Consider the following 144,179-nt stretch of genomic DNA (forward strand, 5'->3'; position numbering starts at 1 on the left):
GTAGGACAGATTACTAGATCAGGTCTATTTGTGTAGTTTCCTATCTCTGTCAAGGCCTGACACCAAATGTTGCAGAGGAAGTCATGCAATAGATAGTAGTATAATCTTCCAAATAAATCAGTGTTTCGAATTCTTAGAGTTTTGAGACTACATTTACCCTTCAATAACTTAGTTTAACACCTCATTCAAAATTACTGTTGTTAATTATAAGCCTTTCATATTCTTGGTGCATACATAAACAATCAATGCCTTCTTAACCTTCATTATACCTAGTTTAGGAAATGCAGGTGTTCTCAGGATGGTTAGTTCTTATATATTTATGTCTTGTTCTTAGAATGCTGCTTAATTGATTTAAAAAATATATATTTCCTCTTTGGCTCATATACCCTTTTTGTACTAATTTGCTTTAAAAATAAGCCAGATAAATGGTTTGTTTTTAGATTGTCACAATGTACCAGAAAGCAAAATGTCATCATGCTGTTGAAAACTAAATAGCTCATCTTCAACCTTGTAGTAAACAGTTTAACCACTGTGAAAACTGAACTACTGCTCTTTAAAATTGTTCAGTTGTTACTTCTTAAATACATTTCTTTTGTTTTCCTAAGTAATTCACTGCTTTTATTTCTTGAGATGAATAATATATAGATGAACTGGCCATGATTCAATAGAGCTCTGTAGCTTGTCATGCATTCTTGAGCTGCAAAGTGAATTTTAAAGATGACTATGCGACCTCAAAAGCTGGCAGTTGGACTGCCCAGTTGCTGGCTTCTCTCAAACCAGCTGGATTCAGGCCTGGGAGCTCTCAATATCATGAAAGGCTCTGTCAAAGAAAGCAAATGTTGGATTAACTTTGGTGCAGTATACATCCAGTGGGTGTGAACATGGAAGTCTTCTCATGCAGGTCACGGAGACTAACATTTATCTGCCTGACAGGGCACATTTCTCATTTTCACCCAGTAGCAGGAAAGAAAACCACAAACCCAGCAATTGTATTGGAATCTATGTCAGGTCATGGTGAAATCAGTCCAGTGCTGCCCTGACAAATTGGGGAGGAAGGGATCAGGAAGAGTGAGCATCCTGGGTGGCCCTCCCCTGACACCAGGGACTGCCTCTGCTCCACATCTCTGCTATGGGATTCTTGATCCTAACATGTAGTTTCCACAAGGCTCCTAAATGATTATGAGCCACTTCCAGTACAAACTCATGAGTTCAAGATCAACCAATAAATTACAGAACCTGCTCCCCTCCTTCCTCACTCCCTTCAGGATTTTGAATGCCACTATTTCACGGGCCAAGGCTTTTGTTGATGATATATTCCCAACCAGTGCTTCCTTGTTAGTGAATAGGCGATCCAGCTGTAAGTTGACCCATCAATACTTGTATCAAAAATTATCCCTGACTCGATCCGGAAATCTCCCAGGTTGCTTGCCTAACTCTGTCTTGGCCTTCCTATAGGTGCCAGGGAGATAGATGTAAGTCTCCTGGTGGACCCAGAGTTTGTGATCCAGAGACTTCCTCGAGTTGTTTAAAGGGGGTTTCTGCTACCAGAAACTGTGCCTCTTCTGGAACTGGCGACCTGGATGTCTGGGTAAAAGTAAACTCAGGTTACTGATCTGTATGTTGGAGAGACGGGGAGGTGCTCAGGACCACCTGCAGCTGGAGGTGATGCAACAGAGTATGACAGGCTGAAGGTGGATGGGAAACAGGAAGGTTCCCCGCTTGGGCAGCAAAGCGCTACCTGGGAGTGGTTAAAGGATGTCTCTGCTGCGTTGAAATAGTTGTTCTCCACAGTGATTACCTAGTGGAAAATGAAAGTAGAAGGTCTGACCAGAGTCACTACACTTCAGCTTGCTTGCCTGTTCACTATGGAGGGGGACCCTGGTTGTGGGAGCTCCAACTGTGCAGCTTTTGCATAATTCCTTAGGAGCTTCTCTTCCCCTTTCCTGTTCAGTGGGATTGCTTGCACATGCTAGCCTGAGAGACTGCATGACTGTGAGAACCTATTGCCAGTATTTTTTATTTTTTAGATTTCTTTGGATTATGGGTAGTCTGTTAAAACTAGAGCACAGCAGCTAATTAAGCGTAGCATTTCAACAGTCCTTCAAGCAAAAATAGTTTTCTGTGATGTGTTTGGCTGTGTATGTCAAACTCTTCAGGTTTTCCTTTTATTTAGAATTTCATCATGTTGCACTATATATAACTCTTGTAGGCATTACAAGGTAGCATGTTTTGCATTGCTGTAGTATGCCAGGCAGCTCTCTAAACAGCAACAGGTCTCCTATTTACGACCTTTACTCTAATGTAACTGGGTTTTCTGGCAATAAAGAAGCCTACGAAGGATGAAAAACTCTCAACCAGTGGAGCAGAAAGAGGAGGGAAAGTAAAACTCCAGACTTGAATTCTGACAGGAACATTTCCCATAGCTGTAGGGAAGCTCTTTTGCAGCACTGGAAGCCCAGGGTTTTCCCAAAACCGCCTGCTTGGTGTGCGTGCTTGTGCAGAGGAGGTGTGATGGTATAGCTGGGGGCAGGTCCGACAGATGGCAGAGGCAGGAGAGGTAGATGGAAAATAAACATCTTGGCAGAGCTAGGCAGGAGTCATAGCATGTAGTAATCTCTGCGGTTTTACATTTGACAGGCTTTTAGGAATTATAATCTCACATGTAGTGTTAGCTTGTTAAAGGCCACCAGATTGGGCAGAGGTTGAAGTTGGATACGTTACATTTTCTGCCAGGACTTCAGGCCTGTAAGAGCTTAGTACATAAATCACGTTTATCCCCGGGAAGCTGTTTGATTGCTCTGGGTAATGGGGTTTGTGAATTCCTGATTTATTCCCAGCAGCGCGGAGCAGAGTGCTGCAAACTAGTTAGATCAGGATAGACTCAGACATGCTTCCTGTCTCCTCCTCACCTCTTCTTTTTCACTGACAAACAACTGCTGGGTTTTCACTTCTGCTGCTTTTTTCTGTGCCTGTGTAGCACAGTCCCCACCCCAAAACCACACCCAAACCACTAAACATTGTGGTGCGTTGTGAAACTCCTTTTTCGTAGTGAGTGCTGCCAAAAATTTGTTTAATGGTAATGGTAAAGCAGCGTGCAATGAGTTGGAAGCTGGAGTTTTAAATATGTGATGACCTTGACGACCAGAGCTGGTTGGATTATGTAATGAATAAGGATCGTTTCAGAGCTCTGACAAGATGTAGTGGTGTGCCTGTGAAGTTCTGTGAGCTTTGGAAGTGAGTTTTGGAAACTGTGTTTCAGCGCCATGTGAATATTTGTCCTGAAAGGCCAGGTTTACATTCCCTGGTTACACTGGCAAATTCTTTCTAGCGAGCTGGGGGAAGTGTTCAGGGGAATCCTGCCAGCTCTCCTTATGGTCTGGAATAGCTCAGATGATAAGCCTCTGCATGTCCTTTGGAAGCAGCTGTTGACTAAAAGAAACGTGGATTACATGTTTAGACGAAACAGGGAGTGCTTGGATCCCCACTACTTAAGTCTGACCCAGGAAATTCCCAGTGTTTTGTACACCCCGGAATCAAAGCGGATAGTTGTGGTGGCGAGCAGTGAACTGATGCTGTGACTCTAGCCAAAGGGACTTGGCTCAGGTTAGGTTGCCAGTGAAGGAGTGGAGCGGCTCAGAAATGAGATGATGTGGGTAGAAAGTGAGGAAATTTCTATTTTGGGCTCTTCCACACCTCCTGTTAGGTACTGGTGAGGTTACTTGGCTGTAGTGAGCACCGGAGAGAGTGGAGGTCTGAGAATGCTTTAAGTAATCACAAGAGATGTTTTACAGAGGGTTGTAAGTAAGTTGGCAGCACTGTTGAGACCAAATGGCACAAGTTTACTTCTGCATTCTTTCTGATGAGGTGCTAGAGGGAATAAGGTATACAGCAGTGTTTGCTACTGAGAAAGAAAAAAAAAAATCACTTTCCTGTGATTGTGTTCTTGTTGTCTAGGCCAAGAGATAATTAACAGGTTTTAATGATATTTAATCACCTGTGGATATAGGAGAGTGAGGTTCAACACACTTTAACTATCTAAAAATTACATTTTTCTGTTAGTTTCCCCCACTAGAAGTAATGAACAGGCAGAGGTACTTGCAGATACTGACAGCTCTATTCTGCCTTAGATACCTGTGTTAGGGCAGGGTAAATGTCCTTCTGTTGACTGAGGAGAGTCCAGATGACCAGCAGAAAATAGGTGGTAACTGTGTGGTGGCTGGGCTTCCTGAGCACCTGAGGCACACACATAGACTGTTACATGAGTGCAAAATGGAGCTTTGACCTTCACAAATCAATTAATACAACACAGAGCTGTCACTCAGATGCTGAGAATGGAAGTAGGAGAGTAGCAAAAAGAAATCCTGTGGTCCAGCCGCAGGCAGCTTCTGCCTTATCATACCAGAGCCCCAGTTCTGCAGTATACCCTGATGATCACCAATAAACTTGATTTTGTTTATTGCTGGGCCTACAGGAGAGTAAGCTGTGAAGACAAACAGAGTACATTTACCTCTTGTTCGTGGGACAGGTGTTTGGAGATGACTAGTGAAAGCATCACAGCTATAAGAACAGACTGATTTCAAATCAGAGCTGGTGAGGTCCCCTCTGATTTCACTACATCTGTAAAACAGGAAATAGCCAAAATTCAAATATGATGGAGTTAAAGTTGAGTGCAAAATGTTTACCACTTGACTTTTTTTTCTGTGTCTTCACTAGAAGAAAAAATACTTAAAAAGACTTGGCATTGGAGTTTCTAGTAAAAAAAGGTTCCAACTTGGATATGTCTTTTCCTTTATTTTAATCCACTTAGTGCATTTAACAAAGCATTTGCATCAGTGAAACTGATTTTATAGCACCAGGTACTCAGGCAAGGTTTAAAACACATTAGCAAAACTTCAAAAATGAGGCTTTTAACTGCAAACAGGGGAATTGCAAGTTCAAGGTGTATATTTATCAAGTTTCAGTTAAATGGCTGTGGTTTAATCTGTGGTAATTTTACCATTCATTTTCATCTGTTGGAAGCCATCTGTCAGCACATAGAAGGATCACTGAACTCAGTTCAGAAATATCTCTGGATACTTGGCCAGCTGATTGTCAGCTGTTTACAAAAGTGACGTTGATGGTTGCAGTCCAGTGTCGGTGCTTGGCGGTGCATTAAATCATGGCTTTCATCCAAAATAGGACTATTAGAACTTAACTGGTGTATAATTCTGGGTGTACAGAAGCAACAAAGAGTACAGTTTTGTCAGTGTCCATTTCAAGGAAGCTAAAGCAAGGCATTATTTGGCATTTATTGGATTTTTTTTTTTCCCCCCCCTCTCAGTCAGTAGGAAATGTGATACATATGACTGGAATCTTAATCATAACCCACCCCCTTTAAGAAATTTGTCTCATTGGCTAATTTCGTCCAGATTAAACAGAATAACAGAAGTCTTAGAGGTAGTGAGTTCCTAGCAGTTTCATGAAAAACTGGGTGAAAGAGAGAGATCAAACCCAAGGTTTCCTGTTTTGTTTGGCAGATCAGCTCGTCCTGCTGGCTGGCAGGGCATCCGATGGATGCTTCCCAACCAGACAAGACCTGTTCCTTTGCCATCTCCCAAACAACTGATAGATGTGAGATGTGGGAAGCCGTTCCTGAGAAGTGAGAGGAACAAATTTCTCTTCAAAACAGGGCTTCCCTTCGGTCTGTCCCTTCAGATCTATTCATGTGTCTTTGATGGGTTAAAACTTTTTTCCAAATGTACAGCTTCATAGGCCTTTGAAAATATGTTTCTCTTTCGTACCTTTTCATGTGATACTTTTACATATTCTTGTCTCTGTCATATATATAGGCAATGGCTGACTGGCTACCTACACTTTTTGCATCAAAAAACACTCGGAATGACCATGCAGGAGCATTCCTTTCCTCTTCATTTCTGTGGTTTCAATTTTTAGGCATTTCAAGATGCTTAAATCTGTGTAATGGTGGAATTTTTTTCTTTTTTTTTCTGTCCAGTTCACCCTCTAGAAAGGGGCATGACTTTAACTATCAAATTAGTGAAGAACTCCCTATGGACTTTTTTGGATTGGAGCGTGGGGGCACTTTTTTGTGAGGAGCATTATGTAATACTTACAGGACTTTTATCTGGGTTGCAGAAGCAGGTGGAGAAGTCACTGTAGTGTAATAGTTGACTGCTTAGATCTAGGTGGTATGTATCATCACTCTAGATAGTGCAAGCTCAAATGCAAGATTAGAGCTGCTCGATTTATTTTTAGTGAATCTCCTTCTCCTGAAAGAATACGGCCATCCTGTGCCCTTGTTGAAGCCATTTTGCTGAAAGCAACGAGGGAAGTGGCAAGAACAACTCATTTCCCTCCTCTGCAGCAACACCATCGTGTAGTATAACTTCCTGTCTTAGCTGATGGTTCTGCTGTTTTTTGCAAGACATTCATTGATTTCACCTCGTGTCTGTGAAAGCTGCTCTCCTCCTGGAGGTTTGTAAGATAAAAAAAAAAAAAGAATAGTACATGAAGCAATTAATCTCTTTCCCTTCCCCGCTCCCCTTTGCCTCTGAATTCTCTCTGACAAAACTGCCTGTTCATGCAGTTGTGCCAGCTCATCTTTCTGACAGCCCACTGTGAGGGCTGTGTGAGCAGAGAAGAAAGACCATCAGATGAGGCTGCTGGCAGATAGGATCCTTCTGTGAGATGCTGTAGACAGGCAGAGGACCTACAGTCCATCCCTTGCAGCTCGTGCTAACTGCAAAAGCCTCCATAGGCTTTCTAGAGTCTGGAGCAGCAGGTCTGGCTTCATGGATTGGAATTGAGCTACCAAACATAGATGTCTCTGTCTCAGGTGGTCACTTTATGGTCATTAGAGAGGAAATAGGTGTCTACTTTGAGATGAATCCCACCCTAAAGGATGCTTTGTCTGCTACAGAGAAGCCTTGGAAGTGTTTGCATTTCAAATACTATAAATGAAGTGAGATGAACCCTGTGTCTTCTCTGGGATGGGCCCTCAGACATAGTTGTTGTCTATGGGGGCTGGTGGTGGTGTCATTAGCAAAGCAGAGGAGCAGTCTGGTGCAGTGCCAGTGAATTCCAGCACTGTGTGAGGTCACTTCTCTTGAGCTGCTGGCTGCTGTCCAGAAACCATCATTTGAGCTCATGCTCAGATTCATCACTTCTCAAAGGGATGTGGCTGTTCGTGGCAGTTCCTAGGTGAGATGTTGAGTCACTGCTGCTGTCTGTCCTGGATGTGGTTGGGAACAATACAGACAACTCAGAGACATCCTGTATTTCCATAGATTTTACTGCATGAGTAATGAAGTTCTATTTTTGCTATTGCAAGTCACAACTTGTGGTGGCTTCCTTATAATATACCTCTTTATACATCTGATATGAGAGTCTTAGAAAAACTTCATCTGCCCAAATACTAGAATTTAAACTCTGTAATTCATACATTGTAGTTCATACATTATAATTTGCGTTTCAAAGCTTATAAGCAGGCTTTGTGCATAGGAGTTTGAAGCAAGTTTGTGTGAATCAAAATAATGTTTTCTCTGAAAAGAGGCAAACAGTTCTGTCTTTCAATAGCTTTCCAGATCAAATCTGCTCCATTTTTAAAGAAAATAATTTGCAGGAGGAAAGGTAAACTTAAGACTTGTCAGATGTTCAGGTAGACTTCTATTCACTGAGGTGTATCCTGGTTTCTTCTAGTTCACAGACATTGTTCAATAACAAAGATAGTCCCTGGCAAATTTTGGCCTCATCTGTACTTCTACAATCTAAACGTTGCACTACTCAGTCCTCCTTTGCACTTGCAATAATAATGAAGGTATGGAATATAATGGTGTGATGATATTAGAAGAGTAATGTCTCTTTACAGTGATAGAAAAGTGTATCCTTTCAATTACTTTTCTTAAAATGCAGAGTTTTGATGAAAGAGGGAATGCATAATCAACTGAAGCGACTGCATATCTTTATCACGCGATCTGAAATTTGAATTTAGATTCACAGGAGAAGCTGATAGAGGTTAGATAATCCAAAGTCATTTGCAGATTCAAAGACTGAGCTAAGCCACAGTTAAATTTTATGAGAAGAGAATTTAGGCAAGTTTACAAGGTGCACCGTGTAATACTGTTGCTACTGCTGTCTTCTGCAAGTGGATAAAAGACTTTAGATCCTCGAAATTTTAAGCACTAATCTGTCTTTGTTTGGAAGGAGAGTAGAGGAAAAAGAACCACACATTTCCCATGATATTATGAACACTTCTGGGAAAAAAAAGATATCACTTGTACATTTCAACAAAAAAAGGAAAAAAAGACTTGGATAAAATCAGTCAGAGATTTGGATGATGTGCTGCAATGCCTGACAGCTCAGATTTTGCCTCCTGCAGGACAGCAGGGTTTGTTAGCACAGGGCCAGGGAAGCAAGGATAGGGTAACCCAACACAGAGGATGGAAAAAGAGTTTTTTGTGTTTCTTTTGCAGTCTGGGAAACAGAACTGTGATCTATACTGTGTGGGAGGCACCAGATTTTTTGTTCAGTGCTTTTAAAATAGGCAGTGAAAACCCAAATATTCTCACGTTAAATAAAAACAGGTAGTGAAAACAATATTCTCAGGTTAAATAAAATACTTTTTCTCCTTTTTGGGCACCTCAAAAAAGCCTGGAAGAAAGTTCTAAAAGGAAAGATACTGATGATGCAGAAAAGATAGAAATGCTTGATTTCATAATTCTCCTCTCCCACAACTATTAATTTGGTAATTTGTAACAAATTATCTTTAATTTATAGTTTAATTTCTTACTTAAAAAATAGCATACAGCTCTACTGCTAAGATAATGAATGTGGTTTTCATGAACTCCCTTATTCTGAGAAATGTCTGTGGTCTCTTCAATCTCTTTCCGTTCATGCAGGTTGCAGTGCCAGGAAGTTGGGTATGTGATTTGCTTCTGTCTGCAACCTTTTTATTGTCCTGATATCTTTCCTCTCTTGAGGAAGATAGGGGAAATATTACATGGTCTGTGTAGAGTCCAGACACCAGAAATTGCTGCAGGGGGCATTGAAATAGGCGGAAAGTTTCATATCAAGAAAAAATACAGTAATAAATGTGAGGGGGAAAACGGTCATGACTTTAGTCTTCATAAAATCTTATCATATTACAGAAAGCTTGCCTGGGAAGTAAACCAGATTATCTCTTTGTTCTACTCTGTGGTATCCATTTTTCATATTTCTTTTTCATTGCATTTAGACCTATTCTTCAAGCTTAGGTAACTGGGGTATTTTCAAAAATGAACCTGTGCAGAGCAATGTATTCTTGATTTAGATGTTGTTTTTGGCAAAGGTCTTAATTTTAGTTAGAGCTTAAGCTACTACTGCTGTCCCAAAAAAAACAATTTTATATGCTTTTCTGAATATCAAAAACATTTTTATTGGCCATTCTCTTACTCGTTTGGTACGTGTCCATGGTGTTCTTAGGAGGGCAGTTCTGAGATCATCTTCCTGAATAGTTGTGCTGAGGGTAATTTTAAATTTCATCTCAGGTGGGGTGGAGTCTGCTGTAGAGAGGAATGGTGCCAAAATACTTGTCAAGGCTGAAGCCAGCTTTGATTTTGTTGGGAAGGAGAAAAGACCATGTGGCTCTGTGTTAGGTGACTTGGAGTTCATTCAGTGTGTCCCTTGGCATCTGGTGACGGCAGAACGGCGACAGCCTTTTCCCTTATTCTCCCTAATGAATTTATATCATGTTTACCCACAGCTTTGATACAGAGGCAGTTGGGTGTTTGGAGCAAGAGTTTGCTGTGTGTGATATCTGCCCTGATAAAATAAGAACATTACATTCCACTTTTTTTCCTTACGCCTGCTGTCTTCTGCCCTGCCTAAGGTGGAAGCTAGTATGCCTTGGATAGTAAGGTACTTTAAACACCATGAAAACCTCAAAGCCTCAAGCTAACCCCCAGTTACAAGTATTTCCAATAGGGATGTTAGCTCAGTGTCCCTAAGCATGCAGATGCTGGGAAATAGGTGTTGGTTTAGTTTGGGGACTCCACGAGGTTCTTGGTAGGTCCTCCTGCCTCTACTGGGGGATACATGAATGGAAGCCCTTCAGCAATTGCACTGAAATGGAGCTGTGCAAATCTTCCCTAGTGAACCCAAGCGACCACCCTGGATTTCAGCTGTGCCACAAATCCCTGGTTGTGAGTGAAGACATGATGGTTTTGGCTTGACACCAGCTGAAACTCCGAAGGCAGATTAATTTTTTTTCTCTGAGCCTTCAGATTCATTTGATCTCAAAGCAAAACATGTGAAGTTGAGGTGAATGTGAACTGCAATGTAAAGAAAAGGAGGTTTATGTCAGCCCAAATACTGTGGGGTTGTGCTTCAGATCCAGGTTTTGTTTTGGACAAAGGTTAATGTGATATCAGCTAAATCCAGGCAGCTGAGCAGAGTCTGACTAAAGCAATTCATTTGACAAATTGTTTTTGTCTCAAACTTGAACCTGAACCTCAGTCATTATTTTATTACTGCTGTTAAAGCCATGCTACCCTTATTTAGTGGGAGGACTGCTGACACTTGCTGGGACCTGCAAGAGCAGCATCAGGCTGTAGCTGCTCCTGCCCTCTCCCCATCCCATGTGCACCGGATCATCCTTCTTGGGGAACTGTTCTGCAGACTTGTTTGGAGTCCTGTTCAGATCAGGCTTAAGCCTTCAGTCCTCCTTCACAGAATCATTGAATCATTAAATTTGGAAAAGACCTCCACAAAAGTCCAACCTGCAACGAAATACCACTGTGCCCACTAAACCATATTGTGAAGTGCCATGTCTTCTTGTTTTTTGAACACTTCTGGGGATGGTGACTCCACCACTCCACCAGTTCCCTGGGGAAGCTTCATGAAGCTGCCTTGCTGTTGTTGCTGCTTGACAAGTGGCTCTCCCTGTCAGTCTGAGCTTCTCCTCATTGGTGTGGTACCTCTCCCTTGCATGGGTTGAGAAGGAAAACATTGAGAGGAATAATTTTGCTCACCCTCCCTTGCACAGTGCTGGTGGCACTTAGCACAGCAAAGGCAGCTGGAGAAGTGGTGGGTGTGCTGGGGAGGCAGGACACCTCTGCAGAAGAGATACATAAAGGGCTGTAACTTCCTGGCTGACCACCTGTGCTATGGAATTGCCCATTTCTGTTTTTAGGTATTATATTTGCTGTCATTTGGGATGTTTGAAGGAGGTACTCTAAGTCATTATTGACTGAGACCTTGGTCAAACCAGGGTGAGATTAAGCATTGCCTAGCTGCAAACTGAAATCAAACTGAGAAGTTCATAAGCTTAAGATGAAGAACAAGTAGTTTGGGATTTTTATATAAGCTCTCTCACTGACTATCTATGAATTTAGCAAGGAGGTCTAGCTTCCTCTCTGTTTTAAGGCAGAGAAGGGTGCACCCATATTAGCCCTTTCATTAGAGGTGGGCTTGGAGGCAAAACCTAGTTGTCCCCAGATTTCACTGCATCCCAGTAATGCACTCCATTGCTACAGCCACTCACCAGATCTTTATGGAATCAGACCAGAGTTAGCCTGGAGTAAAACCCATGAAAATAAGGTATTGTGGCTGTAGGATCTTTGGTACCACTGTGCCTCTGTCAGTGTGCAGTGTCTGCTGGTGTAACCCCTGATTCAAAGAAATCCTTAAACAATAAATATAAAGCACACTTTTATTATGGCCTGGGAAATGCAGGGGGGTTCCCCCCCCGTGCATGTCCACTGAGAAAAGAAACACAACAGCTTTCTATACAGTGAGTTTGAAAAATTATCTATCATATACACTCTTCATGAAGTCTGCCTTATCTAAATAGACATTTGGTTGCCTAACTCCTATTCTTATTATTATAGTTACATAAAGTTTTATCATTTCAAACAGCTTAGGTTCCCCCCACTCCTCTTCTGTCTCCCTTGCAATGCTGTGCTAAAAGTCTTTCCTGCTTTCCCTGACAGTCCCTTTTGTTTACGTAAGCTAGCTTTGTCTTAATTGCCCACAATTTGGGCAGCAACCTTCTTTCAAGCAGTTACAATTTTACAAAGTCACACTAACATAGCTAAATTTTTATTTTGTTTTGTCTCGTCTTTATTTCACCCCAACCAGTTACACTGTGGGGGCACGGCTGGGACAGGTCTCAAAACTGCTGCTCAGCTCCCTCCTCTTGCACAGGTTGCTGCTTGAGTTGGTGTGCAGAGCCACTTCAGTGCTGATGCTGCCTTGTACTTAATGACCTGCTTGGTGCCCAGTTCCAGCTGAAATCCGAGAGGCCTGAAGTGAGATTGTCAGAGTAACTCTTCTCCCTCTTCTCTCACTAGTAGGGATTTGTCCCTCAAGTGCTCTCAGACCTGAGGGCCTCCAGTGCCTTTTCAATACCAATATTCTTTAAGTCCTCTCATACCCAGGTCTGCGCTGAATTGGAGATAACTGAGACAAAAGCATGTTGTTTGTGTCCTGCTAGTGGAGAAATGTTTGCAATGAATTGAGATTCTTGGCTAAAAGCTGCTGCAATTTTGCAAATTCTGTCATAACGTTTCAGTTGTGCATTTTAATCAAGCTCAGCAAATCAGTTCAGTCTCCCTGACCCTGCAAAGTATCCTGCTCTAGGTTTGCCTTTGAATCCATTCTGTTTTTTAATGAACATTTTCCTATGAAGCTTTTCTTGCTTTGTAATTTTGGGATTTAGATCAGAAACAGAGACTGAATAATGTGAGACTTTTAATAATTATTCTTTTCTGGCAGAAAGCACATATGAGTGCCCAAGATGCATACTTGAGCTAGTGACTTGCCTATCTGTGGACCTTCCAGGATACGCCTACTGCTTTTCATAATAGGTTTATTAATGAAGGATTCAGTGGGAACTGAAATAATGCTTTTTTGGGAACAGGAAAGAGTAGGTATATATATGTAGTCTAATAGGGAGGGAGTTGTAAGAACTATTCCTTATCAGTTTAGCCTGGCTAAGGAAAGATTCGTTAATATAAAACACTCCCTGGATAATTTTATGCTAAATTATCTGGGATTTTTTGTTCTGCTTCTTGCAGATTTCCAGAGAAGATGTGAGTTGTAGGATTTCACTTGGAAATTCTAATTTTGGAAAGTACTGGAAAATTGCAATGAGGTCCCCCCTGAGTCCTGTGTTCTCCAGGGAGAAGAGACCTGACTTCTTAAGTCCTTCCTCATAGGGCAGATTTTCAAGCCCTTTGATCATTGTGGTGACCCTCTTTTGGACTCTCTCCAGTCTGTCTGCATCTTCCTTGATCTTCTAGGACCTTGGGATCTAGAACTAGCCACAGTATTGTCCTAGACATCATTAATTTGGAATTGACTTACACGCCTGAGCATAGTGATTTATATCTTTCTTGAAATATTTATGCAGATGGAGGAGTTCACTTTTGAGCCATTTCCTCTTTTGCTAAGATTATCACAAATCTACTCTACAGTTTTCCAGTTCTCATCAGATTTTCAGTTGGAAGTATGTCTGAAAAGTAATGCACAGTTGCAGAAAGCTATGAACTTAAGGGGAAAATAATGTTAGGGGTTTTTTTCAAGTATTAGTTTTTAGAAATGAAAAGTAGCTGTAAAACTTTTAAAAATGCTAAAAAAATTTAAATTTCCGTCAGTGACTTCACAGTTTTGAATAAAATCTCTTTCTCAGAGGAGAACAACTACATCAAGCATTCTAGTAGTCACTAATAATTGATGTTTTTTGGCTTATGCAACCACTGGAAATTGTGCCAGTCTCTTTAGGATTCCCTTTAGAATATATGAAAAATGTATATAATAACATGAAAATATCCTCTAATGGCATAGTTCTGCAATGCGTGTTTTAAATACATCTATTACATATAAAAACCAGTATGAGTGTCAACCTTTCTGCTGCCATGCAGGCTATAGAAAGATGGGATATTCTGGACCTTTAGTCCTTTTCATCATTCTGTATTTTAGGATATTAATTGCTGGGTTTGCTGTGATATAGAACTTTTGCTCAATATAACCTTCAACCAGCTCACCAGCTCTCAAATTTCTACTCAAGCCGAATAGTAAGTATTTTTGGGAAATGAATGTGTAAGAGGATATGCAGTTTCAGCAAGGAAACTAAGAGGTATAATATTCAGTCTCTCTCTATATATATCTATCATACTGGGATGACTCAAGTTGGACTCGAGTTAGAAGGCAGGCTCTAATACTGCTGGGAATATACACAAGGACATTCAGTAACTGGAGAGGGATGCCAAATTTTTCCATCCATAAGTTATGTAACTATGGGGTTTTAGGAAACCTGCTCTTCATGAATAAGGTTTGGTACTGAATTTTGATATATCTTAGATTTAATTTTCAAAGGAGCTTCACTGATTTCTGTATGTGTTGGAGACCAGTTTTTTATCCATCAAAATGTGTTGTACAGGATGGAGTTTCTTTTGCTGAATCTGGGTTTTATTTCTGTGCCCCCCTGACTGGAAACTTAAATTTTTTAGTATCTATTTCTAAGATTTTCTGAATAAAAAACAGCTTTTCTAGCCTTTCTGTAAGGAAAAAAGAGTCACCCCTGGTTCATCTGCTGGCTGGGAAGGTTGGCTTTTGGAGCATCTGAGAGTGGCAGGATCTCAGATGTGAGGGGTGGTCGTTAACGAAGGCGTGCCAAGGCTCTAATTAATACTACACTTTCTCTTTTGGTTGCCTTCTCTAGGAAGCTGCTGGAAGAATGCTGTGACCCCGGGCAGCTCTTTGCCATGACAAAGCTGAACTCCCCGATGGGAAAGAACCTCTGGTTCGACGGGGAATTTTTATATTCTGTCACAATCGACAATGCAACTTACTCTCTCTTCCCACAGGTTAGTAACTGTTTTTATTGCCACTTTAAGTATTAATATACTAAATGGTAGCATGGTACAAAGGAGCATGAATAGGCTAAAGGCTTGTCAAGAAATTGAGTCTTCATTTCTTGGTACAAAACAATTTTTTTTTTTTTTTTTACTTCCATGTTCTGAAAATTTTGTTGCTATGCATATTAATATTTCCTTGGCTGCTTTTTGGGTGTGCAGATGTACACAAGGGCTGGTGAAATTGGGTCACCCATCTTGATTCTTAAAATGCTGAAATTCGGTCTATTTTAAGTAGGTGATTTCTGCATTTCAGTCAGGGATCACACTCACTGTGAGCCTGATCTCTCACCTAGGATTGCTTCAGTTGAGATCTGTACAGATCACATGCGACAGTACTTTGTGTGAAGGTGTTACAAGTTAATGAAGTTTGTTGGTGACAATCAATGTGAGCCCAACAACAGAAGCCAACAACTTGACTTTGTTGATTCTTGCTGTTTTTGAATGTTAGAAGTGATTATTGTTGTTCAGCAAAGGTGTTTTGGGTTAAGTACAGGGTTTTTGAGTGATGGCAGTTTGCGGTACTGATCTAAGCTGCTTCTTGTTTATTTAATTAATATATGAACTGATGTTAAATAACGAGGTTGTTATATTGAATTTTGTATGTGGAAGGAGAGATGTTTTATGTGGCTACACGCTTAAAGAAAGCCAAATGTCTGGATGTATTAATTGATTTACATGTTGCTTTAATTTCTCAAACTGAAGGCATATGAATTTGTTAAGCCTCCCAGTAGATGTTGAATCATTCACACTGGGCTTTTTGTTTGTTGCTCTTTCAGTTAAACATTTAGCAGAGTTCTTACTTGTTAACCTCATCCCGCCAATAAAGCATGAAAAAGTTGGTTTGGTTTGGTTTGGTTTTTTTTTAAAGTAGTTTCCAAGATCTCAAAAACAGTTATGACTTTCAATGAGTTTCTTTTAATGGAGAAGTGTGAGGGGAAACTGTTGTGCAGGGCAGAGGAGATAGGAACAGCCACTTCCTATGTTGAGACATCATCCTGAGGAGCAGTTTTACAGCTGTGTCTTGTTCAGGCTGCCAGTCTCCTGTCTTGTCACTTGTGCCTGTTGCCATGATCCAGACAATGGACCTTGGCTTCCCTCAGGCTGCTCCCAGCTGCTGTGTCCCTGCAAGCTCAGCAAACAAGTAGATGCTGAAACCTGCATGGCAAGTGGGGTTTTTTTCCTGCAGTACAGCTGGAAAGGGGCTGCCCACCTTGAGTGAATTTCTGGAGACTGGCAAAAAGTTTATGATGTGTTGCAGAGCAGTGGCTCTAAGTCTTTTTCTGTGATTATGAGTGTGATTTGTTGCTACAATATTGCATCATTTATTGGAGAGAACAGAAACCCTTGGCAGAGCTGTGTACTTTGTACCACACAAAGGTACTGGCAACAGCTGCTCAAAATGTGTAAGTCCTTTCCAGGGTTTCACAAAAACCCCACCTGGGCTGGCACAGAGAGGTCACTGTTCTGTGATGAATTTGGGATTTTAGATTTGATTTTCTTTGTATTAAAACCTAGCATTCTGCTTGGCTGCAGAGGTGTTTTACCTCCTCTCAGAGAAAAGAGCTGAGTGCTGGATGGACTCCTTTAGAGAGGTCATTGCTGGTTAGGGAGAAATCATGGTCTGGAACTCGAGTGGTTCCTGGGCTCCCAAGCCCCATCTTCAAGGTTTATCAGTTGGCTGGATCAAGAGTAAGGATCTGGGAAGTCCTGGAAAGATAAACTCCTGAGGGACAAGGTGAGGGGTGGAGTTGGGACTTCAGTGTCCCTTAGGCTTGCCAAGCGCTCCATGAAGAGGATGGGTAGATGCTGCTGCTGGTGGTGGAAAAGGTGAATTTTTCTGATGTTCCAACTGTGGAACAATGCTAGAAAGCAGCTCTGGGAGTGGTGCCAGAAATGCTGCCCCTTTAATGAATCGATGGGCAGTTCGTTCCTGACAAATGCTACTCACTACTACTCCTTCTTTCCTTGCAAGTACCACTGCCTCTAATTTGATGTGTTATTCCTAAGTATTTTGCCCAGAGGAATTTCGTAGGCCTTTATCAGATGAAATCCCGGTAGGCTTAAAAGCTTAGGAAGATTTATTTGCGGTAAATTTTTAAGTGAAGTATTTCTCTACTTCTCTCTTTGTTTCAAGAAAAATACTCACCTAAATTTTTCAGGCTCCCTCTTTGAAGAATGGTGTCTATTAGCTTGCTAGCGACTGGCAGGCGAGTTTTGTGAAGATGAATATTCCTTTCAAAAGTATCCAGAAGCTTAAAACCTCTCATAAAATATGGTTAATACTCTGAAATGCCCAGGGGATGTAACAGGAATGTAAAGGGCCGCAGCTATGTTGATATAACCAAAAAAATATTTCCTCTGGAATAAATAAAACTGGCTCCATCCACATCAATCTGCTGGGCTTAAGCAATTTTGTGCTTGCAGAAGATTTCTCAGTCCCGAACCAGTTACTAACTTATACAATAATGTAACTCAAAACCGAATAGGAAACTTGCCATATTTCATGGCATAGAGTGAGCTGGCTAATGCATCAATGGAGCCTTTTACAGGAATAAATAAGTATGTCAGGACTTAATATGTAAAATGTCTCTTACTCTTGAATGGCAACAATACAAAATAGAATATTTTTTTCTTCTGAGCAATCTATATTTAAAGTTCTTACAACTGGGCCAACATTTTCTGATAGAGTGCTTTTCCAGTAAAAATACTGTTTCATGAAAATATAAATTTAATATCAGTTCATTGGTTTTTCAGTTTTTCTTTGAAGTGAAAAGGTTAAAAGGTTTTGGTGGTATTATATTATTTCATTGTACCATTTTTTTAATGTAATATTTCAACTGTTAGATTTCTTTTTTTTAATCAAGTCCTTTGCTAGCCTTTTATTCCTCAGACCTTGCATGATTATATTATTCCCCTTTTTATTTTTTCAAGTTTTTGAGAGGCCAAGGGAGAAAACTGCAAAAGAAAAAAGCTTTTATGTGGAAATAGTCATTCAGTGTTTCATTTCAGTTCATGAGAACAAAATTTGAAGTTGCAGAGTTCTGTGTGAACCCGTAATTCCAGTTGCTGGAAGTAGCTCCTCTTAGTCTACCCCTCTCTGTGTTGTTTCCCCCCGATATCAAGAATTAAATTTTTTTTGAAGCAGAAATGAAATGTTACACAGACTGCACCATCTTTTCCATCCTGGAGAGAAACTGCTAATGGCTCATTGTCAATACCTAAAGGTCAGGAGAAGGTGCAGCTCAGGATGTGGCTCATCAGAGAAGACAGACTAGCATGCAGTGAGGGTGCCCACCTACAGCCCATATCCCAGGAATAGGCTAAGCTGAGTTGCCTGGAGCTGTTGGATAATGGAGTGTCACTTCAATTAAAATCAGATATTTTTTGACAGCAGCTTTGTTATGTTACTTGCTGTGATCTACAGCATTATTTCCCACTCTTAGGAGACAAGAAGCATAGAGTCTGCATATCACTGTAGGCGTAGTTTAATCTTAACAGCGAAAGGTTATTCCTACGACCTACCTTCCACTCCTCTAAACCTTTTAATTCAGACTTAGAGTTTCAATATCAGCCAGTAATTTTGGTATGTGTCTGGAGGCACTGAGAGTTCAGAGATGTAGGTAACCCCACTACAGTCTTGGCTGGATAAATGTCTGAGTAGCCAGGCTGCCATGTCTCATGTTGGCCACTAAAGGTCATGGGAACACACTGATGTAATTCCTCTCCATTGTGGACCAACTATTATACAGAACAGAGAACTGTGTGTTGGGGAGTGTCCCTGATGGGACAGAGACATACACCCTCCTTGCTCTCCAATCTGGAAGTTTAGCCATGCAGCTCTGGTCCTGTTGTGTTGCATTGAGGCACAACAGAAAGCATTACTAGCATTTTCCACCCTTTGCCATCTGACTAGAATGGAAGAAACCAGGCTTCCATATATTCCTCCAGTAATTTTTAGATACTATGAGTAAGTGTGATGTAACCACAGGAGTAGCTGGGATGTAACTCAAAACCATGTGAGAGAAACGTGAGCTAACACTCATCTGCTTTTGAGTTACAGAATAGAACAAGCCCCAGTTTCAAATGTTTTTTTTTGGGATATTTTTTCAGTCTTTCCTGTCTTTTTCTTCCTCAGAGTTTCAAAAGCAAATTTCAGACTATCTTTAGCATTAGAGGGGAAAAACCCCTCACCCTAGTATTTAGTTGTTAATGCAAATAATTGATTTTTGTTACTTGTTGACTAAAGCCTATAGAAAGGAAAAACTGAGGTGAATTTTTGAGGTCTTTCCCCATCCCCCAAAGGGTTAAAAAATAGTTAAATCAAATGTAACTTTTCACTCTGCCATGCAGAGTATTGGTTTGGAGGGTAGAGAAGTTGAATACATTTCAAAAGATATTTCAAATGTTATACTTCAGCTTTTAATTTGGCAAATTGAAAAATATTCAGTTGTATTGAAGCAGTTACACTTGTTTGGTACCAATAAATTATGTCAAATTACTAAAGTGTGGTTCCACAGCTGATCAAATCCCTTCTAAAGTTTCACCTGCAGTATGCTGTCAGCTAGAAGAGGGGCTGCTTGCATTGAGCTTCTCATGAATAGTCATCAGAAATGGTGTTGGAGAAATCCAAAGGAAAAAACTGCAGGCCACAAACAAGTCTGGGAAAGGTGACATCAGTTTCTGGATACCTTGTGATCAAGAAAAAGGTGATATTTTTCAAATTGCATATATAATATAGATATTTATTTGAAGTTCAAATTCTTATTCTTAATATAAAGGCAGGTGAAAAGTTAGTTGCTCTGATTGCAGCTGTAAGATGGAGACATTCTCTGACGTTTTCTGTGTTTCCTGAATGGTGTATTGGGTAACAGTGAATTATTTTATGATCATGCTGTGAGATTTGTGGTTTTCACTCAGAGTGCCTGTTAGATTTTGGGAACTTGTTTAGTTTTTCTTGGTTGTTCACAACGATCTTCATTTGGGCAGAGATTGTAGTGTCCCCCTCTGATGGAGCTACTGGTGCTGTTTCAAAGTGAATTCCCTGCTCTTAGAATTATAGCCCACAGCTAGTAGAATAATTTGTAATTATTTCAGGGAAATAATTCAGATTTGGAAAGGGAGTTTGGTGTAGAGTCTGCAGGCTTGATCCCTTACTGCATGTTGAAAATGACAGGAAAAACATTCTCATCCTGAGGAAGAAAAATGACTGTTTGGTTCCAGCAAAAGGTGAGGCCTAGGAGCAACCCATTCTGGGAAGGGTTAGGTGGGAGCACAGCTGCTCTGCAGGTGCACAGGTGCTCTGCAGGGTGGAATGTGAAGCTATAGCTGTGTGAAGAACATGAACTCCTTTAAGAGGACCATGTTACCTTGCTTTACCAACGCTCTGTGTTGTTGGACTGATTTTAGACGCAGGTGATCCAGAACTTGTGTGTAAAATGAGAAGCCACCTGAAGCGAAGTGGACTAGGATTTGATGGACTGTGGTGCTGCCAGGAATTATTGCCTTTGGTGTTGACTTTGGAAGAACTCTGTTAATTTTTTGTTAGCAATCTAACTTATGGAAGTCCTCTGCTCTCAGTAATGCTCTCTATCTAGTAACTGCTTGGAGAAATACATTGAAATATTGGCTGTCATATGTGTCCTGGTATTTTTTTTTATGTCTTAGATAGGGACATGAAGTGCCTGTAGACTTAACAGTTATTGAGCATCTTTTTTATCTATTTTTGTTAATTCTACTGTCTAAATTGTAGCTCTCTGACTGCGTTTGAGTTGTATTTAATCAGGATTTGGGGGAATTTTTTGGTGCTGTCCCATGTCTTCCTTTTTTTATTTCCTTTATTTCCCCCCATCCCCCCATGCATACTATAATGCAAACTCTGTTCTTGATTGGGGCTACATTTATTCATTCAAACTGAAACTGTAATTAATAAACATTAATACAAATAATAATTAATAAACAGGAATTATTGCAAACATGAAAAATGTGCTGTATACTATAAGGTGAAGAGATAGTTAAATCTTGTGAAGTAACACCTGTGTGTTAGAAAAGCAACTAATAAGAGATCTTCTTTTTAATTATTTAAGCAATTGTATCATATAGTGTCTTTTGTAAACTGGGAGATGAAATACTGTCTGTAGAGACCTAACAAACTATGCTCTTTTGGGGCTTGAATCTTCCCTTCAGTCCTAGATAATCTCTAGCCATTGGCATGGGGGTGATTGAAATAAAAAAATGTGGCTTAATATTTACTTAAGTGAAACCCCAACCCTCACTTTGATTCCATGCTGACTAATTCCAAATTGTGTAATTGGACCATTTTGTGCAGCCTGTTAGTAAACTGGAATAGGGCATCATCTGTTCTAGCTGGTCAGTTAAACAAAAGCCATAGTCCATCTGAAACTGCTCCATAGAGATGAGATGCAAACATGCCTGATGGTGAAAATCAAAATTATGCTAAAAAACCTGAGATGGAATGTGTATGGTTTGAAGTAATTAACTAGAGGACGAGCAACATGCCCTTGTTGAAGTAGTTGAGACAGACTAAGGAGCTGCTTTCTGTCCCTGTTGATCATCACTGGATGTGGTCTCTCTGGGCTTGTTGAAATTTCTTCAGCCAAGCTGCCAGGCCAGGCTGTCTTGGGTGAGCCTAATTTTTCTGGAGTTTATCTGCAATAATGCACATGCCAAATTGGCTTTATGTCAGTCGGTGCAAATACAGAAATAGATGCTGACCTTTCCAAATGTAAGGGAGAGAAAGGGAAGGACTAGATCTGGCTGCAAAGTGTCAGTTTGGCCCGCAGGCAGGCAAAGAGGAGCGGCTGCCCTAACTCAACCTTTCTATTTCAAATCTAAACTGACTGAGCACCCATCACTCTTTTTCCTAGGTAATACAAGAGCTGATCCAGTGCCTTTGCCAGACAAACCCTTATGCCTTGGTGCACTCAGAACCCCCCCTCACAGATCAATCCCACCTCTGTTTGGGGCTTTGGGGATAGGAGATTGTGGAAGAGCAATTGTGGTCCGGCTTCTGCCACGTTATGGATATGGAGCTGTACAAAAAGAAGTGTGAAATCCTGTGGGATTGTTGTGGAGCCACCTGAGACAGAAGGAATGTGGGGTGTTTTCAAGGGGATAATTCAACCATGAGGGTGTTGCAGCTTGCACTGATTTTATATTTGGAAAGCGCTTTCAAAGATCTTATTTGATTCCTGTTGGTACTTGGGGCTGTACAGTTACTGACAGGTAAAATGGAAGGCTGTGCACCGAGCAGCTGCTGGCTGTGAAGTGGCCATGGCAGGGCTGGAGGCAGGGAAAAGGCTGAGCAATGTGGCAGTGGTGCTGTCCCAGGGAGGGAGGGAAGGGGCACTGTGGAAGGGCAGAGGCACGAAGGATCTCATGACACAGTGGATGCTTGCACACATTTCTACTCATTAGCTGCACAACTGAAATGTTCTGCCTCGAGTAACATTCTTACAGTACCTAGAAGTCAGAGCTACAGATGTTGTGCTGTGGGATTGTAAAGTACAGAGCAAAAAGGCTTGAACTCAAAGAAGTGGACAGCGCAGCAAAGAGGGACAGAGAGGCTCTACTTCTGCCCTGGGAATTTTATGGGCTTTTTAGTCAACGTTCCTCTGCTTATGGGGACATAAAATTGCTGCTTTAGAAGCAAGAACTGTTGTAAGCAAAAGGATAATTAAAGGAAGTGGTCACAGATGAGAAGCTACAGGAACAGCAGATTTCTGGTGGCTACAAGTAACTACAGGGCATAGGAGCTGCCTGGCTGAGGGTATAAAAGTAGAAATAAGAGTGGGATCTAGTCCACCCAAAGTCAACACAAGTTTGTTTGGTTTATTTTGTTGTAGTTTTATGTAACTGATAAGATGCTAAAAGGAGATTGTTTCTCCATGCAGGGGTTTTTCTGGTAGAGAACTAATTTCTATACCTTTTACCTACTTCTACTTCTACCTACAGGTGCAATGATACCTTTGCTTCTTGAGTAAACTTTATCCTTTATATCCTGGCTACTTGTTGGCCTTTCATATTATCTATGAATTCTATTATTAAAATTCATCTTGTTGAGTTTAAAGACTCTTTACTGTACTTGTGACTATATATTTGAATCATTCAATGATCACAGTGCATTACATTAATTTTCTGTATGCAGTAGTTAGCTTATTTGGTGACATACTTCTTAAAATAGACTTAATACCCATACTGGTTTCTTTGAGGCATAGATTTAGTTGCATTTCATGCCTGGCTCTTACCACGTGGCAGAAGACTGAGTAGGAATTGATGGAATATTACGTTCTTCTGTTTTTCATACAGTTGTTTGTTTTCTTGATATGGCTCATGTAAATTTTACTGGAGTGAGACAGGATATTCAGTTATGTTCAGAAGGTATTTTTCATGTGCAGCAAAGATATAGCCCCACTTTCTCCCACGTGTTCCTAAATATAGGTGGAAGTGTGCCTTAGTGAAGTCTGCAGGCTTGGAGAAAGTCAGGGAAGGTTATGCCACTGCAGAAGCTATTAAGAAGGGGTAGCACAGTTACAAATCTTGTAGGAGGATTAAATAGTGGCTTTCAATAGATCCTTTATGTCTTCTTGCTTAGGGGGGAGTATAAGCCCAGTTTTATATTTAATGAGAACTCTGAAGTATTACGGTTCAGGAATTAACTTACGTAGCCAGGCATGGTTTATTTAGAGCCCTTATAACCTGATAAGGCATGGAAGGGAAGGTCTGTGGTTCTCTTCTGGAATAACTTCTATCATCTGAATCATTCCCACGAGGCAGGCATTGGCTTCCAAATGACATTTTGGACATTGGAAAAATAACACAGTAGTGTTTTTCGTCCATCACGAGGCACCAGACAAATCCTGTGATACTGGATGTGCAGGTCGCTCAGATCAAGAATCTATGCTGTTTTTTCCTTCTTGATCTACAGAGCTTATGCTTTCTTAGGGTCTTTAAGGAGAAATTTGACAATAAAATCTGTGGTGCAGATTGTCTACTGGCCAGTCACTACCAATCTGAGGTGACTTCAGTGTGTGGCAGCTAAAGGGTTAGTCTGTAGTGTCAGGCAAAGGCAAGATAACTGAAAATAGTGGCATCTTTACAGCTGAAATGAGCCAAAAATACAACATTTAATGGGCTTGTGAACTTGGACTTGTGTAATATAACTGTAAAGCCCAAATGCAGAAAGAAACAGATCTTTCCAGTGCAGAGATGGTGTCTTTTTTCTTACCTTCTTCATCTATAATTTCCTTTTTAAAGACTGTTTCAGACACTTATGCGAACTGTCGGCATTTGGGTTTGGGGACAGTTGGTGGGGCTGGGGACATTTGGCAGTGCTGGTGGCTTAGGCTCATTGGCTTTAGTCCAGTCCATCAATCCCAGAAGACTGCTGCTTAAATTTGCAGGATATTTTTGTGTAGGGTACAATATTGCCAGCACAATTCTGCACACTTATCTAAGTGAGCCCTTGATCTATAAGTTGGAAGTCAGTTATAAAAACCTGTGAGCAGGGTGAGGATGGAAGTTTTAAGGTTTCTGCATGCCAGTTTGGTGGCTGCAGTAGAGCTGTCTTAATATTCCCTCATGGAAGCACAGGCTCCAATGGCTGTATTTTTCTCAGTGTAGAATTTACTGGTCTAATGGTCTCCAATTTTAGAACGTCTGGATGAAGGACACTGGATCCGGATGATCATTTGTTCAGGAGGGAATTACCCACATTTTATAACATGTATTAGCTCTGTGTGCCCCAAAATGTTTTTTAGGAGCTCCCAAGTCATGCAGATGCATCTGGGTGCCTTCATTCTCCAGGTTGCTTAAAGCCCCATCCAACCTGACCTAGAGCACTTACAAATATGGGGCATCCACAGCTTCTCTGGGCATCCCCTTCCAGGGTCTACCACTCTTACAGTAAAAAATTTCTTTCTAACATCTAATCTAAATCTACTCTCTTTCTGGTTTTATCAGACATATTTGTCTAATAATTTTTTACAGCTTCCAGTAATGGAAATTCCATGGCCCACTGGGCAGGCCAGTCTAATACATTGCTGCCCTTATGCATAAGATATATTTCCTGACATCTAACTTGAAATTCCCCCTTGGCTATAATTTAAGAGATGTTTTCTTCTTATCTTTTCCACATATGACTGCTATCAAGTCTTCCCACAGTCTTTTTCTCTAGGCTAAACAACCACAAGTCTTTTAATAATATAGTTTTTTCTAGACATCTGAATATTTTTGTTTTTCTAATGCTCTGCAAAGAAGATATGTGACAATTGACTATGTGGTGCCCTCTGAAATGTATTTTCAGACTTCCCTTTTGGAGATGGCATCAATGCCATATCCTTTAGAAGGCAGAGCTTAATGTTGCCTTTCGGCGTGAACAAGCTGGTATTTAGAGTTGCTCATTATTTCTGTAGCCAGGAGATCACTGGATGTTGCTTATTAATGAGGCAAACTTAGTGTCCCAACAGATGTGCTTGTCTTTTCTCCCTGATCATGTGCACTGAGGACTGAACAGGGAACAAAGCTCAGGGATCTCCTTCCCGGAGTGAGACCTCTGTGTGCCACATTCACAGCTCTGATAATCTGCTTCAGCTAATCTTGCCCATCTTTCTGCCTCAGTAAACTGAATGTACTTCATGTAGCTGGAGACAGACAGATGGACAGTGGTGAGCTCTCTCTCTCTCTCCAGGGTGCACAGTGGAGATTGCACAGAGCTGCTGTTGTACATCTTTATTTCTCAGTGTACAGAGCCAAGCTGAGTTAGCCCTGCCTGCAGGGCATGAGGTAATACCGAGCAACCCTTGCTCTCTGTTGATGATTTTTAACAGGATGGTGACTGTGATTTGAACGGATAATGTGTAGTGCATTCTGGATTGTAGGCTGCCTGACATATTTATAGGCTAATTCATTAATAGGCATTCCTTCATCCAGACCATCTCCAGCCTTTTCCTTAACCTAAGACGTCCTGTGTTGTCCTGCTTCCCTTCCCTTGCAGCAGGGCTTGTATGCACAGTGTAGCTTGTTATTCAGGAGCAATGCTGCAAATTTCAGTGTTGGGACTAGGCTCAATAGGAGACAATTTAGGTAAAAGGAGACAATAAATGCAAAGGCTACACAGATCAATTCTGTGATCCAGTATTATACCAGAAAAAATGGGAAAGCCAAAGATGAATAATCCTTGTTTATGAGTATGATGCTCTTTATAACAATTCCCTCAAGCACTTTACAGTAATTCAAATTCAATGTATGGTGTTACTGCACAGCTAAGTCTATGCCTAGAAATCTCAGGAGACAATTAAAATGAGGGCTTCTGCATGGGGAGTTTGTGGAGAAGAAATACTGCAAAACCCCTTTTCCCCGCTCAATAAACAGACAGAGATGCTGAACCATTATTCCTTTTGCTTCACAGACAAAAAACTGGAAGAGACCTAGAGAGCCCTTGCAGTGTTTGGGGCAGTAGAGAGGAGCTCTTCTCCACCCTGTGGCATTGAGCAAGGCCTTGGAAAACTGGGACTATGTCATTTAAGTTCACCAGCACTGCTTTCCTGGCTCTGGTCTTGGCGGACATTGTGCAGTTCCAATTCCCCAGTTTAGGATCTGTCTTCCAAGGGATACCCAGGGCTGGCATCTCCTCATCCTAGCCTGGCTGTGGCTGTGGTTGGCACAGTGGTTGCATTCATCTTTTCACAGTGGCCACTAAGCAGGAAAATGTGGATGCACTGAAAGAATCTGTGGTGGGGAAATGACAACAAACTCTGTGGTAAAATAGGTGAAATGAAACCTGGTTACACTCACGTCAGTGGCAGTGTTCCAGTTGACTTGAGCATGGTCAGGATTTAGCCAACACTACCCTCTTGCTGAGTGTAGTTCTGCCAGGGACTCATAATTTTGGTATTGTGACTTCAAGGGTAACAAAGAATTTTTTTTTTTTTTCAGTTTCTCAGCCTGTATTAGCCGTTGTTTTCATGTGCTGAATGAGTTATCTTCTTCATCTAGTTTGACTGAGAAATACTTAATTGTACCCCTTAAGACAGACTCTGAGTGAAAAGACAAGGCAAATTTGAAACAGCCACTCAGACGGGATGACCCAATGGAAGAAGCGTGGAGGGGTGTGTGTGCTGGTTTCCAGATGTGGTAATAGGAACTCTTATTTTCTGCAACTTTTTCTTGAGAGAGGATCAGATCCAATCAACTTCAGGTATGAATTTACCCCAAATTGTCTACAGGGTGCCTGGATAGTCCCTGTGTTTTGTGAATTTCAAATTGAATGTCTGGTCACTTGAGAACAGACCATCTGAGGGATGAAGAAGTTGTAGAGAAAACCTATTTAGTGATAATTGGCAGTGGTGTCTTCTCTTTAGAGTTTGATATCTGCTACCATGGAGCACTTGTAAGGCTGAATACTCTTCTGAAACCTGCTGTTAGGAGAAGCCTGCAAAATAAATAACTTCTTCAGCGTAGATCAGAAACTTGCTTTTTGTAATTTCAAAGGGTCTCCATTCCTCCGAGATGAAAAGTGTAGATGCAGAGTTAGAAAGTGTTCGGGCTGGTTCTGTTCCAGTGTAAATTAGATTCTTCCTGCTTGCTTCATTATTAGCATTTTGATCCTGCAAGGAGCATAGCTGGGGAACTACTCATTCACAGTAATTAGCTATGCAAGGTATAATATCTGGTTTTATTCTTTTAAATATAAGGTTTCAACCCTTCTTTCCATTTTTCCTGCACTCTGAAGTTTGATATGGCAATTACCTCCGTGCAATATTACTCTTCCTAACCATGTAAACTTGATTTTCACACTGATTTGGTTTGTAAAATGTGTGTTAATAACTATGTCCCTGCTATCCTTTTCCTTTCCTTTCCCCTACTTGTGAGTATTGCTGGGTCTGTGCTTTGGGTACCGTTGCACTTCATTCTCTTTACCAGCTTTAGTTGAGGGTAATATTTGCCTTGGGTGAGGTGAAAGGTCAGCTTGACCTGGCAGGGACCTTAATGGGATAGATGTTACCCACTGTGGTTTGGTGATTCCAGCAGAGTGCTGGGGGGAGCTGGAGCAAAGGGGATCTGGTGTAACAGGCTGTCTGTGAGTACCTCTATCAAGTCACTTAACTTGAAGGTATTTACAGAAATGTGCACTTGCAAAAATATCACAATTTTTACTTAGCAGAGCTGCTTCTTCCATATCCCCAAGGTTTATCTCCCCACTGAAGGATGCAAGTTTCCATTCCTTCAGAGCACCTTCAGCTACAGAAAAGCAAGCTGGATTGTGTGTTGCCTTGCTCCTGACTAGCATCACCAGCTTAATTAGATTTTTATGATACATTTGTCACAAGTTAATATTTTACATGACTCTGTTATCCTTCCTTCTCCATGGAGCTGGCAATATACAAGGCAAAATCAAACCTGTACAAAATCAAAACAGATTTGCTAAGAGAGCTGACAGAGGTCTTGATTTCAGAAGTTACATGTTCTCATAGTAGGCACTTTTTCTTTAAATCTGTAAGAGCAAAACTCTGGTTTGTGAGTTGGGACAGGATCTTTCTGTGCCTAAGCTGAAATTTGAACTCAGTGTCTGACTGAGGAGAAAATGTAAAACCACAGTAAATAGACCATTTGTTGATAGCAACAGGTATTTTGATAATACAGAAGAACTGTGAACTAGCACGTACACTAAAGGTGTATTTGTGATTAATCCTGTTATGGTTAAGAGGGTGAGAGGAAATCAGTGTTTTTTCAAAACTGACTCATTACTGTGTACTTCTGTGTTGGCTCTTGTCAAAGATATCTGCTACCCACAGCATCCCTTTGGATCAGTATCCCCTTCTCTGGTGGAAAATGATGACAGCTCCCCGGCCTGCTGCTTCAGTTCTTTATCCTGCTTTTCCCACTGCATTTTTGTCTCTGAGATCTCCCCCGTGTAGTCCCCAGACCTCCCCACCTACTGCTGCTATTCTTCAGTCTTTGTTAGCGTCTCTTTCTAGTTGGCCTTTTAATCACAGTTAGGGGATCAGTTGACTCCCCCATTAATACTTTCTTGGCTGCTGTCATGTTCATGTTGTGTGGTGTTCACACAGCTTAGCACAGACCTTAGAGACAGAGAGTCATTACAGCGACACAGGCGAGCACAGGTCTCGTTTTGCACCTGCTTCACAGCAGTGTAACGCCTCTGGCTTCTCTGCTTTATCCCGCTGTGGGGATTTGAATCCTGCATAAAGATGAGACAACCCCCTTCCACGTAAGTGCTACTCCATTAGGCTGATGCTGGGGTAATTTGCACACCTGGAGTGAAATTCAAAGTGGTCTGGAAATGAATCACAAGTTTTCGTGGTCAATTTTTGAACTGTAAGATGATTTGCTCGTGATCGGTGTCAGGTAGGAGGTGCAGTTGCTTTGCTGCTGTGTATTCATTTGTTGTCTAGATGGCTTTTTTCCTCCCTGTAGTAATACTGTGTACTAATGTTTTGCTGCTATTCTGATAGCTTTATTGTGGCTTTGAAGGTATAAGAACACAGATAAAACAAGCTTTGTCAGGAGAGGTAATATTTTTTATTAAAGCAAGGTAAGCTTGGCTCTTGCAGCATGCTCCTTTCCTGCTGATCCCACAAGACAAGTTTCACTGTTCTCTGTTGTGTGGATGGGGAAGCAAGGAGTCACCTAAGGTGATTAGCAGAACCTAAGTTTGCTGATGACACAAAGCTGGGGGCAGGGGCTGATACCCTTCAGAAGAAACTCGTCAGGCTGGAGAGATGGGCTGAGAAGAACTGTCTGAAGTTCAACAAAGGCAAGTGCAGGGTCCTGCACCTGGAGAGGCATAACCCCGGGCACCAGCAAAGGCTAGGGTCTGACCTGCTGGGAAGCAGCTCTGCAGGAAAGGATCTGGGGGTCCTGGTGGACAACCAGCTGTCCATGAACCAGCGTTGTGTCCTTGTGGCCAAAAAGGCCGAGGAGATCCTGGGGTGCATTAGGAAGAGCATTGCCAACAGGTCAAGGGAGGTGATCCTGCCGCTCTGCTCAGTCCTGGTGAGGCCACATCTGGAGTGCTGCCTCCAGTTCTGAGCTTCTCAGTACAAGAGAGACATGGAGCTCCTGGAACAGGTCCAGCAGAGGGTGATGAAGATGATTAAGGGACTGGAGCATCTCTCTTACAAGGAGAGGCTGAGGGAGTTGGGCCTGTTCAGCCTTGAGAAGAGGCGAGTGAGGAGGGACCTCATTAATATCTATCAGTATCTGAAAGGAGAGTGTCAGAGGATGGACCAGGCTCTGCTCAGTGGTGCCAAGCAATGGGACAAGAGGAAAAGGGCAGAAACTGATGTGCAGGAAGTTCCACCTGAACATGAGGAAGCACTTCTTTGCTGTGCAGGTGACCAGGCACTGGAACAGACTGCCCAGAGAGGTTCTGGAGTCTCCTCACTGGAGATATTGCAGAACTGTCTGGACACAATCCTGTGCTTTAGGATGGCCCTGCTTGAGCAGGGAGATGGGACCAGATGACCCACTGTGTTCCCTTCCAACCTTGCCCAGCCTGCTATTCTGTAATGTAGAGCAGAACTCCAGTGCAAATAACATATAATATGCACTATATGCTTGGTTTGCTGCATCTGAAGGAAAAAATGCACAATTCTTTAAAGTTTAAAATGCCTGTATGAAGTTTTGGTACATTCTGTATTTCCCTGATCTGAGCCACTGAGCTTCCAGTCCTGTCCAGTATGACTCAGTGGTAAAAGAGGACTTCAGAAGGTTCACTGGCATAAAAAGGTCTTTTTTTTCATCTTTTAGATTGCTGGACTTTAAGCTCGTATCCTACACTTCTGAAATTTAACTGGGTAGTTGCTAAATTTTAGCAAGCAATGTAGTCAAACCAGGCAGGGTATATACCAATCACAGGCAACATGATGTTTACCTAACTTCAGCTGGATTACGCTTTTCTTTTCATTAATCCTTCATAATTAGAATCTTGTTCATACTTACTTTCTGAATTTTCCTGCGGCGGGAAGTTCTCCATTATGGCCTTGCACTATTTTTGTATCAATGTTTTCCTTGCCTGTCTGTACATGCAGCATCCCCTCTTGTTAGACTTCTCCCCAACCCATTATTTAGAAGTACGAACACATTATGTTTCTTTCTTTTGCTCTCCTTTTTGGTTTTGTTTCTCTTTTTTTGATCTTTTTTAGATCACAAAAATACCTCGATTCCACTCTCAGTTAACATGTTGTGATGATACTTGTCTGTGGTATTTTAAAGTTAATTTGATATTATTTTAAAGCTCTACAAATCAGATTTTTGGAAACTGTATGAAATTATTTTGTTAAATAGCTCATTAACAGGCCAGGTGTGGCTCACTTTTGAAACCTCCTTTAAACTTGAGTAGATACAGAAAATCTGAGATGTGCAGTAGTCCTGATTTGACAGCGGTCCAAATCAGTCAATTCACAGCCCCTTTCTCTGTAAATTTAAGAACGTTTTTTTCTATCTTCTGTCAAATAGGTTAACATCCTCTTGTACTTTCAAGGAAGCGAAATACTGTACAACTTGCAGAAATGTGACAGGTATGCGTGTGGCTTCGAGTAACCTTTCCGCCAGAATTCATGGAATTTCCCTTTCAAAAAGCGTTTTCTCTGAAATTATGCTCCCAGGGTCTTTTTCATCTCACTAGCATACGCCTAACTACCACTTACTGGCAGTGCACTCCAAATTTCTGTCAGAAAGAGTAAATTTAAAAACCACGGGTTTGTACTTTAAAATTTCTCTTTTGATTGCCATGTCTTTATGTTTTGCCTTCAGTGGATGTCTAGCTACTTATTCGAGGGAGAAAAAAAGCTGTCTCTGCAAGAATGATGAGCTGAGTGAAAATGATTTTTTACTTTGGCGACGTGTTAAGAGCAATTTGCACTGTGCTTTGATATTCTTCCCACTCTTTTGGGACTTGCAGTAGTTTCCTTTGAATGGAGAAGAGGAACTTTAATTTGAGGGAAGGAACAGAAAATAAATCAGTTGCAGTAGAGGCTGTGTTTAAGCCTGTAGGTTCTCTGGAGTTCGGAATCCCCATTGCCTGTGCTTGGAGTGCCACGGAAAGGCTGTTTTTGCAGATCAGATCCCAGGTGTTTGTATGATGGTGGTTATAATTCCATCGGCCACACTCACTTAACATCTTTCTTCAGGTATTTTGACGCCTGCGGGTGCCAAGTGCTCTGTGTCAGTGTCTCCAGTGCTTCAGGCTTGAAGGCTGCAGGGTTGCATGGGGTGATTTCTCAGCCTGCTCCAGCATTGGTGCTTCAGCTGCAGCATGTCAGTGCTACAAGGCTGCAGTCACCAGCCTACAACAGTTACTGCCTCTGCATACAAAGGACCCCTTACGATGAAGCATTTACGATACCCCAGTAATGAGTTGCGGTAATTCATTGTTGCATCTCAAATATATCTGATTTCTACCATCCCCGGAAGTATAAATGTGGGAATAGAACTGCTGACTTGTCCTGTCAAGCTGTGCAATACCAGAATACATCACTGTAGCTTAAAAAATTGATTTTCAGCAAATTTGCTGCCTGGGTCTACAATGCAGACAAGAAGTAAAATATATTACCTTACCAAATCATTGAATTGCGTGAACAATTGAAACAGAAATTAAATATAACATACATCCTGAGTGCAGTCAGAATCCTGAGAAGTGCTAACCATTATCCTAAATTTAAAATTCATAAAGAAAATAACCTAAATTTAAAATTCACTGTAGAAAGTATAGATTTTTATGGAGCAAATAATTTAATTTCTATCTCCACAGCTGCTTGGGCAGTTAATTGGATGATTGAGCTTTACTTTTGTGCTTTGGGTTCTTTAAGGCACTGCTGTGGCTGTGCAAATGGATATAAATTACATCAGTGTGTAGAGACAATGAAAGTCGGGATCTCTGGGGTGTCCAGTCAGCTGTGCAGGCTATTACCTCATCTGCTGGGTGAACACTGAACACTTGCTCTTCTCTTATATTATTGCAAAATCACGGCAGTATTTTTTCCATTAATTCATGGAGTTTGTTGTTTTCCCTACTTACTGCTGATTCCCAACCATTACAGTCTGTAATTGCATTTTTGTTGCTATGCTCTCACTTTGTAGATGTATGTGTGTGATATATATGAATACAATATTACATCATTCAGCACTTTGGAAGTAACTGACAATATTGTATCTACCAGGGAAATCTGTTGAAAACTCTCCATGTTACAGCTTGATATTTCTTCATATGTACATGTACTTTTTGTTAGGAGTTACTGATTTTTTTTATCTGACTAAGGTGTGAGCTTTTGCTTTAGAGTCCATCATATCAACCAGATCTACAGGCTTCAGCTAAAACCATTATTTTTTTTAATCTGCCTGTGTGCCTTCATTTTTGGACTACATTCTTGTGTGTGGCAGCACAGATAAAGGGAGAAATGCTGAGTGCTGGCTGCCTGAAGTCTTGCATCCTGCTGCGTGATGCTTTTGGAAAGGATATTCACCTTTTACTGACCCATCATATGAAACTCTGTAGAGCTATTCCCAGGACCACTCAATGTGAAGAGGCAGAGAGGTGCTTGTGGAGAAGTTAACTGTACTGTGAGGTAGTGGGTGTGACTGTGAGAGGTTTCTGGGAGCCGAGGCTGCAGTCCGGGGTGGAACGGCACTTCATGGAGTTTCTCTGGGCGTGAGACTGTGACAGGAGTCACACTGCAGCTTCTGTCTCTTTAACAACCTGTGTGCTTAGCAGGCAAGTGCACTTGGGGTAAAAAGTCCTAAAGCAGGAGGGAATGGCTGACTTGTGTATTGATGACTGGTATCTTGATGGCACCATAGTAGAGGAATGTGTTGCTGGCGATGAGTCACATCCAGCATCCGAGGATGTGTTTCATCTCAACCCCTGGCTGACCTGACAGAGTACAGCTCCTGCCCTGAAGCACATGGGTTTTTTTCTTGTTCTGTAGTGGGATGAAGTCTGTGGGTATGTAGCAAGCTCATAGGTCTGTGTAGACTCCTGTTACATACAAATTACTGCAAGTTCAGTGGAGCTGTAGCGTTTCTCTGATGTAGTGAATTTGGATGTCTGAATTTTAAGTAGGAGTGGGAGAAGTGATTTAAACAAAATGCTGTAGCCTGTGACCCACCACTTTGCCAAACTCGTTGTGAAAGGCTTGCCCATTTTGAATTTTAATGTAGAAGCATTGCTAATTTATCTTTAGCATGGTGTTGTAAAACAACCTCCTCTTCACTTCAGTGCAATATTTGGAGTGCAGAATCTGCCAGTCACTTGTATCTACAAGTATCCTCTTCAGGCTTAATGAAATCTTGGTGAAAATTTTCACTGCTTAAATGAAAGCTTTGCCACTAGACTATTTTGTGAATGAAAAATGCAGGCCATTAATTCATTAATATCCATAAACTTTTCAGATGAATGTTAATTAAATTGATGGAAGTTTACAAACTTCACAGGCTTCCAAGATTTTTGTACAAAAAGTCCATGAAACTTGGTAGTTCTGCTAAGGTTTTTTTGCATTGGGATTTAGCTCTAAAATGAACCAATATGAATCTGAAAGGAAAGTGTCATGGTTTCAGGTGAGATAGAGGTTATTTTCCTCTTCTTAGCAGTACAGTGCTGTGTTTTGGACTATCGACCTTGGAGATGTACCAGATGGATAAACTTTATTATGGAGAAGCTTTATTAGGGATGTTTTACATACAGCATGCCAGCTTGTCTGTGTTGATGGTAGAAACAGTGAAGGTAAATACCCAAACATTTCATTGCTTTCCTAAAGCAAGGGAGAAGCTGAGTAAAAAAAGTGAGAATATGTAGGCTGTGGCAGTCCAGCACAGAGTCCCATTTGTTTGTGGAGAAAAGAGATGGAAAGAATAAGATTTATGTTGAAGGGTATGAAAATGTAATTAGGAGTACAAGAGGGATGCTGTTAAAAAGAATGTTTAATCTAGCAATTCTCTGCACATTCTGAAGTCATTACACTCTCATTTACTGGGGAAAAAAGCACACAGTGTTGTTGCTGACTTGGATGTTAGCAGTGGGCTGGTCTGATACCTTTCAGATATCCTGAATGGCATTGTCCAGAGACCAGCACAAAATTGGAAGATCTAAGCAGCCTGCTTGTGCGGAATCTTTAGTAGTGATACAAAAACCAGAAAAGAACCTAATCTGTCTTTCCAATCCCAGGTCATATTTTAAGAGATTATATCTCTAGGGGAAAAAGCCTTTTCTTTAAGTGTGACGTTTTTTAGCTGGATGTAGTTGGGAAGGAATGTAATCTACAACACAATGTCATTTTACAATCATTTTCTTCTGAGACTGCCCTTTAAAGGCTATCCAGACATGGGTGGAGAGCACCCCATGTCTCCCTTTAATTAGAGCTATATCTTTAATTGACTGAGATAGCTCTAAAAATAAACTTGGAGATACTGTGGGAAGATGAAACTAGAGGACTGTTACATGTAGTGACAGGACAAGGGGGAATGACTTCAAAATGAAAGAGTACTATTAGGAAGAAATTCTTTACTGTGAGGGTGGCAAGGCACTGAAACAGATTGCCCAGAGCTTGACTCCCCATCTCTGGAAGTGTTCAAGGCCAGGTTCTCCAAATTGGAACCTCTAACAGGGCAGCATGTAATGTTTTTTTTTAACTCTTTACTCAGGAATAATTACATGTCTAAAAGGACGGCTGGGAAAGCTGAGGGGTCCGGGTGGATGCCTGGAGCTGTCCAGGGTCCTGACCCACCGAACCCTGCATTGAAGCATGTAAGAAACGGCACACAGTGACCAAGTGTCAGGGCTGGCCCTGCCTGGGGCAGGAGGTGGACTAGATTGCGTGAATTATATGATGCTAAAAGCAAGGGAGGCACCAAGTGAGAAAGGGCATACCTTTGTGTGAAATTAATTTTCATATTCTGATGTGTGCCCTGTGCTACCTCAGCCTTGGGTTGAGTTGGGTCCCTGAAGCCCAGCCTGTTTGGTTGTGCTCTCAGTAGAGGAGCTAGCCCCAAATGACTTTTCACAGAATCATTTAGGTTGGAAAAGACCTCCAGGATCATCAAGTCCAACCTCTGATTGACCACCACCTTGTCAACTAAACCAGAGCACTAAGTGCCATGTCCAGTCATTACTAGAACACTTCCACCTCCCTGGGCAGTCCATTCCAATGCCTCACAACCCTATGAGTGAAGAAATTCATCCTGATGTCCAGCCTGAACCTCCCCTGGCACAGCTTGAGGCCATTTCCTCTTGTCCTGCCGCTGGTTACCTGGGAGAAGAGGCTGACCCCTACCTGGCTACACCCTCCTTTTGGGTAATTGTAGAGAGCAATAAGGTCTCCCCTGAACCTCCTTTTCTCCAGTCTAAACACCCCCAGCTCCCTCAGCTGCTCCTCACAGGACTTGTGCTCCAGACCCTTCACCATCTCTGTTGCTCTTCTCTGGACAAGGCTTCGTGTAGACTTGCAACAAATGACACTTTATTTGCCTTTTAGAGAACCTGCACCCTTATATAATGAAATTACACTTTTCCCAATTTTAAGCTTATGTCACTAAGTGTTTTATTATTTATATAGAAATGACCGTTTATTCAAATCAGTTATGATAAATTATTCATTAATTACTCTTGTGCCTCTGTATGAAAATACATTTTAAGGAGTTTTGTTTTCATTACCGGAAAAAATAAGTAGCTACTGTAAACTGCATTGATTCTGTAATTGTAGTAGCTATTCCACTCAACCTCCTTGGACTTCTAAACTTCTGTTTTCATAACCTTTAGACATGACATTACATGGCACTGCACTTCCCTCTAATTGCTTCTTTGTTTGATAAACATACCTTTTTAAACAGTTTGTTAGTGACTCATTATATGTAAATCCTATTATGCTGCTGACGTCCTTTTTTTACTTTTCAACAAGGTCTTTTGACCTTGGCTCTACATTTCTGCAGAAAGACTGCCCTGAAGAAAGATAGTGCTCTAAATGAAGAGTTATACCGTTGATTTATGTGCAGTCTTTGGAATTCTTTGTCTTGTTTTCTATTATTTGCTTTTCTTATGTGACTTCTGACTCTTACATGTCAACTTTTCTTGTGTTGTTGGTTACATGAGCCAAATCGTGTGCAATCAGATTTTCTGGGTGAAGGACAGACTAAAGATGTAAGATACAGATTGATACAGGCTCCTGCCCTGGCCCAGATATAATGGTGCTTGATACATTTATTGATTCCTCAAACTGTTTCTTGCTTCTTAATGTGTTTTATGCATTTGGTTTGACTGTGTGTCATGGGGGCAGTGGGAAAAGTGATTGCTCACTTCTCTGGATTCATGCCATTGTTTCGTCCAACTCAGGAGTGCATTTAAATGAACCCTCTCTATCTGTAAGTTGATATTACATGTTGCATTTTTAAAAATGTCTCTAGGCAGCCCAAATCATAAGGCTTCTCCATCCAATCTCTACCCATAAACTATTCTAAACACCTGAAACACCAGAGAGCCCCTAAAATGTTTCCTAGGTAACCTGTTGTGGTTCCTTTTGCTGTTTATCTACATGTACTTAATTGGAATCAGAAGGAATTATTTGGTTTTTACCAGGATAGGTTGGTAAATAAATCTCCATATGTATTGTAAAATGGAATACAGTTTTGGGTTACACCCACCATGATGAACTGATCTCAGCTGTCCTAACTAGGACAATCTATAAGGTAAATGAAGCTTTCTTAAGAGGCTTAATTTTTCTTATTAATAGAGGAGAAAAAAAATGAAGTCTGCAAGTATTAAACATAAGCAGTGCTTCCATGCTGCCAGAAACCAATCTCAGTGCTTAAACTCCACTCAAGCTCTAATTGCAAATTTCCTGGGGAGATCAATCCTTACTAGTTGTCTTTGATGTCTTTTTAACCAGTGAATCTCAGTAAACGTCATTGATTCATCCGAACTATTTAGACATAAAGCAAAGGCAAAGAACACTTGTTGATTAGAGGGTCTTTTCCTTGTAGAAATTCATTGTTTAATATACTAGTGAAATGGAAGTGTATTGCTTTTAAGACAGGCTAAAAAATGAAAACCAAAGCTTTACCTTTGGTATCCCACATGATCATTAAATCCATATTTTGGTGCCTGTACATGTTGATCGATTTCCTTTATTATTCATGTCAGTGGGATCAGGAACTCGGAAAGCCACTCCTTTACATGAGTGTTACTGTTCTTTATACAAGTAGAATTGGAAGCCCTTTATATTTTTTTATGAGCTGAAACAAACCTTATTTATTGCATATACCATGTCCTACTAATCAGATTTGAGAGAACTCTGTGTTTCTACAGCTGTGTGAGCTCTCTGGTAAATCCACCACATACATGCAGGTGGGTCTCCTGACACCTTCAGAGTCCTCCTGCGTGCTGTCTTTCCTACTCCCTCCCATGTTCAGTGCGGGCTATTGTTTGCCTTTCACAATTATTTGTATTCTGCTCATGTGACTGTGGAAACATTCATCCTGCATCAGTTCTACAGGGTTAGGATTGCTCTTAAATTGCTTAGGAACTGTGCATTTGACTGTGGATTGGTGTCCTGGCAATAACCTTGCACGTATATGAAACTGTGCTGAGAAATCCTTTGTAAAGCTGGGAAAAGTGAGTAGTTCCCTTTACTGAGCAATAGCTGGTCTTGCAAAATTTCCAGATATTTTCCATCTTTCCTGACTATTCTCTTATCCCACACTGTCACAAGAGAATAATTCAATGTGAGAGTGCATTGTCTACTTATTCCTACACCAGACATGTCCATCCTGAAATCACCAAGTACAGGCAGAGTTGGAGGACTTGGTCACTTGGCAGTTGTATTACTTGTTTTCCACTCTACATTTCTCTACCTGTAGTGTAGTAGTTATTTACTTTAACAAAGACCTTTGTGCATAAAAGTGGTATTGTGTGCCTACACAGTGTAGCTTCCTCAGCTAGGACATTGTGAAATGCAGTGCAGGAGATTAGTTAAAAAGTTTATACTGCATTTCCCCACACCTGCAGAATAACCCATTAAACTGCCATAAAATGGTAACTACTCTTGTTGTTTAATAGACATACATGATATTAAAAAAGTAGTTTTTCCCCATGAAGTGATTGTTTGTGCTCACCCTTGTCTCCATGAAACATCTAATAAAAACCCAAAAAGGTTTTGATGCACTTTTTTTGGCTTAAGCTTAGAGCATTGTATCGATGCAATCGTAATGTATACAGGTTGATACACAGCTTTTTCTCTTCTGCTCAGACTTGGAGCAGATTAAGAAAGACACAGGGAAAAAGTGAAGAATGGGCAAACTGTTCAAAAGCAGCACCTGCAAGTTACGTCTCTAAACCCAAAAGATGGGGGGTTGCTGCCAAGCATTCAGCATTGTGCAGTATGAGATAATGCTGAAATACCTACTCTGCCTATGTGTCTTTCTGCCACCGAGTGCCAGTGAACTAGGAGGTTGTGTAGATATTGCACAGAGCCACCATTTAAGTCAGAGTCAGCTGAAATTAAGTGGGAGAGTCTTGTGTACCTACCTCCAAAGGTGTTGACAAAGCAGAGCAGGGCTGAGAATCCCACACACTGGATGGTGTTTTCCTCTGAGCTTGTTGTGGCATCTGGTGGTGTCAGGTGGTCAGGGAAAAGGAAGGATTTGCTGACTGTTTCTTTGGATGTTGGCAGAGTTTAAGTGATTTGACCTGGGACTCAAAGTTCATCCTTATCACACAGGATTTAAAAAGAAAAAATCAAGTGAGTTACTCAAGTGTACGAGACAGTGTTGAGGGTAACCAACAGAGACAGTTATTTATGAATTCTGGTCAAGCTGTTCTTCAGGGAATTTGCATGTTATTTTTCCATTTTGCACACTTTACACAGGGCTGGGTGACTCCACAGAACATTTAAATGCAGATATTTGGAAGGCAGCTCAAGTCCTTCATGAGGCCTCCCTATTGTGGAAGTGTTGGAAACTATAACTCATCCAGAAGAAGAGACACCCTTCCCGCCCCCAGTAGGCTGAGTTCCTTTCTTTCCATTAATCATGAAATGATATTTGCTTTTTATAATTTTTAATCCAAAGTTTGGGGTCCTAATGTGTTGCAGGTCATTAAGTTTGGATCCATAAGTCTTTCAGAACTTTAGAATTTCCCACCCATTCATATCTCTTTGTCTTGTCAGGGAGAATTCCCTTGACATTCCCAGAGAATTCATGGTTTAAAGTACTACACTGTCAATAGTCTGTTTTCTAAAATAAACTGTTACAATCTCCAAATGTGCTTTTTTTTTCTTCTATAATCCCCACTTCATACAGTGGTATGAAGGCCGACTCCATTGAATTAAATGCCACAGTAGCAATTTAAATGTTCTTTTAATTCATGGCAAGTACTCCCTTGCAGTGCCTTCACGCTGAGTGGAAAGCTATTAGAGAGCACAAGGTTTTGAAGTTCCTGCTTAAAGTACATCTTGAACTAAAAGTGAGTGCCAGCTAGTCACTGGTACTCTGTGGCTTATGTGAACATGCAGTATTTTGCAAAGTGTTCTCTCTTTTGTGTGTGGTTGCTCTGCAGTTAATACCCTTTTGGATAGAAGAGAGTGTCCTGCAGCAGCACAGCGCTGCCTTCAGTCTCCCAAGTGATCCTTTGCAGTCCTGTGTCCCTCTGTAAATATTTTGTGACATACTAATCTCATGAAAAACAATATTGCCATAAGTACATATTTGTGAAGAGCACAAAGTTTACATAAGCTCGGAACGTTTGTTTAGTTCTGAATAAAGACACTGCTGTCATGACTGAGACATGCTTGCATGGACCCGCAGAGAAGCTTGTCCCACCTGGACAACTTCTCTTTTGTATGAGCAATGAGCTTGAGGTTTCAAAATGTGTTAGTTGGCAGTGCCAAAGTGAACTGAAGAAGGTAACTGGAGGTCCATTGTAGGATCTCTTCCTTATTTTCTAGAGGGATTTCATAGTCACTGTTGCAGTCTCTTCTTCTAATAATCATTTGGTAATCAGAGCCCTACCTGTTCCAGTGAGAGAGAGGTTTAAATTAGATATACAGGAGAAATTGTTTACTGTGAGGGTGATGAGACACTAGCACAAGTTGCCCAGAAAAGTTGTGGATGCCCCACTCCTGGAAGTGTTCAAGGCCAGTTTGGATGGGGCTCTGAGCAATCTGGTCGAGTGGGATGTGTCCCTGCCCATGATAGGGAGACTGGCAGGGGGGTTGCAACTAGATGGGGTCTTTAATGTCCCTTCCAACCCAAACCATTCTATGACTCTATGAATTTTTCTATTACCTTGCTGCCAGTGGTTGCTCCTTGCTCTGTGGTCCTGGAGCCAGGTCAGGGTAGAATTGAGTGAAATGCAAGGAACCACAACCAGCTCCCCAGTCCCCTACAGGGAATACACCATCCCTGACGTTGATGTTTTGTTGGGACCACTTGCAATCAAGCTGTCATGTCTTGACAGCTCTGCAGGCGGAAGAAAAGGACCCATCAGACTGAAGATGATTTGTAAACAGTGGAGAAGGAGCATTTGCCACCCTGCCATGTCTGACAGTGTGAAAAACCAAGGCCACATTACCTGAGGCTGTCACACAGAGAGCTGTCCTTTCAAGTGTCAGCTGCATCCTTATTCAAAAGTGCAAGAAACTGTGTTTTTAAGAGCTGAATTTGACTGCTTGTGAACTCTCAGGGTTTTGCTGGCTCCTCAGAAAATTTAGTAGAACAACACCCTTCACATCAGGATCCTGCCTTCACAAAAGGGACAGTAAAACCCCAGCAAAACCTGCAAATTAAAAACGCTTATTTTAGAAAGAAATTATTCTAATTTATGCTCTCAGTGTTTTCAATGATTTTGACGTCTTAAGCATTAAATCAGAGGCTGAATACTGTAATTTTTCCTATTTTTCCAGTAAGAACTTGGTTGCTGATTAAAGTCTTTGGCAGGGAGTAGGCAAAAATTAATGCATTAACAACCTAACAATGAAATCAAAGTGATTTAGTGTAGCATTATCTAAAAGAAATTATTTTTTGTTAGTACTGTGTAATGTTCTTTTAACAGATGACAATGATTTATTTCTACTTCGATGAATGATTAAACTAATCAGTGAATTGCTGGAGAGATGCTTTGTTAAATTAGTCCCATATTCAACTGGGAGTCTTTAATCTATTGCTCTGTGTGCTTATTTGTCATTGAATTCGCAGGGGGATGTACAGGTTCTTCTTTTGTTTATATGAATATGAAATAGAACATCTTCTTTGATTATCAATGGAATTTCATTGTTTTAAACCAGGGAAAATGAGACAGTGGGGCCTTTCTGTCTTTGTTTTTGTTTGGAGATGCCTTTAAAAAACCACTTTATGCAATCCTTTTAAAATTACTTGACTTACTTTTAAAGGGAGTTCACTCTGCTTATTTCCAATATGCAAGGTGCTTTTAATTAAGAGTATTTGCAAATTCTGTGGTAATGATTTGTTAAAAATCAGGAAGAGTTGGTGATTTATTTGTACATTTTCTCTATTACACTAGATAAACCAATGCTGCACTGTTTTTATTAGTCCACCCACAATACTCCAACCATTCATGAAAATTCTATGAATGAAGAAAATAACGAATGTGTTGACAATGAAAATAAGAGTTTCAGGAAGCTAATATTAGTGGAAATGCTTTTGTAACAGCTTTACTGTCCAAAGCCAGCATTCATTAGGCCAGTTTACAGTTCTAAGGAGAAAAACAACTGAGTTTTCTTGAGCATTTAGCATAAATGACAGCTGGGTCCCTACAATGTGAGAACTTTCACGCTGTCAATATGAACTGACAATTTGCCTAGCAAAGAGTTATGCTGTGGGAGGTTAAGAAGAAAAGCATGAGAAGGTTTTTATGAGTCCTGTAAAATAGATTTTGCTGGTAATAGAAACCTAGAAGGCAACTTGGGTTTACTATATAGTATTATCTCCTTAAAACTGAAAATTGGCTCTTATTGAAATTACAATGTCCAAATCTATTTTACAAAAAAAAATCCAAAAAACCCCAAAAAAACCAAAAAAACCACAACAACAACAACAACAAAAAAAAAACACAACAAAAAAACAAACAAAAAAAAAATCTGAAGACAGATCACCCGTACCTACACCATGAAGACGATGTGAGATCAGTTGGTATGAGGAAACAAGTCATTGTTGGAGTTCATCTTTGATGTTATTTACCCTTACAGGAAAAAAAACACTCCAGGTTTTGATAATTAATTAAGTATTAAATCCAACCTTAAACCCACAGTGCACACCCTGACAAACAGGCAGTTGGAACAGCGAGAGGATGCAGGGAAACATCTTGAGAGCCCAGTGGTGATGTATTTCCACAAGCTGAGTAATTCTACTGTGTCTGAGGGCTAAAACTACCTTTTGGTTAATTGTGTTGTAATTTTGCTTAAGCTGTTTGCACCGCCTATTTTGGACAGCCCAAAGGAAGGAATGAGCTGAGTGCTTATGGGAAGTCATAGAGTGAAGTCCCCTCTGAAAGAGGGAAAGGAGAAATGCCTTCTGTAGAGAGAAAAAAAGGAACCATGTGTTTTATACTTGCTTATGGGCAGCACTTGAGTTTCAGACTTGTATGATTTCTGTGTGACCAGTCAGTTTGTGTTTGGTTGGACAAAGAGTTCCTGAAATGATCCTGCAGTCTCAGCAATAATACAGATCTGTGATTTAAATGTCTGAAGAAGAGTCACGTGCAAGATAAATGCAGGTTTCTCCCAGGTCATCCTAAGCAATTGCTTGCTCTTCATTAAGTTCCAAGCAGCTGAAATGCCACCAAGCAGCAGGGACGCTTAATCCTTTGGCCTTACAACCCCCCACACCCTATCACTGGACTGTATTTTGCTTTATGTGTATGGAAAGTTTATAAGTGTGGTCTTCGGCAAAGCGGATCTGTTGAACATTTTAAGCTAAATGGTGACATGTAGACTCTGTCTGATGTCTGTGCCATGTCCTGAATTTTCAGTACTTTGCTAGGTGAGGCAAAAGTGTCTGAGGGCTCCTGTGGGCATCGTGGCTTTTCACAGAGAACTGTATTCAACCTGTTTTTTCTCCTGTGTCCAGAGAGCGAGTAGATTTGTCCACAAGTTAGGCAGAGGGACAACCAGCATGGTGATTTTATCTCTCCCTTCGACTTTCCTCTGGCTCCTTCATACCACCTTCTCAGCCCTTATCTTGTTCTTTTGCTTTTTAGACTCTCTGAAGTGATATCTAATCCCTCAAGATTTGATCCAAACTTGGCAGTTATTTTGTTGTTAATCAGTAGCTATAGCTAGGCAGGTGTGATTAAGCAGTTGCTTTGTGAAACTCAGAGGCTTGGTTAATCCTTTGTTTTAAAGAAAAGGGAACACAATCCCAAGATGAATGGGTTGTTTAGAAAAGAGCCACTGGGAGTGAAGTCAGCAGGACTGAGCAGTAAATGGGGGAAAGGTAATTCTGGCAGTGGGGGATTGCAACCACCAACCCACTGACCACCTTCTAAAAACGGAGAGAAGAACTGTACATGCAGACTAATTAGCATGAGAAGCAAGAGATATAGTTAGCAAATAAAGATTGGAGTAGATTTGAGTACTTACTAATGAAAAGGATATGTAGTTTGTAACCAATGAATGTTGATGCCTTTGTTTGTTAAAATGTATAAATTGTGTGAAGTTTTGATGATTGGTGTTTTCTGGGTTACCACCCAGCTCCCTACTTCGCACAAACTGGAGTAAAAAATAGAAATACCTCTCCTTGGTGTGTGATTGGCCATGCACACCAGGTAAGAAGCCAATGTTCAGGATAACAGAAGGACAAGGGTTTCAAAGCTTCACGTGCTTTTGGAAACCAAAGCATTTATGCAAGTGACAACTGATATTATCATTTTTGAGCATAACAGGATATAAACCTCACTTGAAGGACAGCAAGTCATCTCAAGCAATATCAAAGGTTCTTTGCAACTCAAAGAATTTAGTAACTCCTAAGTGTTTATTTTGGGGGTCTAAAACCACACAACATGTACTACAGGCACAGAATTTATGTGACAGTGTTCACTACTCTTAAAAGCAAGAGTTAAATGGCTGCTGCCTTTGTCTGTGGTTTGTCACAGCCTTGCCTTTGTATAACTACCTATCTTGGAAGGAGCTTTGATATATCTTGAATGAGAAAGAAACTGTTATTTATAAAATATATCTCTTCTACATTTCCTTTAATTGCCACCCCCACATCCTTCCTTTACTGAGTATATGAGCTCTCATTTGGTCAGGGTCACCTCAGAGATGAATCTCAAGTCCTTTGAATCTCAAGATATCTTTCTAGTTCAATAACTGTAAATTAAAAAATGTTCTTGAGAAGGCAGATGCAGGGCAAGAGTGCAGCTGCACACTTAGTACTGCTCCACTGTGCTGTCAGTGGGTTCCTAACTGTGGCTGAGCCTCAGGACACTAAAATTTATATTTCTGCTTTAGCATATCTTAATCCACAGTTAGGATAACAAACGTGTTGTAATGTTTTTCGTTAGAAAGCAGGTTGTGACTTTATACTAGCTGAACAGAGTCTTAATTTGCTGAGAAAAGAAGACAAAGCAAATAAATGTAAGGAAGTAAAGAAATGAGACAGCAGGAATGAGTTCTAACAAGTGCAGAGTTTGTGCTGTGACACTGGGTCTGTTTTCTGGACCACATACTGTGTTGCAGTGCCTGGTGAATACATGATGTTAAGTCAGACGTTGCTCTCTATGTGTAAGTGAGGCCAAGTGCTGCTGCCATTCTGCCTCATCCTTCCAGAGAGTTCTGCGGTGCTGCATCCTGTCGCCGTGGCATCTGCATTCTCAGAGGCCTGTGCAGTACCTTCTGTCTCTGCTGCAAAGTCAGCTTTTGACAGGTTTGACAAATGAAAAGCCCTGCACTGTTGTTTGCATGAGGAGAATATTAACTCTTGCACTGTAGACAAATCCCATTCTGTATCAAAATCACACTGCTTTAAATTCACCTGTCTCTTCACCACTTTTTTTTTTATATGCTGTGCTGCACTGATGCCCTGTGTGCTGTTTAAGTGATTGTCCCAGCCTCACTAAAGGTGAATGACCTGGGGTTTACAGGAAGATGTCCCACTCATAGTTTAGCCATCCTCTGGACCGAAGACTGTGCAGATCTAATTTATTACTGTGTTTGATGCACAGGAGAGCAGGACAATTTGACCTTGCAATTTTATGCCCTGCTAAGCGACTACAAGAGCTTCTTAGCTGAAATTTTCCCTTTCTAATTTTAATTTATTCTGTGTCTGGGCAGCTGACAGTTTAAGGAGCTGCTGTCAGGCTACAAATATCTTTACCTAAGGCTTTGGACTGACCCGTCCCAGTGACACAACCATGGAGGGAACCAGGGTGACTCCAGATTCTCAGTGTGTTTCCGTCATCACCTTGTTCCCTATTCCTTTCTTCCTTTCTTCCCCAGAGGTATCTATTGTATATCAGCTCAGGAAGGTCACTTGCATAGATTCTTTTTTTCTTTTTATTTTTTTCTGGTTGTCATATTTCCCCTGTGTCCTTGCAGCTTGCATAGTAGGCTCATGGTCAATATCTGCATCAGGACTTCAGGCAGTTTTGGTTTTACAGAAATATCTTTTATCTTCTATATCACATTTGTTGCATTCTGGTTTGGGGAGTGGGGATAAGACCTGTCCTACATCTACTTATCAGCTAATTTCTGCCCTTTTATTTTTTTTTCCTTAGCTCCTAATTATCCTTTTTCTTTCCTCACTTTGAGCCCTGCCAGCTCCCCGGGTTCTCCAGGAGTGGCTGCTACAAAGATGTGTGTGTTCTCCTCTGTAAAACCGGTCCTTGTTTTGTGTTGCTAGGCTACTCCCTTCCAGCTGCCATTGAAGAAATGCTCCGTGGTGGGAAACGGTGGGATCCTGAAAAAGAGCGGCTGCGGCAAACAAATAGATCAAGCGGATTTTGTCATGCGGTAAGACAGAAACCTCAATGCCACATTGTCCCTCCTTCCCCCTGCTAAGTCTCAGAGTTTTCAAAGCTATTCAGTTGCGATTAATCAAGTGCAATTTGCCTTGTTGCCTCGCCTTTGCAGGATGCTTTGTACAGGCAACTTGGGTGAAAGTGTGAGGAGAGGCAAAAAAAGGAGTTGTGGCTGGCTTCTGCAAATGGTTGTGTGCGGTGTGGCGACAATCTGCCAGTGGTTAAGGTTGTGACAGATGGTGCAGTGTCTCAGGGAGGTACTGAGGAGCTGCTTTTCTCATTATTTTTGTAATGATAGGCAGGGTCTCATCCTGAGGAATGTCCTCTGAAACTCTAAATGCCATCTCTGCAACCCCTTGAACTCAAGATGAGTAGGTGCTGATTATGAGGCAAGACTTAAGATCTAAGTTGGTACAAGCTGAAATCTTCCTGTGTTTTTCTTCCCTCTGGCTGGCTGTCTGAGGAAAGGCCAGACCTCTTTCCTTGATGCAGAGTTTTTGGGATTCCTCACATTTCCTTCCCTTCCAGCCTTCCTGAAGTTATAAGAACCTGTCAGGAGGGATGTTGAACCAGCTACTGCTTTCGTGATTGAATTTGACACTTTCTCGGTCTGCAATCTTTAAGGAAGAAAGACAGAAATTAGTTCCTCCCTGTTAAACATGAACAAGAGAAACATTGTGAAGGAGAAACCGGAGGAATGCTCCCAAAGAGACAAGAAATGGAGTTTTTTTGGGTTTTGACATGAGTGCATAATGAACACCCACTTTAGCAAGTCTCCTTATTAGATCCTGATGGCTTATTTGTAAAGCTGTACAAATTTGCTGCAAACCAAACAGTATTACTGTAATTTCTAGTTTGCATCTCAAAGACCAAAAATGCCTTCTATGTTAAAGAAATAAAACAAAATAAAGGCAAAAGGAAACATAGAGCAGAAGATGCAAGGCACAGGGGAGAAAGGCAGCACACTGATTGCCATTACTGCAAAGCTCCCTAGGTGTTCCACAGGCTAAATATAAGAAACTGCAGGGTGTATACCATGGTAATATTACCGAGATGCAATGGAAAACTGAAATGCTGTAGGAGCAATCAGTTGCAAAAACAATAGAAATTTAAAACAAACAAACAAACAAACAAAACAGAAAAACCAAAACCAGCAGTTATTGTAGCTGGATGAGGAAAAAAAAAACTTTTCTCTCCAGGGACAGTAAAGCAACCACTATCTGGGCAAAACTTGTTTTGACTTGGAAATAAATGATAGAGAGTTTTCTGCAAAAATCTGCAGGCTGTATTGTGTTACTGATGTGCAGTCATATTTGTGTGTCAATTCTTTTGGATTAGAAACTAATACACCCCTGGGAGAAAATATTTTTACAGCAGGGGAAAGACAGGATTTGGTTGATCTTTTATAAATCTGATTTCTATAATCGCAGAGCTGAGAGAGAAAGAGCACAGTGGTAACCTGCATAACATTTTTCATTTTTTGAAAAGAAATTTGTGTAATATCTTCAAAGTATTTCTTCAGTGCAAAATGTCATGCCAGGTTTTGTCCTTGTTCTTTTATTCCACCCACGTGGGTTTTGATTTCGCTTGTGTGTATTTGCCATCTTCTCTCATATGTTGTAATCACTAAGGTTATTTAATGAGTTTAAACTCATTGCTGAGCATCTTCTACAAACACAGTTTTTCCAACACAGAGATGAAAAGAGCAGCAGTTTTCAGCCCCTAAGGCATAACATGCTGCATCTGCAATGAAAAAGGTGCATGGCATATGGTTTACATGTTTCATAGTGTGGTTATTAGTGTGGTTATCTTCTGATATCTGGCTGGTTTTCAGGTTTGTAATCCTTATTTCTAAGAAAAAAATTTGGTTTTACACCTCCTGCTAATGCTTATTTTATGAGAGAAATGTTGGGTACTCACCCAAAGCCATGTTTTTGTCTCTGTTTTGATGATGTTTTCCTTCTTTCCTGCATGTTCACATACTCACTCCTCAGTACCAGATGTAACAGTAAGAGAATTAGAAAGAAGTTTCTTAGGATGAATATTTTATTTCTTGATGTGCTCCTCACCAGCACAACACTTGGCACTCTACTGGCATATTCAAGAAAATAATTAGAAAGGCCAAGAAGTTTCTGTTAACCAACTGATTTCTTACAGCTTTCTCTGGGTACTCAGGGCTTTTCTTAATGTTTAATGCACAAAAAAGTGGGAATGAGACTTACTGATGAAAGGAATTAGATGTGTTTAAACGATGCATCTGGGACTGCCTTATGAAAGAATTTTCATTATTGATGAAAATTGATGCTGAGATGATAAAAAGCAGGGTGAGATCTTAGTCCTTCATAGTGCTTTTGAATAAACTTTAATCAAAAGCAGTTTCTTACAAGCTTGCCCTATAGTTAGTGTTTATGCAAATTGGAGAGCATTAAACTGTAATCTGGCAGAGGCATTTATGCCATTTTGCTGCCCTGAGGCAAATCACCTATATATATGTTTCTTCACAAATATTTGTTTGACTTGCCACTGAAAACTGCTACTGAGAGAGTTTGTACAATCTCTCCAAATAGTATTGATCTGATTAATTTGTACCTTACCCAGCGCTGGGGCAGGAAGCAACCTATTGCCAGATTTGATTTGATTTTATATTTTTTTGTTTTATTTTACTTTACTTAGTTTTTATATTACTTTATTTTATGTAAATATTTTTCGATTCTTAAGATTTTCATTCTTTATGTCTGAGAATTAAGCTTCCATTATGCTTCTATTTTTTTCTTTCAGTTCCTGAAACCTCTTATTTTGGCTCCTCTTTTCTGGCTTCTTTTGAAGTTGTCTAGCTTCTCTTAAATTGTGATAGACCAAACTAGAAGCTGTTTTGTAACTGTAATTGTGCACGTTTTGACAAATATAGTCATGAAAAGGAGAAAATGTTCCTGGAAAATTTATGTTTCTTGGTGAATGTGGTTGAATTCATCTATGTTCCACGTAGGCCAGACATCACTGTCCTTCTTGGTGTTTCCTGATGATGTGAAATGAAGCATACGATTTTGAGAGCTGATATTTGCATGCAAATACATGCAGATATAGCATTAGTGTGGGTTTTTTTCTTATGGAATGTGGGGTACTTTGCATTAGCCAGAATTGCAGGGTGTGCTGTGTGGGCACCAGTGCCCTCTGCGGGCACTGACACCGCACAAAGCCCTAACACGTGGAGGTGCAGACGGGAATTTATGCAGCCTCATTCTGCTGTCACAAGCACCTGGATCCCTTCTCCAGGCACTGCAGAGGTCAGTGAAAATGCACAGAGGCAGTGACTGCTGTGGAAGCAAGGGCTTTCCTTGTGCTGAGACTGATTTTTTCCCAACGTGGCAGATGCGAACAGCAACCCGTAATAAATAAAACAGCCCAACAGTTTCTGCAGTAGCCCCTGGAAACTGCTGTAAAAACTGAGCCATAGCTCACTTCCCCAGCTCCTGCCTCTCACTAGTGGTGGAAAGAGGCCTCTGAATTGTTAAGATTAAAAAGAAAAAAATCAGATCAGCAACTTGTTGTTGGACTCAGGGGTGTCATTACTGACATGGACTGTCTGGAGGATGCATGCAGAATTGGAGTGCCACAAAGAGGTTAATGCAAAAGATGGTGAGAAAAATGATGTGACTCTTCAAGGTGTAAAGAATCCATCAAAGGAACCCATGTCTCTCTGGTACTGAGAGGAGAAGCCATGAATGTGGAACAGTTCCTCTCTGAGCCACTGCCTGCCCTCTTCCAAAGCTGGGGTCTCACCCTGTGTGGGGGTGACTGTCTGCAGAACTTAAAGCAACCAGGGGCTGCTTGAGCCCCTTCTTTAGGGTCAGTGTTTGCTCAGCACATGCTCTCAGTGGGGTAGGAAGAGACAGGAGCTGGCCCCCAAGCATGCCCCTTGTCTTCCTGTACCTCACGTGCTCCCTCTCCGTGCTGCACTTTCCCAGCCTGCTGCAGAAAAACAATTAAACCACCGTGTACAAATGGAGATGTCTTGATTTGGTGGTTGAACTTCAAAATTGGAGGTCAAATTTGGTTATGGTAGAGTTCAAAACTGGTTTTTGTTTTTCTTTTTCTTTAGAAATCCCCAGCGAAACTCCAAAATCCAACAACATAAACAACTAAAAGTGTTTCTCTGGGAAAAATTCCAAATTCCACTTGATTTTTTTTTTCCCTCTGTGTTTTCTTGGTAAATTCTGTACACTGAAGGTACCCCATAGTGAAATATTTAAAATGACAATTTTGCTTGTAATACCACAGAGTGGTAGGAGTCTGAAGCCTGATACTGGTAGATGAGGCAGACCAGAGTGCAAAGCAGAACTTTAAAAGAGTTTGGATAAAAAAATTTCAAGAGATAATAACAACCTCTTCCACAGCCTTTCAGCCTGTCAGAAATGCCAAATGTGTGCCTTTGTTTTTGCTTAGCAGATAGATAGATATCATCTCTGCAAAAGGTTTTATTTCTGTATTTCCCCACAGTCTGGTACAAAAGTGTCCTATTGTGTTTGTAGGTCTGGTGCAGTAGGGAATATTTGGTCTGGTATTTATACATCACTTTTACATTTTCTGAAGCTTGTCAATCCTGAATGTCAATTAAAATCTTGATTGTCTTTCTGTGCACAGGTGCAACCTTCCTCCTCTATCCAGTGAATACAGCAAGGACGTTGGATCAAAAACCCAGCTGGTGACTGCAAATCCAAGTATAATTCAGAAAAGGTAGAGGGCATATCCCCTTTCTGGTTGGGGGAAAACAAAGAGAAAAATGCTTCATCTGTGTTATAGATATTAGTGCATCAGAGTTGTGTTCTTAATGATGGTCTGATCCTGGAAGGGGATTTAAAAAAGGTGAAATAGGCAATGATTTGGTGCTAGGTGAAATAATTAAAGACTAAAACCTCGATCCTTTCACTATAAGCAGGGAAACTAAGGAAGGTTGGCTTTTATAGAGTTATTTCATTTACCAGGCTTCCCTCTGTGCTTCCAACTCCTTCCCTTTTCCATGTGCTGGGCATGTACCTGAGGTGCCTTGGCTGCTCCCAAGCCAGGTACCTACTGATGGGTGTCCCAGGCTACTCTGCTGGTCAGGCCAGCTGGCTGATGCATCCCACAGTTACTGAAGATGCTAGTTTGGGTTTCTCTTTGCTTCCACACCGATAACCTCTGGGTCTTCACTGTTTTCATATTCTTTGTTTGATAACAACTTACAGAGTACAAAAGGTTAGGATGGAACTCCTTGACAGGTTGTGATCATACAAGCTTTGCTTTCTTAGGAAACTGGGACAGATTTTTGTTGTTTATTACAGTTGGTTGAAATTTTCCAAATGTCAGTAGCTGATGAGAGAGAGGGAAAAAAATAAAAGTCAATGCCATCTCTCTGATTTTGCCTTCCTGAATTTTAATTGCTATATTTTTTGTTTATCCCCCGGAATGAGGTAGACTGTTCTCCAGCAGAAAAAGATCTGGTAGTAACCTGCCATGTTCACTGAAGAACACAAGAGAAAAGGCATAAACCAAGGGGATGAACAGGAAATGATTAGGCATAAAGAAATGTATAATGGGAGCACTGCGAGGTGAAGGATTGTGAAAGGAAGCAAAGCAGGGAAATAAAATACATAATAGAAAGCCAGGTGTTTTAGAAAGAAGAAAGGCACTGGTTTGGAAATTGATGTTTGATGGCACTTAAATGTAGTATTTTTCCTCTCTAGCAGAATTGAAGGGTTCTCTAGTTTTGTGTGTGGAAAAGATGTCAGTCTTTGACAAAGTAGAAAAGAGAGGGTGAGCAAGAGGGAAATGGAGTAGTAATCATCTTCAAGAGCTGATTCCAGGCAGAGAGTGCCTGAATAGGGAAAGGCACAGAAGTGCTTATGGGATGAGATCAAAGCAAACCAAGCAAAACTGTCAGGGGATGGCACCGGGTGCCAGGCAAGAAGAGGGGCAGTGGATGTGAAGACAGGGAATCTGAAAATCCTGTGGGATGTAGATGGTGGATGAGGTTCATTTATGAAGTGGAATGAAATGGCCAGAATATCCCATCAAGGAAAGGAGATCAGTTTGGCCGTGGCATTTTGGATGAAATGAAGAGGAGCAGTATGAAACATAAAGCTTGCAAAAGATTTTACAGTTTTCAAGGCAGAGGATTATTTAACTCAGGGATATTTGTTTTGTACCCTCCCCTCCTTCAAACCCTAGAGTAGAAAGCTCGCTGTACTTAGTATTTTTGAACAGAAAAGGGAAAGTGTTTTAGTGATGCTACAAGGAGAATGTGGAACTACACTAGAGAGACCCTAGAGTTATCCAGCAAGACAGAAAGGAAGGAGTGAGCAGATGGTTGAAGAACCAGATGGAGAGAGCGAGGTGCTACTTTGTGAGAGGTGGGTATCACAAGGAGTGGTGGTGGGGGATGGGGTTGAGAAATGGGGAAAAAAGAAAGGGAGGAAGGAAACAGGATTGTGATCAATGTAGTTTTCAAAGTGAGTGAACAATAACTGCAATGCAAGACCTTTGATGGGAAAGTAATGTGGAGTGCATATGCATGTGTATTGATTAGGAGGAAATCTACAACCAGGAACTGAGAATGACGAGGGAACAAATTTATAGTGCTGAAAATTGGCAGAAACCTCCTCTGAGGCTTGAAACTCTTGAGAGATTTGACACTTTGCTTCCTCTGCCTGGTCCAGAAGGGATTTTTTTTTTTTTAAATAATAGTTGACTGATGTTTCCAGTGTGCTCTCCAAACTCATTATTTTACCTCCTGTGTGTTAAGATAGAGTGGAGGGGAAAAAAACTTTAAATTTTTTGGGGTAAAAATAGAAACAAAGACTACCACTCTGTCATCAAGTTCTATGGTAAGAAGTTTTTTAAGGAATTAAGACTACTTTTAAGTCCAGACTTTCTTGATATTCAAGGATGTTCAGATTGGTGGCTGATATGTGTCTGTTTCTAAGCTGTAAGTTAACTAGAGTCACATAATGGTATCATTCATTATCATTCTTCTCCTCTCCTCTTGTTCTTACTTGAAGTAGGTTGATATTGATGAGGCTTGACATCTCAATTATCTCTCAAGTGTGTTGTGGCAGGTTTAGTGAATTGGTCCGGCAACACCATTCATGGATTCTAAAAGATTTATCCTTGCCAGATAATTTATGATGAGGCATGTTGCATAGGGCGAAGTTTTCATGCCAGGGATGTAGAGGCAATTTCCTGTCTGGTTCTAAAATCAGAATTAGTGCCTTTAGAAAATCAAATTGTTGGCAGTAATTATTGCAGAGATGCCACCATTTCCCTCCAGACTTAGAGCCTAAGGATGGGGGAGTCAGTATTTTAATCTGAGAGTACATTGACTGGAGATACCTTTGCCTTTTGCAAAACTTAGAGGTCAAGTTCCTACTCTGTTTTCAGCAGGAAGTGTAACTGTGCAGGTAGTACAGTTTTCACTTGTGAAATGTTTTTCACAGTCCTTATTTGGGTTTGAAAAATGATGGGGAATTTCCAACCCTAACTTCACTTAGTATAATACAGGAGAACTGACAATAGATGTATTATGGTAGAAATTTTCCCATCTGACTAAGAGGACGTGTGATGACTGTCCCAGTTTCTCTTTTCGTCTAAAATATTTCACAGGCATCTCCCTTCAATTAATATTGGAACTCGCAGTCCTTCAAGCCCATGGAAAACTCCTTTTCTCACTTTCTATTCAAAACTTACTTTTCTGTCAAACCTTGGCTTGAGGTGGCATTTGGGATTGAAATGTTGCATAAAGCTACTCCTGGGGCCAATGTGACCTCTCCCTCCCTCTATCCCCCAGTATTGTTGTGGGACTGCAAAAAGGTTGGCATCGTTGATGTTTCCAGTTCATTCCTGTACTATCCTAGTCAACTTGGCCTTATCTGCAGGGAACAACTTTGTAGGCAGAAGGTTATTCTATGTTTGTCCTGGGTTTTATTTTCTTTCCATGAGTAGCTGCTTGAAGTCCCTGCCAGGAAAGAGGCAGTGCAGTAGCGAGACCTGTGATGTGCCTGCAGCTGTTCTTAGACTCTGGGAAAAAATAAACGAGGTTGTGTCACTTACAGCGATTGTTTCTATATTCTGAACACTTATCTACAGCTGTGAAGAGGGACTAGTCAGCAGGTAGCATGTGAAGGTAAAAATGCTTTGTAGGTAGTGATGATATTCGACCACTGGCATGAGATTTTTAACTAAGAAATACAAAGAGGTACTATTTGAGATGTGGATTACTACATGTTTCTAAAGTCACTGGATCTGGGCTGTTTAGGAGAAGCAAATTCTATGAATTTGCTATTGTCTTCAACAACTCTTGCAAATGTCATACAATTATACTCTTTTGTCTAAACTTTTAATTAAATCTGCAAACAAATGCTGTTTGCAGCAATATTCCTTTCTAGTTATCACATCTGCTTACTCTGTCTAATCCAGGCACACTTATATCATCAGCAACAGTCCAAATAGATTGTTTCCCAGCATTCAGTGAGTTTCAGATCAACTGATATTTGTCAGTGAGTGTTTTATCCACAAGCTTTGAGAGTTTTTCTGGCCTGTGTAGAAATAATCCTGTTAGAAAATGGCACGGTGACTCGCAGCATTCTTTATTCACCACAGTCCAGCATTGGTCTAACTGACAGAAGCCCTCGAGGTATTAGCACACACCTCCCTACACCATTTTTGAAACGTAATCCCTCAAAGCAGGAGCTTTGTGCCTGCAGAGCTGAGCTCTGAGGCAGAGCTCTGCCACTCCTGTTTCATGTCCTCTCCCCTCATCAATAAATCCACTTGGATGAGGACCAGTCATTCCTGTGTGTGTCTAGGGCTTTGGAGGTTACCCTAGTTAGATTAATTGTGAAGATTTCTGTGAAATACCTCTGCCAGAGACAGGCTGAGGGTGCAGGTGAATCCATATTTCTGCTACTACAGTGATTCCACCGGAGTGTGCCTTGTTGCTTTGAATATAGAAATAAGTGAAGGGTTAGTTGCAGTGATATCCATCTTCATTCTTTGAAATGTGTATGTTTTTATTTAGGACTTTATAGTGAAGTCTCTCAGCAGTTGTGTAACATTACCAATGGAAATAGTCTGACTGAAACTGGGATGATTTAGGATCCGCCGTTACACTCTGCAGCTCAATATGAACTTCCATCACCGAATGTGAACATTTTTCTTTCAGTAAATTAATTCCCTTTTTTGATCTCTGTGATATTTGACAAGTTTTTTCTGCATCCAGTTTCTTACACTAAAGCATGATGGAGGAATGAGACTAAAGGCTAACAAATGCAATGATTCTGCCTCTGAGCTTTGAAATGTCAGTTAAATATCGCTGCTGTTTATTAGGTTCCCATGGATTTTGAGTGGGATTAAATTTGCTTTCCAGTGTTCCTTGCATCTTAGAGACAACTAATAATCTTTCCTGGATTCACTCCTCAAGACATCTTCGAATCCTACTGACTTACACCATTATGAATAAAAAGGTGGAACTGAGGCAATAATTTAATTTAATAAAAGCTTCCTTCATCTCTGGTTAAACAATTGTACAATATTATGCCTCTTGCTGACACTCATGAAAAAGAGAATTCCTCTTGACTGTGTCTCCATGTAAAAACTATATATTCTGTTCCTAGGTAGTTACATTATAATTTAGTAATTGCTAAAGATCAGAAAAATAAAGATGGAAAACTACTCATAAAACATGCTATTGAAGGAAAACCCTTCATGCTCATCTTGTCCTTACTTTAGAAGTCAGATGATGAGATCTTTCCCTGTAAAGTCAATTAGTCACCGCATTTTAAATACTTCACATAGATGTTCTTTTTTTATTATTATTCCTGATATCTAAGCTGCTGTCTAAATATATCTCAGATTATTTCATTGAGAAGAAGTCCAAAGTTATAAGAAAAATTATTTTCATTCACATTGCAAAACTGCCCTTTTACGTTCTTCTGCCAGAGCCTGTGAACATCTGTGCCAACAGCAAGGGAATAAAATTTCTGGGAAGCATGTCATTAGAGGCAAGACTGTAAGAAACCCTTCTGTATATGGAGGTTGCTTGATTTGTTGGTAATCAGGTTTTTTCTCTCTTTTAATACAAAGTTCCTTTAGAAGCTTTAAACTTATAAATAACTGACATCTTAGTTTCTCTTGGTGATGAAGTGTGGTGGTGCAGAGGACTTGCCAGTGTCACCACCAGCCCAAAGGCAGAGCCAGGAAAAAAAAATCCAGAATTTGAGTGGCTTTTGTGTTTTTATCAGGTGATGAACAGAAATATGTGAAGTTTTAGCAAAGCCATGCTGAGATTTGGACAGTTTGCTGCTTTGACCCCATTTAAATAAATGGCTTTTAATCTCTTATTCACCTCCCTCAACTGCAAAATACAGCAATGAGCGGGAAGAAAGAAATATATGAACCCTAAGACTCTAGGAAAGGACTGTTGGATCTAGAGGTGTCTCAAAATGTACCATTGGCTCTAAACAGAAAGGTCAGATGCTGTTGATGAGATGAGAAACAATGGGATGAAATTCTGGGTTAGGAAAATGGGAACTAAGAGGAAAAGTTATTTAATCTGGTAGGAGAAAAGAAGGGAGAAGGAAAGCCTGAGGAGAGTGGTAAGAGTTTCCTGGGGGTACATTTGGCTAAGAGGGTGGAAGTGAGGATGTTACCTCATCAGTAAAAGCAACTGTTAGATTTTAGGAAGAACTTCCCAGAGAAGTATAAAAGTCTCCATATTACAGTAATTTAAAGGGCATATTGATATGGGGATGAAATGGGAAATTTTAAATGAGATGTCATGAAATCGTGGTTTGATACTTTCTCTTAAACAAAAATAAATGTTTTATTAGTAGTTGTCATAAAACAGAGATAGAAAATACTAAGATTAAAATGATCCTTTTGGATTTCTGATGGAAACGTACTTACAGTTCTAATGTGTGTTTACTGCAGAACTGGAGAGGAATAAGATGCCTTACTGTACACACACATTTGTATGTCTCCTGTCTTAAACTGAGATTTTGATGATAATCATAGTTATCTCTGTTGTGAATGACATTCTAATTGCAAATCTTTGCCTTACCAGAATCACCAGTGCAGGCCCATATGTGAGGATATTCATTAACACATTGTCTCACACATTTTCATTTTCTTGGCAAGCCACTGCAGGAAGACTTGCTTTTCATTCCTCCCCCCTCTCCCACCTCCTGGTGTCTTCTTAAGACCACTGTATCAAAGAGTCTGCCAGCAGTACCAAACAGAAAGACAACCAGCTGTCTGATTTTCCATTATTAGATTTGTGAAATGTGAAAGCTATATATGTTCTTGAGCAAATAATGCTTTTAATTAAGGTGGGTTTTTTTTTTTCATCCTTATATTGCTGCAGTAGGACTTGATATGAGAGCTTCTAAATCCTACTACCAATATGTGGAATAGTGTACTCAAGTACCTTATGTTTAAGTATAGAAGTAATGTCTTTGAAATCAGTGGAATAACTTACATGTACTTTGTTGGATCAAGAAATTTAGTGCCTTGTGTGGACAACCCAAGTTTCTTCAGGGTAACACCATCAAAGATTTTTGAGTGCCTAATCCATGTTTAGGTAACTAATCTTTCTTTACAGTCTTTGACTTTAACTTAGATTTTTTTTTTTACCACTGTAGCACCTCTTGGATTTTTTCAGGCGCTGACTGGAAAGCAAATACACACACACACTTAAAAGAATTATTTATTAATTTTAAATGAAGATACAAGGCATCCTACGGTCTGAAAGATAATGAGAACACAGAAGACTGCTACTTCTCTACAGTCTGTCAGATTGTGACATTCCCACTTTTTCTTTTGTTCCTGTCTCTAAATAGCTTTCACTCTTTGCAGCATCTACAGCCACGTGATCCCATAAACTTCAATGAAAACCTGCAAATTCATGACATGGTCACAGGAGCCTAGAAATTATCCTTATGGATAACAGGCCAGAAGCTTTAGGTTAAGCATAGATGTCAGAGAGCCAAAGGCATTAATTGGTATCTGTTTTCTCACTAAACAGTGGAGGGGGTTGCTGGGAATGAGATAATCCAGTTGAGAAGGCTGGTAGGTTTTTTTCCTCTGCTGATTTCTGCTGGTTTGTGCAGGCCTGTGAGATGCCAGGGCTGCTGGTCTTGGGGAGAGGATGACAGTCTGTGTAGTGGGTTATTCCAGCAGTCTTTAGTCTGACAGTAAGGTAGGTTGGGAAACAAGTAGCTAGGTTGGTCAGCAAGAGCTTGTGCCCTAGAAGCCTTCTCCCTGCTTTTATTCTTGCCCTCTGAACTGGGGAGGTCAAGATCTGGCCAGTCATTCTCAGAATTTGTTATAGTGAATGAAAAATATTTGAAATGTTTTTCTGTGGACACTTTGGCTTTTGTAGGTAATATTTCTGTTTATATGATGGCTGGAAAGATTTGCTTGTTTGTTACCAAAAGCCTGTCCTGTACATGTGGGCAAGTTGGTCGGTTGGAAAGCATCGATACTAGACTGCTAGTAGAGACATGGAAGAAGCTGATGCTTCATAGCTAAGCCATTTGGTGTAGTTTTTAACTGGACAGTTTTCAGCTCTAGGTACCAGTGCTAGTGAAAATCCTGTTATTTCCCTGGGAGATACAAGAATTTGTTGACATTTGCTGTTTTTCAGACTATTGTGTTCCTCCTAAAGCTGGATGTGCAGCTTAAAATCTTAGGAGTGTGAGGTTATGACTCAGGAAATGTTTTTCATAAAGATTTGATTGAAGGGACAGTTGGCTTAAGTCAGAACAACACCTGCAAAACAATACTCTATTATCATTGAGGAAACTAGTATTTAAGTTTGTAACACACTCAAGGGAAGAAGATGAGGTAGGCTAGAGCAAGTCTAGTGGATGACAGTGAAGGAGTCAGTATAGCTGAGGTAAATGTTTAGTCTTAACAAAGGGTTCAGAACGGAAGTGAGAATGGAGAACAAATAGGTTAAGGGATTTTTAAGTAAACTAGAAGTTAGGGGGATCTGGAGAAATTTTTTTCAGGAGTTTATAAATAAATAGCCAGAGCTATTTATTTATAAATAGATATACTATTTATAAATAGATATACTATTTATACTTAGAACCACTAAGGAAGAATTTTTGGGGCTGTTTTTTCACATGTTCTCAGAAAATGGTAAAAGAGCAGTACCTTAGGGGAGGTTAAATTAGATACTAGGAAAATTTTTTTCATTGAAAGGGTTGTAAATCATTGGAACAGACTGCCCAGGGAAGTGGTGGAGTCACCATGCCTGGAAGTGTTAAAAAAACATATGGATATGGCACTTGAGGACAGGGTTTAATGGTGAACATGCTAGTGATTGATGGCTGGACTTGATGATCTTAGAAGTCTTTTCCAACCTTAATGATTCTATGATTCTACCTGTATTAAAAGAGTGGGGGGAAAAAATTGAAGGACACAAGAAGTCAGTTGCTCCGACTTAGTTTAGTACATGGAAAGAGAGTGGAAATGGTTAAACACTGAAGGAAGTATAAAAATATTCAGAAAGTCTTCCACAGGAGGTAACAAAGAAGTTTAATGTCGTCATCACTGAGGAAAAAGTATCATCAGAGTTTAAAACCTATTTTCAAAGCCAAGATGTGCAAGGTATGAAAGTTAATTTTCCAAGTCTGTCTCAGAAAGTTGTGAGCTGCTGCTGATATTGATTGATTTATGTTCTGTAAGAAGTCTTGTAAATAGCTGAATTCTGACAAGTCTAGAATGTGTTTTTAAACTCGGAGGCAGAGGAGAGGGAGAAGAAAGTGTCAAGCAGCTCTGCCCACGGACTCATTACTGTTCATTAGGAGATCTTTGGAGGAAATGTTGATTTTATTGTAGAGATGTCTGTGTTTCACTTGTATGCAGGCTGACAGAATGAACAATTAGGTAGCCGTGTATATGCAAAATGGGTAGAATACTTATGGAAGCCAGCATTTCAAAATGACATAGCAGAGATAAAAAGACAAAGTGTGGGGGCTTTTTACCTTGTTTTTCTCTTCTGAGTTAGTTGAATTTCTGAAGAAACATAAAGTCAAAACTGAAGAATTCAGTTAATATAAGACCAAGTCATGACTAATTCCCAGAAAACTCTTTGAAGACCTTCCAGGAGGAGCAATGTGAACAAGATGATACAACAAGTAATTTCCTCTTTACTCATCATGTCTAGGAAGAGTTTTCCTTCCTTTGTTGCTCCAGGAGCATGTCCAGCATTTTCCAAAAAGCAACAGTCATTTTCTTGTTTAGGGATGCCAAAGATAAGGTGTGTAGAAAAAGAGAATGTTCAATAAAATATGGCCAAACATCTAAGCACACAGAAGCCCTGCCACAAAACATAAACAAGAAAAAGTACCAAATTAAACATCAGCAATTTTGAGAACTGTTTCTGTTTTTTTTACAATGAACCAGCTGATCTAAGACATGGCTTCTCCCTGTAGATCTTGCTTTGTTTATCTGCCAGGGAGCTAAAGTCGTCTTCCAGTCATCCTCTTCTCCATCCATACCCTGGCAGTGTAGGATCACTCTCAAGTGTTGGTCTCAGACCTATATGCAGGGAAAGACCTGCTTCCAGAGCAGATGAGAGCCAGGGTATTGCCTCAATTCTTCTGGCAGCCTGCCTGGGGCTTTTCCTTCCTGTGTGTCTTTAGTAATGCAAGCCTGATTTGGGCCAAAGGACATATTTTAGTGACACCTGAAGCTGGACTCACAGGTTCATACCAGAGAAGAAAAATAAGCCTGGTTTTGAAGGTGGTCCCAGAGTAGCCTAGAAGACAGTGAGTTGTGATTGCAGAGTGTTCCTCACATGGTTTCCCTCGGCCTCAGGGGAGGGATTCAGTGGTGCAGAGGGACTCAAATAAAGTGTAATGTGTGACCTACAGTGACATCAGTTCATCTGCATCTTCCACTAGAGAGCTTAGCAGCAGGAATTCCTCTGCAAGAGGGTAAGAGGACCTCAAAAGTGGATGGTAGTGACAGGGGAGACAGTTTGGTGATGAAAGAAATCTGATGGAAGTGTCTGAGATGCCCCGGTGTGGTTTTGATTCTCCCAAACGTAAATGGAGTAAACACACTGCATTTCAGGATGTGATGTGAGAGGCTGTCATGATTATTTACAGGCATGTAGGACTATTTTATCCATTTATGGTTTTGTTTTCTGACTAAACCAGAAATACCACACAGGAAGGACATGTGAAACTGCTTTGCTCCTTGGGCTCCAAGTGAGTGGGATATTCCAAGTGAATGATCTATTTTGGACCAGTAAGAAAGACTAAACTAGAGGAGAGCAAGAAGGTGATTTGGGCCAAAGGCTACAGTGTAAGTTGGGAAATGCTCTGAATGTATGGCACTGGCTTCATCTGTCTCCATCTGGCTTCTTGTCCTTTCCCCATGCAGTGGTGACTGAGTATGGTAACATATCCATCTGCTTAAACTGAACCACAAAGACTTCTCCTGATCTCCGTCAGCACATAGGACATACCAAGGGATGGTGTGGCAATTTGAGCTCTACCTCCTGTCAGTTTTGTCAAGCCTGTAAGACTGAAAGTTTTCAGTGCGTTTACCTGTGTTAATTTGTGATCCCTGTAGCACAGGGCTAGATGTTGTCTGAAAAAGAACAACAAAGATAGAGCAGGACAGCTCCAAAGAACTTGTGGTGGTAGAGAGGGGCAAAAAATAACAGTACAGAGGCATGGATGAGTTCAACAAAGCCATATGGTTTGGCATGACTAGCAGCAGCCTCTGCATTGCTTGAGTGCTCCTTTTTCATAAAACCACTTAACCAGTGCATAGGCTGGATTCAGTTTCTTACCTTTCCATTTGCTGTTCTTTTGAAAAAAACCTGCTTCTCATTGGACATATGGCAAGAAATAAGAAGAGTTGCCTCTTTGAATTTGGTGCCATTTCTAAAGCAAAAACTTTTGCTTACATTAACAGAAGCCTTATCTTGAAGCCTTATCTTGAGTGCTTCAGAGCAAGTTCCACCAAAGTCCATTTCTTGCAATCTGTCTGGTCTGTACACTGTGTTCACTCTCTCTTCTTTGAGATTGCACTTAAATAGCAAACACCCAGTTACAATGAGACTTTCCAAAGAAAAGTCTATGACATCATAGTAAAAAAATCAAAGCTTGAATACCTGGACAGTAATCATAAAATAAGCTCAGGCTTGCATGAGTTTAAATTTGATGAATTAGGATAGAAAGATAGGTCAGAGTGTTTAAACAGCTTATAATGTTGAACTGTATTAGTAACAGCTAATAAAAGATAGAGCTACAGAGTGCCACTATAAAAGATCTGTAGTAGAGTAATTTTAACACTCTCCCTTGAGTATGTGAATATACAGTTGTAAGGTTTGGCATTGCTGATTTTGGCAGCTGTCTGTGCTTTTGAATAACTTGTGTACTTCTCACTGAGGCAGGAAGGATGCTAAAATCAGACCCTTAAGGTTCTGACTCTTTAGGTCAAATTGCACACTAAAATTAAATGTTCATTTCACATGAAACAATACACAATACACATTGAAACAATACACAAGAGATTTCTCAAGTGTCTTAGAATACGAATTTTTAGCTACTTTATAAATGTTTTGTACATGAAATTGTTTTTAACTTCATCTATGCCAGCCCCTCTAGCTGGCTTGTGTATGTGGGGGTATGGATTCTTTGTGCTTTAGAAGGAAAAGAAATTCATTTTTCAGACTAGAATGTTCCACTGTGACTTTCCTACCTTTTTTGCTTTACTTTGTCTGGAAGGATAGCAAACAATGTGCAAAATGGCAGCCTGGTCTAGTGAAAGATGTCCCTGCCCAGGGACTGGGGAGTTGGAACTGGGTGGTCTTTAAGGTCCCTTCCAACCCAAACCATTCTGTGATTCTATGAAAAAACATTCATTATTGCATTTCTAATTAATTTATTCTATTACATGGTGGGTGAGTGTCAGTTCTTCTGTGATAATTATTACTTCTGCTACTATTGGCAGGCCTCACTTACAAACAAGACAGAGTTTCTGCCTGGGTTTATGCCCAGAGCAATGTTTCTAATTGGTAGCAGTGGTGAATATGGACTGTTCTCAGAATACTCTTGGCTCAGTTTTTCAGTGCCATGCCTGTTTCATACAGCAGGTTGGCATCACTGAGTAACACTGATCTGAAGCAGAGTGTAGAACAGAGAGCTGAACCTGTCACTGTTTCTATGGCTGAAGTTCATTCTGTGGTTTAAAAGACCATGGCTCATTGAAAAACTTCAGTCAAGATTTCGTTCCTCATTCTGATCAAACTCTTAAAAGCTTCAGTCTCTGTTCTTGTGTACTATCTTGTTATGAAGTACTGTAGTATTGTAAACCAGATGGTTGTATTTACTATCCAGCTAAAAAAGAAACTAATGTTACCTTTTCCAACCCCATTTCAGGCAGAGACTGGCTGAACCCTGTGGGTAGGTTTTTACATACCCAAGTATAAGCACATAATTTGTAAAATTATTCTGACTCTCTGGAGATACCAAAGGGATACGGATTTTCATAGCTGAGGTGACTTACCCAAGTCTTGGCAGTGCTGCAAATATACAATCAAAGCAGGCACCATCTTGGTAGGATTGAGCTGAAATCTTTTTTTACAGCTAAGCTTGATGACAATTCACAGAATCACAAAATTTGCAAGGGACCCCTGGAGATCATCTGCTCCAACCCTCTGCTCAAGCAGGATCACCTGTATCTGGTGGTCCAGGACCACTTCCAGTTGGGTTTTTATGTTCTCCAGGAATGGAGATACCACCACCTCTCTAGGCTGCCTGTTCCAGCATTTGAGCACCCTGACAGAAAATAAGCTTTTCCCTGTGTTTAAACAGAATTTCCTAGTTTCACACACCAGGTGCCTGGTCACTTGAGATGTCTGTTTTGGAAGGTCTGCTTAGATATCCATAGCTGAGAGTGCTATCTGTAGTTGCTAGAGCTTCAGCTGAAGCCCTGTGATATAACCACATCTTATGTATAATGAGATTTCAACTTTTTTTTCTCTCCCTCTGTTCCTGTCTAGTAGCTCTTTGTACTTGCTCTTCCATTTTGCATGCCAACACATACGAAGGTGGCATTCTCCTAGTAACTGATACCTTGGGTGATGTACTCAGTTTTAAAGATTTATTTTTTTTTAAATCAAAATCTAGTCTAACACATATAGAAAGACTCATATCACTTCTTCCACTCAGCTCCCAGTTACTATATTAAAGACTGAGCTGTGAAGCAGCAAACTGAGTGGCACTTCTCTGCTTTGTCCTATCTGGAGGTAAATAAAAAACAACTAGAAAGAAAACCCTGCAAAATGAGCAAAAGACAAAATGTAATAAGCAAGATAAAAGGAAGAAACATAACTTAATTATCTTTTCTTTTTATAAAGGTCAGTTCAGTAACTGAAAGCTCTAGTTACACTGTACGAGATAAGAGGGGGTGTTTCTTAGATTCATTAGACTAATTAAACACTTTGGCTTGCTCTTGATATGATGAAGAGTTGCTTTTCAGATATTTCTGACCAATCTGTGTCCTATCTTTCATTATGGTTGTGCCAGACTATTCTTTGGGGGAAATAACAATCCAAGATATGTATCTTGACAGCAGACTTCTTAAGCAGTAGTCACAGCAAAACAGTAAGAGTTAAGCTTCATTTTTTCAGAAAGCAAATTACTTACACAACAAAAGAAAGAAACCCCATAACCAAACACACCAGTTGCAGTGCTCTGTTTTGTGAGACCTGGGCTTTATAACAGAATATACAAATTTAGTCAGACATACATCAGAGGTTGCCAACTAAAATACAGTGAAGACCTTGCATCAGTGCCAGGTTTGTTGTAGGCTCACATTGTTTGTGGAAGATAGGAAGGATGAATAGCCAGGGGAAATCTTTGTAAATTTAAGTCGTTTTAGGGGCTAAGGTGGAGCTTCTTTGCTGATCAGAATATGATCATGTGGCATGTACAGATCCAGGCCTTTTCATGGATGTAAAGCACAGCTATGTGAGCCAGGAAAGCTCATTACTCTCTAAGTGGTTCATAACAGGAGGTTGGCATCTCATTGTCTGGTCACACTCTTCCCATCGGCCCTAAAAGGGTCGGGTGAGCTCAGTTTACTCCGGGGTGACCCAGCTGGGGCTTTAGCAGGGATATCCCGGGAGTCCTAGTGGTGCTTCTGAGGTCATGCTGCTTGCTGTGACCACCTGGTCGTGCTGATTTTCACCGTGCTGTGGGCTAGGCCAGTAGAAGTTCATGCAAGTGCAGAACAGGGTTGGATCTCCGAGTGGGAGCTTCTTGGAAGTAGAACAGCGCTAAACCCGAGTGTTCGTGTTGGCACGAAGGTGCCGCTGACAAGTGGTACGGGAGGCAGTTCAGAACTGCAGTTCCTTCACGGGCTGTCTGCTGGCTCGAGTCCACTCCCACCTTGTCCCAGTCAGCCTCCCCGGGAATGACAGCTGAACCTGCTCTCATCCTTCTGTGTCAGGCGGGAAGGAGCCTTCAGAAAAGCTGCAGAGCGTGGGTGGTACAAAAGCACGTTTGACAGCCAGCTGCAGGGGATGCAGTTTGGCCTTTAGGGAGGGTCTCTGGCTGTTGGTTGTGAACTGTAGTGCAGAACAAGGACCCAAAGGCTTGTTTGTGGGGTGTGATATAAAAGATTTGATCTCCATCCCACATCAGAAGGTGCATTTTTTTGTGAGTGGAATAAGTTTAAGTCAAGCTGCTGTTTGCAGACTGTCACGGAGTTGAAGTATTTAGCAAGGCAAATGAAATATCATTGTCCCTCATTTTCAGACAGAATATAAGAAACATTATGGAGTCATCACAGACCAACACTGAGTCAGAGTGAAGTCCAGAGCAGCTTATTCCTGGCTCTTTGCCCAGTCCTTAATCATAGGTGTTTGTTGCGGTACCTGGTGTGAAGAACAGACTTAACATTCTTGGCTGCTCGTGCAGTCTCTTTCACGAATATTAAATCTGCATAAAGAGATTAATGGGACCTGCCAGAGAACCTGTTTCTGTCTACAGAGTTGCTAATTGCTGTTCACACACAGTCAGAATATTGCAGGTTTGAGTTCTCATCTCTGACTCTTCTTCCTCAGATACAGAGGTGCACAGCAAGCGACAAACTTACTGTACAAGGAATTCTCCTCTGGCACAGTCTGCTGGGAGCATCCCACTTTCCTACAGAGAGGATGATATCCATCAGTTGTTCAGGATGTGTCCCTTCCTGTTAGTTTTCCACAAGCACTGAGCAGTCACAGCACAGAAGGACCTTCAACATCCTCCTTTTATTTTGGTAGTGTTTCTGGATGTTGCTGGGTCAGCTCAGTTTCAGAGAACTGTTTACCCTTCCTCTCATTTAGCTCTTTGCAACCTTGCCTGAAAATGTGTCTCTGTGAAATGAAGCCTTAAATAACCACCATTAGTCCTGGAAACACAAGGTAAAAAAATAATAAATTAGTTGTTGGTGGTGATGAATGTTGTTTACTTACTTGGAATAAGGTGAGTGTGAGATATTAATGTGTTTTTTTTTTCATTTGTATGCTCACTAGTTGCAAAGGAAGATTCTGTCCTATAGAGTGAGCTGCCTTTTAAGAACTAATTCCTTCTTCACATGGAGAAGGGCATTCATGCTTGACAGCCTCCAAATTGTGTTTTGTTGTCTTCAGGTGGCTCTGCTGAGGATCTGCTGGCTGTGTTAAGGTAACAGAGGTATGGCAGCTGAAGCCCTGACCCAGAATTTTCAGCACAAATTTTGCTTTTTTTGCACTGTTCAGAAAGCCTTTGTGTTCCCTGGAGAACGTTCAGTGTTCGTAGGGGCAGCAGCATTCCGTTGGTCAGAGCAGGAACTGGGAAGCAGGATTTATGTTGTGTGCTAACTTTCTTACGTCAGGAAAGATCTTTTGCTTTAGATCATTTGTTTGAGAAATTGGCTGTAATGTTACTCACCGGCAAAGAAGGGGTTGATTTTTAGAGTAGGTGTGGAGTTCCTTGCCTAGAACTCAAATAACATCCTGTGCTTAAAACTGAAGTGAGGCTGCTTTTGCCTTTCTAAGCAGGGTGAAGTATTTAAGTGAGTTGAGCTGGGATATTGGGTAATCTAATTCCCATTTTCTATTTTACACTTTATTCAACTATTTAATCTGGCTTTCTATGTAAAGCAGGATTGCCTACCTGAGTGTGTGTGTGGGGCCTGAATCTAGCCTTTAGACAGCTTCTGCCCAGTCTGTATCTCTTTCTGTGGAGGAGATGAGGAACAGCTGGTCGAGCAGCAAATTCTGACTATCCAAGTGACTCCTTCAGAGCCTCCTCACAACCCACCTGTGTGAACATTGCTGCTGCTATTGCTGAAACTAGAGAGGTATGGGAGGGACTGGCAGCATGGTACAGACAAAGTGGAGGAAGGGCTTGGTGCGTGGGGAAGGTTGGCAGATATAAAGATCTGAGCCATAAATCTGCTCCTCATCGTTCTTGCATTGTGTTTTCCCCTTTCCTCACTAAACATGTAACACCAGATCTGTGTGGCTGGAAGCAAAACTATGTCAGTGCCACAGGAGAGCCAGACACAGTCGTGTATCCGACTGATGCGGGGGCAACGCGTGCCCTTAACAAGGCACACGTTCCCTCTGCACTGCAGACAGACTAATCATGAACGTCCTTCAGGGGCCTGCTGGCAAGGACTCCTTTGTGACTCGCTCAGAAGGTTCTTTGCAACTTCCTTTTGCACTGTTTGCCAGAAGTTTGGAGCTGGGCAAAGTGACTGAGCGGTTGCGTGCATCGACTGTAATCGTGAAGTGCAAGCTGTTCAGGCAGCTCTGACAGCAGCAGCCTGAAGAAAGAGGACATCCTAGTACGTGATGAACTGACTGCTTTCAGGATGGTGGCTCACTAACAGAGCCAGGCATATGTTGTCACTGTTTTTCTGTGCGTATCCTTTAACTTGCTGAGAAAAATTTGTTCAAATCTAGATTTTTCCTCCCTTTTTACGTTTGCTCACAACAGATAAGCACATTTCTTTTTAAAATATGTGCCAAATCTGTACATTCGCCCTGAATTCTATGAGATATTAAGGGGAGGGGGGAAAAAAAGGGTGGTTAAATAAAGAATTTTAAAAGCAAACTGTTTATAAGGTAGGAAGCCTATCTTCTGTCTTGCAGCAGCTATGAACTCTGAGTGAGAACAACTCGAATATGGAGTGGTCAGTGCTTATAAGAAATTGCTTACTAATTGCAAAACAAAGGTAATTTCAACAATTAAATAATTTTGAATGACTTTTTGGTCCGTGCGTGGACCACTAAGTGGACTGTTTAGTAGCCCTCTCAATAACTCTGGTGTTGGTTTATTTGCTCTGCCATATTCACTTAGCCCTGAGTCTTTGTGAGTTGAAACAGAAATTATATTATGAGTCTCTTCTTGATATTTAAATTGTATTTTATCGTATTATATTATATTACATTAAGCAGTCTGCTTCATGCTGTATAAGTCTTGACTCAAAGATCTGGCTGGATTAGCCATTCAGGCACAGCTGGAGTTACAGATAATGGATAACATCCTCAGCTGGTGTATTACAGCCATATAATTCTAGTGAAGCCAAGGGAGCTACACTAATTCTCACCATCTGAACAGCTACAGCTCCTGCAATTGCTCTCTTTCTTTCAGCTGCCAAAGCTTATGTTTGGGCCTTTGTGCTTCTCCAACAGAACTTAATGATATCCCTTGTGCCTGAATGGAGCAGAGTGCCCTATAAACAATATTGGCTTTGTTGTGAATTGCTGATGTTAATGCTGGGAGCCTCCTTTGCCTTTCCTCAAAATTGGGGTTTATGCAGCACTTCTGGAGGACCAGATTTAGGTCACTTGTGAGGGACTTATAATTTTTGCTATACTCTTCAGGTAGCACTGAACTAAGGCTTGTTATTTAAATTAGCAATCCATAAGACCATTTCATACTGTAGCCCTTAATTAGTCAGAGACAGATACCCCATTTCCTTTACCATTTAAATTATTTACACTTATGTGTCTGCTTTCCAGATGTCCACAACGAAGCACAAACAAATACAAATTATTACAGAAATCTGTAACATAAACAAGCCGGTAGTTCTTAAAGACATAGACCAATAATTTCTGAATATTCTTCCCTAGTCCTTGGAAAAATTTTCAGTACAAAAAACGACACTCCGGTATTATTTGTGATTCCGATCAAATTTGTTAAAAGGAGTAGGATTGAAGTAACATGGACAAATGAAGCACTGGCTTGGATGAAATGTAGTAACCTTATATTTCCACGTGACAAAATACAGAACTTGTTATTGCAAGTGCAGTTGTTCACTTGGGACAGCTGTAGAGCTTCAGATCCACCTGTGCTGCAAATCATCTCACCTAACTGTGGGTGTATCTCAAAGTCCAGGGTTTCCTCCAGGCTTCTGTGGTTACTGGAGAGAGAGGAGCACCTTGTGAAGGTGAAGTGCCCTCTGAAAGTGCTTATTGCTCCGAGCTGGTGACAGGGGTAGTTAAAATAACCTGCTTAGGTTGGAACGTGCGTTAGCTTTCCTCCAAACCCAGTCCTCTCCAGTCCCTCAAAGAGAAGAGAAGTTGCCCTACCTGGTGAACAACATTTGCAGCTGCTGGGTCGCACTTTAAAAGCATCTTTGACAATTAGATTTGCATCTAAACATATTGGATGGAAGGCTCCACCAAAAATGTTGCCTAGTTCCCATCAGTTAAGGTCAGTAAAACCTGGAAAACTCTGAATCAAGCTCTAAGTAGCCTTTTATTCTCATGGTAGCATTCTGTCTCCCAAATCAGTTAATCTGAATTTGCAATTAGGTAATTAAAAGCAGAATTTGGGTTTGTTTTGCAGGAAACCTAAACTTATTAGGAACCAGAAGCTACTGGTTATTAGCTGGAACTGTAATTTGATGTTGTTTTTATTAAATTATGAACTACAGAATGACTAAGACTGCCCTTCTGGCAATGATTAATATAGATAGAAATCTCAGTGTTTCCAAAAGGCTGTCACGCTCAATTCCTATGTATTTTCTGGTGCCTGTACCTTTAAATTAATGTGATTTCTCTAGAGACTATAACTGGATATTTTTATTGTGTATAACAGGGAAGGCTGTCTAATATTTTGCAACATGACATTATGGTGACTACCCATAAAACAGCAGTCTGCTTTTGGCCACCAGAACATTAACATTCCTTTCTCTAGGAATTAGCCAGCCAGTAATACATGTGGCAGCAGCAGTGCAGTATTAACAAAAGACTATATTATCCCATTTTTAATTTACTGTACTGCATCTACAGACTTCCATAAAAGCTTTAAGTCATAGTGTACTTTTTTTCTAACAGATTAGAAGATAGATAGGAGATAGACTCTAGTAGAGTAGTGTTCATTTTTAGGTATATCTTTGCAGTCCTACAAAAAGAGGAGTGCCTCCTATTTTGGGCTAATATTTTTAAGTGTTGTGCATGCAGCATTTACAATATTGGACTGATAAAACCAAGAAGCAGCCCCATGACTGTAGCAACAATGTAGTTGGTGTTGCCTCTTATGGTTTATGTATTTCTCCTGCAACTGAAATTAATTACCAATATATTTATCATCTTCAAAGCCAATCTCTGATATAGATACAGGTACCATCTATTCTGCACCTCACTGCAGACCCGTTTCTCTGCATTTTTGCACAACATTGCATCTTGATTTTGCTTTTGCCAGGAGACACTTTGAGCCGTTTGAGTATGAGGAAAAGCTCCTTTACCTTTCCTTGGATGTAAATGTCCAGCGTGGGTACAGTTTCACAGCTTCACTGTTAATAAGAACAGTTTAACTCGTCAAAATGTGAGGGAAAAGATAGAAATCTTTTTAGCTAAGCACTGAGAACTGAAAGTAGCACCTGAGAATTGTAGGCTCAGACCAAGTCCACGTGTGAAGCCAAAGAGCTGGTGGCTGAGCTGGACAGACAGCACCCACGTGGCAGCAGTGCCTCCTGCTTCATCCTGCTTTAGCAGAAGTGAAACACGAATTTATATCCCCCCTGTAGGAGATCAGGAGATCCTAATCTCCACCAGCTGGTTATTCAGTTCTGCTATGAACTAAGAAAATAATTTTTTTCCTGTTTATTCACCATTTTAATGTATCGAGTAATAATGAATTATTCACCATTTTAAGGTATTGAGTAAAGTGTTATATCTTTAACTCTTGATGTTTAAAAAAACACTTATTAAAAGAGAATCAACTAATTTATGGATAATGAATTACTTCCTTAGATAAAAGCATCTTTACACCAGTCGGTGAAATTCCTCAGAGTGATTATCCTTCAGGTAACCTTTGAATTTCTGGCCCCTTTGCATAGACTCACAGGCTTAGACACAAGGGCCTTGTGCCTTAGGTATGCATTTACTTAGCCAACAGTGGAAGTGGATTTAAGTGCTATCTGTGCCCCATTCCTAGCTGCTTGCTACTGATTTGAGGCAGAATTTGTGGAGACTGGTACATATTTCATGGCTGTACCTCCGAGAGTGCGTTCAGCAAAGTTGCGAGTTTTGCATTGAAACAACCTTCAAAAGTTTCATTGTCCTGACTTTCCTTGGAGGTAGTAACCCCTAGCAGGAGGCAAGAACAAACAGTTGGGAGAACAGGTCATTACATTTTAAATCATCACAATGAATGTGAGTCAAAGCCTGAAGCAATTCTGCAAATCCATCCAACTGTTCCTGTTTGGCTGTGGACTGTGAATTGTGACCCCTTTTAAATAGGCATCCTTTTTCCTTGTCCTTGCTGTAGGACATCAAACCTGGGAGTGTTGCTGTTGTGTGGCTGACAGTCATTCACATCTGCCAGCATCAGTGTCTCTTAATGTCGTAACTTAACCCACATATTTTAAGAAGAATCACCCCTGAAGTGCATTTAAAAGTGAGAAATAAGCAGTGATTTGTGATGTGTATACAGTGCTTAGGAAAAAAAAAACCACAGAGGTGCTGGGAATTTATAGTTGTTCAAAGTGTGATAGAAGGACATATAGAGTAAGCCATACAGTGATATCTGAAAGGAACATTATAGTCCACAATTCTCAATGTCCACAGAGAGGATCTGTGTTTTTCAGTAAGTGGCATCAGCCTGTTTGCTTCAGCTCTGCAAAAGCTTAGATGCTCTTGCTAAAAGTTCCCTGTTGTAGAATGAGACAGAAAGCTTACAGAACAGCTTTTTTTAAATCAGCAAAAGGGGGAAGTTGATCCCTGAATTACACAAGAGCCATACTAGCTGAAAATGGATCAGAAACAACTGGTTTCAATATCATGGGGTTTCTCCCCAGATAACCAAAAATGTTCTGTCATTCACAAAAATGAAAATAAATTTTTTTCTGTTGCCCTGATAAGCTGAGACAAACATATGATTCAGAGTGCTTCAGGACTGAAAGAGGAGTCAAGGTCCTTAATTATTTCCTTCTCTGTTACAAGCAGCCCTTTCTTCCCCCAGCCCCAGACCAGAGTAATAAGTCTGGCACATTTTAACAGAGTCACAAAGAAAGGGACGGTGTGTCTGCCTGGCTTCTGGTATAGATCTGCCCCCAGGAAAGAAATATTTTAAACAGTGGTTCAGTGATGAAGGTGAAAGCAGTAAAACTACTTGGCCTTTACATGCTCTTCTGCACTCGCTTTTCCTTTATCTCAGTACAAATTAAATGAAAGTAGTTCTATAAATATGTGCTCAAGAGATCTGAGAGCGAAAGCTGTGGTTTGAAATCCCAAAGATGATTAAAGCTTATTTCCTCACTGATCTTTGACTCAATTACAACATTAGATTTTGGTTCCTGTTGGGCATTGCTTCCTGGGAAGCAGAGGCAGAAATACCCTTGGCTCCACAGGGAATAAAGCAGTTTCTTGTTCTCAGAGGCCTTGTTTCCAGGCAGTCAGTGCCATCAGTTGATGCAAATATTGTGTATGTTGCTGAGTATTATTTTTGTGGTAAAAACCACCTGTGTGTTACTGTATTGTGGAGGATGTTAAAAGATAAATGAGGGGAAGAGGAAGCCCTGGTGAACAGGCTCATTTGGTGACATCTGAGAGTTCATGTGATGCTCTTGGGAAGAGGAAAGGCAGATACAGGAAAGAAGGAGGGAGAGGCGTGGAAAAATACTGTGCAGTGTACTTGCTACAAAAAGAATTTATCAGGAAACATTATGAGATTTTACACTGTGCTATAAGTCAATTGACAGGGGTCCTCCGAAGAGGTTTGTGGGATAGAGAGCATGTTACTGACCTGCCTCAGTTTAATTATTACTTTGCTAGTATTCCCATAAGCAAAATAAATGCTTTTGCTGTCATGGGTGCAACTTCCATTTACAACTGAATGAAATGTGAGAAATTAAGTCAGAGTATTTATTTATGCATTTATAAATCTAAGTCCTGCAGAATTAGGCATCTGAGGTAATGGTTAGATTTTCTTCCCCGGAGCTTTCCTCTGCAGTGGTTGAAAATGATTATTCCAGAATTTTAAACCTCCACAAGCCCATCATCTGTTTGAACATGGATGCAGATGTGAGTTTCAATGCTCTGCAGGATATGAGCTTGCCAGTTAACCTGAAAGGTTTGAAATGGGAAACGGGAGCAGCCCTTGCAGATTCAGTGCCATTTGCTCATCAAAACCTGAAGCCTCTAACAAAGCCCCAAAAATCAGTCTATCCTCATCAGCCTAGCTATAAAATAGTTTGCAAAGGTGTCTCCTTGTCAGTCTAACAATAAAGGATGTCCTCAGCCTGCCTACCCTTTGATGAGGAGAAGCCCTCACAGTCACCCGTTATGAAGGCATTGAGAGGTTTTGTGATATGGAGAAATAGTGGCTGGATCAAAGGGGTGATTAATTGTTACTGTGCTGTTAAAACCATGTTCAGAAAAGCTCTGCAGTACTGACCAGGCAGCAGATTCTCTCTCTTTCTCCAGTTTTTGGTTTGTTTGGTTTCCCTCCAGCATGAGGGATGCAGGTCAGGCAGACACACTCTGCACTTGCAGCTTTGGGTACTCTCACAGATGTGGCAGAGGGACTTCCAGGATTTTCGGGAGCTGCTTTTACTGGATGTTTTTACTTCTTGCTAAACTCTGCTGTTAGCAGGAACCACCTGATTCCATGAACCAACAGCTTTCCTTGGGTGACAAAACAAGTTTAAAATGGCAGGTGAGTCCCATTCACTGCATATCAGAAACAGACTAATTTTTTTTTCTTCCTTCTTTCTGCCCTTTAAGTTTGTATTTAAAAACAATGCAATGAGCCAGTGAGCTCTGCTTCTCCTTTGGTTTGCCATTCCAGTTGCCTTGTCCTTGTCTTTGGTGATGACCTGTCAGACACTTATGACCTCCTCCTGGTTAATCTTCTCCTTTTCCACATGCAGTGTTTAAAACACACTGCCCTTCCTTGAGTGGGTTTTGTTCCCTGTGTGCATTTCTTTTGGCTGCTCTTCCTTGTTACTGTATGGGCCCCTCCTCTGAGGAGCTGAGCAAACCCTATAATGTGCCACATATTTCCTTTCTTCTCATCTGTCTTTTTTCTTCCCACCATCCACCCAGCAATTTTAGAGATTAATGGGAGTAGAGAATGTGTAACAACACAGGCTGAACCACATCTCCATCTGTAATCATTAAGCTACACTATCACAACAAATACACAAATGTGTGCATGCACAAACAGCAGATCCACAGCTGGGCTAAAACTGTTCTGCTACACACTTGAGCTGTGGTATGAACAACTCTTTGCAAAATCTCCTAAAAATATACTTTCACCTGTCTCTGTAGTTGCAATATTTTAATAATATTGCATAATTCCTTTATGTAGATTTCCCTTGGCTTTAATTTTTACTGGGTCAGTAAAAGAGTATATAAATACTTGACGTGCCTCATATTCTTTGAGGCTTTAGTTATAGCTGTGTGAGATGTGTTTCTTCTATATTATTTTGTGTATCAATAGTGTCTATCTGTCTACCTTGTTTTCCTTCCTAAACTGTTACCTTTTCACTCTAGAGCCTGTATTGGGGACATACCATACTAACCATCTCAGACACCACTTATTAGGCATGATAATAGTGATAAAACTAGAAAACAAAGGGAATGTTGTAATCCATCATGAAAAATGTTTGCAGAATTATAGGCAACAGCACATCCATCCTTTTATTAATTGAGCTGTCAGCTCACTGGCCCTGTAATTCTGGAAATAAGGAAATAGTCTGGATGATGGAGCTAACTGTTCTGTGTTGGGTCAGCATGTAGTTTGTAGGGATAGTGGTGGAAGAGAGAAAAGATTTGCTAACAGATACTAGCAAAAACCCCTGCCATGTTTAGAGCCTTTGGGGCATGAACCATAGCCTGGAAAAGGCAATGGAAAGATTTTTGAAAAGCATTTATACTTACATATATATCTGTGTCATTTTAGATGACCTTTGTCTTTCTCACCCTCTCATAAACTGAACTCAACCTGTGACTCCCTCATGGTTTGCACATTGCTAGTTTTAAAAAATTTCTTTCCACGTCATTGCCTTTCGATGTTTTATTGGGAATTTGCTTACTCTGCTTTTGGGCTGCATCTCTCAAAGCATCATTCCTATGGCTCTGACCTTAGCCTGTTCCTAGGTGATCTGTGTAACCTTTTCATCTCTTTTGTCTCTGCCTTTGCTTGTGTTATTATATTACAATCCCAGCTTTGCAACAGGGCCATGATTAGCCGTTTAAATAGTAGGCATCTGCTCGCTGATGTTACTCTGTGCAGCCACCTCATTTCCTAACAGCTTCAAAGTGCTCCAAGGTAGGGGTGATTCTGCTCAAGAAATGTGTTAACAAAAGGCAAAAGGATGGGCCATCTGCTGGGCAAGACATTGCCTTGGGGAGTTCAAAATGCTATTATACGTGATGTTTGGCCACCTGCACTTGTGCTGTACAAGCAGGCTTTCAGGTTGTGCTGATGGGGCTTTGTTTTTATTCATGATTGCAGCTGCAGTGTTGTGTTCACTGAGCTGGTGGGGAAATTGTTTGTTTTCATCACTCCGGGTGCTTCCTGCCTGATAAGTATCTCCACACCTCCTTTCATTATTTATTTATGTGTCTAAGTAGTTAAAGACCAAGGAGGTTTTTTAAGTGGTCACCCTTCAGGGATTGTGGCTCATTTCTTGCACGGGTCTGCTGAGGCTGATGGACCGTTGTTGATTCCAAAAAAGCTTGGAGGAAGTCCCTTTACTCCTTCCCCTGAGCCTGCGTGTTTCAAAATGATGCTGCTGGGCTACTTGTGCACTAATTGAGAAAAGTCCTGGAGCGACTCCACCGGAGTCAGACATGACATCAGCAGCGTTGCCCGGGCACCATTGTTCCTGTTGCAGGGCACACTTCCCTAATCCCGAATCGGGATGGTGTAACCATGTCAAATGCCTGACATCTTTCAATAGGAGGTGCAGCCTCAGCACTTTAGGCACAGCACAGGGATTTGGATGTGGTCAGTGTTTGCACTGGCAGACTTTTTGTCGTTTTCAATGATTCTGTTGTCTAACCAGCACGTTCAGTGTAAGATCCTGGCATTAGGTAAGGAATTATTCTTTGCTGGCAAGCAAATTACTTGTCATAACGTGTTCAGGGTGCACTGCTGGCGCATAATATACTGATCCATCATCCCTTACATTTACAAGGATAAATGCAATCTCTCAAGCTGATGTATGTCGTATCAAAAGTACATTCACCTGGCATATATATCAGGATGATACTGAATTAATCTTTGTTAGATTTAGATAGATTCATCCCAGTGTATTTCTTCGTATGACAATGATGCAGCTGGATAGTAAGTCCTCTTTCATCAAGTGATGACAGCTTCACTTCCAGATATTTCTTACCCCTTTTGATTTGTGCAGTGTGTTCCTGTATGCTGAATGCAACAGGAATTTAGTTTTGCACTCCACTGGACTGGTATCAGACCATTTGGTTTGAAAGAAGTTGTCTTTTTTCTTCGATGACATCTGTTTGTAGAACACATTGGGGTTTTCCGTGTTTCACCGTCTCTGAGCTGTTTGTTTCTACATGCATTTTAATGTCTGCTTCTGGCTGTTTTCCCTTGGTCTCATTATAGCTTTTTGGATCTCCAATTTTGCTGATGAGACGTGGGGGTTTTGCAGTGTTTTTTCACTCAGTCTCACTGATGATACAACATATTTAGGAGGATGTATTTGGCTGTAGACTCCCCACCTTACAGCCAGCACGAGTGAGCTTGCATCTGGGATCAGCAATTCCAAAGGGTTACAAGGGGTGCTTGCTCACTAACCTGTTTATACCTTGTTCATAACAAATGAATATGTGGTTTGCATCTGAGACAGCCTTAATACAGCAAAATCTACATTTAAAGGTTTTTTAAGTTTGCACACAGTTTCTGCCTCTGATTCACAGGGATTTGCAGGAGCCTATGAGGAAGACTGTTACCTCTCAAGTATCTCAGCGTGTCTTGCTGCCCTTCCTTCTCATTACCCTTCATCGACACCCACCATGTGCATGCTGAGAGGCTTGTTCTGGCTATCACAGCACCTGTTATTTAGGGCAGCAATGGTTTGTTTTGGAGCCTCCTTTCCTGACAGTGTCTGTTCACAGACCGGGACAGCTGTGTCCTAATCACCAGCCAATCTCACCTCCTTCTTGCTCTGATTTTCTCAGTTCAGTGCTCTTCTGGGGCTGTCCATTCCCAGTGTCCTTGGAGTTTAAGCCACACGGGTTTCCTTTGTGTTTTCTTTTGATATAATGTTTGTGATTTGGAGAGGGTGTGTGGGCAAGGACAAAAGATGAAGGTTTGATTTTTGATCTGAGCTCTGAGGTTGTTTTCGTTGTTCATCAGGGAATCTGTGTCTTTCTGATGCATGTGATTATAAAACATTAATATATCATGAGCATAATTTTCCACATAGCTGTCTTGAAAGGATTTCCAGAACCTGGATTATTATTGACCTTCACAGGGTAGGAAGTAGGGTCGAGGTCCATAACTTATCGTTTTTTGATTATGAACAGCTCCCATGCCTTGATGGCTGCAACTTCTGCCTAGCTCTGGGGTACATTTTCCAGATGAATAATTTATTAATTGAAAAATATAACTTACATTTCTTGCATTTTCAAAAGCAGTTTACAAGTTCTTTTCAAGATGGCATTTTTTCCAAGTAAAAAAATCAGTTAATTTTTACCTTTGCTGAATGGTCAGCAATGATGATAACTGAAAGTCCAGAAGCAAACATAAAATAAGATCCAAGTATAAAGACAAAAAAAGTTCGTCAATCAGGAGATCTCAGGTCAGGAAGTGATTTTTTTATTGCAGAACCTGATAAGAGCCCTCTGTGGGATGTTTTGAAGATGCATCTGTAGATAAGCATGACCTGCAGGGTAACAAATGCAAACCGAGTGTTTTCTATTGGCTTAGGTGAAAATGAAAGAATAAAATGAAACATTTCGTTCTTTTCTTTCCAAGGCAAGAAAAATATTTTCCCTGTTAAGGGATGTTAGGAACAGCAGCCTCCTCCCACAGCCCTGGCCAGGGCCATCCTGCCTTGGCTGTTGGAGACCATGTTTGGTTCTCCTTGCTGCCTCCCTTATTATTTGTTGTTCAGGTTTGTATCTATGTGTTCTTGTTCATGGATTTCTGCTTTCCTTACTATCCTTTTTTAATTATTATTATTTTTTAAAGTTCTTTTTTTTTTTTTATTTATTGAAGAGGTCCTTGAACAGGTACCCTGAAAGAAGCAGACAGTCTCCTTCCACATACCCTTTCATCTTCTATTTCCCTCTGTTTTGTTTTTTTTCTAGGAATTAAAAAGAAATTTTAAAAAGAAACAAAACCCTGAAGTATCTTTTCTTTATATAAAACTGTAAAGAATAAGAATGTGTTATAAAACTGGTTGTTGAAGTGTTTAGTGAAGGAGTACATAAGAACCAGATGGATGTATGCTAAGGGAGAGAGGAGCACAGGCAGGGTAGAAAGATTTATGTGGTTTTTCCAGCAACACTGGAAAAAAAAGGGATAGCAGCTGAAAACAGTAGATTAGAGTAGAGAGAGGAAATAATATCTTATGCAGACTAAGATAACCAAAGGCCCTGGCAGGAACATTCTAAAGAACGGGGGAAGTGTGCTGGAAATCAGTGCTTTCTACCAAGATGAAAATACCTTTTTGTACCTCTAAATGCCAAGTTCATGATGAATTGTTTCTTTTGTATGTGCCACTCAAGCCAGCCTCCAGCATCCTCATTTTTTCCTCTGCCTTGATGAACCTGTCCAGACTTAACTCCCAGTGCAGGTGGCATTCATATGTGCTTAATCCTGCCTTTCAGAGCGTGTCTCCTGTCTTTGCCAATTAGATTATTTCATTGCTTCATCACGGTAGGAAATTGAAAAAATCCTTTGAGAAAAGCATCCTGCAATCTCCAGCCTATGCAGAGTGATTGAAAAATGTTGGCAGTCTTGTTTTTATCATCTTCTGATACTCTGCAAGAAGTAGAATAGACTTCAGCTGAGCTCACATCGATTGCCCAGAAACAGCCAAATGGGAGGTGGTTCAGTCCTTACAAAGACACCAAGCTGGTGATGTGTAAGATGTAAGAAAAGTCAGTTTACTCCTTGTCTGTCTTGGCTTTTCAAAACTAACAGGAAGAAAAAGCAGTAAAAAAGTTACGTTTCCATAAAGGGAGTAGATATACTTACAAAAACAATAAGTTATGATTCCTGTATATTATTTTTGAGATAAAAAGTTTTCAATCAACAAAATAAATCCTCTCAGGGTTTTTGCTGTTACATTTTATACTGGCAAATGCACTTGTCTGTAATAGGAAAGGAATGGGATCCTTCCCACATAAATATTCCCAGCTCAGTTAGACACATTCGAACTGAACAACTGAATTTCTATATTATGAGTAGCTTTTGGGGTTTAAGTTAAATGGTTGAAATTAGTTCTGGCTGTTTTGTTTGGGTAACATAGCAAATGGCACAGACTGATTTTGTGCTAAGTTCAGTCACTCTCTTTTTGAGGAAGTTTGTTTTAATCAGTTTTTCATGGCAGTTTTCTGCCATCTGGTCCGGAATGTATTACAGGCAAGAACTTCTGCAAAATTAGTTAATTAAATGAGAAATGTGCCACCCTAATACTTAATTTCTATTCCCTGCCTCCTCTCTCTTTTTTTCTTTTCCCTTGGCAATGATGGCTTTTTAATTTCTGATTTGAAAGAGTAAATAGTGAAAGCACAGTGATTTTCAAGATACAAGGGTCACTTTGGTAGGTTAAAGCTGATCCACTGGAATTTTTCATCTCAGTTTCATCGTTTTTCCACAATAGCTGGTTTGTTGGAAGAGGAAACGGAAACCTGCCAAAAGCTGTCATTGTGCTGAGAGAGAACCAAATGGTGGTTCTGAAAGATAAAGCAGGATGGAGAAAACCAGGCTGTCAGTATGTATAGTGAAGTTTAACAGTGCAGAGAATAATGCAGTCCTCATGGCAGAAAAATTGCCCCAGAATGAATAAAAAGTAGAATTTGAATATATGCATCTTATTTTAGTAACAATTAAAAAATTACAGCAGTTTCAAGTGGCTCTCAGAATAGAGGGACTTGGAAAAAAATAGATTGGACAGATTTTATTTACCTCTAGACCCAATTCCTGGCATGTGGGCCACGTGAGAATTTTTCTAGTATATACTATCTGAAAAACCCTTAGCAAAATACTCTGTTCAGCTTTAATTAATTTTTTAGCTAATGTGTACTTCACTAACGACAGCCAATAATCTTTCATCAAACACACAAATAGCAGTGCAGATGCTTAAAAGTTTTATGGCACTGAAATATGAGGATTTGTGAATGGAAAATGAGCCAGTAACTTCTTCTATTATGGTTGTAATAAGCTCTTCTTGTGTACTAGATTTCTTGGTAAGTTATGGTTTAGTTGTGAATGCTCGAGGATAATGTTAAAGAAATGTAAATAGGGAGCTTTCTAATACATTTTTTTAAGTTATTTGGAAGTTTTATTTAAAGTATTGCTGTATATTTAGAAATGTAAAACCGGTTACAACTTTTTAAATTGTGAGTTTGTGAGTTGGAGTTTTGTGATCCTATAATTTTGTTCTTTATCATCATTGGTTTTCAAATGTGGTGATTTTTCTTTTCATGAGGTTTATATGTGGAGGGTGTGGGCTGCTAATTATCACATTTATATCAGAAAACATAGTATGCTGTGAAGTTTCAGAATGTTGTCTTGGAAGAAAGTTGAGTGGGTTTTTTAATGATTCAGGACAATAAATCAGAAGGCAGCTACTTGAATCTTGCAGGAGCTTTCCCAAAGGAAATTAAATTTGGGAAGATGACAAGCAGGATATTTTAAGTGGGAGCTTGAGCGCATATGGAAGTGGAAAGCATGTAAAAGCGTATAGCACCATACTCAGCATAAAGTAAAAATAAAGTAAAAAACTGTTGACAGCGCACAGATTGTGCTATAAAGGGTATTATGCAATACTTCATCCCCTTCTGTGAGAGTCGGGAATACATTAGTGTGATCCTTCAAAGGGAGGCACTTAGTTACTGTCCTTCCTCAGGTCCTTTCTCCCTGAGATAACAGCTGGGTACAGCCCACTGCTCTACCCCCTCCCCTGCCTTTGGTGGCCTTGCACTGGGTTTTTTCCTGCAGGCAGTACCCGGAATGTGGAGTTTACTCCCAGTTCCAGATGTGAACCTGGCAGGAAAGCGAAACACTGCCCTAGATGGGCTCAGCTCAGTCAGCTCCTATGTGTTGGAGCCCTGTGGGGTCATGAAGCTTTTACCAGCGTGGGGACTCGCAGCCACGAAGTGTTCAGGGCTTTGCTTGTATTTCCTTTGCAAGATTCCTGACTGGCTTGTATAGACATCACTAAGAACCTTGTTTATTCCTGGCTAATAAAGCTACACAGCCTAAAGACAAGCTCATTGACTGCCTGCCTGTACTGCCCTGGCCTCCCGGTTGTAGTCTCAGAGATGGCTTGTGACAATGGCAAAGTGGGACTTGTTCCTTCTCTCCCTTGCCCTGCAATGGTTCACTTCCCTGATGTGCTCCACTGACAAATAGAGAGGACTAGGGACCAATCCATGGCTCCAATGCCAAGCATCACAGACCGACTTACGAGGACATTGAGTCCCTGTAGAGTAGTTGCCTTGGCGAGCACTAGCTGGGGCACCTGGGACAGAGTCAAAGGGTCAGCTAACATCATTAAGCTGTGGCAATCCAGTTTTTCTGCTGGTTTCAGGGCCCTTTTTAATTTAAAAGAGACAGTGAAATTCTCAGCAGGATTACAGCACTGCGTCCCCAGCAGTTAAAAGAGTTGGCTGTGCAAAATTGTCATCCTGAAAATGGAAGCTTGCACAAGTTCTTGCTGTTCTCTCAGGTAGACGAATTTTTAGAACAAGGCTTAGACAGTGAAGATGGCATAGCTGCACTCAATTGCCTGTACATTTGACTTTGTGTGTCTCATTTTGTGCAGATCTGATCCTTCCTGGCCTTACAAACTTAAACCATTGAGTTTGGAACCATGTTGTGTGAGGTTTGGGAGCTGGATCTTGGGAATCCTGAGCTGAAAAGGAGAAATAATTTGCAGAAAGCTTTGGGAGAAAAACGATCCATGAATCTGGACTGAGCAAGAAGTTTTTTCTCCGTGTCACTGCTGTGAACTGTGGGTCTGCTCATAGACTTTGCAGTATAAGCCAGGGGCTGTTTAAGAGCTTTTTAAGATCAGTTGTGAGCTTTGTTATATAACAGGTATCATCACAGTTTGGAGACAAGAGGACACTGGTGGTGTCCCCGATTTCTTGTGCTATTTTTATTTCTTTTCAGCATCTGACAGGTTAGCATTTGATTCTTTATCACAGGTTTCATGTTAGTTACAGGACATTATGAAGCATTCCAGGGCTATTGGACGCTCCTAAAGAGCCTTCTGAAGTCAGCATCTCTTACAGTGCTGACACTGCAGAATTTCCAACGAGTTCTTTGCTCTGCATCTTCTGTATTCCTGCTTAGGTTCCCTTGTGGCATCTCACCTCTGCCAGAACGTCTTCAGTGTGTCCCTGACCCAACCTCAGCAGAAACCATAAATCCAGGTGATCCCCTAGTCCTTTGTTCCCCTGACTGTTAGGGAAATTTGTACGTGTTGCTACATGCAAACAAGTTGTTCACGAACAATTGGAGTCAGATTGTGGTGGAAAAGATACGACTGCTGGGCTGTCCCAAGGGATCCAGGGCAGTTGGTGTATTGTAGCTGAACTGGGTCATCATCTGCCCTGTGCTTACCTTACTGCTCCAACATTTGGGAATGCAGAGAATGGTGTGGGGAAAAATAAACCAGAGAACTGGCTGGCATGTATTGTCTGAACTGTTTTTGCTGACTGGCTTTCTGAAAGGAAATTCATTAGGCGCACTAGCATGCTCTCGTGCAAATTGTTTATGCTTTTCACTTCACACTCCTAGGCCCATTAAGCTGGAAATGGAACTGGGAACGGCTTCTGGAGCAGAACACATGGGACTTTTTTGTCAGAGCATCAGTGCAGTGTGCTTCGTTTATTTTTCTCACTTCATGCTCCAGCACAGTTGCTGCCATCCCTCATTTTTCCTGGTACATTAAACCTGGTTCAGGAATGCAAATGATTGTGCTGAATGAATAATCTCCATAGCCTTGTGCATCCAGATAATATCATTGTCTTTAGTTGTATGTTCACAGCGTGCTTCTTGAATAATGCAGTGTACTGGTGGTTTCTGAAACTTTAAATATCTGACATATGATAGCATAAAGACTGAGATATGTAGTTATTTGATGAAAGTGTAAATCCATTATATCAGGGGAATTGGGCCAATTTAAAGAATCAAGACAGGATCTTAATGATCATATTTCTACTTCATATCGAAGTATATTCAGAATAGAGGATTTGTCAGGTTTTACATCATTCCTTAGGTTCTTTTTAGCATAAAAACTGCAGGTGTGGGAGGAGATAGAAGAAATAGTCTCATTTTTATAACAAGCAGGACCAGTATGAAGAGGACTTGGTATTGTAAGCAAAGTGCCAGTTTTACTGGAGCATGTAAGGTTACTGACTAGCTTGGCAAAGCAAAGCAGCACTGTGGCTTGCTAGAGTAACAGATTAAGGAAGGGAAATTTTGGCCTTGAGACAAATGCAGATAAAGATGTGTTGCTTGTTAAAAACTGTATTTGTTTTCCATAGTGTTATCTGGATAAAACCTGTGGATAAAAACCTCAGCAATAGCTTCCCAGCATTGCTCATCACCTACAAACTACTCTGACCCCCGTCTGTAAAAACACAGAGCTGAATTTCACCACTTGTACTGTTAGATTAGCTGTTTTAGGAATATGTGTACTGAGCTGCTAGGGATGTAAAGGTCTGTCAGACAAAGCAGCTGATCACTGAATGATCCTCCTGGCATTTGGAAACCTTTTGGGAGTGTAACCAACTCCTCATGGGGGAGTTTATGGCTGTGGCTGTTGTTTGTCCTGTGTGATTCATGGCCAACCTCAGATTCTTCAGAGCTGCTGACAGGCTTGACATTTACAGCTACTTTCAAACCTACAATTTGGCCTCATCTGAAAAATACTTTGGCCTTATCAAATGGATACCCTTAAGGTATCCTGTTTTCCTGTTTCTTAGTTGTGCTGTAGACCCCAAACTGTACCTCCCTCCTCACTCAAAAATGCCCTTTAGCCTGGCTTTTAGGTCCAAATCTTAAGTTTTTTTCAGGTAATGTGTTACTGCTGCTCCAGGGAGCCAAGCCATGAATGGTAGCTTTTGTTCCTGTTTGATTAGTCAGTACTACTTTAAAATAATCTGTATTCATATCTTTGGTGTCTATTGTAATCCCATAAAGCATGTGGAAATGATGTAGTATTAATGTGATTTTTCAGAAGTCTTTTGATAGAATTTCTACTGTAATTCAGTATTAATTACTCTGAGCGTTAAAGAAAAGGAGCTTATTTTTTGTGCTGGCTGAATTTGAAAGAAATCTTAATTCTGTAGGAGGTGGCAACTTGCTTTCCTTAGTTTGTTGAATGTGAACATCTGTAAAAGCTGATGTTCTTTGGGTTTCGGAGAGAAAAGGTAGCTCAAAGGAGTACAAATCTAGGAGTTTATAGCTGGACCATAGTGTCACATACAGCAGTTGTTGGTAAGGTGCTTACCATCACCTCACAACCCATGTGGTGTCAGAGGGTCACCTCAGTCTGACTCCTACTGTAATCATCTTTTAGTACTTTCATGAAAGGGATTGGTGCGAAGACCTGAGTCAAACAAAAAGAAATGAAGCTAGGGCTGGGTGCAATATTTGTGCCAACTAAAACTTCCAGATAATATGATTTAAGCCAAGCCATTTACAAAACCAGGTTGAGTGGTTTCAGCTACTCAGCATAGAGCTTGGTTCCGAAAACTGGCCAAGACATATGCGAAATTTTGTGAGAGGTGGTCACTGCCTTCTTGTCTTCCCCTCTGATTTAATGAATATTCTATGTCCAGTAAAATTAGCTTTAACAAGAGGGATTGAAAGATCCTTCTTCACTCATTGCTGATATTTGCCCAGGTGAATATTCAATGCCAATGTTGTCTTCTGGAGTCAAGCTCCACACAGTTCTGACAGTTCCCTGGGATTGGGCATTCCCTGAGATAAGGAGAAAGTATTTTTTCCCTAGTATTTCAGACTGTGAGAAGGTGGAACCACATCTGAGTTATGGTGTATTATATAAATAAGGATGTGTGACAGGGGAAAACCACCAACCACAGTTACAAAGTTGCTCCTGTATGATGTAATATCAATGCCACTGACCCTTCTTTGGCATTATAAACTAAGAGAAATAAGGACTTGGACATTCTGCTCCACTTTCCTCAGGCAGTGAAAGGAGGGCTCTGAAGTACTCAATGACACACATTGCCTTTCAATGGTATTACTGCGTCCTGGCAAATAGCATTTCTTGCCTGCTACCTTAGAAAAAGGTTGTTTTTTACTTCTTTTACACTTTATCTCCTTTGAATGAAGGTAATGAGGGGGAAAAAGGTGAAGGTACTCCAGCACTTTCCCAGATACCAAAATAGTTGAAGAGACTAGAAAAAACTTCAGTTTGATTTTATTTTTTTGGTCAAGAGTGTTCTAGCTATAGCAATTTAAATTGAGTACAGGCTTTACTAACAGTTGAGGAGAAACCTTGGCAGTTTAATCATGTTGAAAAGATGTTTAAGTGTCATTCTCAGCATAAGAACACCATGCATCTTGGGAAATACATCTGGATGATCTGCTCAAAATAGTGGTCTCTTCTAAGGGTATCATACTGGGGACACAGTGCTGCAACCATCTATCAAGAAGTAAGAAAAGGTAACAGGAAGTTGGGATCACTAAAGGACAAAGAGAAGGGAGATTAATGGAAACACAGAAACATCCTACTAAAAGCTGGAGTTATTTCCAAATGAAATTGAATCTACTATAATCTCTGGCTAATTAAACATCGGGTAGAAAAAGTTTCCAAGAAGAATTAACTAGAGGAATAAAAACTTAGTGCTACATCCTTTTTCCAGCAACAGCATAAGCCAAAAAAGAGCAGAAAACACCCACCACACATCTGCTGTGTGTGTGTGGTCAGTGTATGACCAGGTACAAAAGAAGGGCTCAGGGAAGACACAGGGAGGCTGTATGAATTATTTGCATCTTTGTTCACTGTGGAAGACACTGAGAACATTCCCTGTGCCTGTGGGGAGACTCATCAGGCTGAAACTGAGGTAATTGTTAGAGAATTTATGTAATAGATACAGAATAGATGTGAACTTATAGGCAGAACTGGACTCACCCATGAAAGGACAGTAGTGTGTGTACTTCCTCACTGAAAACTGCCTTGGTGCTTGAACACTGGAGGGTGTTTGAAATGGGATCAGTGTTTAAATATAGTTCATATTAAAAATAGTTCAAGTAGATCTGTAAGCCTGACATCTCTTCCAGCCAATTTGGTAGCGACTATAGTATAAGATAACATTAGCAAGCACATGGATAAATGTATGTTCCCTTGTGAAGAGGCAACACTGTTAAGTTCAAGGGAAATTTTACCTTGTAAAACTTTTGGAGTTCTTTGAATAGATCCGTGTGGGTATCCAGCAGATAAAGTCTATATGAATTTTTAAAAGGCTTTTGACAAAGGGTTCAAGGCAGTCATGAAGTAAGCGGGGAAGTATCGGTTAAACTTTTGGTTAGAAGGATGTGGGAGAGATTAGGCAAATATTTGGAAGTAAGATTCACTGGGGTTACTGGGTTGACAAACTACACCAGTATCAGGAAATCTTCTGAGCTGAAAACACTTGGATGTGCCGTTTATAATACACTGGTCTTGTTCTTACTCTTCCCTAGATTGTCTGTGTGAGTTGTTTGTGAGGGAATGGTCTCTCTCAAATATCTAGTATGCAGCAAATCAACACAGCTCAGACACTGTTGGAAGCCTTGAGAAGCATCTGCTAATGCTCCTAGGCATAACTGAACAGCACCAGAATTGCTGAGAGACATTGCTGTAAACTGATGTTAGATGACAGTAAAGTCTTTTTGTTCTGAAGGGACATTTTGAGAGCTCACTGAAGGTAGTAACTTCAAGGTCTACAGCTGCAGTCCTTGGGCTGGCTTGAATGCTATTGGCTCATTTCCCAGGATTTTACTAATGGCTTGAGCTCTTTGGCAAGGACTGGAAGGAACTTCCTTGTCAATTGAACTGCTGTTTGTTTCTCTCTTTTTTCCATCTTTTTAACCTAACATTTGGCTTCTGCTAATCTAACTGCTCCAGAACAATTTATCACCTCCTCTGCTTATACTTGGGTGGCCACTAGTTCGTTTCTCAGTTGCAATGCTCAACACCCTAGGGGTTCAAAACAGGTGAGGTTGCCCAGTGGGAGCAGCCTACAGAGAAAATAGAGATCTTCTTTTGTGTATTTTAGAGTTGTGTGAATTTATTTTGCCCCTTTTTAAATATTTTAGATTCACCCCATAATCCTATGAGTTCTGAACTTCTGATTTTATTACCAAATGTCTACTTAACAGTGTTGTTTAAGAGGGATTTGTGCTGCAGCTGCAGGCCATGTGGCATGATCTCAGAGACCACCAGTGATTCATGTACTATGGTTTTAAAAAAGTCCTCACATACTTAAAAAAGAGCCTGTCCTAGTTACTGTTGTTGCCATAATGCCTTTTCAAGTATTTACTGTTTTAAATAATTTCTCTTCATTCTACACTTTTTTTTTTGTAGCACAGAGCGTCTTTAAAAAGAAAACACACTCATACATTGCTGTTTTCTCTCTCTATCCAGTTATCTTTGGAAAGAGCTCTAAGAGGTTGGAGAGAGGATATAGCTGAATGTCACCGCTGACATTTGCAAATTGTTAATGTGTGAAGGATGTCATGATGTTAAAGAGAAAACTCAAAAGAGTAAAAGCGTTCTCAGCTAGGAAAAGGTCTTTCGTGGCTGTAATCACTGGGTATGTTTTACATTTGGGTTACAAAGCATACAGGGCCAGCACGAACAGACAGAGAGGCATAACATTATAAGCTTCGTGTTTGCTGCAGTGGTACTGAGGGCAGTGATCCACAAGGGACCTGTGTCTGGACTGTAGTCAGCTGAAAGGTCTAGATGTGCAGGAAGTGCTGCACTGCTTTGTTCCTATTTCATTGCTGTCCCAAAGACACAACAGACTGTCTTAGAGTGCCTGTGTTAATCTAAGGTAAATCTCCTGAAGCCTGCATCTGGGCTTTGTTGCAGTTCTTTTTTTCCCATTAAAACCTGAGAAAATGTGTGATTTGGTTATGTTTCCTCTCACCTGCTCACTCTGGCGTGCAGTCCAGTGAAATTAAATGCCAAGGATATCAGACTTAGTTCTGTGTTGGTTTGGGGCTTTTCCGAGCTGATTTCATTGGTTCTCTTGTTTTCCCATCCTCCCGACTTTCAGCGTAAGAACTGTGAAGTATTCAGAAGACTTAGAAATACTAGGTAGCAATTTCATTTTGATAATACAAGTAGTTTACAGCCATACTGTTCTGCCTGTCCTTTTATATTATTTTCACTTGGGAGTGACTTCAGCAGCCGCAATTTTCAAAGAGTCAAACTAAGATGAGCAGCTCATCTTCTGAAAGCTAAGATTCAAGCTGTCAGATAACAGAAAGGATTGATGTTTAGCTCTGCTGGTTTTGGAAAGAGTAGCTATTAAAAGCACATTCTAATTTGAGTTGGCAGAATAAGGATCACACACAGTCCCAAAATATCAGTGAACACTGATTTTAATGTTTCATTGCTTTGGTGCATAGGATAGCTCTGTGTTCCATTGAAAAACAAAGAGTCAGCTTTCCCTTGGCACTATATATAGTATTCCCAGGGCCACAGTGTAAGAGCAGTAATGGGTGGAGGTTTAAAAAAAACCTTAATTAATACTTAATTCAGTCAGAAAAGGAACCTACCTCTTCATGGGGATTAGAGCCTACCTCTACCGTGTCTAACTGGACTTTCTGAGTGCATCAAATTATTCTGAAGGTCATCTGCTAAGGACAGTTTGCCATTAAGAAACAGAAAAGGATGTAGTCTGCAGTCACTGTGGAAAGAGTGTATTTCTTTGCTTTTGGGTCTTTGGAGCTAATGGTGAGAGTAACCAGAATCCCTGAGCTGGAAAACACCATTGAAAAAGTACATTAAAAGGAGAATGAAGTTAATTTGTCTTTAGTCTTTGGTACCAGAGAGGAGAGGAAAGTACAGGCTCTTTGAGGTTAGAAGCCCCCATCCATAAGTAGGAGATGGCAGTGTGGGGGTCTCAGCATGCTGCAGACAGTGTAAGTATGGGATGAGCTGAAGTGAGTTGGGAGTCAGTCACTCCCAAAGACTGAGTCTTTGCTTCTGAGTGGAAGATTTCCTGTCTTTGGGTCCGTAAGGGCCAGTCAGGTGGAAAGAGAGGAGGGCAAATGGGAAGGAATAGGTGGGATTAGCATCACCCCACCGTTCCACGAGTTCTCAGCTGGGTGACCATGTTGCACGTGGAGGGACCCACAGTGAGATTGGGAGAATCCTTCCTGATGAAGCTGTTTGAAATGAGATTAGACTGGGTTTAGATTGGTTTTGCCATTGTCTTTAATGTGATTAAAATTGAATCCTAAGTCAGGTAGCTGTCCTTAGGCTAAGTAAACAGTAGCCTGTGTGGTTGGGGAAGCTGGCATAAAACAGGGAAGGGGGTCCATTTATCGTGCTTTAAGTGCTCATTTCTGGCTCCCTGTGTGAACAAGTAGAATAGTCTGCCTTGCACCTAATGCCTGCTAAAAGTGCCAGCGTGGAGAATGAGCACATGGAAACCAGTGTGCTGTTGAGACACAGTCTGTGTTTCAGTAAGATTGGCTGCACAAGCCCCGGAGGGGCAGATAATCGAGAAGAGCATGATATGAATGAGAGCACAGGGCATTAAGGAGGGCATTGCTCTCTGAAAAGCACTCTGAGAAACGAGTGCAGTAAAACCCGTCTGTCGCAGCGGTGGAGGCTCAGATGTGTGGTTGCAAGCTGACTTGGTGTGACCCCAGCTGTAAGCATATTCCAACAGCTGCAGCAAATTGCTAAATCATTCTTAGCTAATGCTGACATCAAATTATCTAAATAATTTTTGTGAGGTTATTATTTGTCACAGGGACAAACGCATGTCTTTATGCTTTCTGCTCTATTCCCTTGAGCTCTGTTTGTCTTAATTTTAAAATAATACACATTTTATTTGGCATCTGAGCTGTTCCCCTCATTACTTAATTTTATTTTTTCCCTCCGATAAGTCAACTCGCAATTAATCCAGAATGCTGAATTTGTGACTTTGCAGATGCCAACACAGTAAGTGCCTGGGATATCGTCATAGGCATGAGATAGTGACTCTCTGGGGAGATCAAAAAGAAACCAAGATGCAAGAAAATGCTGCCATAATTATCTGCAAGTGGGTTAGCTCAATGTCACTGCAGCAAATTCTGTGTGGTTACTGGAAGTGGTCTCTCCGTACCAGAGAGCAGTCCTGTCCCTGAATATCTGCTAAAGAACATCAATAAGGACATTGAAAACAGATTAAAAACAAAACCCAAAACACTTAATGCTCTTAATCTTTGATCGTACTGTCACGGCAATGTACTGTGGCAGTTTTCTCTTGGATGAATTTTTCTCCCTGGAAAAGTAGAGCAGCGTATTCGACAGAACTCTGCAGCTGGTAGCAGGGAAATTATTTCTCTGATATCTGCGTGGCTGCGCCTACACACACTGTTGAAAGTTGTGGGGTTTAAGTTGATCTTTCATATGGACCTGACAGCAAAAATGTGTTGCTGATGATTTTACTCGTTCACTGTCCACTAATGAGTGCAGTGTAAAGAAAGTGCCTGGGCTGAAGCTGTCGTGATTCCCCAGCGTTCATCGTTGTCGGCGCCTCTCTGGGCTGCTGTCAAGCTGCCGGGACGCATTACTGCAAATCACTTGAGCAACTCATGCAGTCCTTGGAGTCTTCAGGTGCTGCTCAGGGCTTGGGAGATTCCAGCTTCAGTTTTATCAAAATGCTGACAACCTGCCATGCGTTTGTGTGAGCTTGACTGCGGAAGGTCAGGGGAGGACCCTGAAAGCCATTCAGCTGTTTCTTGCTCAGAGCTGTGCTGGGTGGACAGCATCGCCTGAGATGCACTCTTCTGTGAGGGGCTGGAGTATTTGATGCATTTCTTTTGAGCTCTGTGTGTGTGTGTGCATGTGTAGGAGCTGCACAGCTGCTGGGCTGTGCCCTGAGAGTACTGAATGTTCACAGCTTGTTGGGCAGAGACATGCACTAACTAGGAACCAGCAGCTTCTTGTTCTGGGTGAGGATCGACACAAGGGAGGGCATTTGTGCATCCGTATGGATGCAAGGACTGCATCAGGCTGGTGGATTCATTGCTTGTTCTGGTTCATGACAGGACAAGCAGGAGAAAAACATATCATCTTTCTCAGGCATGCACTACAGAGCTGGTCAGCTGCAGGGGAAGAGCCCTCCTGGTCTCTCTGTCAGGCATGGAGTAGCCTGCTCACTGTCTGCTGGGACAGATGTGGTGTGGTACCCTCAAAGCCTGCTGGATGGAGTTGCCTGGAGGACTCCCTGTCTGGATTGGGAGTTACAGGAAAATACACTTGAACTTCCAGCACCATCTCTAGAAACTTGATTACACACAGCATTTCTCCCCAGATTTCTCAGCCTCTAACCATGCTGGGGAGCGTCAGAAAGCTGGAGAGCGCTGCTGTTTTTACAAACGGGGAACAGAAATTTTCATTTGCTTCTGATATCTCTGCTCATGAGGAGTGCAAGATGGGCAATAGTTTTTTGGCTGTTAGACCATCAGACCAGCCATAATCATCATGTTTTATGTTTCTGCACGGGCTCCTGGCCACCTGTATAATGTCCATCTGTTGAACTGGGCGGGATGCCTACCAACACTGCGATCCAGATCATTTGAATGAGGCATGGGTTTCCAGGAGGTGATGATGTTCTGAAGGACAGTTTGCAGTAGCATGACAAATGCTGTCCCTTCTGTGTGGAGTCCCTCCCATGCACCACCCTCATGGCAGTGCTGTTCACCTCTCATTACTTTAAGGCATTTGGGGAGATTCATCTAGAAGAATTGTAAACATGTTGTGGTAATGATAGCAAATGAATATTCAGAGAGAGGCTCTGGCCCTCTGAGACTGAGCAATTTTAATGTGTTCAACTCAGAGCTGTGCACTGCTTTTCTATGAATGGTAAATTTGCTGGAAAATGCAGTTTTAGAATAACTGCAACTATTTGCCCTCTGGAGTGAAATTTGTGGACCAGCTTTAAGAGGGAAAGGATGTCTTGCAGCTGACTTCAGGAGTGACAGTGAACCTGTCTCTGCCTTCTCCTTAGCCAAGGTGCAAGGACCCCATCGCATCAAGCTGTGAACTCAAGATCTCTTTACTGTGAAAGGAATTTTGAGCCTGCAATGCTCACCTCTTGCCAAATTCTGATGAGGTCAATAGTCTGAAAGCCTGATGCTGATCTTATTACCTTTTAAAAGTGATTAGGGTTATTAGAACAATATTTGGGTACTGGGGCTCTGAGCACGAAGTACTCATCAAGGTCAAGTTGGATGGGGCATTGAGCAACCTGGTCTAATGGAAGGTGTCCCTGCCCATGGCAGGGAGATTGGAACTAGGTGATCTTTAATGTCCCTTCCAACCCAAACCATTGTGTGATTTTATGAATATTGAAAGTATTAACCTTGGGATTATTTTTTTTTTTTTTTGCGCTCAGTGACTGTGTACTGATGGAAATGGGAGAAGCTTGATAGGATAGATCCAAGTCCTGTCCTGATAATCTGTCAGGTTGTCTTGCTGCTTATTGGGAAGAGGATGGCAAAGCTTATTTTGGGGAATGCTTAGTTATAGGTCTGATAGTAATGGAGTGAGAGGGCCCATGTGAGAAGGTACAGCCAGACAATGAATTTCTGCCAGGGCACCTTGGTCTTGGCTGGCGTTCTAAACTCAGCTGTGTCTTGGCTGTTTCTACAGAAAAGAATGCCAAATGCAATAAGTTATGAAATTATTGTTTTGTTTTGTACATTTGTGTTGATTTGATTTCTCACTTGGAAGCCAGTGGCAAGTAGCACCATGCAGTAGGAGCAGATCTGCAGAGCAAAAAGGCAGTGAAGACCCAGGCAGATTTCAGGGGGGTTCCTTCAACACAGCTTCATTCTAATTCCATGTGAAGGAAATTTTGCAAGAAGCTTGTAGCAAACCAGGAGACAAAATACTATATGTTGAAAATGTTGACTTTCTACTTACTAAGTTTTTTTGCCAAAACAAAGACTTCAAAAAACCTGGCGTGTATGAGTCATATCAATGCTGCTGAAGCTGTTAGGTTTCTTGTTAGCAATTGTTTCAGATGAAATTTTGTTTGATGCTTCTTGAGGTCATCTGGCATTCTACTTAAACCTGTGTATGTTGCTGTGTGTGCAATTCTTGTTTTTGTTTCAAAGAGGTCTATACATAAAATTGATACCTTCATAACAATTTAAAAAGGTATTCTTATACCTATCTCTCTGCCAATACTAGAGAAAGGAAAAGAAATCCAGTGCTGCTGACTTAACTTTTTTGTTCTGACTCCTGTGGTGTGAGAAATCAATCATGACACGTTTGCCTTAGCTGCAGGACATGGAGAGAGGGGGCAGCAACAACAGCAAGATGGGCATTTGGGAGCTGAGAAAAGAACTAGGGATCACATGCTGGGGAACAACCCAACTGCAATGGAAGGAGTGTGTGAGGCTTGTGCAGAAGTGGCTTTCAGTGCAGTAAGCTTTGCCTGCACGCTGAAGGCTACAGACACTGTCAAGTGGTAAAGGTGGGGTACTGGTGCTCTTAAGACTGTGTGGACTCTGGAAAGCAAGTAGAGTATCAAGAGTGTATCATAGTGACTTTCTTATGCAAAGGTACCCATGAATGCAGTCAACACTCCAGAACAGCAAGTGTTTCTGCTACTTAGAAAGTTTGTGCTTTAAGTATTGTGTTTTACCATGACTCTGACCTTCCTACCAGCTACATTCAGTGATACATATTTGGAATACTTCAATATTTTTCTGAAATGTGATTTCATTGGTATAAGACATCAGAACAGCTCAAACATTGGTGCAGGTTTTGGTGTGTGTGAATGGCCTAGGATTTCCTTCTGTATTTCTCGTTCAGTCTTGGCATATCCAGAAGTATATGGCAAGGAAAGGCTATAGTCTTGACAGGATACTGGTTGTGGAATAGTATGTAAGTCTAACATATCAGGGATAAAATAGACATCAGCAAATAGCTATTGGCAATTTAACAAATTGTAACCTGCTGTAGATTTTATAACAAGAGATGAGATGATTATCATATCAGAGAAATAATCTGTGCATATTCATTGCCCTTGTCATGGTTGTCAACAAGTCTCTCCTGTAACTTGCACGCTACAAATAACACATACTTTTAAATCTACTCAGTGTGTAAATTGTGCCATCTTAAACACCAGCTCTGAATATTATTTGGTGCCTTGTGCTAAATTTTCATGGTGCCTACCACTTACCCTAATTCACTGATTTGTTTTATTGTTTGTAACTAAGTATGTTCTATGAGATTTCTCTCAGTTCCAGAACAAGAATTTACTACTATGGTAGCACAATCTAAATCTCTATAGAGGCGTAGTAAAAGCAATTCTGACAAGTCTTACAAGGTTTGTAAGTCCAAAGTTTCTATTTAAATATTGCTTGTCCAGCTTATAACTTGGGTTCTTTATTAGTATGTCTTTCAGAAACAAGAACAACACAGACTTTAAAATTTCTTTTAAAAAAATTCCTGTACCTCAAAATCGAAGTTGGTTTTTGGACAAAAGAAAAATGTCGCTAAAAAGGATCGAGTTTTCTAGAATATTGCCAGTGTTCATTCAAAGTTTTTCAAAAAGATGAAATCAGAAAGGTTTTGGAACCAGCAGGAGTTAGGTAGTTTCCAGCTGTCTATTCAGGTTTCTGTTCTCAGAAGTAGGGCAGTGTCAGTCAGTCAGAAGTTTGCCTGGACTTTTTCTGGGCTCGGAAAGAGTGTGCGGTTAATTGTAAATATGCATATGAAGAGCTGTTCTTAGGTGGATTATGAGACGATTAGGGAAACCTATGTATGACCAACTCCTTTTTCCCTGTGGTTTGACAGGTTCCAGAATCTGCTGTGGTCTCGAAAGGCGTTTGTGGACAGCGTGAAGGTGTATAACCACAGCTACATCTACATGCCAGCCTTCTCCATGAAGACAGGGACGGGACCCTCCCTACGTGTCTATTACACCCTGGCGGACTTCGGTGCCAAGCAGACGGTTCTTTTTGCCAACCCCAACTTCCTGCGTGACATTGGCAAGTTCTGGAAGAGCAAAGGTATCCATGGCAAACGGCTTTCCACGGGACTCTTCCTAGTCAGTGCCGCCCTTGGTCTGTGTGAAGAAGTAACAATTTATGGCTTCTGGCCCTTCTCGGTGGACCTGCACGGGAGGTTTATTAGCCATCATTACTATGACAATGTCTTGCCTGATTCTGGATTCCACGCCATGCCGGAGGAATTTCTACAGCTTTGGTTTCTTCATAAAAGTGGTGTACTGAGAATGCAACTAGAACCATGTGAGGACCCTTTAATCCAGCCTTCTGCCTGAGGATTGTAGGAGTCGGTTTGGAAGATCCAATAGTTTTTAATTTCCGTGCTCTCCAACAGAGAGTGCTGTTTTCTGTTGATTGTTTTTAAAGGGAAAGTAATTGCAGATCTGCATGGACCATAAAAATGTTACTTGAAGGCCAAATGGAATATGTCCTTAATGTTTAGTGCTTTATGGAACTGGGATGGGACGAAGTGTGTCTTTCCATCGAGTCCATTCAGCAGCAGTGTGAAAATGATGTCAGAAGTAGCACAGCTGAACTTTCCGGGGACGTTTTTAAATGACCGATGTAGAAAGGGCATTAAGGCTCGGGGAGACACAGGGCCACTCACAAGCTTTTGCTGACAGTGCCAAATATGACTGTCTGTTCAAAAATCCATTTCATTCCAGATCAGCATCCTGTTTAACTTACCTTTTTCCTTTTTTTTCCCCCTCTGTTTCTGTGTGTGTATGTGTGTGTGTGTGTGTGTAGGAGAGCATGTGTGTGTTGTTGACTTTCTTTGTTTCTTTTCCCTTTTTTGTCCTTTTTTCTTTTTTTTTCTTTTTTTTTTGTTTTCCCAGTGGAAGGAAAAGGAAAGGCTTAAAAGCCCCAAGAGCTGAGGACCATCAGCTCCTCTGAAGACTCTTGGGAGAGTGAAAGTGCTAAGAATCTAGTGAGAAGAATGTCCTAGGAATGCCCTGCTAGTGGGCATGGATAGACCTACTTGTTGTAGGTTTTATCAGGATAGTTTAGTTCACTGCACTTACAGCTGTGCTAATGTTGTACTGTGGGCAAGAGCTGGATAAGGCAAATTGGTCTGAAAATAAGATGTGTTACAAAACCAGTAGTGAAGTGCAGCCTGGTTTCAGATGACCTGCTGCAAGATTTCCACACTGACTTTTGTAGTAGGGATGGTTCCTGACCTGTTTTACTGTCCAGCCTTAGGGATTAATTCTGTATTCATTTGCACTCCAGGTGTTTATTGACTGTCGAGGGGATTTGAGGGGTTCAGTGGAATGCAGAATGATGTTCTTCATTTGCTTACAGCAGGAAAATTGCAGAAATGAATGTAAGTGTCATTTAAAATGAGTCGAAGCTTTGAAAATCATTTCTCTGTGTGTGACCAGCTCTTCTGCTCGGATTGTTACGTTAGCCTTAAAGACTTGTACTTTTCGCGCAAGATTGTCTCTGGTTAAAGAGAGTCTGAAAAATAAAACAGCCTTTGGGAGCACTGAAAAGCTGCATAGCCAGCAAGAAAAAAGGAGGAAAAGAGGATGGCCTGCCCTTACATAAGTCAGCCTCTCTCCTCGCAGTGGGTGAATTATGTCAGCGTGCGCATTGCACACACTCTGCTCCAGCCTGCACAGCGCCTGAAGGACTGTTTTATTTTGGGTTGTTACTTGGGCAGCAGATGGTCCTGTGATCGCCATGTAAATGAGAAATCTTTTTGTTTGTTTGCTTTTGTTTAGCCCTGTAGGACAAGAAGAGAATACCAGCTCAGTCCATGGTGCAATTTCAGCTGCAAGGTGTTATCACCATTAACTTAAAAAATCCAGATCAGTGTTCTCTTTCTTATCCCTCCATCGTTAGTAGCTGAAAATCTAGTCAAGGTGTTGAAACAACAAATCTCATCAGGTTTCCCCAACAACTTACTGTGCTGTTTTAGCTCCAAAGTGCCAGTATTTTGGGGCATATGTCCTGTCATATGTTGATAATGTCTCTCCTTGTAGACTACCAGCTGCAAGTTATATAGACATAATTAAAAAAAAAAAAAAGGCAAAATCCATGGCTCTTCTTTAAATATGAATAATTTGACTATCAATATAGGAGACTGGGGGGGAAAAAATCATGTTTTACTTTTTAAAGCTATGTTTCATAATAAAATTGGAATATGGATATTCCAAGCATAAAACGGGCACTGTTTCACTGTTTACAGGGCAATGCTAAAGGGTAACGTGGAGATTTAGATTAAATAGTGTTCTAGATATTGCTCTGATAAAATCTGAATGTACCTTTATAGCCCATGTTATCTTTGTCCATGTTTTTGTTAAAAGTACAGTCAAAGCACTGATGGAACATCACTTGATAATTCATTCCCTTTTGTTATGTTTGTTTTATCTTTGATGTGGGTACTTGGTGAAGAAGGATTTGAAAGTAAATTATTTTCCTTACTGCTTGTTATGGCAGAATTTTACTGAGCTGCCTTTCTTGGAGAAGAAGAGGTGCCTGTATGGTTTTTATTGTACACATCAAGTTTTGCACTTTTTTATTGCTTTATAGATGAGATGATCTGTGAGAACAACTGTTGAAATATGGTGTGCTAAAATGGCACTTCAGCAGGATGCCAGCATTCCTCAGAGGTGGCAGGGAACGAGTAGAGTAAGGGAGAACTGCCTCTTTGCTGGTCATTTTTTGGTATTTTTATCAATACTTAGGAATTCAGTTCTGAAACTCTCTGCCAATTCTCCAGCCCTTTGGTAATCCTTTTTTCCATGCCTTGAGAAAATAATTGGATTAGAAGAACAAGGGAAAAACATGTATTTTTGTAGGAAAATTCTGTCCAATGTTTCATAATATCTGGCTTGTTCATGATGAACCAGTGTCCTGGGTATCTGAAGATGTTATATTCCACAATTCTGTAAGACTGAATCTGTAGACTGTGGTCTTTGTGACTCCCTGTCTGCAGTCCTGATGTTTGCAAGGAGATAGCTTCCTAGAAAGTATGGGAACAGGAGAGACCCAGGCTGTGTGTGATGTGTGACTGCTGTTGGAGAAATTGATAATTCTGGCTCTATTCACATGTATGTATGGTGAATATAACTGCATCTTACAAAGGCAGATGAGGAAGTAAAGGATTCAAGGGTATATATTTTTCTATTACTTCCAGGAAACTGGAAGTTGAGGAAAGAAGATAAATAAATGCCCCTATTGAGAGAGCTGGCTGACTTGTCAGTCTGTGGAAACACTGGCCAGCAATCAGGCTTTTGCCCAGTGAGTAAAAAGGGATGCAGGAGAGCACTGCAAATCTTTCATGGCAAGAGCAACCAAAAAGACAAAACCAAGCAGCTGTGAACATGAGTGGCTACTACCTGACAGAAATGCTGAAGTAAATATGCTCCATTCATGCCCAGTGTGAGGCTTGTCTTGCCTAAATCCAAGAGGAGGGCAGTCCATGTGTGGGATCATTGATGTGAAATGTGGCATTGCATGCAGGAGTGTAAAGATGTGGCCGCCTTCAAGAGGGAGGTCACGCCATGAAATAGGACCATGGTTCTGCTTAAGGATAGACACAAGCAAATCCAGGAGGATAACTGCTAAGTGTGAACCATGAGGAATCAACACCTCACAGTCATGGCAAACTTTGGTGTGAGGGATTGTATCCATCCAGCATTTACCTATCAATTGATTCCAGTCTATTGATGGCAGTGTCCTTAATCAAGTCTTACTGCTTGTGTTGCTGTATTTTCTTTGAAGTAAATTGGAATCTTAATGTTTACTTTGTTAGTGAAATTCTCTACTTTAGTGTCTCTGTTTCCGCTGTCAGTCCCCGAATTTCTCTGATAGTGTAGCTAAAGCTGCACAAATGTTTGCCAGGTTGAAAGCTACTGCAATTCATCTTCAATAAAAACTAATTCAGACTGGCCAAGTGATTTGCTAATGTTCCTACATATTAATTTTATCATAGAGCTGACAAGAGATAGAAGTGCTAGAGTCTTTGCTCCACCTGCATAGGAAGCATTGCCCCACATTTATGAGTAGAATAAATTAAATACCTTTATAAGAGCTGTACATGGAAGATAGCTGGTACTGAAATTGCTCTAGATGCAATATTTTTGGGGCTGTGTATGTTTTTGAGTAAATCAAGATCAGTTTTTGAGCTTGCAACAAAACTATGTAAAACTTTTCCTTCTTGTTTATTATGAAGCCTTTGGATCTCCTTCTGAAACAGACAAGCAAACAGAAACCAGCAAATTAAATCATAGAGAAAATGTGCATGTGTTCATGAGAATAAAAAATCTATAGTTTTGCCACAAACCTTGCTACAGTGCTAAGGACTCCTATTCATGAACATTGTATTTTTGCTGAAGTGAAGGGACCAAGTTTGGGGTGAACCAGCTACTAAAGACATAGGACTAAGCCTTTGTTACAGCTTAAGTTTTATAGAATATAGAAATATTGGCTGTTTTTTTGACTTGACTGCTTTTGTCTTTTTGTTAGTTTCCTCAAAATGATGATGTAAGATACACTGCTGAGTTAGCACCTCTGTGAGAGCTGAAACTAAGTAAAGCATCTGCTTTTTTAAACTCCATGTCCTGGACTGTGGTAGTTATGTAAAACCCTTCCTTTATACATCTTCAAGAAAACTAGCTTAAGATCTGGCTCACCCTTGCCTGCAATTAATAAGGAGTGAGGAAACTTTTGATCTAGAAGTGAGGATATTGGAGGAGGTGAATGGTGTCTCGCCATTTGCTGCCTGCTCTGACTTCTTCAGCTTGATGGTTTAGTAAGTATAGGAAGAAGTCCAGGTTATATGAAGGACAGGTAGTTTTTGAAGAGTTGGATGCTGACAGAAAAAAAAAAGGAGAATCAAATTAGTGGTGAAAGAAATTGGAGTGTATCAGTTCTTTATGAAGATCCTCAGTGCTTAGCAACTGTAGGACATTTTCATCTGGCAGTGTCTGTGAAAAAGGGACTCCCTGGGACTTACTGATGCTTTTCTGCAGGATGGCAGCAAAGCAAAATGCAATGAGGAGGGGAAGCTGATTAAACAGAAGAGGAAATACAGTGGAACAAAGAATGATGATGAAGAATCTGTCTTTCCCTACTCTCCTGCCACTCTCCCTAAACACATATATTAAATGGACTAACCAGCTATTATCTTTAGTCACTGTGTTTTTAGTGAAATGGTATGGTGAAGTTTCCATTTGCTGATACTTCCAAGTTAGCAAAATTCATTGTCCAGAAATGCCTATTCCCCATCTCCATGGCTATTTGAGGGAAGTTCTTAGTGCTGTGACTGTCCTGGTGTGCTGTGACCTTCCTAATGGGACTTGCTCCTATTGTCATGGGTTCCATCAGATTTCCTTCTGGAATCATCTGGACTTGTGTTTTGCCTCAAGACATTTTCCTGAAGGATCTCTACTCTGTTCTTCCTGATGACCATTCACCTTGGGGATAGAACTGGGATTTAAAAAAGTCAGCCATAAGGTAGCTAATACACTTTGTCATTTGAACCATCTTTTCTCCTAAAGTGTTGGTAAGTCCAACAACACTTAGCTTCAAATGGAATACTATTTCTTTTAGTTATTGGTAATTCCATCACTGGAGAAGAGAAAGAGGATGGACAGAGGATGCATTTTTCAAAGTGGTGGTTGTAAAATAACATCTATTTCCTTGAATTCCCATATTCTGTCTCTTGGAATCTATCATATATTTGACTTTTTGTAGTTTTTTAACAGAACAATTAGTAAAAGACTTAGTGGTCTCTTTGTTGAATATTAGCAAACTCATTTTCCTGAGTGTAATGCAAATACCCCACAGGAGGCTTAACCTGTCCTCCCTAGCTGATATTTCTTTGGCAGCAATGAGAACTTAAACAGCTACTCATTCCTCCCTGGTTATTCATTTTCATCAGTTTTTATTACAGCAGGTTGAGCCCTAGTGTATTCAGCCTCTTCAGCTTAATGCATATACTTGAAAATGAATCACACTCTGTCTTCTCAGCTGTTACTAAAAAGAAAAAAAAAAGAAAAAGAAGTATTGCTAATTGAAAATGGTTGGGTAGGTTCTCAACAATCAGGAGAGACAGGCACCACCAGATTCAGGATTTTTCTGACCATTTTGAGGTCTCTGCAGGACTGTGAAAATACTCCAGCTGTGTCTGTAGGGTTATGCTGTGCAGGGCAGAGCAGAAGTTTGAGCCTTTTCCCTGGTAGTGGTTTGTTTGGCTGTGACCACTCTGTTGTGGCTTTGCCCAGGACCCACTGGTGCTGCCCTGACCAGGGCTCAGGACCAGGGGATGCAGTTCAGTGACCAGGTCCTGGATTGCAGACCAGATCCCAGATAATTACCCATGGTGTGTTTAGCCCTCTCCTGCTCCACAGTCAGAAGTGCTGGCCTTAGTGGAAATGATGGCAGCTCATCCCGTTGGAGACCAACCTTCTCCTTGCACTGAAACACTTTAAATCCCTGGCAAGTCTCAGAAGAGCCTATTAAAACTGCATCTTAAATTAATGTATGAGTAGTCCCTGCTGCTGTGGAGTGGGTCAGCTTTCTGCTGAGCTGAATGTTTATCCTATTTGGAACCCTCCAAGGCAAGTGAACCTTTAGCACTCAGACCACCTGGAATATATTGTGTTATTTGGTGCCTTCACCTTCCAGTTTAACCCCCCTTTTTTTTTTTCTTTTAGACTGGATTTAACTACTGTGAGTGAATCCAGAGTGAGTTTATGAAAGCAGCACCAGCAGTAATTGATCTCTGGGTTTATGAATAAGCTGGTGTTCAATAAAACACTAAAGTACCTTTTGGATGGTTCCTGCTGATTTCTAATTGTATATTCAATGAATTGTTTTGCTCAGATGGGGCCCATAGCAAAGACGAGTTGCATCATTTTCTGTTTATTGGAAGGGAGCAATTACAGATGCACAATATATTTTAAGCTAAATTCTTATGAACAAGGTAAGGCATTTACATATTCTGCAGGAAGCTTTGTTATTATGTGATTATCTTGATAGGAAAGGAAGAAATTTCACTGAAAATAAATGCATAGAGGAAAAGCGCTTTTGATTAGAACAGCATAATCTGGAGTACTGAGACCCAGATTTGAGTCTCTACTCAGATGTCTCCAACCAGGATCTTGCTGTCCTGAAGAAGTGCCCTAATCACAATTTCTTTTTCTTCTGTGCATGTATTTTTGTAGAAAATGCTTGAACACTTTTTTTTTTTTTTTTAATAATCCGTACATGTGCTGAAAGCAAACACTCCCTCTTCAGGAGCACAAGTTTTCCTTTTGGGTACCCAGAGCATTTCGTATGCAGAGCAAAACCTACAGAAGATGTCCAGTTTTCAGGAAGAGGCTGTTTTGGAGTAGTCTGGCAGGACTCCTGCGGACTCATGAGTTGATTGCTGCCTCTTGAGCTGTAGAGGTCGAGCAGCTGATACAGAGTGTGCTGCACTGACAGTGAAAAAAGGTATTGTAGCTGCAGCTCTGACTGCTTGATGTCTCCTTTATGCAGAGGGGTATTTCTTTGTTCTGTGAGGGCTCTTCGAGCGTGGATTTTGATGCTGCAGATCATGCGCTGACTAGCTTTAAAGGCCTGGACTTTGTACTGAAAATTGCAATGAGCATGGAAATGCCTGGAAATGATGTCCTTCAGTGTGTCGTTTGGTCACGCTGCATGGTTTGGCCTTTTACAAAACAGACCTCTCTGTATCCAAAAGCCATTTTATCTGAGTATGTGACTTGTATATGTGAGGAGGTCACTGGAAGGTGAATGCCTGATGCTGCATAGAGCAAGGACTTCCAAAAAACGCTGTGGTTTTATTTATATCAATAGTGAAATCCCCATTGAGCCAATATTGGATCAAGTCAGCTTTCAGTGCTCTTGAAACTCCCACATCGTAAGCATTTCCAAGAATTGCTTGTGCACAGACAGAAACAGTAGATTTTTTTGTTGTTGTTGTTTGTGCACATCACCTTGCATTGAAAACAGAAGGAAGTGTCAATCAGAGATCTTACCCTTTTCAGACGCCTCTGTAGGCTACCTAAATAATTTATAGGCACACAGTTACATAAACAAAATAGCTGATAGCCTGAAGTTTATAGCTCAAATGCTGGTATGTATCTTGAAGAATTACTTTCAAATCTTTTAGTGGGAAAAAAATTACACAAATATTACATGTGAAAAAGATCCTTTTTTTTCTTTTGTTCTCCTAAAATGATGAACAATATTTTCTCCTAAAATTACTGAACAAACTATGTTAGAGTTATGCAAGAGTTTTCCCTGGGTTTCAAGTTATTCTGCACCTCTAGCTTTGTATTCAAGTCCACACTTCTGCAAAGCTGTCTAAATAAAAAGTCCAAATCTGGAAATTTAGACTACTCTCTGTGGTGTCCTTAGATAAGAAAGTAAACGTTATACTCTAAATTTAGTCAAAAGAAAAAGGAAAAACAAATTCACGGCAGAGGTTCAGATCTTCTAAAGTCTGTTACCATTTATGCACTGCCATTTAGTTTTGGTGTCCAAAGAACCAGACAAAGATCAGAAAGGAGATAAATACACAAGATGACTCAGTCTTTCTCATAATTGGGACCTACAGTTATTAGCAGATGTAAGTCTATACTCTTTTGCTTCTCTTTCTCTCAGTTCTTGTTGTACTGGGGTGAAACCTGTGTTCCCAAGGTGTTTAAAATTTTCTCTGCGCTAAAGTGAACTTTCCTCTGGGCTATAAGCCTAAAAAATTGACAGACATAAACTGCTTCAGGTTTATCAATACTGAGTGCAAGCAAGTTTCTGTGCAGCATTTCACATCCTCCTAGTACTAATTACTGTATTAACTCAGAGTTAAAAGGAAGGCTTTCTTATTTCCAATACCACTTAGTCCACTGTATTTCCAGTCCTTCTTCCTGTGGTGATTTCTCTATCAGGTGAATGGAGATTGGGTTTAGCTGAGATGTTCTAAGAGTTAGTTAACTCATGCTTGGGAAGTTAAGTGGGAAAAAAAAACAACCAGAAATTTTATAAAATATGAAACTTTATCTGTTTTGGACAGTGAAAACAAGCAAATGAACCACCCTTTCTATCTAACTGAATTTATGCTTTTGTGTTAAAATCCACCCACATTGTTAATAAGTAAATAAAAACATTACCTTCAGGGAACACCTGGAGTGTAGGAAAGTGAAAAGCCATGCATTTTTAATTGGAAAAGAAGGTTTTCTCCTCTCTGCCCTGCCCTTCAATTTCTGAGCCAAATTCTCTACTCTCTTTTACTATTCTCTATTCTCACTCTCAAATCAATAGAATTGCCTAGATTTTAACTAGTTGTCTGTTCTCAAACCTGAGGGAATTCATCCTGTGAAAAATTTAAATTAAGCTAATTTTAAGGCAATGCCAGATTATGGGATTTAGTCAGAGCTATTCTGTAAGCTATTGATTTTTTTTTTTTCCCCACAAGTGTAGATCATGAGCAGTTTATGCTATGTGTTGGTTGGTTTTGTAAGGCAGATATCTTACTGCATTTCAAACTTATGCTGTGCTAAGGTGTCACAGTCTGAAATCAAATCATGATCTGTGTCATGTCCTTGTTTCAACAAGTTGCATAGAAGAGATCCATGTGCTGCTCCATCTGTCAAGTGTATTGTATGAGCCAAGAGAAAATGAAAAAAGGATTTTTCTACAGTGTGAAGCCTCACCGTTGACTGGCTGTATCTGGGAATTAGATATCCTCAATTTATTATCCTTGATGGATCTGATACCTGCCAGTGTTTCCACTCATTCTCAAATAATTTTGTTAGACTTTATTGATGGAGTGGTATGATCTTTTCCCTCTGCTTTTCTACTGCAATTCTTCTTTTCTGATAGCGTTTGCAGGAAGAAATCTTTCTTTATTCTCTTTTTTTTTTTTATGACAATTTATAGCTATCAGATGTTGGTTTTCTTAAAAATGTTGGTCTTATGCTTTTTTCCTGTGTTATGCATAGTATCTTCTTTTCAATGATATCTCAACAAATTATCTTCCTTTTAACCATTAAAAGTCTTTAAGAGCTGAAAAATTTTCTGGCTTTCTTAAAACCTAGTCTGGCTGTAAGTGTCTTTGGGTTTCAGCCTAAATTGCATGCAGTCAAGTCTTGAGTCTTTGGAATGTCTTAGTGCACTCATAATCAACAAGGCATCAATAAAATAGAAATTAATTTTCAAAATTGCTTTCAACCACAGTGAAAAACAAGGGGTCTTTAATAAACCTTTTTAGTAATGGCCTGTAACTACTATAGTGATAAAAATATCTTTCATTTTCATTTTATGTGTAATGGAAGTTACAGGCTCAGGCAAGGACATGAACAACTCGAATCAGTATCAGTCCAGTTGTCCTGTTGGTTTTGTACATGTAAGTTTTGACCTTAGTATTTTTAATTTTTTATTTTATTTGTGTAGTGAATATCTCTCAGGTTCTCATCCAATATCTAAATTATTACTATGTGTCATGTACAGGAATTGGGTTTTGAGTAAAAGTTCTGTTACACTGGAGAGTTTACTAATAGTTGCATTTTAAATGAAGTAGGGTTTATACTCTTCTTGAGGGGGAACTGTTTGGATGAGAAAGCAAGGCATTGAAAACCACTGCCTGGATCTCATCTTGCTTGTGCTGAGTACCTGTGCTGGGGGCAGAGGGCAGCCTCTGGCTCCTGAACCTCTTGGGGCTTTGGGAGATGCTCTGGGGCTGTATCTTGTGCTGAGCTGTGGGGCCAGGCTGGCACAGGGGGTTGGGGTAGTCCTTGGGCTTACTCACAGTCCAGACAAGAGGAGATCCAGCGGGGCAGCAGAAGGGGATACAAACCCCGACCCTTGCTTGGTGGGGGCTGAGCAGCAACCACTGCCCTCTGCTTCCTGCTGCCTGCTCCCTCCCTGGGATGTGGCAATGGGTGCCTGGTGCTCAGACACAGCCAGCCTTGCTGACCCTGCTGGGAAGGAGTTTTCAATCTGAGTAGTAGTCTCCTAGCTGGAAACACACGGAGCATGGGTACGTCATCCCCTGCCCTGCCTTTCCTGGTCTGGAGCAGCTCAGCACCAGAGCTGTGTGCTGGGAGCTCCACGTTGCAGCCTCCTGGTGCCACAGCAAAGCCAAGACATCAGCTGAGGGATAAGCCAGCAAGTGTCTGGGCACTCTCAAAAGGAGAAGAAACTTCCAAGTGCAACAGCTATAGCAATCAAATAGCAACAAGGCTCTTTTTCCTTTGTTGTGGAAGGGAACACAGTGCAAAGCATTTTTGTGCCACGCTTTAGCCGCTTCCAGGTCAAGAGCTAGAAGTTTGAATGTGCAGTTTGCTGTAAATTCTGATATTTCACCCTGAGCATAGGATAGAAATGTCTTCTGTTTTTACTTAGAGACCTAGATTATTGTTTTTATACGGTGTGTTGGAGGACAATTATGTATCTAAGTTACCAGCTGAAATATTGTAGAGTCATTTTCATCTTCTCCAGTTTTGGCAGGTTCAAGGTGACGAGACAATTCTGCCTGTCTGTTTCTTACTCATACTGGACACCTGGCTTTAGCCTGTGTTAGTGCTGGTTCCATCTGGCTATTTCTGAAAGTTCAAGAGAAAAGAAAACAAAGACATGAAGGAGATTTAAGGTGCCTCAATGTGATGTTTTTATAGAGTGGTACATTGCTCTGATAATGAACTGTGAAATGTAGCATGTGGATGATGATGAATGTAAAAGCCTGCATGTGTTTTTATTTGAATGTTGTGTCCATGACATGGATTATTAGTATGAGCTCTGTAGTGTAAAAATACTGAAAAGAGAAGAGAAATGGAAAGCAGATATTTCTAGCAGGTTTTGCAGTGAACCACATCCTCTTTCAACTATTTCCCTTTTCAAAACCAGACTCAGATTTTGGTAACGTGAGCTTTTACCATAAGGATGGTAACACACAAACTACTCTCTTCCTAAAGTTAAATACACTTCTTTCCAGCACTGTAAGGGAAAATCTATTTGCATTTCCAGCAGATCAGACTTCTTCCCAGGCATGGGCTCACTGGGCAGCACTGGCTGGGAGATCAGTCAGGCTCACTGATGATGCCATACCATATGTTTGCTGCCCACAGAATCCAATAGTCTGTTCCTGTGCCAGGAGATAAGTGACTGTGGTTTGGTACAGTTTGCTGCTTGCTTATGGTTGGAAGCTGAAGTGCAAAGTAAAAAGCTGTGAGCTCCCTTCCATTTCTTGCAGGCACAGCCTCAGCTTGAGGAAGTTTTGTGCTTGACTGGAACAGAAATGGACCAGCAAAGATTTTTCAAAATTATTAATTTTGCTTTTACCTCATTGAGATATTTATGAGAGGTCAGTGATTTCAGGAGGGACCAGGATTCGTTGTTGGAGCTGCAGGCATCTGGAATATCTGTCCAGGTGACCAGGGAACCCATAGCTGATTCATCTCTGGGATTATCTCAACTCCCTGATGTTTTGCTTTGGGAACAAAGTAGGTGATTTGAAGGCAAGCAGCCTAGGAAGCATTGCTTTAAAGCTTCTACTTGCCTCTACCTGTAGTTGCAAGGTCCCTGCTCTCACCTTCCCTGTCATACCATCTGTACATCTCAGGCCTCCTGCTTTGTAGCTGACCCTGTCTCCAAGCTGGCTGTGAGAGGAGACAAGCCTTCCTCCTGGTGCAGTGCTCAAGCAAGTGATGCTTGAATCAATGGTGATACCAAACCATATTATCTATGTTTGGAAGGAGCTCAGTGTTTGGATAAAACAAGCTGACTTGGGATCAGTCTGTGGTTTACAGTAATGCTGATATACAAAGCCCAAGTAGGACAGGTGCAAGATGTCTCCTGTATCTTTAGGGACTGGGCATAATTGCCATTTTTGCTCTCTCACACAGTATTTCCAAAGGAGCAATGTGATGTGGGATGTCAGTGTTAGCTGGTGAATTCTAGTACTTTCATTTGTGCTCCTTCTTCTCTTGCCCAGTTTATTGAAAAATGTGATGGTAATGTGGTAGTTCGATGTCTTGAGGTGATTTTGAAGTAGATAAGAAAATCATTATGCCTCTGAGGTTGCGTGATTCCATGGATTTGTCTTACCTCCAGTGACTGGCATGTGATATTTGTTGTACCATTTATGATGTGTGTAAGCTTTACAGGCTGGATGTTGTGTCAAAATGACATGAGCACTTGGGTGAACATCTTGAATCATCATTATTTTGGCACGCTCAGGGGCAAAAGTACTTGTGTGGAGTGTGTAAAACATCACAAAGTGTGTTGTTGTTCAGAGTCTTGTGATTAGGGCTTCGATCTAATTCACTCTCCAATGTAGCAAATGTTTGCTGTCGGCTAACACTGTTACAAGGTCTAAGGGTTTATCTTTCTTTGCCCTGCAATAATGTATTTTCTCTTACATCAGTAGAATTTGTTCATTTTCAAGTAGTGTGTAGTGCTCCTTTGAAGAATGTCTCCTTTTCAGGTGGTTTCATGGTGACTGTACCCCAAAATGTCTAGATGTCTCTCAATAGCAAAAATTGCTTTGTTATTGAATGTATTATTTATTAACAGTATCTTGTCTTTTTCTAGTCACATTTTACAAAATATGCCACAATCATCTCATGTGATTTTTTATAAGGAAAGTCTTATTTATAATGTTTGTGCAAGTGGATGGAAACAAATAACGATTTTATAGTAGCCCATGCCTTTTTTCATTGCTGCAGAGTCTTAATGAGCATGATCAGAAGGGACAGGCTCATTGTTTCATTTAATTTTGATGGAAATTTTCGAAGATAACTATTATGTTATTTATTATTTGGATTTAATTACCTTAACAAATAAATATCTCCATTTTAAGAAATGAAAACAGTATTTGTGGGGCTTCTTTTTCTTCTCTTTTCCCCGCTCTCAAACTCAGTATGCTCAAACAATCAAAGTAATTTCCTCTTCCTCTTTACATTGTCTGTGTAGTCTACTGTCATGTTGAGATTTGCATCCATTGCCCTCATCTGATATGTCTGGTTATTCTGCTTACTCAAGTCCTTTTCTTTTGTAGCTTACTCAGTGACACAGATTTATCCAGTGTCAGTCTGAGGATTAACCTGGGCCTGAATCTGTACCTTTTTTCCTTCACAGAACAACCCAGAAACACAACTTTGGGTGCACATAGAAATCCCAAGGAAACACAGGTATTTTGTAAGAGAGGTTCCCATTCTGTACTTCAATCAGCATAGCTGAATCCCATTTGCTTGGACTGGAATGTTCTGGTGCTCAGTCTGAAACCCATGTAGGAGTCCTTGAGTACATTTTCTGAAGCAAATGATAGTTCTAGTATCTGAACATCTGATGGACCTAGCCTGGATGTCTTTAGATTTTTCAAGCTGGATTTTCCACATGCAGATTTTCTGTACACAAACCTCTTCAAGAGAGCTGGAGCTTGACACTGTGTTCCTTTTGGGATTATGAAAATTTCCTCTCTGACTTTAAACCTCCGTACCCCAGGTCCCTTTAAAATCAATGGAGGATATAGGGTGAAATGGTCCTCACCCTTCCAGGGACAGCTGGAGTAGGGTTCCTTAGCCTGGTAGAGCCAAAAAAACAAGCATCTCTCTCTTCATTTTATTACAAGAATTATCCATAGCAAATATGGTCTCTGCTAAGGGAAAAGGGGAAGACAGAAGCTCCCATTCCTTTAGTCATGATGATTCTTTTTCCAAAACCTGCCATTTGAACTTGCCATGTTCCTACACAATGAGTAAATGAGAGTTCCTCATTTGTCTCACTTAATATTTCTTAGTTTTCAGAATATGCCATCTCCATCTAGGTCACTCCCTAGATGTCAGTGGGGGCTCAGAAAATGAGAACTCCCTGCCTCTGAGGATTTCTGCCAGGTGAGCTCTCTGTGAGCAGAAGCTTCTGTGCAGGATCTCGCTGGGGGTGCTTGCTTGTGTGCAAGCACATTTGCACATTGGCAACACTACCTGGGAAGGTGGAGAATCTAGCTCAAATCTCCAAGTCCTTTAAGGTACATTTTACTTTCAGCTGATGAAGTGCTACTTGAGAGTGATGTCTTGCAGCTACTGTTAGACCTTAGCCGTGCCACTGATCCCAGGTATTTTGTTTAGCCCTGTACCTCTTCCTCCTAACCCTTTAGCCTTGATACACTAATAATCATTCTTTGTATGAAAATGTTCTGTGAAAAGGCAAAATGTTGACAGAATCAGTGCCTCAGACTTCCTCCATCTGGCTTTGACAGAAGATGCTTCAATGTCATAGAGAAGGTCATTGCTGGGATAAAAGAAGTATATCCAATGCAGGACGCTCTCTTGGTATCTCACTTTAAATCGTTTTCCACACAGATATCCAACCCACTATCCACATACCCAGCTTGGACACCTTGGTGAGGCTGTTACTTTTTGGTTTCTGAGTATCTGTTTCCTTTATGTGCTTTTCCAGTTCATGTCCTCATGGCATTTTAGCAGAAGTGCTACACATCGTCTGTTATTTGATCTGGATGTCTGGTAGAAAACACACTCCTAAATGAAAAGGCCAGCTGGCAGAGGGAACTGCAGTGTAAGTACCATGGTGTTAATGAGTATGGGTTAATGGAGGTATTCCCATCTGGCCCAATTTTACCAGCTCTGTTCAGAGGTTTTATGGAGTTGATGCATCAGGCTTCTGCACACAGGGATCTACCAGCTGGCTGTGGCATGTTTGCTTAAACCTGTTCAGCAACAAAGAGATTTTACCCTCCATCAGGCAGCAGATGATGTACAGCATGTGCTGTCTTCCTAATGACCATGAAATTTTTTTATGTAACATGAGTAATGACTTCAAGTCGAGGATTTCAGGAGCAGACACATTGGGACTTTGGTCAAAAACATTGTGATTGCTGCTACAGATTGCCTACTTATCCTCTCAAACTGATTAACCACTTTTTGTCAAATTGCTTCTATCAGTCAGAAAGGACCAATTCTTCCCAGTCTCTCAGATATTGAAGTAAAATATTTTTAATGTACTTTGAAAAATGCTGGCAGGGAAAATTGGAGTCTTGAAAGAAACAAGCCTCCCTGCCCATAAAAGTTCATGCTTTTAAAATAAAAGTTGAGTGCTAATCACAGGTCACCATGACATTTTGCATTGCCATAGTGGGTTAGAGAATATTTTAAGTGCACCACAACCATGAGAGGTTGCATTATGTTCGTCTTGATTAAACTGATACTTCATAAAGCATCCTCCTGTATTGCCCATTCAGTGTGGTAGTTAACTTGCCATCATACAGTGTGGCTTTTTCTCCATCTAGCAAGCCCAAAGGCTTTGAGTCTTCTCCAGATAGTACTCCCTAGCCTATTTAGCTGTTGCTTTTAATTAAAGCATCCAGTGGCTGTGATTATCCCTGTTGCTCTTCCCTGCAGTCTTTTCTGGTCCTGCTTCTTTCTTTTTTGAGATAAAACGCTTAGAATTCCATGGAATCTGAATTACAAGGTTTCTTTTCATTATTTTCAGTGGTTGTCAAATCAGGCCTTGCTCATCTCCAGCTTTTAGCCTCTTCCCTGGCAACCTCAAGATCTGCAAGTCTGGTGGGCTAAGCCACTGAATCTAAAATTTGAAATTAGAATGTTTTTGCATTTTCTTCAATGTAATTACTCTATTTAATTTCTGTACACACCCTGGGGTTTGATGAGATGGCTTCAGGTGCCTAAAGTAGACTTCTGACTGAAGAGAGATTTAAATGCAAGCCCTATCCATTTGGATATTTTAAAGAAAGAATGTCAGGACACAACTACTTTCTGTGAAAAGATCTGCATGGGCTTCTTCTGTAAAGAAGAAAAAGAACTAATTTAATTATCTTGAAATATACTGTGAGATGGAATCATTGGCTCTGGTCCACTCTGCTACAGACTTCTTTTGTTCTGTAGGCATTTAACAGGGATAAGACTGTACTGTGGTTTAGTCCCTGTCAACACAATTTGATCCAGTTCTCAAAAAGATCACCATGGTATTTTCAATATTTTGATCCACTTTGTACTTTTCCTTTATTATGTACCCATAAATGAGCAAAAAACTAGGGTTTTCATAATCAGTACCAGCAATGTAAACATCTTATAAAATGGTTAAAAAAAAAGTCCAAGTACATGTATATACTGCCAAATTACAATTCAGGACCATTCTAGATAATTTTCAGGCAGGACATATGCATCTATTTCTTGGAACTTTGTATTCACTATTTAGATTTACAACTAATGATACTTACAGATGTAACTGTTGAAATTAATCTATACCCATGTTATTATGCAAAAATATTTCAGAAGACATAGAGTACTTTCCCAAAAAGGGAACATTCTTTTACTGTGTTATGCAGCCTCACTACAAGAAAAACATTATAGATGATGAGGAAAAGCTATTCAGAATCCCTGTTATCTGTCATGATACTAAAAATAAAATACAACTGTGTATGCCGAATCATCCTCAGACTCTGTGTGTGGTGTTTAAATTTAAAAAGAAGTGTTTTAAAATAAAGTACTTGGAAATCAAATGAGTGTAACATTTTCCAGTAAGGAGATGAGACTGAAAATATTCATGGGAGAGACAACACAAAGTTCAAAATAGTTCTGCTGCATTCTCTTTTACAATCCTGTGCCATAACTGAGCACTTTTTGTCTTGGATTAATGTGTTTTTCAGAGTCCCTTTTAGAATCTAAATCTCTCAAAAGCTGTTTAGTTCAAGTTATTAAAAACAAGATTTAATTTGAAGGCTTCAACAGTTTTAACATGCATCGTTAGCAAAAACAATTAATAAAACCTGATAACCCATCCGTGGTAACTCAAGAGCTTTGCCATTCAGCTCTAGTCACTTGCTTTCTTCATGCGCCCCATCTCCAAATCCACCACCCACTGGCATTGCAAACACTGGCTGGCTACTGAGAAATGCTCAGTGTGAGAAAACACCTTTGGTGACATACCAGACATGTCTGGGGACAGGGAAAGAGTGACAAAAACATGACAACAAAAGGAAATCGTGAGTGGCAGCGGCATGACCTTAGATCTGCTGAGTGACAAGGCACTTTTGTCTTAGATTGCATGTGGCCTGTCAGTTGTGGTTTAGCTCTTGGAATCATTAACTGTCTGGATGAATATTTGTTAGAGGTATCAACCGTCAGCAGAGCTCATGGCTGATAGACAAAGACGAGTACAACGTGTTTTATGAGGGACAGGCGAGGGTATAGTCCTTGTGGCAAGAGGGCCTGGACTCCAGTGGGCAGCACGTTGAGTGTCAAGTCAACAGCACGCGGTTGGGATGAGGGCCAGTGGTCATGCAGGGTGTCCAGGAGGCCGAGGTAGGGGATCTTCCCATGTAGGATAATTGTGAGTCAACATCTGGAGTACTACATCTGGTGTTGAGCTTGGGCTAGATGACCTTTAAAAGTCTCTCCCAGCCCAAACTACTCTGTGATTCTACAGTTCTGTGTTGGATGTCCTGGTACAACAGAGATACTGAAAAACTGGAGTGACTCCAGAGAAAAGTGGTATGGCCACGGGGAGCACCCAAAGAGAACAGGGGTGGCTACCCCTTTGTTCAGCCTGAACAAAAGAAGATGCAGGTGCTCTTCAACTTCCTGCCAGGTGGGTGAGAGCCAACAGAGGTAAATACAGAAAGGATGAGAGGTACTAGCCACAGGCTGCAGAAGGGAAGCCTTCTGTTAGTTATAAGGAAAACATTCTGCTGTGAGGGTCACTGAACACCAGATGAGGCACCCAGGCATGCTGTGAGGTCTTCAGCCTTGGAGATCTCCACCAGGAGAACAGGACTGGACAAGGCCCAAGCAACCTGTCCGAACCTTGAAGTTAGGTCTGACTTACAGACATCCCTTCCAACCTGAACTATGCTATGAGTAGTAGGGATGTCAATAATACTGCTGTGTGACAGAGTGGGTCCCAGAGGGTCAATCCTAAAACTTGTCTGGATGTAGGATGCTGTCACAGGATGTGAAGTTTTGTTTCTTCACCCCTGTGACATGGGACTGCCAAGAGAAGGGCTTGCATTTCCTTTTCCATTTCCTTCTCTGCAGGAGACTGGAACAACTACATCATGCCAGAGTCATTACAAGAGAGGACAGAACATCTTCCTAAATCTCTTTTCCATTCCAGATGGACTCCTGTAAGTGCACTTTGTTTGATACTGTGCCTGCAGGAAACAAGTTACCTGGTGAGACTGCTGCTGTTTCTTCAGTGGGGCTGTTCAGCTACCTGAGGAACCTCGTTGTTGCCTTTTGCAAGTCCAAATTTTCTCCTGCTCAAGCCTGACATGCAGAAGGACAACCAGGCAGTGCACAGGTGTGTATCACCTCTGTGGGCAGCTGATGGTACAGGCTGGTGGGACAGTGGGAGGGTGGCTGAGCAAGAGGGATGGAGCATCTCCCTTCAGGTATTTGTGGGATTGGGGCACAGTGGGTAGGGGCTAATTTTCTCTTTGCCTTAGAGATCCCTTTCTGCCCCTATCTGCTCCGGCCAATCCCTCTCAGACCTTTCATCTTTCCCAATTTTTCAAGTACTCCACATTTCTCCTTCTTTTCCTCCGTTTCATCTCCTACCTCTTGCTCCCTTTCTGGACCCCAAAGTTCTACCTCCCTTCAGGGCCCTGCCATTTGTGGATGCTTCCTGCCCACTTCCTCCACACTGGTCACAGGATTTGCATCCTGTCACCCTGCACTTGTTCCCACTCAGGTTCCTACAGGCATTGCTAAAGCTGCTGCTCTGCATCAAAGACATTTGACAGACTGAGGCAGATGCTGTAGGGAAAAAAGCCACAAAAGTAGCCTGGAGGAAGCAAATACTCTTTCATCGGTGCTTATTTTGTTGGTCTGAACTCTAGAAAGCTCACGGCAACAGCACTGAATATAAAAGAAATATAAATAACTATTTATTCAGTGTGAAAAGAAGAGATTCGTGTTTAGCAAAAAAAAACCCCAAAAAGTATGTAATTCAGTGCAGGAACACAAGGGAAGTGAAAGCAGCTGAATGTTGCACAGACAAACATAATTCTTTTATTTTCTAATTCTGAAGTCCTTGGCCTCATGATTTACTGTGCTTTGAATGTTCTTTTGGATCTCATTCTATGTATATTTCCTCAGATATTTATGTTAATGATTTTGAATACCTGTTGGTGAGGGAGAAAGAATAACTAAAAAACTGGAGTAAATGAGTAACTTTATCTTGGTGTTATCTGCTGACTGCATCTAAGCAAACTTTCACAGGCACTTGTACAGGCACCTGCCTGGAAGCTGGTTGTGAGTCTAATCTGAGTGTTAATATCGAAGCTTAGCAGCATTTTGTCAGGGTGTGCTCTGCTCTGACACAGTCTGTACTCAGATCTTTGGACAGAAATACAGAGAGAGAACAATCAAACTGGAGCAGGCAGCCACAAGTATATGAGGGTGCTAAGCCAAATAAGACTAATTTTGATGCTCATGCTACATTGTGAGTTTGTGCAGGTTTGGAGCAGCCTTGCCAACCCACCAGATCCTGAGATTGCCCACTTGGAGTCAGTGAGGAGAAAAGTGCAGTGAATGTCCTAAAGTAGATCAGGTGAGCTACTATTTTGACGTGCTTATTCCTTTCTTTATTACCGGGGCACCTCTTTGCACTTCCAAGGGTCTGTGCTGAATTCTTACCTCTGGAGCTGAAGAGGTAGGTCCCTTTGTGCCTCTGTTTTCTGCCTGTAAAGTTCTTCCCTTAGACTTAACCTGATCATGTTTTAACCTCATCCAGAATGTTCAGATGAAACCACAATACAAATATTATTGTGTAACAATACAAAGATAACATAACCATAAAATAACACAATGGGTGATCTTGTCCCTTTGATTTTATTCCTTTTACATTATTGCTGCTTCTTAAAGTAGTTATCCATCTAAAGTACAGAAATAATTTTCAGCACTGTACAGTACAGTGCATCAAAATCAATATTTAGAGCAATCATGTTGCACACACATTAGTACCTTATCTTCTAACACATGGTTCATAATCATACAACTCATAATGAATGATCATCCAATGAAAAGCAGATCTCTAACTTGCAGAAATTTAATATGACCTCTTGGAAGACAGTCTGCTCCCTTCTTCCTCCAAAAAAAATAAAACCCAGCCACCGAAAGAAACCCATCCCATATATTGCATATTTAAAAATATATTGCTCCCAGATTTATCTTATAACAGTGGCTGACAAGATCCCGAGCTTAGAAACACAATTTAATTAAGCTTCTTTGCAGACACTTGACAATTTATATGCCTCATAATAGCACATAACTGGGACTAACCACAATCCAGCTGATTTTTGCAGTCCTGCTTTGTCTCTCACAATCAATTGCTATCAGAAGAAATTAAAGATAGTGAAGTAGTAGTGATAACGAGGAGCACAGGAGAGCATATGTGTCTGAGCTCCTCTGGCAGCTACACCTCAGCACTTAGAGTGAGGTTCATTTTGTTGAGGATCATGCCTCAGCTTCATCTTCTTGACTTGGATTTTGGTGTCTTTCTAAGGCAGTATCTTATCTATCATCATTCTTCTGCTATTCTAGGGACTCTTTCTCTTGTTTGGGTTTTTCTGGTTGCGGGTTTTTGTTTTGGTGTTTGGTTTTTTTTCTGTTGATAACAAGCTCCATTGCTTTTCCCAATACAAGAGTCAGATATCACACTGTGAAACACTTCTGGGTAGGGAAGCTCCCAGTGGCATGTTAGGATCTTTGTGACTGAAGACAAATGAATGTCTAAAACCATCCTCTGTTCTAGTAGTGGTGCTCTCCTAAGCACCCAAGGCCTGGCATATTAAGAACTATTGTTCTGAGCTGTTGATGGATGTGCTGGACAGGCTTTGCTCCGTGTCTTTTGGAAACAACCCTATGTCATTGGGTGTTCATAGGGTGGTCCTGGGTCCTGTGCACGTCAAAGGAGTTGGCAAGCCTGTCCTCCCGTCCCCTACAATGGTTAGTCCACATTTTATCTTTTCTTGGGGCTTCCTCAGGAAACTGATAGATGTCTCCCCATTTTTCTGAGAGCAGTAAACACAAAGAGGACAAAATCATGACAAACTGGACAGACTGTGTTTCTTTAGTGTCATCTTCCTCATTTTAAAATGATGTACCTGAATTCCTGCCCCTCTGAACACATTGGAAACAACCTCAGCCAACAGTTCCCCCCTCAAAAACTCCCCATGTGTTATTCCAAATGACTTTGCATTTAAGCTGCTCCTTTTCTTAAATCTTCTCAGTACTGCAAGGATGAGGAGGGAAAGCAGCTACTGCTGCTGGAGGCCTGGTGTTCTCAAACCCTGGTATATGATCTCCATCCCTTTTTTCCTCTGCAAACATTCAGGCGTCTTCCTTCTCACTCCTGGGCAAACCAGACATTTACACATAGAGATACTGCTCCTTCATGGCTTTGTAGAGCTCTTCTGCATTTGTAAGTCTCATTGCAAAGTCTCCAAAATAATTTCAAGTTAATGCCTCTATATAAGGCATGCAGGAAATTGTCTTAAAAGGGAAAAGCAACACAGTTTCGGATTTACCACTATCCTGTGTCTCTGCTACACTGTGCATTGCTCCACTTTATCCTAGTGCTCTGTAACTTCTGATATCGGCAACCCTGAATAAATCAGGTGTGTAAGTCATGTACACAAGTGCACTGAGCAGTGGAGACAGAAAGAGGAGCACAGAAAGACAATACTGATGAAAAAGTGCTTTTGTAGATGATACCAACGCCGCCCTTCTGACAAGTACTGATATCCATCCATAATTCAGATAGGTATTACCTACTGCATAAGCCTGTTATGAAACTTAATATTTATAAAAGCGTGTGCAATTCTGAGTTTATAGATCCCCAGGGCTTAATTCTGCAAACCCTGCTGGCACCAGGCAGAGCTCAGAACAGATGTACCTAGAAAATGGAAACAAATATTATGCAACCTTTTCCACAAATGCCTGGCACAGGGTGGCCATCTACAGTATTTACTGACAGTAACACAACCCCATGGAACAGGGAGGGATGGATCATCTAAAATACTCTATGCAGAAAAAGAAGCCTTGAAAATTAAATTTGTTGTTGTTTGGTATCACAAGAGATGCCTGTGAACTGGTGTGTCCTCTGTTAGGTCATCCCTAAAGCAGTGTATCTGAAGGGCATGTCACAGATGCCCTCACTGGCATAGCTGCACCATTCCCTGGTGTTCAGCTGCTTTAGGAACCACTTTAAAATCCAGGGTGGGGGTGAGGTTTACAGGTTCCACTGGTGTGCAGCAGTACAAATCACAGTGGTAACTTAGAACAGATAGGGCATAAACATTAGCTTTTATGCGTAGGAAGTTTTTGTTGCCTGGATTTAACAGGGAAGAGGGAAGAGTGCCATAAACTGTACATAGAAAAGCGAGGGTATATCCCAGCCCTGAGATTTGTTCACCGTGTAACTTTGTGAACGCTTTACCACAGCCTCAGGGAGGGATGGAAGGCCAAGGACATGGTGGGAGCAGTGGGGTTCTGCAGAGTGGGATCTAAACCAGGCTGTGCAGAGCACAACAGGGCACAAAGTTTGTTGTGTGAAGCCTGGAAGAAACAATGCAAATTACTTGAATAGCAGATGTTATGCACAGGAATTATGGTTCTGCCTTCACCACGCCAGAGATATTTCTTCACTGCTCTCCCCTTTTTGAGGTCAGTGCTCTTTGCGTTTCAAGCAGATGCTGTAGACACAAGGATAGTTTGGGAAGCAACTTTGGATAAGACCCAGCAGTCTCAGTGTGTGGCTTTGAGTCTGACCTTGTTGAACAAGTAGTATTTTTATAACAGCATTATCCTTCAAAAGATTGATCTATTGTGTCCACTACTGGAGGTTGTTATTGACTCTCACTGGTGCTACTCTTACTGCTCCAGCAAAGAGTCTGCAAGCCCATAAGGGCTGGAAAGGGTCAAGAAGAAGGGGAAAATCATGGGAGTTGGGATTTTCTGGTCACAGGAATGTCTTGTGTGCACACATAGGAATCATATATGTCATAATACACTTGCAAAATTTCAGTGGGCAGAGATACAGGCAGGGCACTTGAAAAGTAGAGCAGAACTCTTCCTTTTCTCTTGTGTACATCAAAAAAAACCTCATAATTTTGATCACCATCCAGCTAAGTAAGGTGCAAAGCCCTCATGTAAAAGGGCTTACTGTATCAACATTATCTGATCATACTGTAGATTCCAAGAAGCAGAATTAATTCATAGAATCAGAATCATAGAATACCAGGTTTGAAGTAACTTCAAAGATCATCTGGTCCAAATTCTCTTGGTAAAAGCATAGTCTAGACAAGATGGCCCAACAGCCTGTCCAGGTGAATCTTATATATGTCCAACATTGATGAATCCACCTGGGGAGATTATTCCAGTGGCTTATTGTTCTAATTGTAAAAAACTTTCCTCTTGTGTCTAATCAGAATCTCTCCATTACCCCTTGTCTTTTCCATGTGACTCTCTGTAAAAAGGGAGTCTCTGTCTTCTTTGTAGCCACCCTTTAATACTGGAACATGGTCCTAAGGTCTCCCCTAAGCCTTCTTCCCTCAAGGCCTTACAAACCCATTTCTCTCAGCCTTTCCTCATATGGCAGGCTTCCCAGCCCTTTGATCACTTTTGTGTCCCTTCTCTGCACCCCCCCAGACTGTCCACATCATTTTTGTATAGTGGGAACCAAAATTGAGCACAGTATTCTGGGTGTGGTCTGACAAGCAATGCATAGATTGGGATAGTGGCTTCTTTATCTCTTCTGTTGATGTCCTTGTTGATGCAACTCAGCATGCTGTTGGCTTTTTTGCTTGTTGTCCACCAGGATCCCCAGGTCCCTTCGCACAGAGCGACTTCCCAGCCATGTAGTTCCGAGCCTTTGCTGCACTGCTGGATTATGTTTTCCCAGGTGCCAGACTTTATTCATATTCCCTGGAGCCAGCAGGCCAATATCGGGAGGCTAATGAGGATGAAGTTTATGGAGGGTGTTAAATAGACAATCATCTCCAGCATAAAATTGGTAGTGGAATAGTTTTGATTAGTAGGGAGTTAGGGATGGTATCTGCACTGGGACCTCAGTCAGAGGAGATGTAAATAAAAAGAAGTTCTGCAAATACAGTAACTAAAGCTGGTTGACTTTCATATCCTTTTTTTTTTTTGTCTCAGCTAGCTGATTTTCCGATTTAAACTACTCTGTGTTTGGTTCAAATTCAAATTAGATAATAATTTCTTTTTCACTTCTTGAATAACTGAATAACCAGCAACTGATGGCATTTGCTTGGACAGGTTCCTGTCGCTGGCCAATTCCACATAGGAAGAGCCTTTTGTGGACATTGTATCAGCATTCCTCTCCCAGTATGGAAACAATTTGGGCAAGATCTTTAGATTTTTGTTTCTTTTCTTCTTTCTGTTTTCTTGCTACCTACGTGTGGGCACATACATTTAGCCTCACTGATGGACTAATATAGGTCCAATTGCATTGCTGGAAATGTTCCTTACATGAAGGAATAGGTGGACCCCTTTCTGCTTACAGAGAAGGGCGTTTACTATTTTGTAACTTGCCAGAGCAATATTTTCTTGTTCCCTTCTGCTTCTCATTAAGAAATGATTGCTGAAGTCTGTCTCAAAAATATAATAAGATTAGAAAGTACGTGTTCCCATTTTAATCAGTTTCCAATAGTTCATAAGGCTTTTGCCATGCAATTAATGAAACAGAATATGAACCAGATTTTTCTGATATCAGATTCATGGTGAACCATATAAATCTGATGTGTAAAGGGAAAAGGTCAATTCTGTGTTAAGGCTTGTGGACAGATGGTTTGGATTTAAAGAGAAGAGTAGAGGGATTTCTGGAAAAATTACACAGGATTAATAAAAATGTAAGCTGAGTTCAAGATCAGTTCAGTAAAAATCTCAAGGCAAAAGAATTAGAAACCCTACTTCAGTTTGACTTGAAAAGAGCAGAAATGAAACTGCCCAGAAATATATATTGAACGAACTTGCTAGAAATTTACATTTCTGCTAAAATTGCTGGGAATTGTCAACATCCCTGTAAGCCTTTAATATTGCTGTCACACTCAGATTATTGGTTATAAAGGGTTAGTATACAATTATACATTCAAAGACAGACTTTCAGAGGAAGATTAAACTGTACTCAAGCGCTACCTGAGCAGTGTTGTAGAAGCACATCTGAAATAGAAATCATCTACCGAGTTTAGAGTTGAAAGTTAATGACACTCTCTAGGCATCTCCTTTTTCAGATGTGAGAATCTGAATGCTAAATACCTAATTTTGACTTTTTGTTATGACAACAAAAGATTAAGGACTGAATTTTGAAATGCGGCCAGTGGTGGTTTAGCTAAATTCCAGGCGGTTCCCAAATTCAGCCTGGGGCATGTCTGCGTCCTGGTTGTCAGCAACTGTCTGCTTTACACTTTTTAAGAACACTGCTGCTCTTGGACAGGCTCTTCCACTTAAAGTTGCAAAAATCGATCCTTCCAAACTTACTGGAAATACAGCTGTCTGTGGGCATGACTGTTTGTTTTGATTTCCTGAAAGAGGTAAATACACCTTGCAGAGCTCTCCTATCATTCTGCAGGAGACAGGTATATTGGCAAATGCAGGGATCTAGGAGGGCAAATCCCATGAAAGTGATTAATGGAACCAACATCCACAGCTATTGACACTGGTGGACATCTGAATACTGGAGGGGAGTTTGTGTAGCACTCAGAGGGCCATGCAGAAATCTCTTTGTCTAAACACATGCGAGGCTGTTTGTTGGCTAATAATGACTTGATTGTAGCAGTAAATGTTACAGTAAGAGTAAATGTTACAGTAAGAGCATTCCGTAGGAGGAGATGGGTCTAAAAGCAGTGTAACAGAGGGGCTCCTGGTGTTTTGGGTTGTCCTCAGTGGATTCCCATGCAGTGGAGAAATGAGGACGAGTTGTGATCTGCTATTTGTCATTGTCAGAGACTTTATGGCTGCATCTCTTCTGGTAAACTCCTCTGTGCCTGGGTTGGCTCCTAGGCACAGGAACACAGTCACTTAGGCGAGTAAACTGTCAGCGTGATCCTGTGCCTTTGCCATCTGGGGGTCTCCCAAATGTTTGCCAGGCTCAGTTTAGGGATCAGGATAATCCAGGGACCATTGCCAAAGGTACTTTGTGTGCCACTCTCTCATTTTAAACAGGAGTTTATATTAATTGTGGATGTAGACAACACTGGCACAGGTCCCAAAGAAATCACTGGGCATGATTTACTGGTATAGGTGTAGTGTCTGGGTCTGTCTGTTGAGAGAAGTTTTTGGAAATGGATCATGCTTTTAGCTTTTGCTTTGCAAATGTGAAGAAAATTGTTGCCGGTAGCTATGGTAGATAAAAGTGAACCAAAATCATCTGCAAAGCTCTCATGCTCTTATGGGTCTAGATTTGGGAACTGGGTCATTTATAAAATGAGGTGAAGTAGTTTGGGGTCTGTGTGGGAGGAAAGAGCAATAGAGTGGTTGGAGTTTTCTTATTTTTGGTTGTCAAAAGCCTGACTTTTGACATCCTCTTGATATGATGTGGAGCACCACAATCTCAGCCATGAGAGCTGACTCAGTATTTTCACAGGCTCCCACTCATGGGGTTCTTGTGCCTTGTGGGCTTTCTCTTTATGGCCCTCAGACACAGTAAGGTAATGTTGTGAGTCTGAGAGCAAATTCGGCTGTGCAGTCCTACATACAGTGTTTAACTAGTTGATTATACATTCTACCCAAATCAACCCCCTTTGCTACTATTATCTCTGGTATATCATAGAATCATAGAATAGTTTTGGTTAGAAGGGACCTTAAGGATCATGCAGTTCCAACCCTGCTGCTGTGGGCAGGGACACTTCCCACTAGACCAGGTTTCTCAAAGCCCCATCCAACCTGGCCTTGGACGCTGCCGGAGATGGGACATCCACAGCTTCTCTGGGCAACCTGTTCCAGTGCCTCACCACCCTCACAGGAAAGAATTTCCTCCTAACATCCCATCTAAACCTACCCTTTTTCAGTTTAAGCCCATTCCCCCTTGCCCTGTCACTACGTGCTCCTGTAAAAAGTCCTGGTCCATATTTCTTATAGGCTCCCTTCAGGTGCTGGAAGGCCACAATTAGGCCGCTATTGGCAGGTCTCTCAGTAGCAGTGTTAGAGCTGACAGTGCAGAAAGGTGCCTTGCTTGTACTGCAGCAAGCACAGCCCTTTTGCCTGCCCGTGCACCTGGGGAGCTGGAGACAAGGTGGAGAAATCCACCAGTGTGGGTTGAAGCAGTTCCTGCTTTTCTCCTTCAGACAGAGTTGTGCCCAGCAAGACAGGGCGTGAAGAACAGCACCCAATTCACCTGGTTTGAACTGGGTCAGTGCAGAGCTTATCCACATCCCCCTCCTTACCAGTGTCAGCGAACAAGGGATTTAAGCAGCTTTTAAACGTCCTGCTCCACCCTGCCCAGGGGGATCCAGGGCAGAGCATAGGACACCAAGCTCTTTGCAAAATGCACATTAGTCACTGACTCCAGTGTGTAAACAAGTCATTAAAAGAGGAACTGTCACAAGAGAGAAGCTTTCTCTGCAGCAATTAAGATGACCTCTGCAGAGCAATTAGATATGCAAGGATTGCACAGGCATTCATCTAACACATCCTGATAGATGAAGGCAATCTCTTGCAGTGTGTACTTGTTACTACAACTGGTAGTCTATTTTGGTGCAGTGGGAATATCGTGGGTTTCCTAGAGCAGTCGTGCTGTTCACGCTCACAGTAGCAGTAAGGAAGCAGCTCCTACGGAAAATACAGTTAGAGATGCTCTAAAAAAGGACATGGATAAAAATTTAAGAGGAAAAACACTATGAGTAAATCCTGTTCTCTCTGGGGCAGATGTGTACTAGACTAGGGGGAGGAAGAGCATTAGTAAAATTTACAAAGTGAGAGGAATAGACGAGCTTGCTACCTTGATTTAGAGTAAGGAATGTGTTTTGTCTAACTAGTAGCTCTTTTCTTTTTTTCATGAAAAACAGATTGGAAACCTCATGAGGGTAACTTTCAGCAAAAGCTGAAGGGTGTCCTAGCTGGAGCAAAGAAGCAAGGTAGGGATCCACCCTTCTTCCACATCCCCCTCTGAGCCAGCTGGGCTCTCAGATCAGACTCTAAGTTTCAGTCAGTATCTTCAGCTTGGGGCTGGCTCAAAGACAGAGATCCACTTGAGATGGAAATTTTTTCCTAATGACTGACTTGGAAATGTCAGACTGTTGAAACAACACATAAATTCGAGTTCCTCTGAAATATTTTTTGCAAAACAGGGTAAAACATGTAGCAGAATATTCCCTTCCCATGAGGAGATCAGGGGGAAATCAGTGGAAGTGAATTAATGAATGATTTTGCTTCTTTTAGATGAACTTTTAAGGAAGTAAAAGAGAAGCTGAAAATTCCCTGCACTCATTTTCTCTTTTAAAGTCACGCTACTGTGGAGCCAAGATGATCTATCATGATCCGCCTTTGATTTAATCTGACACTTTGCAGCTTATTTTCTATATACTGCCTCCTTACTAATTTTTTTTACTATTTTCTTCCTTCTTTTTTTTTTTTTTTGATCTGCTTCAGGTGTGGCTTAATTTTTGTAGCCATTTTTTTCCTCTCTTCTATTAAAATGCCAGAACAGCAGCCTGTGAGAGCTGGTCCAAAGGCAGCAGAGAAGCTGAGGCTGTACAGTGCTCCGAGAACTCGACGGTCTCGGCAGTGTCGCAGCCAGTCCTTGGCTTTGCTGCCCAGAGTGCACACTCTGGCTGTTGGCAGCCTCTCCCGTGGCATTTAACAGGGTCGACAGCTGCTTACTGGGAACTGGGCTGGAGCCTGCAGCTCACTTCTTAGCAGGTCTCCAGAAACCCCATCTGGCAGCAACAGCTTTCGGTTTGAGCTGTCTCGCAGGCGCTGTGGTCAGCGCCGATGTCTGTGTGTGGCTGGAGCTGTGAGTGCCCACTGATGCACAGATGACCCACAGGCCACCAATGCACCAGCACAATCCGGGTTCGCACTAGGAACAGCAGATCTGTTGTTTCTGGCACTAACAGGTTGCCTTCCTCAATGATTCCACATTGGTTTGCAGATTCGTGGGTATTTTTGCTCCTGCACCTGTCCCATTGCATCTGGTGCAGTTGTTGCTCTCACTTCACTTTTGGAAAGCTTTCCTTATGCCATTGCTAATTTTTGTTTCATTTTCCCACATTTAAAGCTTTTCAACACGAATTACTTTTTCAGTTTCATTTTACTTGCCTATGGATTTGGGGGGGGCCTAATCTACATTAAGCCTGTTCAGTTCACAAGATCCCTTTGCAGCATGTCATGACTATTCAGCTGTGGGTACTACTGGAATGATTTATTTTGTGACAAAAATTGCAATTTGCCTTCTTCCAGTTCCTGAATTAGCTGCCACCTTTAATGAAGTCAAATGGCCCTTAGCATAAGAATAAAGTATCTCCACATCTACTCACCTCTTGGTTATCCACAGTTTGATTTTCCCCGCAGCCACGATGCTCCCAAGGAAACACTGCCCTCCCATGTTGCAGATGGGATGAGTTTTGCTGGACTGAATCCAAACCCAGCAGTTGTGCTCAGCCAGGTCACTTTTATTTTTTTTCCCAGCTGTTTAGAGCACAGACACTGACTTGGTGAAAAGTGCCCAGATATTGTTCAAAGCTGGCAAGCCCTGTTACGACTCTTGGCATGTGCCAGCCACTGGTGCCCTTGCCAGAGCCCTGTTCCCACATGGAGCAGTGGAGATCTTTGCCAAAACACAGCTTTCTGGGGAACATTTGCCAACACCAGCATCTTCTGCCAGCGAGAAGCATCTTATGTGGGACTGCAGGAGGCATGGAAAGAGGTGAATTGGAGCAACCCACCTCTACTCTGAAGGAGTCCTGGAATGCAGACATGTGAGTGGCAGCGTTTTGTTCTTTTAAAGGGCAACTAAGCCTTTGTATTTCTTTCCTTGATTTTTTTTGGGCTGGCAGAAGTGGAGAAAAAAATAGCAAAGAGTTATTTTGGTGTAACCTCAGTACGGCTGAGTGAAATCAAAGCTACCCCCAGGTCCAAATTGCTTTTATTTATTTGAGGCTATTATGAGGTTATTCTGCTGAGACCGAAACCTTATCTCTTGCATAGGAGCTGTGCAACAGAATCCCCACAGCAATGACTTTCTACAGCATTTATTCTACTTTCTCCTCTAAACCATGGTTCTGATATATGTGACAGTGACCATAGAGCAGCCTTGTGAGGGCAATTCTGGACCTCAGGGCTGCTTTGTTGGCTTTCCATGAACAGGAAGATGCTCAGTGCCCTCCTCATGTTGTACATGGTAAGCATAACTCCCAGGCAAAGAGAATCATAGAATGGCCTGTGTTGGAAGGGACCTTAAAGGTCACCGAGTTCCAACCTCCCTGCCATGGGCAGGGACACCTTCCACTCGACCAGGTTGCTCAGAGCTCCATCCAACCTGCCCTCTACTCAGAAAAATCATGCAGATACACATACTAGCACCTCTGTGGGAGGCTGGTGGCTGGGTAGGACCCCATTAATGCTGTATTTTGGGGGCTACAGAGTACTTTGAGGCTGTAAACACAACTTATAAAGGAAAACCATTATTTTTTTTAAGGCATTGCTGGTAGGATGAGAGAAGTGCCTAGTTTCTGGTTTCTAACAGGATAGATGCCATACCTCCACATGCTCTGTTCTGTAGCCAAGACACAACTTTTGAGAAAATAGATTTTTACAGCTCCCTGGAGTCTTGCCATTCATCTCTTTTCTTTCCCCCCCACCTCTCACTCCTTTTTTTTTTTTTTATGTTTCAAGACCTATCTAAAATGGAGAGGGGTTTTTGTTGGTTTCATTTCCAGAATAAGTTGGCACATACATTTAATCTTGTATGCCAAGACAGTCTCTGACACAGGTGTTTGAATCTCTTCTGGTTTGTTGAGTGTTGTTTCAAAACAGGTCTGAAGGAAAGTAAGATAGTGCCCTGACTCTTACCTTGAAATACAGGTGTTGGTGTAAGGGATTTTCACCAGTAGACCTAGATCACCTCAACTGGCAATGTTCTGCTGGGGTATATGGAGTCTGGACTCCCTTTTTGCTCCTTACAGCAATTAACAATTACATAGTTATTATAGTCATGTCAAACAACATCTTCCATTCTCAGAATCTGTTCCTTGGGGAAGTGAGATCTCCCCCTCTCCCACTGCCAGTGCCAAAATCCTCTGCTCTCAGCCTACATGCTCCTGTATGACTACACCAGCATGTCCCTTTGTGGGCAAGGAGGGCCAGCTGGCCCCAATCTTCCTGCCTGCTTCTGCACTCCCTGCAAAGAGGGAATTTTTGATTTGGTAAAGTATTACATTTTTCTGACCCAGAAGTCTGCAAAGAAATTGGACTGTCTGTTGGTAATTTTCAAGCTCTCGGGTTTCTTTGCTGTAGCTGTAAATAGCAGAAGAGGTGGATTTCTGTCCTCTCTGAGGATTTCTGAATGCTCAAATGATAGAAGTTGAGGCTGTAAATCCTGCCTGTATGTATTATCAGTTAGTACCAAAAAATATATTAAACTAATATACTACAATAAAATCAGAAATCTAATAAGCAGAGGCCTGTGTGCAAAATATGGGGCTGTAGATTAACAAGGAATCTTGCAGAAATGTTTCCTTAACTGTAGTGACAGAATGACTTGGAATTGATGTTTATTTATAAAAAATATGTTCTAGATGCTCTGTCTCAGGCACTGTGAATCAGTGTATCAATCTAACATTTTTTAGAATCAAGTGACAGTTTAAAAACTTGGGCACCTTACTCCACTAAAATAAATAAGTCTTTTGAGAGGTCTTGAAAAGGGTTGACTGATCTCAATGTATTCAGCCAATTGCTTTTAGAGGTCACCTCCTCCACCTTTCAGAGGTCACATGAAAGAAAGAGACTGGTTCTGATGCATCTGATGTGTTGAATGAACACATTTTCCTTTTGTGTCTGTTCACAGAGAAGTACCAAAAGTGCTGACCTTAGAGCTGACAATATCTGACATGATCAAAGAGCAAGACCATGGCAGGTCTTTGAGGGAGGCAGTCAGAGGAGAAAAAACACTTCAGGAGGATCACAAGTCCTTGTGTTCAAGAGGAATGTGGTGGCCACATCAGTCTTTGGTATAACCCTTGTTGGCCACTCACCCTGTTGGCCGCTCACCCATTAGGAAGGGTCAAGAGAGTCATGATCCTTCCCTCTCCCATCCTAACCCCAACCCTAGCCCACAGTCCCTCCTGGGAATGGTGAGTGCACGTAGGGAGCCTGCCAGGGAAGGGCTGTGCTCAGCCCCTGCTTGGTGTGCCCCATTCGGCCTCTGTGTGCCATACACTGGGCGAGGATGAGTGATGTCCTGGTGTCACACAAGTGATGGAAGAGGAGGTTTGTTTGGGTGCCTGCATCTCCAACCACAGCCATTTCTTAACTAGGAAGTGTCCTGGACATCTCTAAACACAGCATGGGGAACTGCAACACCACATTAACCATGCTATCTCCCTCAGAATTTTCCCAAGGAGGAGCCTGAAGTCTTCTGGATAAATCCCACAAACCTTATTAGGATGACTCTTACTAATGTTTTACTGAAGAGACAATTACCCAGAGGAGGAAAATTACGTGCTTGGTTTGTCCGAGCACATGTAAGAAGCAAGGTCAATGCTGGAATAAAAATTCAGGATCAGTTTGCATCCTACCTTCCTCAGAGTGGAACAGCCTGTGACACCTCAGCAGCCAAAAGCTGATCATCTGGTTATGGAATGTGTTCTGCTGCTTTCCTGTGCAATATTTCTGCCCTGCAAAGTCGATGCACCGAAGCCTCGGTAAGTAATTTCACTAAGTAATTACTCCAGGGTCATGGAAATGGTCTCACACCTCATCCTGGGAAACTGTGATTATAAGAGGGCAAATGTTTTTAGTGGTGTCATCTGAAGTGGAGGGTGTATGCAAGTATTGTGAGCAGTGCTCCTTGCTCTACTGGTGACACTGCAGCTCTGCTAGAGGGGAAGGATCAATTAAAATTTTCTCCCTGGCAGGCCAGGCTCTTTGTATCAGACTCCACAAAATAGGTCAGGGCTTTCAGTCCCTCAGCAGCACAGTTCACACCCCACTCGAATTCTTGATTTTCTGCCTACCCAAGGTCTAACTGAGTTTAAGGATTTTATAACACCTGCATGTTAGCTTCAGTATTCTTAGCACCCTGTGCTTGCGTGGTTCCTTGCTTCTCCAGGACTGACCCTAAGGTACTAGGAATATCTGAGATCTCTACCAGGGAAAGTCTTGTAATGACCAATGTACAGTCCTGCTTTTGATGTTTTGCTTAAATGTGGTTTGTAACAGCCTTCAGCACGTGAAACTCCTCTCCAGGATCCATCTAGAATAAGATGTTCTCCCAGCAGAAGCAAAACCCCTCCCCTGGAGGTCTAGCTGGTGGTGAGCTGAGGCCCAGTTTGGGTCAGCAGAGCTGTGAGGCCACAATCACACTTACTGAGAAAACTGGGTTTGAGTTGTGAAAAAGTGTATGGGCTAAAGCTGTGCAAGATTAGAAAAGTAAAATGGTGGAGTAAAATTGTTGCATCGGTGACATTGGCAGCTATAGGATTCAAAAGAGGACCACTGACACAAAATGGTGCAAAATCCTAGGGAAGAAAAAAAAAAACCAGAACCATAAGCAACTCAATGATCAGCCTCTCCCAAAACACAGAAGTTTCCTCTTGTCCAGCTGGTTGGTACCTGGTCAGCAGGTGAGTTACACTTACCCTAACAGCACATAGTCCTCACTGTCGACTGGGAATGTCAGCCAAGAAGTGGTTGCTCTGTACTCTCAAAAGCTGACAGAACTGACCGAGTCAGGGAAGGTTACACAGGGTATCTTTTGTAATCTGGAAGGAAACCAGAGCAGGCAGCTGGTGTTTCTGATAGTGCAGAAGCATTAAAAAGTTTACTTTTTAAAGATGGTCTGGTAGTGAGAGCCATACTAATCCTTGAAAATAACTCCAATGATTCCAATAATTTCACTGAAAACTGTGTGTACATCATTTCTACTCTCACGTCATCTGACTTAATAGAAAGCTCATCGGATCTTCTTGTGCCTGCCTGTTAGATTGAAGAAAGCTACATTCACACATATTTTCCTCCACAGAAATACCTGCAGACCTAGGATCATCATGCCCTGGCTGCCTCACTCATGTTAAATGTGATCTCCTCAAGACTGCATGCAGAATGTATTGTAATACTTCAGCAACTCCCAGATTGCTTTTCTCAGTCTTCTGCGTTTTCACTTGCTTGAAATGTGGGCAGCAAAGCAGCTTGAAGTATTCCAAAAGCATTTGTACCAGTAATAAATTCAGAATTAATAGAGTATGAACCATAACTGTCTGGATTCTATCCTAGCAGAAAGTTACAACTTAATTACATCAATTCAAGAAAAACTCTTTTTTTCTTTCCTTCTTCTTATGGTTAATAAATTATTTTTATATGGTGATAGTAATATTCTTATAGATTTCATATGTCATCTCCACTGTAATGGGTATGTTTAGAGCATAGCATTGTTCCATAGACTAAGACTAGCTTCAAAACCTCATCAAGATACTAAGTTAAAATACAGACAGTTACTCTGAGCTTGTTTCTTTCTCAGTTTAAAGTTAGATCCGATTTGTGCTGCGTAGCCACAGCAGATGCAGATATAGTATAGACACAAATCACAGGTTGGAAAGCAGCCTGTGCTTCAGCACCAGCAATTTTGTACTCTTTTAATGTCTATTGGACATTCTGTCCAAGAATTTATATGTTCACACACAGAGTCATGGTATATTTACACAGAGTCAGTGATGAAGCAGAAAGACACATTTTGACTCGGCTTGTTTGATTGTTCCCGTGGGGGGTATTTGGCTATTACTTTTTGGCTAATCAAGCTCTCTTTGATGCCCCCTCTTTTTCATGCAGTGTGAACACATCATTTGGGGAGCAATTAGTCAGCTGTGCAAGACTGACTACTGGGATAGTCAAAACCAGGGAATTTTTCAGCTGTCAAACAGTTGACAGCAATTGTCTAAATGGGTAAATTACAATTCTTTTGGTAATTCATATTAGTTTGGCCTAGAGCAATGCAGATGTTTTGCTGTTGTGAAAAGCAAACACTTGGAGACTGAAACAACAGGCACAAATTAATTGTCATTTCAAGTGAAAAACATACTTGGGAAACATATCAAACATTTAGCTAACACCACTCAACAAAGCCTGAAATTCCCCATGCTGATGTTATTCCTACTGCATATGCACCAGTTCTAATAAATTCTTATAAAATGTTGTTGCTACATTTTCTTCATCCTGTTATTACCTTTCTGCCTTCTCCCAGTCGATAGCTTTTTCACTGGTTGATGTTCTGATTAGCTGGTCATTTAACAGACCTGCAAGAGAAGGGAAGCTAATCAGATGGTGAAACCCTGAGTGTGGATCCCCCACAGATGACAGCAGGCAGTAAGGTGATAAGGCTCCCAACTTCCTGTCTTTGTTAATCATGATTGCAAACATGGGATTTAAATTTTGTAGCAGTAATCCAGTAATTGAAGTGGGAAATTTTCCAAATCAGAAAGTTCCTTATGAAAGCTCTCCTTTAGAGAGAGCATAGCATCAGTATTTTGTGAATTTGCATGTCAGGAGAAAACATACAAGACTGAAAAAAACAAAATTGTTGATTCAGATGATTGTAGCTGTTTTGATTCAGGAGACAACCTCCAGCCAATCTGTCTTTGTTTTCATGGATAAACTTGAATAAGTTTGTAAGGAATTAACCACTAACTATTGTTTTAATTTAACAATTAAAAACAAAAGTCTGGTAGTCAGTGGAAAATTACAGTTAACTCTCAGAAGTCTTCTTCAAGTCTCTGGTATGCAGAGGTCAGTGAAGCTAAGATGATCTCAGGGGAGGCAGAAAACTGGAATCGTTTATTGGACTTGCATTTTCATATTTAAAGAGTTTAGGGTTTACATATTCAGCAGGGGGTTTACATATTCAGCAGGGGGGTTTGCATATCCACTCTATTAAAATTGGGGGGTTTTGCAAGGATGAAGGAATAGGGAAAAACCCAGGCTGACACATCTTGGGGTCTTAGGAATTACCTCATGGGAAAAACCCATTTTATCTTAGGGGATTTTACAGGGGGGATTAGGTATTCAGGATTGCAAAATGCACGGGATACAGAGAATATACGTGCAAAGGGGGGAACACAATGAGTTTTATGCAGAGGTCTGATGAGATCAGGATGTGGACTCTCTGGCTCGGGTGGGGTGTGTGATAACATCATGTAACGAGTCTCTTTACATTCTGCTGAAGAAGGTAAGAAGAGTCCACAGAGATGAGGTTAGTGAAGAGGGGTTTTCCCAGCTTCTGTAGCCCATGGCTTTCTGCAGAGACCACTGAAATTTCTTTCTGCATATTTTGGAACCCAACGCTGGTACCGAAATATTTGGGGAAGATAAAATGTACATGTGCTATAGTGCAGCAAGAGAGAGGTATGAAAGAGTGGGCTGGCATGGATCATAAGGAGTCCAGGATGCCTCCAATGGCAAGTGAAGGGGAACCTGAGCCAGGGGACAGTAATATAGTCTGGTGATATCATTTTCAGATTAAAAACACTTAGGAAAAAAGCCCTACTTCTGACCACTTCCCCCCTTTCTTTCTCTTTGGTCTGCATGATGAGATCTTGCACCACTCTTTAGCACTTCCCTGTGCTAAGGAAAACCTTCTGAAGAGTTCTCTCACACCCCTTCCCTCCAAAGGCACATTTAATGTTCTTTTTTTCCACTGTTCCTGAGTTTTTGTGCTCCTTAAAGGCAATTATAGCACAATAGTGCTTCTTTCTGTCTATTAGTGTTATTCAACTTGTATGGAGTCCTGCTCTCCTGGGGATGGCCGAACACCTGCCTGCTGATGGGAAGTAGTGAACTAAGTCCTTGTTCTTTGCTTGCATGCACAGCTTTTGCTTTACCTATTAAGCTGTCTTTATCTCAGCCTACAAGATTTCTCACTTTTACTCTTCCAATTCTCTCCCTGATCCCACTGATGGGGAGTGAGTGAGCAGCTGTGTGGTCCTCAGTTCCCCGCTGGGGCTAAACGGCGGCACAGGTGCTAAAATAACTTCTTCTTTTTTTTTTTTTTCCAGTTAGAAAGTGGAGGGAATTTCCTGTGATAGAAATATATGAGTGCTGAGTTTTCCCCCCCCCCCTCATCTTCTGTTCCTCATTTAGAGTCCTCCTGGCAAGCTTTTCTGGTGGAACAGCTCCATACTGCTACTGTATCCCCACACTGCTTTCTTTTGGCAACATCATTATTTGTTGGCATCAGATGAAACTAACCTGTGGTATGTAAACCTGTGTGTAAAATTTGTTTTTACCAAGGGAGTTGGTGCATTTTCAGTGTTGCTTGGGCTTCTTGCTTGGTCCTGGTGCCCAGGGTCCAAAAGAGAAGTAAGAGGTAAGATGACACATGACGAAGTACAGATGAAATAACAGTAGGTGGGATTCATGTGTTGCTAATATGTCCTTGGTATAGAGCCAGAGCTGCACTGTGATGTCAAATTAGTGAGTAAAAATAAACCCCTAGATAGATACTGTACCACCCTTATGATCAGTGTGTTCCTTTGCAAGAACTAGCTTTTTCTAAAATAGAAGTAATGATTCAATTACTCTGACACCAAAATATGAGTTGTCTACTAAACCAAATTAAACCAAGGGAAGAGAGAGATATCTAATTATTATGCATATAAATCTTGCCTTCAACAGCCCAGATTTGCATTACACTGCAAATGGCTGTAAGCTGCAGGCCTAATTTAGTGATAGAACAAACTACTTAAAAGAGAAAAAAATACAGAGCAGATGAATCATTCTCCTCAGTGCAGGAAAGTACATTTAATGTTACAGTGAAATTATTGCTTTATCATAACTTTTAATTATTTTGGTTTAACTAAAAATAAATAAGTCTTCCATGCTATTTTATGCAAGTTATTAAGCAACAGAGATTTGAACCACAGAAGTGTGAGAAAGTCACTGTTATTTTTCTAAACTTTCCTAAGACTTATAACAGATGGAATATAATGAATATGTCATGTTATTTTAAAATTTTATCATAGAGTCACAGAATGGCATGGGTTGGAAGAGTCCTTGAAGATCATCTAGTTCCAGCCTTCGTGCCATCAGCAGGGACACCTGCCACTAGACCAGACTACTCAGAGTCTCGTCCAACCTGACCTTGAACACTGCCAGGGATGAGGCATCCACAGCCTCTCTGGGCAACCTGTGCCAGTGCCTCACAACCCTCACAGTAAAGAATTTATTCCTAATATCTAATCTAAACCTGCTCTCTCTCAGTTTGAAGCCTTTCCCCCTTGTCTTATCACTCCAGGCCCTTGTAAATAGTCTCTCTCTCCATCTCTCTTGTGGGCTCCCTTCAGGTACTGGAAGGCTGCAATTAGGTCACCCCAAAACCTTCTCTTCTCTAAGCTGAACAATCCCAATTCTCTCAGCCTTTCCCTGTAGGAGAGTTGCTCCATCCCTCTAATCAATTTGATGGCCCTCTCTGGACTCACTGTAAGTGTTTGTGTAGCTCATAAAGTAAAATGATTGTTTCTGTAGGTGTCAAACCTCTGAGTCACAGGGAATGCATGTGGTACATATGGAACTTGTTATAGGAGTGGATGTTGTACGGCAGTAACAGGGCATGAAGTCCTTAATATCCCTGGAGGGATCAAAACGTGCCCTTTTTTTTGTAATCTGTAGTCCTTGAAGCATGATTTGAAAACACGGTGTTGTACAGGAGCAGAATATTTCAATCATGATACAAACAGGAGGCTTTGATGTAGGAAGCAAAACTTCAGTCATTGCAAATTAGCCACCTTCACAATATTAAAGGGATGATAATAGAGTGACTGAACTGATGCATGGCAAACACTAACCCTTAAACTGTGTTTATGGAAGGGGAGCAGAGAAGTCAACCTACCTTTCACTCTGGGTTGCTGATATTTAGGCAGATGAGGCTCTTTCTTTTTCTACAGAGGTCCAAGTTATCAGTTGGTTAAAGCACATCCTGCTGCCATTTTGATTTATCAGTAGCTTATTATGCACAGCTACTTACATAACTCAGTTTTAAGAGTTAAGATAATGAAAATGAAAGAGAAACAAGGAAATTCATAATGCAATTCAGAAAGCATCATTTCAGTTTTCCTTACAGTAGTCTACAATCATCAATTTTTCTTACTCTCAAACTAAGCAAGTTTGACAAAAACCTTCGATTTTTCCAAATGGAGAAAAACCAAACCAAAATAAACCCCCAACAAACCAAATCCACATATTTAAAAACAGGTTTTCCCTGGCTTCAAATGGTGTCCAGAACAGCAAAGCATTCAACATCGCCTTGTCTCTTACAGCTTAACTGGTCAGAGGATTAAGTCCCATTGTATGAATTTTTGGTCCCATTTAAATGAATGGTGAAATCAATACTAAATTTGTACCCTTTAAGAGTGATTAATAGAAAACTAGTAGAGTTTATCAACAAGGATGTTCCTTTTCATGTCAAAATGTAGAAGGCTGAGGATCCTGATGCTCACAGGCAAGTAGGAAAAACAGTCCTCTGCAAATGCATGGGACAAGACAATCTTTTAGCTGCATAACAAAGTGATTTATAATTTTTACTTGCTCGATTACAACAGCAAGCTTTGCACTCATCCTCTTGTTTCTTTTCTGTGAACTATTCATCCGAAATATGCAAGGAATCATATTTCTTTTAAAATGTTGTTCCTATGAATTCTGGCGTTTCTTGGACAGCTCATTATGTGGCATTTGAACACCCCAGGAAAGAGAACATAACTGAATATCCAAGGAGCATGGTTTTTTTGATACTCTGCTGCTGGACCTTTCTCAACAGCTGACAATTTTAACAATAAGCAGAATACGTATTTCATGTAGGCAGGAGATTATTGTGACAACTAGAGCAAAACAAAGCTGCCAAAAGAATAAAGCTGCAGGAATAAGCAGGAACAGCACGTGCATGTGTAGGTATTTAGGAGGCAAGCTTCTTTTCAAACAAAGGGAAAGATTATAGAAACAGGAATTTTATATGCTTTACTTACACACACACACCCCACAACACACTCCAATGCAGCCCCAAGATCTAGCTTCTGGTTGCTGAATTTTCATTTTTAGTAAATGAAACAGCTGTGATCTGTAAATTATATCAATAATATATTCTGTCCTTACAATGTTTTTCATATTATCTGATCTTATGAATAATGCAGGGCAAAATTTTGTCTAGTAGAGATCTGAGTTGACCTAAATAACATATGTTTAGCTAACTTTTACCCTCCAGAGAGGCATTCAGGACTGTCCAGAAATTGTTTTAATTATTTTGTCACTTTCCTCAGTGATTTCTTTCTAATTGATGGTCATTTTTATTGAAAATATTTGCAAAGTTTCACCCTCCTTCTAATTTGAAGTTTTCTGGCTTTTTTTCCTAGCTATCAATTCTTATTCTGCCTTTTCTAAGCAGAATCACTGAGACTAAAACTATGGTACTGTCAAAGATGAAAGCAATATCTGAAACCCCCCTTCATTTCCAATAGTCACTTCTAAACAAATTGACTGTTTCAAGGTTTTAATTCCATTATGTATGGATGTAATACAAAAAATGAAAATTCCGTTAGTATCGTGTTACTAAACAGCCCCTCACTTACCAGGAATATGATGTATAAAAATCTGTAGGCCTGTTTGAAACTGAATATCAAGATCTTTAATTAAAAAAAAAAAAAAGATAGAAATGCTGGAGAATTGTGAGTTCTATCCATTACATTACCTCTGAAAGAACCATGATTTCATAGGAGAGGGGACAGCCAGAAAAATATGGTCCCAATTTCCCACTGGGTAATATGGAGTTTATTATACATATCAAATGGATGGAAAATCGCAAATCAAAACAAGCTAATGGTGTTTTGGAAAAAAAACCCCAAACCATACGTCTTCCATCTATATCATCTCTCCGATAAAAATTCTTTTAACAGCTGAATGGCATGTGAACACTTTGAGATGGAGAATATTGATCTGTCCTATACACATTTTGGTTTAGATCCAAGAAGATATTTAATCACTGCACTGAACCCTGTTTGCACTCAAATAATATACCTAGTGCCACTCACACATGCCTATTACTATGCTCTGGAGGACTTGGGTACCTTAGTTCACATTGCTAAGCAGTAAAAGCATCTCTCAGCTTTTACTGTGATTACACACAATCATCAGATAGTGTTTTGCCTCTTTCCAAATCCCCAGAGATCTCCAGTGTGCTCCTAGCCAAGGCACTGCACTTTCCCAAGAGCAGGAGTAGCTCCAGGGAAAGCACCACCACACACACCTAGAGCAGAGAACTTGGCTTCACTAAGTATGATGCGAATAACTATCCCCAAGGGCCATATCAGCAGCAACTCTCTGCTTGGTGTTGCTTTCAAGCCTTATCCACCCTCATTCCCACCGTTTTTCCAGGAGGTGCCTCAGATCTAGTGTAAATTAAAGAAACAAAACTCCAAAACACATTCCTGCAGTCCCATCTTAGAGATATCCCACACTCCAGCTTCCTCTTCAGTTACCACACTTAGTCCTAATGATGGGCTCTTATCCTGGTGGCTTTTTAGTGCTTCCCTAATGGTGACTGACAAGGATGTAAATGGAGCCTGCTGGGGGTCACAAGCAGAAGCAGCTGGATGAGGGAAGGTGGCAATGCCAGCAGCAACAGGGAGGCAGGAGCAGATGAAACAAGGAATGTGATGACTAGCTAGGAACAACATTGCCTCCCCATCCCCTTGAAAAATTACAATAATTCTATTATCACCTTGAGGAAGGTCTTCCAACCTTGCTGGAGTAGCAGTCTCCAGGGAAGATGGATGTAGCTGTTCAACATCTCTGCAGCATGCATCAAAGTAATATGTTTTAATGAGCCACCATCAGGCACTTTCCTAATGAAGATGAGCAAAGAAAGGAGTGTAAGGTAGGAAACAAATCATCACAGATGCCCTAGTGTGGCTGAGAACAAATGACAGTGGCATAAGTTCACCAATTATCGCCTCGCCAATTCTGTGCTCATTTGAAGCCAGCACAAAAAGAACAGTTTGTCCAGGTGCATCCTAATCCAGAACATAACTCAAGGAGCACAGGTCAGCATAAGCAGTGGGTTTCCTTCAAGCACGCTCTAGCCACACTGGGCTGTCAGTGTTTGTGTGTGTTGCTGATGCCATCCTTTTGTTCATGGGTTGGATGTTGGTTTGCTGAATTCTTTGTGGGTGTGATAATGGATACACAAGGGTTATAAATCACCTTCTTTGGGCTTGACAGCAAGAATTGCAGTCCAAAAGCTTTGGAGAAGAAAAAAAAGTTGTGGTTAGTATTAGGAAAGGAATCTGAAGAGACAAGTCTTTCCTCCTATGCCTAAACTTGGTTAAGTCTGATGTAAATTACTGAGAAGTGGGATTAGTAGAACCTGGTCTAGTGAAAGATGTCCCTGCCCATGGGAGGGGGCTTGGAACTAGATGATCTTTAAGGTCCCTTCCAATCCAAACAATTCTATGATTTTATATAAAAGCACATTTATTTAATTTGTCTTTAGAAAGCCTGCAGCCTGCCTCCCTCAGCAGGCTCCACAGTCATTTCTGCTGAATCTGTTCTGGTGATTTCCTTTTTGCATGATTAATTGTTTTTTATATTCACTACTCTAAGTCTCCCTTGTTGTAATGTAAGCTCATTGCTTCTGAATCCTGACTTAAACAAGTCCCCTGGACTTAGAGAACCCATTGCCTTCTTATTGGCTGCAGGGTTGGTTTGTTTTTTTTTTTTTATTTGAATGCTGCCATTACACCTCCCTTCAGTTGTTTCTTCTTTGTCCAAAAAGTACCAATTCCTGCCTGGAGTAACACTGCATTTTAAGGTACATTTGTTGGCACGGTTCAAACCCCAGGAGACTTTCATGATTGAGTTGCACCTTTCTCTCTATTATCCTCAAGGAGTTTCAATTATCAACTGCCCAGCTAGAAAAGAGTTTGTCAGGCCAAAAGTAATGCAAATATTTAGTAGTGTATATCACAGTTCAACAAAAGCGAACCTAAAAACCCACAGAGCTGGACAGAGTCTTGATCTCTTCTTTTCCACCACCTGCAGGATTGTCTAGAGGTGCAGATCCCTGCCTGCCTTTGGGAAGATGAGCATGGTGGAGGCTTCCAAAGGTAAACTAGATACCTGGATTCTGAAACTGCCATCAATGTCCCTGGCAGGCTCCTCTTTTTGGAAGGTGAAATGCAAAGCCAATGCCAGTAAAATCTCTGTTATTTCCATGAAAACCATCGTGGGAATAACCACTACAATTAGAGTCCATGGATAGATAGAGTTATTTTTACTTAAGGAGATCTCATATTTACAAATTAGGTTCAATCCTATTTTGCCAGCATATTGCAGGGCAGTAAAATCAGAGCAGAGTGGTAGTAAATTCTCTCTAATATATGCTTATTTATTTAGCTTTAAGTACTTTCATGGTCCCTGGTTTCATAACCTCCCTTAGCTGCTTATTCTAATGGATATGAAATTTTTCATCTTGTTTAAGCTAAATTTTTGGAACTGCTGTTTAAGCTCATTACTGCTTGCTCTATATTCAGTGCTAATGAGAAAATTTTTTATCCTGGTTGTCTTTCAAGCATCTTTTTGTCCATTAGTAAAATATTAATGCCTCCTCTCTGCTGAAAATAATCAATCCTTGACATTGCTGGGCCTTTTCCAGGTATTTTGTTTCTCTGCTTTAAGTCTTTAATTTGTCCCTCTTTAAACAAAGAGCACAGACTGTAAGAGCAGCACTCCTGAATGGAAGCGAGTCAGTACCACAGAGAAATATATCCTCCCTTAGTTTTTAAACACTGCTCCTCCAGGCAGCAGAGCAGAGTTCTTGTGTCTCATGTGACAGTGTTAACCTGCCTGTGGTTATCCAGTGGGATAATGAGATCCTACCATGGTACAGTTGACCATCTGCTGACCGGAATGTGCTTTATATATGACTGTTTTTAATCATGGGTATTGATCGTTTGTTGTTTCAACTGAGGTTGAAAGAGTAGATTTTGTCCAACACTCAAGGACGTAAATCAGACTATCTTTAATCACATGAATAAGGATGAGCTGTGCTCTAGAGCAGTAAAATACCTGGGGGTGAGAACCCAACCTCTGCACCCCTGCGTGGTACATGAGGGACCTTGTGGGGACCCACCGACTGGCCTTGGGAGTGTCCTGGGGACCTGGCACGGGGCTCTTCAGGGGGCTGGTAGGAGAATCATAGAATCACTAAGGTTGGAAAAGACCTCTGAGATCACCAAGTCCAACCTTTGATGGATCATCAGCCTGTCAACTAAACCACAGCACTCAGTGCCACATCCAGTCATTTCCTGAACACTTCCAAGGATGGTGACTCCACAACTTCCCTGGGGAGTCTGTTCCAATGCTTGACAACCCTTTCCATGAAGAAATCACAAGGAGGACACAGGAAATGAGCACCTGGGGCAGAGCCAAGGTGCAGCTGAAGGAGCTGGTACTCGTGTCAGCTGGTACAGTGGATAAATAGGGATCACAGCATGAAATACCAGTGCAAGAGCAGCCTGAAATCAGGAGAGTTTTGCTTTGTTTTGAGAAGTAAGGTGGGATGAGAGTACACTAGTTTTGCAAATCCACACCATGAGCCACACTTCCATCTGGCATCATTTGGCTTTTGTCTTCAGATATTTACACAAAGGGCAGATTTTGGACAATGTATATGCCTGTTTGAGCATGTACATATATTAGGTTCACATTAGATGTCTTAATCATGCTGCTTAAGTGCTCTCCATTTCAATAGAATTCATCATCTTGTCAGATTACTATCTTTACAGCAGTTGGTATTAGAAAGTGGCAGTATTAAAAAGTGGCATTATGCTAAACTGTTAAAAGATTCCATGGTGCTGTACTCTCCTTATAACCTGGCCCAACGCTGGACTCTTGGCATATTACCTCTGCATATAATTTTCAGCTCATCGTGCTTTGTCCTTTGGGAGAGGTTTGCTATTAGAACCAGAAAAGTAGCAGTGCAAGTTATTTATTTTCCATTCTTGGTAATGACTCTCTTTTAGTTAATGGATTGGAAAGGGTACATGAAATTAATGGAGCAAGGTGTTGCCTAACTGTAAAGCAGGGGATGCTGTTCCCAGCCCTGTGATTCCTCCCCAGGTAAAGGTCAGAGACTTGCTGACTTTGGGCATGTTCTGCTTTGTACTCTGTTTCCTGGCTGAAAAATAGCACCATAAATTCCATCGCTTGTGGGGTCGGAATATATTTGCAAAGGCAAAGAGAGCAATTGGGCATTTAGCATCTATTGCAAACTAACAGGTGTCTAATTCACATTTGTCCTTTAAAGAAATCCTCTCTTAATTACTGTCACAGTGCTTGGTAATCCTGGGATAAAGCTTCTGTTTATTAAAGGATAAACCAGAATTACGAACCCTAGCTCTATGAGCTGCTGGGCAGCCAAGTGTGTACAGTTTTTGACTAGGACACTTCAGATATGCTCCTATTTGCAGCTCTGCTAATAACCTGCTACAGGGCACCGAGCAAGCCACATTCCCTTCCTACTGCCATCTGGTAATGGGCTTCTGATGAAGTAACAGCTGATATCAATATTGTGACATTAACCTCTCCAGAGTTCTGTACATAACAAGTGTTATTTAAAATTTAGCAGCCATTATGATTATTTATTTTCCTCAGCACAGTGGAATTTCGCTGTTTTTGCAGTTATTTTATCAGCTTTTGGCTTTACTAAACCTTACTGTGTCTATTCAAGTCTTCCAAGAATGAGAGTCCTGTGTATTACTTTGGCAGCAGCTAAACAGAGATAGAAAAGTTGGACTTCAGCAAGTATTAGCCCTTTTTAGACATTTGCACTTACCTCTTCTCCTTATAATATGTGAGAAGAAACTTTTCCGGAAGGCTTAGCTGAGAAATAACTTTCTTAGAAGACATAGAGTGTCTTCTCTTAGAAATAGCCCTGTGAAGCTGGCCTGAAGCACCTAAGCAAGGTTACCTGTAGAAAACAGTCTAGCTGAAAGCAGAAAATAAAATGCTGCATTTTTGTTCCCTGCATTTTTCCTTATCACTGCAGGATGAACAGAAAGAACAAAAGAGACCTCCTGAAGTGGTTGAGAAATATGAGTATGTCCATAAGTTGGATACAAATTGCAAC

General features: G+C 41.0%; 1 protein-coding gene across 1 annotated transcript; it reads left to right on the plus strand.

Annotated features, from left to right (window-relative positions):
- Positions 1 to 14,686: 14,686 nt before the first annotated feature.
- On the plus strand, positions 14,687 to 97,603 carry ST8SIA1 (ST8 alpha-N-acetyl-neuraminide alpha-2,8-sialyltransferase 1). Its single transcript, XM_029963659.1, has 4 exons — positions 14,687 to 14,840; positions 46,770 to 46,879; positions 51,529 to 51,621; positions 96,640 to 97,603. The coding sequence occupies exons 1-4, from the start codon at positions 14,739 to 14,741 to the stop codon at positions 97,124 to 97,126; spliced, it is 792 nt and encodes a 263-aa protein (XP_029819519.1). The 5' UTR covers positions 14,687 to 14,738; the 3' UTR covers positions 97,127 to 97,603.
- Positions 97,604 to 144,179: the final 46,576 nt, after the last annotated feature.

This window comes from Manacus vitellinus, unplaced genomic scaffold, assembly GCF_001715985.3.
Source record: "Manacus vitellinus isolate BGI_N305 unplaced genomic scaffold, ASM171598v3 scaffold_5_pilon, whole genome shotgun sequence".
In the NCBI taxonomy this organism is placed as follows: Eukaryota; Metazoa; Chordata; class Aves; order Passeriformes; family Pipridae; genus Manacus; species Manacus vitellinus.

What these genes read in the sequence shown, in the direction of transcription:
- ST8SIA1 (XM_029963659.1), top strand. Translation starts at nt 14,739, where the DNA reads ATGACAAAGCTGAACTCCCCGATGGGAAAGAACCTCTGGTTCGACGGG. An exon ending in CTTACTCTCTCTTCCCACAG is followed by an intron (nt 14,841 to 46,769) that starts GTTAGTAACTGT and finishes TTGTGTTGCTAG; the next exon opens with GCTACTCCCTTCCAGCTGCC. An exon ending in CCAAGTATAATTCAGAAAAG is followed by an intron (nt 51,622 to 96,639) that starts GTAGAGGGCATA and finishes GTGGTTTGACAG; the next exon opens with GTTCCAGAATCTGCTGTGGT.